At 42.8% G+C, this 144,179-nt stretch overlaps 1 protein-coding gene across 1 annotated transcript; it reads left to right on the forward strand.

The window, feature by feature from the left end:
* Positions 1-6,506: 6,506 nt before the first annotated feature.
* Positions 6,507-99,128, forward strand: LOC124545784 (the record flags this gene model as incomplete). Its single annotated transcript, XM_047124730.1, has 5 exons — positions 6,507-6,633; positions 9,153-9,412; positions 61,925-62,113; positions 81,923-82,175; positions 98,968-99,128. Coding segments are annotated over exons 1-5 (990 nt in total), but the record flags the coding sequence as incomplete, so codon positions are not given.
* Positions 99,129-144,179: the final 45,051 nt, after the last annotated feature.

Below are 144,179 nucleotides of genomic sequence, written 5' to 3' on the forward strand. Positions count from 1 at the left end.
AGGTGGCTCGGCAAGCGGTCCGTAAGGCAACATACATTCTTGCAGCTAAAGGAACAGCCACTGTGGCGGAAACCCGTAGTGGCTGTGGCTGGGGAAGTTACTAGCGAGCGATGAGGTGACGCGTCCAGGTGAATTTCTGTGGTGAATTAAAACTGAGCAGGGTCGCAGTGTCGGAATACTGATCTCTGGCAAAGTGCCACGGACGACGTAACGAGTTTTGGTCAGAAACGCGGTTTCAGAATTACACGAATTATCTTAAGCTATAGGCAGTTATAAAATTTAACGCAAGTACGCACCGTTGAAGCACTAAAAGGTGCCACATAGGTACCTGCTTTAATAACAAAGCACTTAAATTATACTGCTGAAATTTGATGACATATCTCGGTGCCAGACAGCGTTTCATTTCTCTACAATTTTGGTACACGCGAAACGCAGACATACGGTTATTGTAACTGAGTTTTGGTCAGAAACGCGGTTTCAGAATTACACGAATTATCTTAAGCTATAGGCAGTTATAAAATTTAACGCAAGTACGCACCGTTGAAGCACTAAAAGGTGCCACATAGGTACCTGCTTTAATAACAAAGCACTTAAATTATACTGCTGAAATTTGATGACATATCTCGGTGCCAGACAGCGTTTCATTTCTCTACAATTTTGGTACACGCGAGACGCAGACATACGGTTATTGTAACTAACCAGCAAGGTGATGCTGTATTGCCTGAGTAAAACATCAATATTTCCAGAACAACGTCGAACGAGTTTAAATAGTAAGGGCGTAATCATCCCAAGCTTCACTCCAATCAGCTAATTCCAATCCGATCGAATGTGGTGAAAAATATCCATAATATGTGCCCGCCGAAGTAATTCCGGAGCACATCGAAAGACATCCAGCGGTAGTCGGCGAAGAAAGACAGTTATAGGACAATGGTGAGAGGTCAGTAGCTGCTTGGAACCGACTCCATGTCAAGGGGCTAATCCAAATCTCTTTTGTCACTGCCCGGGTGTGCGGTGCCTCCTGCGTTGTGTTCAGTGTCCATACCTCCGGTTTGGCAACGTGTACCACTAAGAGCTCGTGATACGAGAGAGAGAATATAAAAGGCTCACTGACGCTAGTAAACGTTAGACACCATTAAAAACAAAACAGATAGTAAAGGATTTTGTAATGGTCCAGTCGAAACTAAATAAAAAATTGATAATACTTATTCTAACGATAGAGTAACTGTACAGTATGTGACAGTTTTCTATACTTTCCTAATTTTATGTGATAGTGGTCTCGTAATTTGTAAACCGAAATTAGATACAAAGTTAGAAATTAATGGACTCGTAAGGTAACAAAATTCTTGGTTATGGGGCTTATTACGGAATAAAGACGTAAACTAGAGTGATGAACGAACAAGTTCATCGTCCTAGAAAATGAAGGTTGTGTTGAAGTAGACGAAAGTGGAAATTATTTAACAAAGGTACTTACAGAAACAAGAAAAATATGTGGTAGTTTAAAAAAGAAGGTACTGCCCAGTGGGTCAGAAAACTACTACACATAATGAATACGTAGAATTAAATACAATTGTGTTAAAAATATAGTAGAAACTTAAGTTGGTAAGGTCCAAGGTCCAAATGAAACTAAGAACGAACTTGACTGTATTTTATTTTCGCCAGTTGTCGCAGAAGCATCCATGAGAGATAAAACTGCACACATCTTGGATGGTTACTTTAAAATTTTGTATTCAAGAGATAATAAACAACATAGATAGTTAATAATGACAACAGTGACACTCTGGAAGTAATACTTATTAAGCCACTAATAATTTTAAGTAAGAAAAACTACTAAGGATGGCGATGCTTCAATACGGACGTTTAAAGCTGGAGCAAGAGTCGGTTCCTCAAAACTGGATGAAAGCTGTAATTGTTATTTATCAAGAAAGGTGGGAACACGCTATGACCTGTCGATGAGTATCGTCAGCGTAATGTACAACGTATTCAGTAAAGTGTCATAGAATGAATTCAGAACATCGTTGTACTTCGGTTAAGAAACAAGTTGGCTTTAGAACTGAATGCGGCGCAGTGGACCACTTGCAACCCCAAACTAGATTCTCGAACAGAGTAATGAAACTTGCTTTTTAGAATATTTTTGACTCAGGTTGAAGCCAGTCTGTACTTAAACCTCTTGGAAAGCGAAGCACTGATTCATCCCTTTGGTACAATAGTGAAAAATACTCGTATCAGTCATGAAGCTTCCATTAGAGAGCATAAGAATATTATCTTATTCAGAGTCTGGAGTCAAGCAAAGAGAAGACGTATTACAAAAATTATTGTCAGCAGCTCTGATGAGATCCTTCTGATCCTGATTCAGGGATATATACACAGACAAAGAAAGTGAAGCACCCAGTGGACACGGTCGGGAATTAATGTAATTTTGTAGACATACACACGCTTGTTATCTCAGAGCTTCTGTACTGGTAGATAAGTTGATGCGGTTTTCCCTTATGGAATGACTGATTTACGAGAAAGGTTCATGCAGACTGGCTGAACTAAAATGAAGTCTCCTCATGCTGTGAAAATGACACCATTGCTATCTAGCGGTGAATGGTAGAAAGTCCTTTGGAATAACAGTAGCTGGAGCGGTGCTCCATACCAATGTAACGTGGCAGACATTGCATTGTGCCACCACTACGTGGCGAAGGATGTTCCTCACCGACGTTATGTGACAGAGGGTACTAGGTACCAACACTGTGTGGAGGAGGGTGCTTCTTACAAATTCAACGCGGAAGAGGGCGCTTCGTACTGATGCTGTGTAGGAGACGTTGTTTCGTAAAAATGTTGCATGGTTGAGGGAGCTTCCCCGTGCCAACTGGGAAGCCTACCGGGATAACATTGATACCCAGGTCAAACGCCACCCCCTCGGCTACCAGCACCCTGATGACATCACCCATGCCGCTTCCTTTCTCCACTGGAGTTCGTCAGAGACCGTTGAGCGCACATCACCACCAAAGCCATCCAGCTCCACTGTCCTACCTTACCACAACAGGCCGTACTCCTCCACGAATCCCGTCGCGTTTATCGCTCCTTCCTCCGTACCTGGAACCGGGACACACTACTCTGCCACCAGCAACTCCAACGCCATATTAGAATCTTGCTTGCGGCCAAAAAACGCCGGGCCTGGCGACAGACATGCACCCGTCTTAATGCTCACTGCCTATCAACTCCTCCAAGTACTGGTCAGCCTTCCACCACCTTTCTTGCACGAAACCTTATCCCCACTATCCTCTCCTATACGATGACTACCCTTTCCCGGATGATACCAGTGAGGCCAATCATTTTGCCTCCCACCTGCCTGACATCCCTTCTATCCCTGACGATTCCTGGTTCCATTACTCCCTCTTCCCTGAGATCCAGAACTGCACTGACACCTCTCTTGCTCCACTGTTTCCTCGTTTCCAGTACTTGGAGGCCACACCACCATCCGATCTCAACAACCCCATCGTCACACAAGACATTGTCTTCACACTACGCACCAAACGCAACATGGCTCCCGGTCACGATCGTATTACACACCGCCACCTTAAAGAAGCCCCCTCTTCTTCCTTACAGTCCTAGCTACCCTCTATAATGTTATTCTCTTCACTGGCTTCTACCTCGACCTTCAGCAAGGTCCTGGAGTCCATCGCTACCCACTGCATTCACCACCACCTCCACCAGCACCGCCTCCTTCCCTTGACCCAATGTGGCTTTCGACCTTCCTTCTCTGCCGATGATCTCCTGCTCCACCTGACATACCTCCTTTCCACTCACCTCAATTCCCGTCGCTCCGCCATCTTTGTGTTCCTTGACCTTGAAAGCACCTATGACCGTGTTTGGCATCCCAGCTTCCTCTTCAAACTCCAGATTTACACCCTCCCCAACAACTATGTTCGCCTGATAACCTCCTTCCTCTCTCACCGCCCCTCCTATGCTACCATCCACATCTCCAACTCTTACACATTCTACCTCTCTGCAGACATGCCCCAAGGCTCCATCCTTTCCCCTCTCTTCTACATTTTATACATGGCGGACATGCCACACCCTCCACCACCCGTCCATCGCCTGCAATATGCCGATCACACTGCCTTCCTTGCTCTTGCCCCCTCTCTCCAGCGTTGCCAGCGAATCCTCAGACCCACCTTGACCTGTTCACCGCATGGTGCAACCAGTGGCTCCTTAAGACCTATCCCTCCAAGACCCAGGCTGCATCACCCCCTCTTTCTGCCTCCTAGATCTCTACCTTACCATCTATGGCCGGCCTATTGCCCTCTCTCCCACACTCAAGTGCCTTGGCATCACCCTTGACCACCGCCTTTCCTGCCCCCTCCCCCCCCCCCCCCACATCTCTTCACAGTCCAGGCCAAGCCACATACCTGTATCCATCTCGTCAAACTCCTCTCTGGTGAAACATGGGGATTAGACCCACCCTAGCCCACTGCCACGCCTGTACCACAGTGTCCCACCTGGTGTCTATCTCCATAAAATCCATACCCTCGCCCAAGGTGGCTTCCGCCAACTCCCCCTCTCAGATGATGTCCTTGTGCCTTCCATCTACCCCTCCTACAAGATCTAATCCCTCCTCCTTCCCCCCACCCCCCTCAAGGCTCCCTCTCTCCCTCCCTCTCCCCCTTCCTTTCTTCCTCCGTTTCCCCTGCTGAACACCTTCTTTCCCCTTTTCGTCCCCCAGGCTTCTAGCTCATTTCCTTCTCCTCTCCACTGCCCTCTCCTACCCCCCTCCTGGATTTCACCCTACCGCCTCTTCCCGTCCCTTTTCTTACTCTCCCCCCACCTCCCTTCACCTGGTGGTAGGTCTCCTTCAGTGCAGTGATTTTTGTTTCCGTTGTGGTGTCAGTGTTACTCCACTGCTATGTCCAGTGCTACGTTCTACCAGCACCAACAGTGTCCCACTGGTGTTACTTTGTTTTTCGTGTCGACTCACAGTGTTCATTCTTCGCTTGTATGTGTGGCTCTCGTCTATGTTGTTTTTAAATCTACAGTTTATACTCATCTATTTATTGTTCTTGTTTTTTTCTCATCACTTTATGCCATTCTCTGTTATATGCTCTTTTGTCTCATGTGACTATGTTGTTTCTGTAACTCTCTTGGTTGAAGAGCGGTGTATTGTGCCGCTGCCAGCCCGCCCCATTTTGGGGAGTGAAATAACAATAAAGAAAAAAAAGAGGGAGCTTCGTACCTGAAATATGTGTCAGTACTAGTTTCGTACTGATGTTGTGTGGCAGAGGGCGCTCTGTACCAATATAGCACGGTAAAGCTTGCTTAGTACCAATGCTGTGTGGCAGAGGACACTTCATTTCACTGTAACCTGTCAGAGGGTGCACACCACTGATGTTGGGTGGCAGAGGGTGCTTCACAGCGGAGTAATGTGTCAGTTGGTGCTTCTTACCAGTTTTACTTGGCAGAGGAGGCTACATAACACACTGCATGACAGGGGATTTTTTTTTTTTACCAAATTTGCTTGGCACAGGCTGCTTCGTGCTGATATTGCATGGCAGAAGGTGCTTTGTATAATGCTGCAGGTGGAGGGCGGGTGCTCCATATCGAATGCACGTGGCGAAAGGTAGTTCATGCCTGTGTTGCATGGCAGTGGGAGCTTTGTAGCGATTTTAAGTTGCAGAGGATGCCAGGTACGAACACTGCTTGGCCGAGGGTACTACAGAGGCTACTTCTTACTAATTTTACGTAGCAGAGGGTGCTTCGTACCAATGTTGCGTGGCAGAGGGTGCTTTGTAACTATGTTGATAGTAGAGGAATGCTTCGTGCCTACGTTGGATGACGAGGGTGCTTCTTACCGTTCTTGCGTCGCCGAGCTTTCATCTCACCATTTGGAGAGACAGAGTGCTTAGTAGCGATTTTGTGTGGTAGTGAGTGCTTTGCAGCGATACTACAATGCAAAGAGTGCTTCAAATAAATACTAAACCGTGCAGGGTTCCTCTTACCAATTTTACGTAGCAAAGGGTGCTTCACACCAATGCTCCTTGGCGAAATGTGCTTCTTACAAATTTTACGTGACAGCAGCTGCTTCATACCAATGTTGTGTGACAGAGGGTTCTTCATAGGGATGTTACGTCCTAGAGAGTGCTTCGATCCGGTTTTGCGTTGTTTAGTATGCTTGTTACCACTTTCGCTCGGCAGAGGGTGTTGTGTGGTATTGTTTCATGGCAATTAGCTATCTTAGCTATTGAGGCATTTCGGTATTTTGGGTGTTCATGATAAGTGGAACACCCTGTCTGCTGATTTTTAATGTGGTCATATGACGTTTGGTTTTTTTTTTCTGAGTGATTAACAGGAATACCATGACAGTGTAATATTCTTGGTGTTAAATATTGTATTTCGAGTTCCCGAATAGGAGAAAGTGCATAATCTGTTGTACACTGTAGGGTGGTTGCAGTGTGTTCACCTTCGTCGTTGTACCTTGAGTTTATTACGTTGAGTGAAATGTGTGTTGACTGCTAGTTACACGCAAAATGAGCGGGCTGACGGCGAAAATGTATCCTGTGTTCAGCAGTCTAGCCATCCAGGCAACTCAGATAATCGAGCCTGCTGACCGGTCTCCGGGCGGGCGAGTGGCTCAGACGATGACTCTATCGCATCGTACTGCATCTGCAGCAGCAATTTGGGCAGCTGTCAGCACCACAGTGATACAACGAACTGTTACAAACCTGTTAGTTCGATAACAGGTCCGGGTCACAGGCCCTGTAGCGTACATTCCACTGACGCCAAACCATCGGCATTTCCATCTTCTGTGGTTTCGAGCGAGAGCTTATTGGCGGACTAGATGGAGGTCTGTTGTGTTTTCTGTTGAAAGCTGGTTCTGTCTCGGTGCCACTGATGGCTGTGTGTTGGTTAGAAAGAGACCAGCTTTGAGCCTGCCACCAATCTGTCTTGGTGCTAGACACACTGGACCTACACCTGGAGTTTCTTATGACAGAAGTAGCGCTCTCATGGCTATCGCTCGGGTCCGACTGCAGAATTGTACGTCACTCTGGCAGTACGGCGTGTTGCACTGCCGTTCATAAAGAGCAATTCCCCGCTGATACAACCCATCACTCACTACGGAGTGTCGACGTGTTGCCTTGGCCTCCTCGCTCACCAGATCTGATCTCCAATGGAGCACGTACGGGACATCATCGGACAACACCAGCGTCATCCAAAACCAGCATTAACTGACCATGCAGTGACTGATCAAGTGAAACAGCCATGAAACTCCATCCCACTAACTGACGTCTGGCACCAGTACAACACGAAGCATGTATGTTTGCTGCTTGCATTCAACAGTCTGGCGGTTACACCGGTTATTAAGGTTCCAGCATTTCGCATTTACACTGGCTTATCTAGCGCTTACATTAAATTGTGATCTTGCAATGGAAATCAATTACATATTTTATTTAGACAAATGTATTCCCAAAATGTCATTAATCCAAATTAATTCATTTTTTATAGTTGCTTTTCTCTTCTTTGTGCTTGAATTCCTTGGTGGTCAAGTTTCATGCTGACAAAACCCAATCTACAAATGTGATATCCGGGGTATGCCGAAGAAGTGTTATAATACTATTACTATTTATAATATATAAAAATGGTCTACTAGGAAACACTGAGCCTTGGTGAGGATGCCCACGTATGGTTCTACTATCTGTAGGAATCTGGCAGTTGACCATGAACGTACACTACTGGCCATTAAAATTGCTACACCACGAAGATGACGTGCTACGGACGCGAAATTTAGCCGACAGAAAGAAGATTCTGTGATACGCAAATGATTAGCTTCTCAGAGCATTCACACAAGGTTCGCGCCGGTGGCGACACCTGCAACGTGCTGACATGAGGAAAGTTTCCAACCGATTTCACATACACAAACAGCAGTTGACCGGCGTTGCCTGGTGTAACGTTGTTGTGATGCCTCGTGTAAGGAGGAGAAATGCGTAACATCACGTTTCTGAGTTTGATAAAGGTCAGATTGTAGCCTATCGCGATTGCGGTTTATCGTATCGCGACATTACTGCTCATGTTGGTCGAGATCCAATGACTGTTAGCAGAATATGGAATCGGTGGGTTCAGGAGGGTAATACGGATCGCCGTGCTCGATCCCAACGGCCTCGTATTACTAGCAATCGAGATGGCAGGCATTTTATCCGCCAGGTTGTAACGGATGGTGCAGCCACGTCTCGATCCCTGAGTCAACAGAAGGGGACGTTTGCAAGACAACAACCATCTACACGAACAGTTTGACTACGTCTGCAGCAGCATGGACTATCAGGTTGGAGACCATAGTTGCGGTTACCCTTGACGCTGCATCAGAGACTGGAGCGCCTGCGATGGTGTACTCAACGACGATCCTGGGTGCTCGAATGGCAAAACGTCATTTTTCGGATGAATCTAGATTCTGTTTACAGCATTACGATGGTCGCATCCGTGTTTGGCGTCAGCGCGGTGAACGCACATTGGAAGCGTGTATTCGTCGTCGCCATACTGGCGTATCACCCTGCGTGATGGTATGGGATGCCATTGGTTACACGTCTCGGTGACCTCTTGTTCGCACTGACTACTCTTTGATCAGTGGACGTTATATGTCTGATGTGTTGCGTCTCGTGGCTCTACCCTTCATTCGATCCCTGCGAAACCCTACATTTCAGCAGGATAATGCAACCACCTAATGTTGCAGGTCCGTCCTGTACGGGCCTGGCCGGCACATTCTCCAGATCTCTCACCAACTGAAAACGTCTGGTCAATGGTGGCCGAGCAACTGGATCGTCACAATACGCCAGTCACTACTCTTGATGAACTGTGGTATCGTGTTGAAGCTGCATGGGCAACTGTACCTGTACACGCCATCCAAGCTCTGTTTGACTCAATGCCCAGGCGTATCAAGGCCGTTATTACGGGCGGAGGTGGTTGTTCTGTGTACTGATTTCTCAGGATCTATGCACCCAAATTGCGTGAAAATGTAATCACATGTCAGGTCTAGTATAATATATTTGTCCAATGAGTACCCGTTTATCATCTGCATTTCTTCTTGGTGTAGCAATTTTAGTGGCCAGTAGTGTAGTATCGCAAGTAGCCACGTGATGTGAACAGGAGGCAGCGTTACTGAGCGCTGGCTCGGGCTGTTGCAGGCTACGGGTCGATCGCGCCGCGGACGGCGCTGGGCAAGGCGCTGACGATGGGCTACGCGGTGCTGGGCATCCCGCTGATGCTGGTCTACCTGTCGTCGGTGGGCGCGCTGCTGTCGCGATGCGTGCGCGGCGCCCTGGCGCGGACCCTCTGCTGCTGCCTCTGCTCCAACTGCGGCTACTGCTGCTACGACGAGGCGCGCATGCAGGAGAAGGAGCGCCGCATGCGCAAGAAGCGCATGCAGCAGATGGAGCTCATACAGGTGCGCGCCTACTCCGCTCGTTACTCTGCCCTGTTCTTTTCTTCCAATTTTCCTATCTCCCTTTCCTCCTTCCATCTGTCCTTCAATCCACGTTTCCGAAAGTCACTCAGAGAAAACTGAAGCTGCTCTCTATAAGGATATTACACCGATTTTACAAGTTGGCTAGGAAACGGGGTTCCTTTAGTCGGAAGCTGCTGAACGTTCATTCAAGATCTTGGATTATTGGCTCAAAGTGCATTGTAATTCTCTTCTGAACAGTTTAACATGCCTTGGTACTCAAAAGATATATACTGATCAAACTTCAAGCCAATTGATCTGTAAATGTATTAATTTTTCAAAACCAGAACACGCAGAACTGAGAACGAGCAGAAATAACATTAATGTAGAACATAATAATGCAGTCAAAGGGAACTATCAACCTACAGTTACATATTACAAGAGAAAAATGTCGTTGAATTCCTTGGACATCGAACAATATAAGACATTACAACATTAAAACAAATCTCGATGGATCCCCAACCCGTAATACATAGTTATTAAAGGAAATGCTAAACTGTTCAGAAATTTTTATCATTGGGGGGGGGGGGGGGGGGGAGGGGTAGGACGTCAAACGGTCCGATTTGGAGCGGGAGAGGCACCACAGGACATTTTAATTTCCACTGTCTTTACTTTTACAAGTAAATTCATAAAACTTTGTCAGCGTGACCAGGAAGGATTCAGGATTCAAACTCGTAGCAGCGGAAGTTCAAAAACATAACAAAATAATTTATTTTACGTGTGAAATTTCATCATTTTTTCACTTACTATTGGCTGCATTTGTTGCTATAGGTACACTTTTCTTCATAAGTAAGAGAGACTGCTCGATGAATTTTGCACAGTATACAAACCATACGTACAGGTGTCTGAAGCTCTAGAATCTATTTAATTTATGAAAAAATGAATGAGCTGTTACGTTTTAAACTTTATGTTTGGAAAAAAATCAATTTTTTTAGTTATTTATCTCAATTTTTACCACAGTTTGTAATAGATTTGGAAAATTCTAGAGTTTCACACACCTGGAAGTATGGTTTGTATGCTGTGCAAAATTCAACAAAGAATCTCTCTTAGTTGTGAAGAAAGATGTAACTATAACAACAAATGCAGCCAACATTAAGTGAAAAAATGATGAAATTTAATATAAAAAAAATTATTTTCTTATGTTTAAGCACTTCCACTGCTATGAGTGTGAATCCTGAATCCTTCCTGGTCATGTTGACAAAGTCTTATGAATTTATTTGTAAAAGTATAGACAATAGAAAATAAAATGTCCTGTGGTGCCTCTCCTGCTCCAAGTCGGCCCGTTTGACATCTTATCCCCCTTAACAAACGTCAATAGGTGACAGTGTAAGATTAGCTGTAACCAACTGTTTAGCAGTACATTACAAGAGATAATACGAGTAAAAAAGCCTAACTTGTAGTCTAAGAACGATACGCTGGCATCAAAAACCAATTACAGATCACTGGCAATTGGTCACAGTAAGCCTAAGTATCAAAGCAATAAAATACACTCGAAAATTTAATAGTGGAAAAATTTGTGTACTACCGTACCTGGACATCCAGCTCAAACTTTACAGGATCGGAGTCAGGATACGCAACATCCCGCCAGCTGATCAAGATCTAACATGCTCCAGGCCACTTTCACTTACAAAACACTTCTGTGCTGGCATGTAGAACTAGTGCACAGAGTATTATCACTCTTCTACAACAAAAGAGTATTAACAGTCTTCTACAACAAACAGAAAAGTGACATTGGTTAACTCAGATAACGTACACTTCAATAGGTGCGCCTAATTAGCAGTTTCAACGTGCACAATGGACAAAAACACAGAAGTTCAAAACTGTTCTCCTAAAAATGTCACACTGGGCGGAGAAATATGTCAGCTCTCCCAAAATAATTTCTTTCACCATTTCAACACCTAGCGAAGAAGCAACTACTTGAACAGAGTCTAACGTGAGATTATCACTATCAATTAAAGCTTTCAAATGCCCACAAGGACTTGAATTCAGAATCCAACGTGACTAATTAGCTGCGACGCTAGCACAGTCTCCCAAAATTCAAAGTTGCAGTTCACCGTGGAAACAGGCATCCCCAAACGCCTCGCACCTCACAGGACGTCCACACACTGTTTTTCATCGAAATGAGCCCTCTAATCCATTTCGCTGTCCTCGAGGACTCCAGTAGTCTTCACCGGCGTCCCGTGACTGCATACAGCCACTGCCCGCACCAGAGTCTTCAGCACCACCTCGCGGCCTACTCACCAACCTCCAGCTGTGTCTGCCACCGTCTTTCGTCCTGGGCGCTGCATAAGACCTTTCCCTCGCCACAGAACATGCTCCCTGCAGTAGTCCACCAGTCGTTGGAGTCGGTTGCATCCACGGCGAAATCGACGAGAACACATCAACAACTGTTTCAAAAAAATGACTCTGAGCACTATGGGACTTAACATCTATGGTCATCATTCCTCTAGAACTTAGAACTACTTAAACCTAAATAACCTAAGGACAGCACACAACACCCAGCCATCACGAGGCAGAGAAAATCCCTGACGCCGCCGGGAATCTAACCCGGGAACCCGGGCGTGGGAAGCGAGAACACTACCGCACGACCACGAGATGCGGGCACAACTGTTTCAGTTAAGAATCAGCGAAATATAGCAGGAGGGAGGTTGTTCCATCCTGTCACGGTCGCCAACTGTAACTCAAATCCAAATATATTTTGTTGATCTGTAGTTGAAAATGTTTTCTTTGCAGCAATTGGATGTGGGTAAGGGATGGTTATCAAAGACAACAGACTTCATACGAAATCTGTCTTAGCTGAAACTAAATCGTGTTTCTTTCTTGTATGATTATGAAACTTCTTCAGTTTTAGGTGAGAAAGTTGCTTTGAAAGGATAATAAGTCATACCATTTACTTCGTTTATTGAGTTCCTAAGTAACACACTAACTAGGTCAATCATTCTCATGTGAACAGTTAAATTAACTCCAATTTCGCGCTGAAGTTTGCATTGCAGTACTGCCTTTCCACATTTAATCTGTCACGCTATATCAGTTCACATATGCCTCAGTAGGTGCTCAAATAAAAATATAGTCCACCAACGAATGTTACTGCCTAATAATGACGGTAGGGATTTATCCATTTATTTCGTGTGTAATTTTCCGCACCAACCGGAAATACTCTCTGGATAAAAATTCGAGGTCAAGAACGCTAAAATTCCTTCACTGATTACTAGTTTCAGCTCACTGTAGAGTCATTTTCAGATATTTAGTAGTTTTGTAATGTCCATTAGCTTTACTTGGTATATTTAGCGATATTCACCTTGGATTATTAACCATACGTTTTAAGATAGCAGGTAGCCTGTGTTCCGATTTGACAATGTCAGTAACAACGTAAATACGTCAAGTCAGGCTAAAGGCCACTGCAGGAAACAGTGAGAGATCTGAGGATGGCTTGTCAGTGAGCTAAAACTAGTAATCAATGAAAGAAATTTAGCAATCTTGACCTAGGATCTTTATCCATACATAGTAACACGGTAGACCTCCTGCCTTCCGATTTGACAGTGTCAAATAACAGCGTAACCATTCTTATTTCCCTAACATTGGAAGGATAATTTCGAAAGTCATGTGTTGCAAAAATATGCCGATTTGTCGTACACTTTTACTGCGACTCGACTGCATACAATCGTTCCGCTCGAAAGCTGAGGAACGAGTGGCCTCGCCTTGCATGAAAAGACATCAATAGTAGTGCTTTGCAGATTCAATGAAACAGTAGAAGAGTGCGCTCTGCCGAACGAAGGCGCACTCATCTATGACTGTTCAAGAGAACCAGCGATGCGTAAGGCTACGATAGACTAATTCCTACCTTTGTCGATATTAGTACCATTTATGAACTATACAGTCCTCTCTTTAGCAAACACTGCGTCTTCTGACACAATTATAACCTGTTGGGATTGATTTGATTAGTCCCACGTTGGGAGCCAAATATGTGGTGTAGAGTTTATTAAGCATGGTTCCAGTTATTATTTTATTTACTATAATTTAATTATATATAAGTGTTTCATTTCCTACTTAATCGCAATCAAAGAGGTTGGGTTTACGAGATACAAGAATATAGACAGATTAACCCTTTAAATGCATACGGCGTATGTATCCGTCCACGCCATGCTTACTGCCAGTCTGTTTGACGGATGTATCCGTCCGAAGCTTTCTGTGGCTCGTAGCTAATGGTCATGACGAATTTCAGGATGGGAGGCGTTATAATATAATTTGATAATGTTGGATTGTACGTCTTGTCCGTCAAGATGACGTCTTCTCAGTCAGTTATAAGCTATGGCGCTTTACATTGTTTGTGGAAGTAAGGAGTTAAATTATTGCAGTCTGTCCTGAAGATTAGGTAACTTTGTAGGCTGCCGGTCTTAAGCCTCGACTTAACTTGGCGCTTTAATGCCTGATCCCGGAGCGGAGCAGCACTAAACAGACGAAGAGCCGCTGCCAGTATCCGAAGGCGGATGCTGCACATGGCTGAAACTGCTGCTAGGGTGTCCGCATCCGTCGCTATCTGAAACCAGAGGGACGAAAAACTTGGTTTCTCCACTCTACCTAGCGTCCCTATCTGAAACCAGAGGGACGAAAAACATGGTTTCTCCACCCTACCTAGCGTCCCTGTAGCGGAAACAGAGCCTGATTTACATCATCCAGTCAGAACGCTTAACCAGGGGTCACCCTATGAGTGGAGCGAAGATGGGACCTTAGAAATCACCTCTGAATAGAATTTTGATAATAAGCAACAGGACGTGCCCATGCTGGGAGAGACAACCTGTCACTTCCTTTTATTCAGAGAACCTGAAACGTCACCGACGATAAATCTCTCCTCCAAATCAGGAGGAAAGCACCTGGGCCTGGCAGATACCAGCCCGGCGCCAAAATGTCCCTTCCACCATTTGGAGAGCGGCGATCATTCCCCTTCTCAAGAGTTAGGTGAGTAACGAACGAGGTAAGTACTTCCGCAGGACAACAAAGGGCCGCCCGGTGGCATCGCCCACGCTGGACCACCTCCACGATGCCAGCGAGGGTGACGGTCCGACTGTTCTCATGACTTTCTCCTTCCAGAGAAGTCTATCTACAAGCAGAAACTTAGTGAGTTTAATAAAGATTTAAAATTGGTAATTGTCTCAGCAGGAAAATGCAATCAGGTTACTGGCGGAAGTTAGTACGTGAAAGAAGTTGTTATTGTCCTTCTGCTATTATTTTTGTTACTTTCAAGGTCCATGCTCATTCTTTTTTTTCGTCAGAGTGGCAGAAATTAATATCACACAAAACAAATCAGCCACGTACCTCGCATATATGCTACTACTTCTCTAAGTGCTTTGGACTTTTCTCATGAACTGCTCTGGGAAGATTGTGCTATCTACCTGGACAAATCGTACATTAGTCCTTACTTGATTGACAATCTAAGAAGTAAAAACACTAACACTATTGGCACAACGCGTTGAAGCAGATTGGAGGTCCTTGACGTCATTAAAATGACTAACTGGCTATTTAATTGAGCAAAAAACAGATAAATTTTGATAAAATGGAAGGAGTAGATTGTCAGCACTTTGCATGATGATAGATTTCAAGAAGTAGATTTAAAGAACACAATCGCTAAAAGCCAAGTATCGTGATGTGTTACAACAAGAATAGAATATGGGAGGTGTGGATGGGAGTGATTCCCAGTTTCAGAGCCATGTAATGGTCAGGAGTAGACTGAAATGTATTATCAGAGGATTTTTGGCCATTAAGTGGATGGTACATGCTTCTGTGTATACGTTTTGCGCAAAAAATATGGCGGCGAAAGAAGCAGATTGAAGCACCTGGCTGTGTCCTTGCCATGACAAGGTTCATCAGTTGAATGCCCTCTTTGAACACCAAAAGCTACTCGAGTTACAATCATGCATTTCCAATAAATTATGCCAAGCTCAACGAAGAAAAGGTCAATGTGAAGATGTGGAACATGTGCGAAAGGAGGTCTTCGAAAACAGACGTCTTATTTGTGTGCAGAATGCCAAATGCCACTCTGAGCAGCATCATGTTTTAAAATATTCCGCAATTCAAGCCTGTAAATATGTGCAAATAACATTTTATTCTCTCCATGAATACGTACTATTCGATTTGAATCTACTTTAGATCTGGTCCGTAAACGAAAATCAACTGCGAAGTGATTTAATGAGTGAGCGATGAACTTGGAGCCAAACTGCGCAATCTAGAGCTGGGAGAAATTTTCTAATGAGGCAGAGGATCGCCTACAAAAAATATCCACTTTAGGGCTTAAAAGTCAATAGTTAAGCCGGCCGCGGTGGTCTCGCGGTTCTAGGCGCTCAGTCTGGAACCGTACGACTGCTACGGTCGCAGGTTCGAATCCTGCCTCGGGCATGGATGTGTGTGATGTCCGTAGGTTAGTTAGGTTTAAGTAGTTCTAAGTTCTAGGGGACTGATGACCACAGATGTTAAGTCCCATAGTGCTCAGAGCCATTTGAACCATTTGAATTTGCAATAGTTAAAAAAAGTTTCGCCCACGGACTGTGCTTGTTCGTGATATACGTTAGATGTTGGTAATACATCGTTGTGTTAAGGTAAAGGTAGCCGTGGGAGTATGCGTCGGCTAATGAATCAGTATTAACTAGATGCGCCTTTATGTCGCTGACATATTAGTTAATAGCTTATTACCTTCTCAGTATGCTTTTGACGAATTTCAACGCTTCGCTAGTGATTCAAACTGCCTAGCCACGAAATTAAGTCCACCCGCTGAATAGCGTGTTTAGTAATCAATACATCAGCAATTCTGAGTGACAAGGCTTCCACAAGTCCTTGGTAGGTTTCTGGGATATGTGACACCAATGTCTACGCAGAGGTTCCATAATTTATGTGCTGGTGTTGTACGGACGCGTAACTGGCGGCCGATAGCGCCTGAGTTGTGTTTTATCCGTTCCACTTCAGGTGAAATTGGTGGGCAAGACACCAACTTCAGCACACTATCGTGCTACTCAAATCACTGTAGCTCGAAGTCGTCCTTGTGGCATGGACAGTTATCATGCTGTAAGATGTAATCGCTATGGATGAAGACATGAAGAACGCAGGTGGTCCGCAGTAATTTTAACGTAGTTAACGACTTTTTGGTGCCTTCGATTCCTACCACGGTGCCACGGAACCCGGGTGAACGCCCCATAGCATAATACTGCGCCCACCGGCCAGCGTCCGAAACAAAGTGCATGTTCCGAACAGGCTGAAAACGGCGAACGACCTAATGAAACAAGAAACCTAATTCATCTAACCAGGCGACAAGTTTCCATTGAACCATTGTATAGTCTCCATGATCACAGAAGTCGTCGATGAAGATGTCTTTGAGGCAACAAGGAAAATAGAAATGGTCGTCTGATGCCGAGGCCCATGTTCAACAATGTCCGCCGAACAGGGCGTCCTGAAAACTGGTGCCTGCATCAAAAATGTAGTCTGCCGTCACGTCTGCGACAGATCACCGCCTGTTCTGCATTACAGAGTGGACAAGCGTCTGACCTTGTCGCCCACCTGTGGTTTCACAGATCTTTCAGCCCTATTTGTAGATGCTCACGACAGTAGGTTGCGAATAACCGACCAGCTTCGCCATTTCCGACATCCTTGTTCGCAGGCGTTGGGCCAACATAACCCATCGACCTGGCGTAACACGAAACGTGATTCATCTGACCAGGTAACCCGTTTGCATTGGTCCGCTGTCAGAATTCCGTGATTCTATGCCCACTGCAGTCGCAATTATCAAAGTCGATTATGTTACTGAATATCCCAGATTGTAGCCCATATCGTTGCTAGAATGACTGCGAATTCATCTCTGCTGCACTTACATACTTTCTTTACCTGCCACGTGGTCGCAACGCCAACCGATGTCATTCAGTCTCGATGTGGACAAGTGAGCAACAATCGTAAGATCCGAGGTCATCAGTGTGTGTGTGCGTGTGTGTGTGTGTGTGTGTGTGTGTGTGTGTGTGTGTGCGAGTGCGATATCTTACTCGTAACAATGCAATACCAGCCGATACTGAACTTCTACATTTATAATTGTACAAGTACTCAGTAAAGCATTATGACGTACACTGAGATGGCAAAAATCAAGGTGTAATTAGTAATACCGCGTCGCCCCTCCTTTACCCGGCGTACTACATCAACGGGGCGCGGCAAGGACTCAACAAGTCAAAATGCTGCCTCTCTGTGAAGGGTTGATTGTGCAGGATTTTGTGCACGAACTGACCTCTCGATTAGGTCATTTATGTTCGGTGGGATTCTTGTCGGGCAATCTGGGAAGCCAAACGACTCGCTCGCATTATCCAGAATGTTCTTAAATCCAATCGCGAACAGTCATGGCCCGGTGAGATTGCTCATTGTCATTCATAAAAATTCCCTCGTTGTTTGGGAACATGAAGTCCTATAACGGCGGCAAATGGTCTCCAAGTAGCCGATCATAAGCATTTTCAGTCATTTGTTGATTCAGCCTGACCAGAGGACGCACACCATCGCATATAAACGAAGCCCACATCATTATGGAGCCACCACCAGCTAGCACAGTGCCTTGTTGAGAACTTGGGTCCATGGATTCGTGGGGTCTACACCACACTCGAACAATACCGTCGATTGAAATCAGAACTCATCTGACCAGGGCACGGTTTTCCATTCTCCTAGGGTTCCAAAACTATGATGACGAGCCCAGGAGAAGCACTGCTGTCGTCTTGCTGTTTGCAAAGGCCCTCGCGTCGGTCGTCTGCTGGCGTAGCCCATTAACACCAAATTTCACAGCATTGTCCTAACGGATGCGTTCGTTATACGTCTCACGTTGATTTCTGTGGTTATTTCACGCAGTGTTGCTTGTCTGTTGCCACTGACAACTCTACGCAAACGCTGCTGCTCTCGGTCGTTAAGTCAAGGTGCCGGTCACTGCGCTGTCCGTGTTGAGGGGTAATGGCAGAAGTTTGGTATTCTCGGCACACTACAGACATTGTGGTTCTCAGAATACAGCATTACCTATCTATTTCCGAAACCGAATGTCCCTTGCATTTAGCCGTAAGTGTCATTCCGTGTTCAAAGTCAGTTAGTTCCCGTCGTGCGGCCACAATCACGTCGCAAACCTTTTCAGATGAATCACCTGAGTAGAAATGAAAGCTCCGCCAGTGCACAGTCCTTTTACACCTTGTGTATGCGACACTACCATCATTTGCATATGTGCATTTATCTATACCATGACGTTTGTCACCTTAGGGTATATTTCACAGGGTTCTTAGCATGGAACCAAATGTTAGGGTTTCTTCCCATTCCAATTGCGTATGCAGCGCGGGATGAACTCCAGTCACGTACAGAATGATTACTTAAATGCATACATGTCTCTGTAGGTGCTATAAGTAGCCTTATCTTCTTCTCATTATCTTCATGGGAAACTTGCACAGCCGGCCGGAGTGGCCGTGCGGTTCTAGGCGCTACAGTCTGGAGCCGCGAGACCGTTACGGTCGCAGGTTCGGACCCTGCCTCGGGCATGGATGTGTGTGATGTCCTTAGGTTAGTTAGGGTTAAGTAGTTCTGAGTTCTAGGGGACTGATGACCTCAGAAGTTAAGTCGCATTGTGCTCAGAGCCATTTGAATTTGAAGCTTGCGCAGGGCGTTGCAGTATGTTTCAACTTCTACGTAGTGGCCCTAGAAGGCCTAAGGGGCCGCCTGATCGCCGTGTCATCCTCTGGCTATGGTGTCATTGGATGCGAAATAGTGGGTCACGTGGTCAGCACACTGCATTACCGGTCGTTGTCTAGTTTTTTGACATTGGAACCTTTACTGTTTGGTTAAGTATCTCCTCATTTGGCATCACAAGGCTGAGAGCTGCTCATTGCAGTCCCCATACTAAAATACAGAAATCCTGGGCTTTACCTAGAATCGAACCCGGATCCTCAGCTTGGCAGTCAGACTTGTCGACCGCTCAGGTATGGAGATGGGGAATGTCACTAGATTAGCGAGACGAAGACAAAAGCATGCCCTACCAACATGTTCCAAAACTCTGCGCAGCGGAACATACCTCGGGTTCTAATGGAGATGGAGAGGTAGGGTCAAGGGTTTTCGATAGTCCTTGGGCTAGGGACGAATTGTATACCCAGCAGAATGATAGTCTTCCTGTTTATATCCTACACTACAGGTCAAAATTTGATTATTGCACACTTCCTCCAGCCTAGGCACATAGAGAAAATCGGTAGGTTCTCTTTGCATTAGATGTGTGCTGCAGTCGGCCTTAAGGTATGGTAACTTGCCAGTGAACCGCTGGAATAACAGTAACAATTTTCATAATGTTTATGGGGGTCTAACTACATAATGTGAACTCTGAATACAAAGAAATTTTAGGACAATGAAAGTGTTTTGACGATGAAGATTTTGTTATAAGAATAATCAGAATAGCTTCTATATAAACTTAATTATATAAACATTTATGTCAGTCAATAATTTAAAATTTTTCGTACCGGTCTATGGACTGATTAAATACTTTTCCCAGATGCTTAAAACTTTGTGCACGCATTTATGACATTGTTATCTAAAAAATAGACTACAATCAAATGATTTTTATCCTATAAATTAGACAATCAAAATTAAGTTATATTTCTTATAATTAATAAGGCTATAATTTTCCTCCTGATGATAGTAAGCTGGTGTCTGTAGTCTGCTTGTCTCCAAATGGTACCCTGAAATGTCACAAAAATTTCAGACCTCTAGCTCAAATATTTTTTTCTTGCATAAAATAAACGTTTCAGAAAATACGATTCTTTGGAAATTCAGTTTAAAGGTTACTCACCTCTGTTGTTCTTAAAGCCCTCCACTTGCATATTATTCTTGGTTTATGTGTTCCTCATCTTCTCTCTTCCTTTTCGTGCCCCTCTTTGCCATTCTAGCCTCTTCAGTTGCCCTGTAGTCTGCTTGTCTCCAAATGGTACCCTGAAATGTCACAAAAATTTCAGACCTCTAGCTCAAATATTTTTTTCTTGCATAAAATAAACGTTTCAGAAAATACGATTCTTTGGAAATTCAGTTTAAAGGTTACTCACCTCTGTTGTTCTTAAAGCCCTCCACTTGCATATTATTCTTGGTTTATGTGTTCCTCATCTTCTCTCTTCCTTTTCGTGCCCCTCTTTGCCATTCTAGCCTCTTCAGTTGCCTCCAGAACCCGTTTACCGAGCGGAACTTTTCGGTTCACGGCTTCTACAGTTGCATAATATTCTTGGTTTGTGTATTTGTCGGAAAATTTTCATTTTACGGCTTCTCCATTCGCATAAGATTCTTGGTTTGTCTTCCTCATCTTCTCTCTTCCATTTGTTGCTGCTCGTAACCGTTTTGCTTTTTCCGATGCCTTAGAACGCGGGACCACTTGCTAGCTGTCCCCCTATAACGGGACAAGTCCAAACAAGTGACAGCGAGAGAATCGCATAAATTAAACACATCGCGAACGCTTAAATTACCCTAACTCCTCGCTGCTTTCACAAGCTTCAATATTTGACACCGCCAAGCGACCACCGACATTAGTACGTGATATCAATTTCAACTTGTACACGCTTACTTTCCCAGGGAAAAACGCTCTCAACAACGGAAATCCAAACCGATAAACGGATTAGAGGAGCTCAGAGAAAAGCCGTTTTTCGTCTCATGTAACTACAAATTAACACTTTCCGTTACTTTCCTTCACTGTGAAACCTCGTTTCTTTCCGCGTCTCACGCTTCTGAGTCAACGCAAATAATAATGATGCCATTTGACATCCGACCGCAGCGGAAACATGGTCGTTGCCGCATACCGACATATATTTAAATTTGTTTTTAAAGATGTTCCCGATGTCTGAATCGATTCATTTAACTACCACTGAGTTCGCAAAACTCTAAATGTGGATTTAAGATGGAAAAAAATTCAAATGTTTTAAGCAGATTCACTAGCAATTGACCTTAAGGGGCCTACGAAGGCACCTTTAGATCATGGACGTTACCGAATATGAACCAAAATAAGCATTTTTGCAAATTTTTTCGCGGTCTCCAGTGGATATTTAAGTAAGTAGCCGCAGAAAATGTCTAACATTTTAACGAGTATTCTCTAGCCATTTATCTAGAAGTATCCTCTTCCCGCTTTCGAAAATCATTATCCGTTATTGAGGAACACCCCAAAACATGGTTTATGTGTACCAAATCCGAGCAGCGGCATTTAAGATGCGTACAATACGCACATAATACATAAATGAACTGACGGGTATACTTCTGAATGAGTGAATGAATGATGCATTTCCGAAAACATAGCGGGTATAACTCCTCAAAATAACGCCTGAAGTTTAAAAAATGACAGGTACTCAAATGATACATGTTGTTGTTGTTGTGGTCTTCAGTCCTGAGACTGGTTTGCTGCAGCTCTCCATGCTACTCTATCCTGTACAAGCTTATTCATCTCCCAGTACGCACTGCAGCATACATCCTTCTGAATCTGCTTAGTGTATTCAACTCTTGGTCACCCTCTACGATTTTTACCCTCCTCTCTGCCCTCCAATACTAAATTGGTGATCCCTTGGTGCCTCAGAACATGTCCTACCAACCGATCCCTTCTTCTAGTCAAGTTGTGCCACAAACACCTCTTCTCCTCAATTCTATTCAATACCTCCTCATTAGTTATGTGATTCATCCATCAAATCTTCAGCATTCTTCTGTAGCACCACATTTCGAAAGCTTCTATTCTCTTCTTGTCCAAACTATTTATCGTCCATGTTTCACTTCCATACATGGCTACACTCCATACAAATACTTTCAGAAACGACTTCCTACCACTTAAATCTGTACATGATGTTAACAAATTTCTCTTCATCAGAAACGCTTTACTTGCCATTGCCAGTCTCCATTTTATATCCTCTCTACTTCGACCATCATTAGTTATTTTGCTCCCCAAATAGCAAAACTCCTTTACTACACTAACTGTCTCATTTCCTAATCTAATTCCCTCAGCATCACCCGACTTAATTCGACTACATTCCATGATGCTCGTTTTGCTTTTGTTGACGTTCATCTTATATCCTCCTTTCAAGACACTGTCCATTCTGTTCAACTGCTCTTCCAAGTCCTTTGCAGTCTCTGACAGAATTACAATGTCTTCGGCGAACCTCAAAGTTTTTATTTCTTCTCCATGGATTTTAATACCTACTCCGAATTTTTCTTTTGTTTCTTATACTGCTTGCTCAATATACAGATTGAACAACATCGGGGAGAGGCTACAATCTTGTCTCATCCCTTCCCAACCACTGCTTCCCTTTCATGTCCCTCGACTCTTATAACTGCCATCTGGTTTTTGTACAAATTGTAAATAGCATTTCGCTCCCTGTATTTTACACCTGCTACCTTCAGAATTTGAGAGTATTCCAGTCAACATTGTCAAAAACTTTCTCTAATTCTACAAATGCTAGAAACGTAGGTTTGCCTTTTCTTAATCTAGCTTCTAATTGCAGCCGTGACTTATTAAACTGATAGTTCGGTAATTTTCACATTTGCCAACGCCTGCTTCCTTTGGAATTGGAATTATTGTATTCTTCGTGAAGTCTGAGGGTATTTCGCCTGTCTCATACTTTTGCTCACCAGATGGTAGAGTTTTGTCAGGACTGGCTCTCCTAAGGCTGTGAGTAGTTCTAATAGAATGTTGTCTACTCCCAGGGCCTTGTTTCGACTTAGGTCTTTCAGTGCTCTATGAAACTCTTCGCGCAGTATGATATCTCCCATTTCATCTTCATCTACATCCTCTTCCATTTCTATAACATTGCCCTCAAGCACATCGCCCTTGTATAGACCCTCTATATACTCCTTCCACCTTTCTGCTTTCCCTTCATTGCTTAGAACTGAGCTTCCATCTGAGCTCTTGATATTCATACAAGTGGTTCTCCTTTCTCCAAAGATCTCTTTAATTTTCCTGTAGGCAGTATCTATCTTACCCCTAGTGAGATAAGCCTCTACATCGTTACATTTGTCCTCTAGCGATCCCTGTTTAGCCATTTTGCACTTCCTGTCGATCTCATTTTTGTGACGTTTGTATTCCTTTTTGCCTGCTTCATTTACTGCATTTTTCTATTTTCTCCTTTTGTCAACTAAATTCAATATTTCTTCTGTCACCCAAGGATTTCTACTAGCCTTCGTCTTTTTACCTACGTGATCCTCTGCTGCCTTCACTACTTCATCTTTCAAAGCTACCCATTCTTCTTCTACTGTATTTCTTTCCCCCATTCTTGTCAATTGTTCCCTTATGCTGTCTCTGAAACTCTGTACAACCTCTGGTTCTTTCAGTTTATCCAGGTCCCATCTCCTTAAATTCCAACCTTTTTGCAGTTTCTTCAGTTTTAATCTGCAGTTCATAACCAATAGATTGTGGTCGGAGTCCACATCTGCCCCTGGAAATGTCTTACAATTTAAAACCTGGTTCCTAAATCTCTGTCTTACCATTATATAAACTATCTGAAACCTTTTAGTATCTCTAGGGTTCTTCAATGTATACAACATTCTTTCATGATTTTTGAACCAAGTGTTAGCTATGATTAAGTTGTGCTCTGTGCAAAATTCTATCAGGCGGCTTCCTCTTTCATTTCTTAGCCCCAATCCATAGTCACCTACTACGTTTCCTTCTCTTCCTTTTCCTACTGTCGAATTACAATTACCCATGACTATTAAATTTTCGTCTCCCTTCACTATCTGAATAATTCCTTCTATGTCATCATACATTTCCTCAATTTCTTCGTCATCTGCAGAGCTAGTAAGCATATAATCTTGTACTACTGTCGTAGGCGTGGGCTTCGTGTCTAAAAAAAATGATACATTTACTTGAGTTTTGCAGGTATAATTCGTCAAAATTATACCCCTTGGCGTCAAAGAATGTGTAATGAAAGGTATAGCCGTGATGAATTTAGGTATTTTGTGGGTAAATCCATAAAAATCTTTCCTTAGCCATCAAAAAAATGAAACTGATGGCTATACCCATGGTGAAGTTGCGTAAATTCTGCGGGTAAAATTCGTCAAAATTGTATACGTAGGCTTTAAAAGTTTTTAATATTACCGGGTACACCCGCCATGAACTCTATGAATTTCTTACGATATGACCATTAATTATATCCGTAACGGGAAGTTTTAGTCTTTTACCCGTAATGGAAAGTTTTTAGGTGTAATAGCACTTTCATTAACAAGCGCTGTTGTGGTACCGAGGTAATCGATTTTTGGAAGTACGATAATGTTACGCTACTGTACTCCCTGAACCAACCACGTACTGGCCACTTGCTAGGCAAATCTGTTTCATTCAGCATCTCTCTGTCCTTAATCATATGCTTTGTCTTACGCATGTTATGCTGAAGACCAAAGGGTCTTCCTTAGGAGCTGCTTGCTGTATGGTAGTTGTATACCACGGAAGGTGCCTCCCCGCCTGAACTGTTCTGTTAGGTATGTATCTACCCAGTACATGGTCAACAAGTCGTTTCAACACGGGCCATCGTTATTCCACCTCCTCCTGCCCAGAGGTAAATGTTTGGAGTTTCACTTCGACGTGTTCCAAGATTGCCTCTTTTGTCTATCTTACTGAACACTTAAATTGTTTTTGTTGTTGTTTTTTTTATGCCCTTTGTACTGTAGTAATCATTGTTGCTACAACTGCCTCACGGTCAGTCACAACAACAAAAAAATGGTTCAAATGGCTCTGAGCACTATGGTACTTAACATGTGTGGTCAACAGTCCCCTACAACTTAGAACTACGTGAACCTAACTAACCTAAGGACATCACACACATCCATGCCCGAGGCAGGATTCGAACCTGCGACCGTAGCGGTCATGCAGTGCCAGACTGAAGCGCCTAGAACCGCACGGCTACCCCGGCCGGCTCAGTCACAACAGTTTCATTATGAACATCCTCAATTAAGTCGTGTATATTTGTTGACATTTAGTCTAGTATATTTCCACCAAGAGTCGACTTCCGAATTATAGGTTGTAGGTAGTTTTCAGAGGAAGCAATATTAATTTTTCGCAAGTTATCTTACTACGACAGCCACTTACAAATTTGTAAGTATCCAAAAATCGACTTTTTTGGTGATGCAAGTCTTCTCCAACGATTACTGTATGACTGAAGCCGTTTTCGGTAAAATTTTCAAGTACTTCTGGGGTTGAGTCTGGTGTTGAAGAGAAAGAGCCAATCCACTCTTGATACAGAATTTAGCCCAGAAAATGTCGCAAGCGGTTTCCTTTTCTGTACCGGTGGGTTTAAGTTTCTTGTTTACAGCGACCAAGGTCGTTCGCTCCCTATATAAGTGGGCAATTCACGCCATTCCGCTGTGAGCTCTATCAGCAACAACATTGGAGCACTATGCCTCGTCAACGTGTGTATCGTCAACGCCGCCACCGCATACCTGTCTACAAACACATAATAAGCCTCTAAAATAAACTTGGCTCAAATGGAACTGCACAAAGTGTCATATTAAATGGACCTACTTTTTGTAGGTTCCTCATGAAGATATTACATTTGAATGTTGGTTGTTTGTGTGATGATCATGATATGCGCCATGTAAGAAGGAAAAACGTCCACAGGCACGTGTCGTAATTCGACAGTGTCCGGCCTGTCGACAATGCCTTTCGACGTTCCGCAATACTGCTGCTCGCTTTGGACGGATCTGCGACTTGAATCTTAAATGTAATCGGTGTAAAGCCTAGGGCATGGAGCATGAAAAGGGCAAGTCGTTATATAGTCACACACTACCTACATAATTTTTAGAAATTATTATAAGAATAATATTTAGCTGTAATGTGTAGCATTTAGTACAACTTAGGATCATTGTGTTTCCCAAGAACGAACTAATGTGGAAGGACGGCTGACCTACGATTTCCGGAGTGTGATCTTTGGAACAGTTACGCGAAATTCAAGTTTTTTGCTGTAGAAAAGAGCTACATTGAAAGAATTACTTTGATGTGAAATATGACGCAAAACATATTTTATGTGACTAAATTATGATGTATCGGACATTGTTATTCCCAAGAGCATCTTTTAATTCTGGTGTTACGTGTGACTGGGAGACCACCATGGGTGACACTGCTTTATCTTTCTGCAAGCAGATACGAACTGCGACGAGAGATGTTCATGCAGCCAGCGATGCACTAGTGAATGTAAAGCTTGCATTAGGGCTGTCTGACATCACAGTCTGGGCGGATGGACTCCTTGCTTTAGACGAAATGTTTAGATTATTGGAAGGTGCAATGGGTCATCATTCGGTACGGCACAATTAGAGGTATCTGGATTATGACGCCGAGAAGCATTCGAACGTGATTTTCACGTTGCCTTGGGGAAGGATGGTGTGGACGAAACTGCCAACCAAGAGCCAGTGTTGCAACACATATGCACCATCTTGAAATACTTGAAAAAGAAGATCACATTCTGCTTTCAGCTTATATATACCATCTTTACAACGGTTTATTGTCTGTTGGTCAGATTCTAAGACGTAACCGCGCATTTCGGGAAAGGTTACTACCTGCAGGCTGTTGGTACGATGCCGAATCCTACTCTGTAACAGATTTCCTTCCTGAGAAGCCCTCAGCTCTAAAAACTATGTTAGCTACTGCAATGGAAGAATTTCTTAATGGGTTAACAGCAGACATGTGTGAGAAATTAATTGTGTAGAGACAAAATATATTTTGCATGAATAATCGACCACTAGAAGTGTAAAATGTACAACACAAGTATTTATGAAAGAAATGTGTATATGCAGCTACTTTTCGTAAGTTGTACTGTTATTTTTGTACCTGTTTCCAAGTCATGGTCTGCAGCTGAAGTAATCAGCAGGGTTTCAGAGAAAGCCAATTGTCATTTGAAATTCAGTACTTCTGTTCTCACAATTTCTTTCTCTTGAACATTTTTAATTTTTGAGAAAAATTCATGGTTCTTCGTTTATTTTCCTTCATCTTCTCATTGGCTTTACTAGCAAGGAATACTGAAACCAAAAGAAATTAGTGTCAAAAATTTAGTAATGAAACTCTAAGACAATGTGTAGTGTAACTGAATAAGACAAAAAATTGTTCCAACAAATAAAAAATACAGATGACAGGCTATTAAAGTGTATTTTGGATCATCATGGTAAAACAGAAGTTTACAGAACCTAAAAAAGTGGGGTGGCTCAGTGGTTAGCACACTGGAGGACAACGATTCAAACCAGTGTGTTACCATCCTGATTTTGGTTCTCCGTAATTTCCCTAAACCGCTTTAGGTAAATGCCGGAATGGTTCCTGTGAAACGGCATGGCCGACTTACTTCCCTATTCTCCCCCAATACAATCGGAGCGATGACCTCGCTGTTTAGTTCGCTCCCCCGAACCAACCATCCAATGACGGCTGATTGGAAACGTTCTGTATAAGAAGCGTTACAACTGCAAGAGTCTTCATAGTCAAAGATCAATTAATATTCGCTAATTTCGCACAGTAACGTAGGTACCAAATAACACAACAAATCTGTTCAAAAAATGTTAACATATAACATTCACTAAAATGATACCCTGATGCTTGAGTCTAGCTACGGAAATCCGGTTCCTATCAGATACGCCGCCAATGAGGCAAGGCATGTATAGATCATATGTTGCATACTGAAGAACATCGTTGCCGTGAAAACTAACTGCACACCATATTGCAGCAACCTAAGAAATGAGCTGTCGCATGACATTGCCTATTGGAATTACACGGAATACATGACGACCATACTAGGGTTATGACACAGGCGCCTAATTTTGGAAGTGCGTCATTAAAGAATCTATCGAGATTCGAGAAAGTAAATCACTGATAAGTTATGATTGTGGCTACATCCTTAATAAATCTTCAGAATCCCCCAATTAGTTTCATTAAGATAAGAAAGAAGATAATCCACAACGAACTGACTTCGAGAGGAAACGTAGATACAGCAAAGGTGCTGCCAATACGCATACCTGGGCGCGAACCTACGATGGCACCGGGACGCTCCCTTAGTGGTCACTTCATCAGTGCATCTCATGACGACTACATGATCACTTGCGGATTATATAGGCCCGGCGGACACAGGCATCCGGTCGTTAATCCATTAACTATTTGGTCATTAAGTACGACGAGAGGTGCTGAAGAATCAGATACCGTCGTCTTATAATGATTAACTGTATTGAAAACGGAGTACCAGCTCCAGAGAGTAGAATCATTGGTGCTTAAATTATATTTCCGGCATTTGGCTGTGCAAACTTCTTTACTTTTTGTTAGTATCATGATTTAGGCCTTGCACCATTATCTAGTACGACAACTTTGGGTATAATTAAACTCTGTTAAGTGGTGGACCATGCTGCTGGTAGAGTGTCTTGCGTACCTCAGCGATACAGATAGCCATACCGTAATACAACCACAGCGGAGGGTTATTTGTTGAGATGCCAGACAAACATGTGGTTCCTGAAGAGGGACAGCAGCTTTATCAGTAGTTTCAGGGGCAGCAGCCTGAATGATTGAGTGATCTTTCCTTGTAACATCAACCAAAATGGCTTTACTGTGCTGGTACCGCGAACGGCTGAAAGTAAAGGGAAACTACAGCCGTGATTTTCCCCAGAGCATGAATCTGTACTACGAGGGCTATTCGGAAAGTAAATAACGATAGTTCGCGAAATAGAAACCACAGTGAAAATCAAAATCGTTTATTTGCAACAGTTGGGTACAACTTCCAGCTACTTATCTCCATAACCGCCGATCCAACTTAGACGTTTGTTGTAGCGTTGTACCAACTTTCCAAAACCCTCGTAATAGAAGGTAACCGCCAGTGGTTTCCGCGTATCCTCAATGCTGGCCTACAGCTCGTTGTCTGTGCCAAAATGTTGTCTTCGTTGCCAGTGGTTCATGTGAGCAGAGATGAAACTCAGAGGGAGACCATTACGGGCTGTATTGTAGGTAATCAAACGTTTCAAATTGAAAACGATGCAGGAACATCTTCACTGCCCCTGCAGCATGCGGCTGAGAAATGTTTTGAAGAGGAAAACGCACGACAGTTATGTAATGTTGGCTGCATAGCTTCAGGTGAAATTTCTCACCAGGTCCTCGTACTTGGCGGGAAACACTATTGTTCTAGGTATGTGTTCAAATGTGTGTGAAGTATTATGGGACTTAACTGCTAAGGTCATCAGTCCCTAAGCTTACCCACTACTTAACCTAAATTATCCTAAGGACAAACACACACACCATGTCCGAGGGAGGATTCGAACCTCCGCCGGGACCAGCCGCACAGTCCATGACTGCAGCGCTTTAGACTGCTCGGCTAATCCCGCGCGGCGTTCTAGGTATCGCTATGTGCTCCCTGTGTGCTCAGAACTAAAACGAACGACGTAGCGCGATCGACGGGCATACTGGAGACACTGCCCAACGCACCTGTGCAAAATTTCATCGAATTTTCACTGTGGTGTCCAAATCGCGAGCGATCGTACTTTACTTTCCGAATAACCCTCGTAAAATGAGTTGAATCATTGGTGTTTAAATTATACGAGGCATCAGTTGGTAGGACACGTTGTGAGACATCAAGGTGTCACTTGTTCAGTCTGGAGGTGTGATGGGAGGGGGGGGGGGGGGGTTTAGAAGTTGTACAGGGATACCAAGAGATGAATATAATAAGCAGATCCAGAAGGAGGTTGCAGTAGTTACTCACAGGCGAAGAAGCTTGCACAAGACAGAGTAGCATGGAGAGCTGCATCCTATCAGTCTTCGGACTGACGACCGCAACAACAACGAAATCTAATTATTCGCAACTTTGTTGTACTTGATAATGGCTTAGAATTAGTTAATGCATGAACCGGTAGTAAACCACAAAAAAATATTTTTTCCATCAATACATATCAAAATGGACTTGAACAGTTTGTAAGTGCTCTTCCTCAAAATTGACCTTCTTTTGAGTATTCCTACATGAAAATCCCTTTCATCAGTCACGAAAAACTGAAAGCTTATCATTTTACTAGTTCTCAAATTGTACGAGTTTGAGACTACAACGAATGATAGCGAAATAGAGGCATAGACTTCTTTCACAAGTGTTGCTGAAAATTTCCTAGGTAATAAAGAAACATTGAAATTACAAGAACTTTTTCAGAACAATGTTGGACAATTTCGAGAATTTGGGTGGCACATCAGTATAAAAATGCACTTCCTACACTCACTCACAGATTATTTCCCTGAAAATCTGCGATCTTATAGTGAAGGGCATGGAGAACTCTTCCACCAGCACATCAGAAGATGGAGAAAAGGCATCAGTGAAGACGTAATGAGATTTTGATATCCGACTATTGTTCGATGTTGAAGAGGAACAGGAAAAATGAAGTTTCAGTGAGGGTGTCATATGTTAGTAACACGTAAAAAATTAAAGCAACGTTTACGAAAATTTAGACGTGAGTGGAAATTCTATAAAATAGATATGATTCAATTATTAAAATCTTTAAAATATGATATATTATTTTTGAAAAAACCAGACGTGCCAGATATTTTATGAATCAGCATTATAAAATGATTCTGCAACACCTTTTATGAGAAATGATCAGAAAAAGTTTTAAAAATGCCGGTTTATATAATCAGGTTTGTGTAATCATGGCTTATAGTGAAAATTTGAATATAAAGGTAAAAATAAACAGTATCTTTTATTGTGAAGACTGTGTGAAACTTGAAACAATTACACCATTTTATTGAGTTACATAGCTCACTGAAACAATAAAATGAGGTTGTTGTCCTATCTTTAATTAAATTTTTCTAATTTTAACGGCTCAGACGGTTCAGTAAGCGGCCTGGAATCCCCATCTGTTCATTGTTTTTGTATGGAAAATGGGATTCTGAATTAAAATTTTCTCGTTAGTATTCACACTAATTAATGGCCGTAGGTATTTGAATAAATGATCACTGGAATGTATGCCTCATTCGCCGATGTGTGCCCGGAGAGCTTCGGAAGCGTCAACAATCTTAAAGAAATTGCCGATCCCTGATGAAATACGAGTATAGTTTCGACATATTATCCACGAACAAATTAAAACTATATTGCCATGGGTATACGTTGGAATAATGAGTGGACTAATGAGTGGAAGGAATTATGGTTTTAGTTCTAAAAAACCCACACAGTGTATTCGTCAAAAACCTTAGACTCGTAACTTTGCTGGATGAGACTATATCATCATGGTACGTATGCTAACCCAAAGGCTCGGGAATGTAATGCACGTAGTAACTGGTCCTTAGGAAACTAGCATGGGCAAGGATAGAAATAATACAGATAGTGTGTGATCATAGGGACGTGATGGGAATAGCAGATGTTCTCAAATTACAATGCGCCATAATGTCACAATACTTTCAAAAGTCGTTTTGCAGAGTAAACTATCCTTACTTATTCGTAACGTATGGAGGCAATGAGTTTTTCACAACGCTTTAGCAAATTGATACCGAAATTATTAAGCCAAGTTTCATCCTGAAACGTAAGAAATGGTCAGCTAACGAGAACATTTAACTAAAATAGTTCGTAAGATGATGATGTTCAATGTTTTGTTTTCTTTTCTTTTAGGGTGCAGAAACAACTTGAGTCAGTAACGCGCCCTTGTCAGCACCGTAGAACCTGAAGACGAAAAAGGACTTAAAAATCGACTACACGTTAATCCCAATCGACAACTACAAACAGGGACTTGGAGAAAGGTCCATAAAATCCGACATAGATACAACGGACGTCGTGAACTAAAGATTAAATGTCCTTCGCCATGTTGCTACGACGGATAAATATTAAAACTCTGAAACAACAAGTAAGAGGAGTAAAAATAACTGCTCAAAATACTATATGTAGAGCGTATGCAGATGACGTGGTTATCGTGGTTACCAATGAAAATGGTGCAGAGAAGGCCCTACAAATCATTGGCCAATACGAACGGGCGTCAGGAACAAAGCTAAATAAATCGAAATTAAATCTCATGAATATTGGACTCGGAATTCATATGCAAAACTCAGAACAGTTAAAAGCCGTTTGCCATATGAAAATATTAGATACCGATTACAGATCCAACGTAAAACCCACCATTGCTGGTAATTGCAAAATTATTCGTAAGTGTACGAGCAAATGTACAAGAACATAATATGCATACACTCGACGAATTTCAGAGGAAATCCCTGAAAAATTCTAACATCGTTGCAAAAATCAAGTGCGTGATGCAAGTGATACCTATTTGTCTAGGCTATCAGAATTATGTCGGCCTTAGGCCACATTGTATCCCATGGTAACATATTCAAAGATAAATTCGACACTAACTTTCCCTGCAGAATGCGCTGGAATAAAACACTTGGATGTTAGCATAAATTAAAAAGCCTTATTTGTGTATATAATGGACGAATTATGGGGAAAAAAAATCATTCATCAGCTTGATATATCACTTACGTAACGAAATTACTTCGGTCAATGTGAACCCTTCTATAAACGTGTGACATACCCCAACCGTACTTCATCATCTGACAAAAAAAATTGATCGAATTCAGTTACGTATGGAGATACATTCAGGAGATGATTATGACGAATACAAGGGAAATATATCTTAAATATATGGAAAACAAAAGTAAAAATTCGATAGAAATAAAATTTCCATCCTGTGACTGGAAAAATGCCAGTTATCGGAATTTACCATCAAACGTGAAGGTAACCTGGTATAAAGAAGTTCTTACAAAAGTATCGACTAACTCAAGACTTCACGATATCCACCTAGCAAAATCCCATCGTGTTCGTCTCGTAATTTAATCGACACCGAAGATCACAAATTTGAGTTTAAAAAGAAAGATATTTTGTATGTTGTAGATAGAGGTTAGCGAGTATAAAAAGAATCGTCCTATATATATTACACCAGGAGATGTTCTAACCGAGATGATGTCCCATACCGGGTCACAAAAGGCAATGATGTGAACTGGATCAAAGAACATACTGAACACCACATTCTGACAGAAGAAATTAAAAGGAAGGACGATTTCTGGGTGTATCTCATTGCACAACCTCATAACCTAAGGGAAACCCAAAACTATAAGGAAAAGTTTGTAGGTTTCTTAAAACCTCCGATTATGAACATTAGAAAGTAACTCACTGACATCGAGCAAAAAGTTTGAATAACAGTTAATTTGGAAAGATTCAACAGTTATCCAAGAACATGACAGTTCATCGCCAATGGATGTACATTAAAAATTGATAACTTTATACACATAGATTCCGATGAAATGAACAGAAAGTGTATATCCAAAACTATCCATACATAACTAAATTGTGATACGTTACAGCGCGCACAATTCATAAACGGATTTTGTTCATGTGATGCTGTGAAATACTTGTGTAACTTAAATTTGTTAAAGAAAGTTTTGGTAGGAAAACCATCTTTCTCCAGTTCGAGAATGCCCTCAGTTTATATGACCTCGAGGTCAGCGGGAGGTTGAAACCACATGTCCAGCTTTAATCTTACGTCTCTGGAGGAGTGTAATGTCTGATATCCTTTAATTCGCAGCGATAGACTCATTCACATGGAGGTTAGATTAACTCTCAATGACGAAACGCCTGTCAGAGCAGGCGCACGGATCTGATGATAAAGCGCATGTTTCAGTGTTCCATTGTTCAAGAATGGAACATAACTTCACACACACAGCCAGTTTTTACAGAATATGATGATTTTCGATTAATATCTCTTAACTGTCCATTTTTTACCTTTATTGATAGAGCGGTGAATGAAGCTTTACCACAGTCAACGGGCTCATATTTCCAGTTGCATAAATAATAATCGTTTCGAGTGTACTTTTCCCAGGACTACTGCCAAACTCTAGCAGTGGAAACTCTTACCCCTTGTCTAACTAGCCATAATTTCTTCATACAACGTAGTTTTAAACAGGCTCCACAATTCATGATAAAGACGAGGCAGTAGCACCGGAAATAATTCAGACGCAAAAGTCACACGATCATTACATTCTGAGATATAAATGTTAAATATCAGTTAATTAAGAATGATTCTCTTAGCAAATTCGTACATTTTCTTGCCAAGCTGAGCAGTCAAAACTTCTCTCTTAGTTCAGCGCAATGGTATCACTGTCACCGTCTTGTCAGCAATGTATAAATTCCGGGACTAAAACGTCGCTAGGTGACACATAACATTAGGCGTACCCTAGGATCCGTATTAGGTCCTATACTCTTTTTATTGCACAATAACGTGTCATCCATACTGTTCACACCAAATGTATACTGGTGATCTCCAATTATAACTAAGTGCAAAACCAATCACTTTGAGAACTTGCATAAAAAGTTCTCGGTTTACTTGCCGCGTCAAATTTGGATAAAATCCCAAGCTTTCGATGACTACCTCCGTCATCTTCGTCAAGGGTAAAACTGATTGTCGTAGACCGGTGAGGCTTCCGCTTTTATAAGCAGTGGACGGCTTCTCATTGGCTGGATGACGTCACGGTGAAACCGATGCGTACTGAGGCGGCGGCCTCAATATCCTTAGATTTTGTTTGCGCGCTTTATCCAGCGTTGCTTGCAGCGCCATCCATCGCAACAGGCGGAGAACTGCGAGGAATGTAAGAAGTCTCCCTCTGTGCTCTTTCTATATCAATTGCGCGCTTCCATGCATTGCTGAGTGCATAACCGGAATCTCTATTGAAATTATTTTCACAGAGTCTAATTTCAACTGCTTCCCTGATGACAGAGTCCCAATAGTTTGAAGCGTGAGCAAGTAGTCTTGTTTCATCGAATAAAATCTTATGTTTATTTAACAAACTGTGCTCAGCCGCCGTTGATTTTTCTAGATACCCGTATTTCAGGTGACGCTGATGTTCCACACTGCGATTGGCGACAGTTCTAATAGACTGGCCCACATAACGTTTGCCACACTCGCAAGGAATGCTGTAAATTCCCGGTACTCTGAGGCCAAGATTATCTTTCACGGGTCGCAGCATTTCCTTAATCTTCCTGGGTGGCCGGAAGACTGGTCTGATTCCTTGCCGGCTCAGGACTCTGCCGATCTTGCTGGTAGTTGCACCGCAGAATGGTAGCCGCAGAATGGTCCTCTTGATCTGTTCGAACAGCGTCCTTTCTTGGTTTCTTCGCCAGAGTAGATCTGCCAAGATCTGCCAAGTAAAATTTAATTGGTTACCAGCGATATTATCAAAATTGGCCACAATATACAGTTAGTGTTTATTCCATGTGCTAGCAGCCTGTCCCATTTTACAATTCAAAACGAGGAAAAGATCTTGTCAGGCAGAGACAACACGCAAAATACTTCGCAATTCAATTCAACAAAAACTTGTTAAAGTGAATCATTACCTAAACAACGGGTTATAGCTACAATATGTGGAGTTAACAGCACCAATATATATTTCAGCCGTCAAGCAGAAGAACAAATTGGTTAAGAACTGTGGCGCTTTTGAGCTTGAACGTGCTTGTTCTTCCTCAGTGGTGGGACTCATTACACCAGCAGTAAGGACACATACATACACCAGACACTTAAGAAAAGACTGCAATGCAAGAATCTGAAGAGATTGTAATTACGCGATGTTAATCAATGGAGCGAATTATTGTAATAATACAGGGATACGAAAGATGCTTCACACACAATAGCCGCACTGGTTCTACATAAGCACAGACTGCCCATCGGTGAGTTCGAATTCAAAGTCGTTTAAGATCATATCATCGTCCTTGGACTCTCACGTAGTGCGACCCACATCGATTTTCAGACAAACTAAGCACCACAATATTAATTAATAAGCATTCTACATCAAAACGGCGAGCAAAACATAACTGTAGCGTTTTAACGAGACAATAAGACAATCGGAAGCCTCTTATATGGCCTGCAGAGCATGTAGCACAACTATGACGCACGTGGTTCGTCACAAAATGAAAGTATCATTAAACTGAACAATTAAGTGACCAGTCTGCATTAAAATAATATGGAAAACATATCAGTAGCATTCTGACGAGCATTAGAGACAAGACAAAAACATTTATTCGCCATGCAGCACATTTTGCTGACTTGAGTTCCACGTGGTTCGTCATACAAGGAAAGTATAACCAAATTCAACAATTACATCAGCAAACACATCTGTAATATTTTAAAGAGAGAAGGAGACATTATGAGTGTACATATTCTGCCTGCACCACATCTAACTGAACTACAACCAACGTGATTCATCTCGCAAAGAAAGTACCACCAGACTGAACAATCAGCTCAGCAGTATGTGTCATAATAATAAGCAAAACATATTCTGCATCGCATGAAAGAAACGAAAATCCCGTTGAAGGATTCATACAACAACCTGAGATACTGGCAGCAGACGTATCAACGTCTAATGGAACAGGCAGATTATCACTGTACACGATCAGCATGTTCGCGCCGTATGTCTGCTTCCGCTTGCAGTAAACTAATAGCCCATCCAGACTGCTCCCGGTCCCCTCTCTACCTGTGTCGTTATAGCACAGAGAAGTTCACGATTACCATCATTGTCATGTTTGTCTGAGTTAAGTCTTGCCAACTTCTCTGCCCAACGACAGTGTCTGCAGAAAACAGAACTAGAGATACAGCACTCATTTATTTTCAGAATGCTGGCGGGACTTTTAAAGCCAGCACAGAGAGGATTCTAACTCAACGGACGACGGACCCTATCGACCTACCACTACTATTGTGATTTAGTCTGCTTTTACCTAAATAACAGAAAACCCTGTTGCCACGTATAACCCTCTTACTAAATTTAATTTTGTTTCCAAGTAAAGTACACTATGTAAGGATAGTCCTGTTAATAGGAAAAGCTAATCCATACCGTTACCCCTTTCACAGGATTTGACAGTGTGTTGTGTCTAATGGATAAGTATATCAGATTATTCAGTTCTTTTCCTAACATCTTACCCAGTTGTTGGATAGAAATGCAGAATGGATAGTATAAGTATTATACTGAAGGAACAATAACTCAGTTCCAAGTTCATTTAATGGTTTAAAACATGTGCTAACGGTCGCCAGCCTATCCAAGCAATGAAACAGTGAAGTACTGGGAAAGCAGAAGTATGAATTTGGCCCACTTTCTTGCTACTTTTTAACTTGCATCTTCGAATAAATATTACTCCACGTAAACAATGTTGGTGCAGACACTGGAATTTCTTTTTGACTACTACACCTTCATAAATTACGTTTTTAAAAGAGAAAAAGCCCAATAGATAACTTCAAGGAAGCTAAAAAAAATTGGCTTGTGGGGACCTCCAGAAAAGTATTTTTCGTAACCAACAAACTTAAATACTAAAATACTTAGATACTAAAGCACGCACATTTTATGCTGAACATTTAACTTCAAAGAAACCTCTTTCTTATTAGTATTTACTTTTAAAAGCTATTGCTATTTGAAATAACTCTGTATAGTCATTCCACAAATACTAGTAACTTTGTTTCACTCTGACTGAATTTTACGTAAGCAAACTTTTACTACAACACTTTGCAATAGTTAAGAAAACTTTTACGACAAGAATAATTTGACTTTATTTCTCTGTAATGTACTAAGGCATGGACGTGTTATTACTCTAACTATATTTTTCATTATGCCTTTCAGTGACACAACTAAGACAACTTTTCACACAAAAATAATTTAAATTCTGCCTCTTTATATTAACTTAGCACTTCATAAGTGTGTAAAATAGGATATTCGGATTAATCAACCATCAGGAAGGAACCCTATAAAGGTGTATAATTAGAATGAAATAACAGGGTGAACTAGTTTCTTTAAAGTTCAGGAATGATTATTCACAAATAAAACGCAGCTTAAATTAATGGTTCACGCTGTACAATAGTAAAATACCAAACAAATCTGTAGGCTTGAGTGTGGCGAACAATTACGGTAGCTACACTACCCACTGTACGACCTGCAAGTATGTTGCTGTATAGGCTCGGTTTCTCTTCTTGGCTTCGTTCAGTTTTACGCAGCCGGCCGCGGTGGTCTCGCGGTTCTAGGCGCGCAGTCCGGAACCGTGCGAATGCTACGGTCGCAGGTTCGAATCCTGCCTCGGGCATGGATGTGTGTGATGTCCTTAGGTTAGTTAGGTTTAAGTAGTTCTGAGTTCTAGGGGACTGATGACCACAGCAGTTGAGTCCCATAGCGCTCAGAGCCATTTGAACCATCAGTTATACACACAGTAGCCCAACAACTCTCAGCCATGCCGTAGACCGTCTGCAGTCAACATCCGAGGAATTTTTGTGCAAATTTGGGGCATAGCTTCTCCTGTTCCACAAGGCTGTTGCCTCAATCACTGCTGCTCACAAACTGTGTAACTTAATTCCCGCACTAGCTCTAGGTATCGCACAAATTCGCCCTTGCCACCTTTTCCACTTCCCAGAGCCACTTTCGTTTTAAACGAAAGCGCACTGGCATCTACGTAACACTAATTTCTTACATTGTTTCTGAGCGTGACCATTTTAACAAGTGTCAAATTTACAACAACATGAACAGTTTATACTCACAAATATATTTAAATACAAAATTCATCGCAAAATTATTTAACGTAATAGACAATTTACATAGTATTTTACATAATTATTCACATACAATACAAATAACTTCAGCCTTTACTATAACACACTTTGCTTTACATACATAGAAAATATAGTACCAATATGCGTAAATTTTAAAGCAAAAATTTAGATGAACCATAACGAAACAGTGTTATAACCCCATGCGCATGAAACAAAGAAAAGTAAAAAAAAAAGAAACAAAGAAAAATTAAAATGGAAACATCACTGTAATCGATCAGTGAATTTAAGTCCTTATATTTTAATTTTAAGATTACAGAAATTATATATGTAGCAAACTGAAGTGATTTTAAGTTACTGATACGTTCATGAACATGCTGTGTACACAATTCTGAAAATTAGAGCATGTACTGACTGAAAGTAAGTGAATGTCAGTCCAATGTCATATTCACTCTTTCGACCTCTGACTAAACATCTACTTCCACCAGTTACTACTCAGCGTACTTTCAGATTGAACGATTAATACGTACCGATACACAAATAATACTCAGTGATAAAAATTACTGGTCACCGAAATGAAACACAGCATTAAACAATGGTGACTATAGTTTCAGGCCAAAGCTGTCTGCGAGAAGAATCTACAAATTAGCAGCTATAATTCCAGCAACCTGTACTGATTCAGTACTACGAGACGCGAAGCTCAGATATGGGCCCACTGATCTGAGATTTAAAATACGAACTACAAAGACGAAAGCTAGCCCACTTTATTTAACTATAAGTAACCAGAAAAAAGAATTTAGAATCGCATTTCATTCACTTTATAATACATCAATAATTTGGAATCCATGTCGGTTTCATGAAAAAATTACAGCATAATATTTGAAATTCTTCTACAATCGTTTGAAATACATGTTTTGTGATACTTGCATGGAAAACATGTGTCTTGCGCGCATGGAAGAAATTCGGATGGCTTAGCTTCCGGCTGCTGTTGTTTTTCCACGCTCTTGCTGTATTTGACGGATTTCTCCAGATTTTCCTGACTGGAGACGGACACGTTCATGTTGGTCGTCAGTCAACTTGACACAATCTGTTGCGCAGCAACGGCATGGTTCGCTGCAGGGGCGCCTGTATTGTTGAGAGCTGCGTCATTTTACTCGAAGAATATATGCGGCAACTCATGACAGCAGAGTTTAGTAAATTATCCGTCGATGATAGCAGGAGCGTAACTATGCTGGAACGAGGGGGCGATGCGCGCGAGGATAAGTTGGTTCTGGAAAGAAAGAAAAGAGAAAAAATTTGAATGGGAAGAATAAGTGGAAAAATTAGTAAAAGAGAAGTATTTCGCTATGTTTAAATAATGAAAGATCATTTCGGGTATCATTCTGATGTAAGGAATGTGAATCATTTACCTCCTTTGTCCAGGTCCCAGATTATTATGTATTGGGGTATGAGTGTCGATTAACTGAAAATATCGAACAAAAGAGACCAGGTATCAGATAATCTTTCGGACAAAGCTATGGAGGAGAATCTGTGATATGTGGCGTACACAAAGATAAGCAAAAAACAGACAAGTAACAATATAAATTTAGTCGTTATAGGCGCTGTAGAATCTAAGGGGCTAAGCATGTAACAACTTAGAACATCTACAACAACTTTGGTCATAGCATGCTACGATGTTTAGATTTATAAAACATTTCTGTAAGTTTTTTTCAAGGTAACGTTAAAGGAACCGAATATAACACGTTGGACTGGCAGATAAGACACAATCTGGCCAATTAATGAGAGATTAGTTCACGTTCTTAGGGCTGTGACAGGCATTGTCCTTCAGTGTAAGAAATACGAAGACGTGCTGAAAAGTAGTGCCTCCGAATTTTTTATCTGAGAACTCTTGAAGCTTTTTAAGTAAAATAAACATTATTAACATTCTAAATCTCTATTATTCATATTTATATATTTGAAGCCCTTTGCCGCTCGAGGTTTCCGAACTGTAGCGTGTAACACGGCGGTGTGTAATTATCTATGACAGTGTGAGATATATAGCGTGCTGTAATCGATTATCGAATTCGCATAGTTTGGCCGCACATGGAGCACCCTTTCCCTCAGTATAACAGTGCCAGGCCCCAAACGAGCACTGCGATATCTGCAAATTTCGACGCCCTTGGTTCAGTGTCATCGACTATCCTTCATACAGTCCCGACTTGCCCCATCTGATCATCTGTTTCAAAAACATAAAGAACGCCACCTACGATTTCATTTCGATAGTGATGGAACGATTCAAATAGAGTGAGGTTGTTACTCCGTCAACAAATTCAAATATTCCACTGTGTCGGCATTGAAAGGAACATGTTCTTCAACAGGATTACTATGCTCAGAAATAAATATGTAGACACGAAGAGTGAAGATGTAGAATGTCGATAACGTTTGTTTTGTTTAGAAAAGGTTTAAGAATTTTCACAAATAAGATTCGGAAACATTACTTTTCTGTACATCTCCGTACAAAAAACGAATCGTAGCAATAGATCATAAAAAGAAAGAATTAATACTATAGCTAAGGCCTTGCAGTCTTAGTGTGTGAATGTTGCAGCTGCAGATGATTTTGTACGAACAGTGCTGCCAGAAATTAATGTGGAAGATTAGGGTTTAACGTCACATCGGCGGCGAGGTCACTGAGACAGAGCGCAATGTCTGGTAGAGGAAATCACGGAAAACCTCAGTGGTGGTGGATCGACAGAAATGTGGTTCGCCGTCGTCCCCCTCCCCCTCCCCATGACTGCGCGGCCACTCCGCGCGGTTTTTACAGATTGACAGTGGGGTCAGACAACCTGATGAATTTTGCTTGACGAAACACTGAGAATTTGTAGAAGATGGACCGTTGGGCGTAAATTGTTCAAAAACGAATTAAATCAACAGAAAAGCACTTTGAAGAGTTTTTCGTGGACAAGAGGCCGATAGGGCTAGTAAGTGGACTTCAAGAAACATTTTTTTTTACTACATTTATTCGCAACTACATAACTGGTTGTCAGGAATGATTTATATTATATATGCAATCGTAGCAATGCAGTCTGTTTTCATATCTACCACTTGTGTCGAAGATCTTAAAAATGAAGCACTCAAGTTTGTAAACGACATTTTATCATCACATTTCTCCTCTGTTTCTAACATAGACGCTCGTGTGGGGGACCCCAGTACGATTCCCCGTACTGGCACGAAATTTTCGTTGGTGGGAGAACTGGACCAGAGTGCCCTCAGCCTGGTGATGCCAGTTGAGAAGCTGCCTAACTGAGAGGTAGCGGCACCAACGTCGAAACGTCAACAACTGCCGGAAGAGCGGTTTGTTGACATCATGCCCCTCCATACCGCATCCGATGATGAATGACTGATGTTGGCACGCCGGACGGTCGATTATCGAGTGGTGTTCAGGACCTGATCCGCGGGTTTCCTTTCCTTTGTGGCATAACTAATGTTCATAAGAACTTTATTTTAAACACAAATATAAAAAAAAAAGTCTGGTGTGGAGCTTTTAGCAGAGTCGATGTCAAGTTTCCCACACAAATGCCCAACCGTCCTGATTATTTAACAAAAAGTACGGCTGTTACAGATGCACAGTGGTAGTGTTCTTCATTGCACAATGGTGCAGAGACAACAAAAAGTGGTTTAAATGGCTCTGAGCCCAATGGGACTCAACATCTGAGGTCATCAGCCCCTAGAACTAAGAACTACTTAAACCTAACTAACCTAAGTACATCACACACATCCATGCCCGAGGCAGGATTCTAACCTGCGACCGTAGCGGTTGCGCGGTTCCAGACTGTAGCGCCTAGAGCCGCTCGGCCATTCCGGCCGGCGCAGAGATAACATTTGGATGACTGGACACGGGAAACAATCATGGTCCCTGAAGTTTGTTGTTGCTTGCAGCATTGTTTCACGTGTATGGGTTGCATTCAAAACTACAGACATCGCTGCCTAGAGGAGAAGAGTTAAACGACATGGTCAGCTGTAGCAGCAGATGATAGCTACCCTGAGAAGCAGGAAAGAAGAGACCCACGTTAAAAAGTGGGTGCAATTCTAATCCCATTTAACAGGACTGCAAGTCATACAGTCTCACTCTCGGCAGGGGCGCTGCAGCTACTAAGAGGTGGTGTCTTTGTGCGAAGATCAGTATGCTGTGTTCTGTTGCGCCCACATGACGGCAGCACCGTCTGCAATGATGCCAATATCGCATGAACTGGACTGACGCGGAGTGATGTCGCGTAGTTTGTAACCTCCCCCTCACTTATCGACCTTAATGACAGTGAAAAATTAAACCGCGTGCACCTAATGGAAATTTGGTTAATGCAATCGTCACCGAAGTTAATCTGTCGGTAAAGAGGGAGGAAAGGGTTATATCTAAATGAAAGGAAAAATGCAAATGAAATTGGTGGAAATTAATTTTGAAAAAGGGTGAAGTTAATGAAGAAAGTATATGTGCGGTCGTTACGTTAACAATCAACTGGCGTTAATTACGTATTTGAGGTCTGGGAAAAATTACGGTCGACAGTCCTATGGACAACTACTATAATAACTGAAAAAGAAAGGTTAATGCACATATAATCAGCACTAAAAGCGTGGCTACCCAAGGTTGACACGTGTTGTGTGAAAACTGAATGTTTCTCAGAAGTAATAAATTTCGCTACACTCTGAGTTAATTTAGCAAAAGAATTAATAAAACCGGAAAACTGAAATTTAATTTAGTGACTGAAATTAATAGTGAACTTTGCTTCTGAAGCACTACGAAATAAAATAAAATAAGGTTAGTGTAGGGCTACCTGAACAATCATCTCTAAAGCTACTTGAATCTACGCAATTTAGATATAAGTGATTGGACTTTGAACTTGAATTAAATTATTTTGAATAATTAACAATAGTAAAATTTAGTACATTCAAAGCTGAGCTGCAGTCACAGGTAAGCTTAAATATGGTACAAAACTCGCACTCTTAATTTGTGCTTGTGTAATCTAAATATTGTAGCCAGCTATGAATACTTTAACTGAACTTTGAAATTAAAGCAGTGAAATGGAATGATATTACTTTAATGCTGGCGTTTGAATTTCAACGACACTTGGGTTCATTTCGGAAAAGAAAGGAACCCTGCTTGGTAATGCAATTGGAACAATGAGCAACAAAGGTTCATGCTAAGTTGCTTAGTGATGCAAATGGAACAGTTTGAAAAGCTGAGGTTTCCCATACAATTCTAAAACTTTACGTGCTTTCAGTCTTCCTTGTTGGTTGATTGAAGGTTTGAAGTCGTCGATCGAGGAGGTGGCGACAGTCACTCATTGTCGGCCGTCGCTGTTGCAGAAGCTGGATGTTGGCGCGCCTTCTTCTCAGCACGGTCACCAGGTGAAACGGGCTCTTGATGTGTGCCAGCTAATGTTTCCCGTCCGCGAAACCGTGCCAGAAACTATCATAGCGAGTCAAGCGCAATTATATGCTGCCAAACCCCGAAAGCGCGGCAACTCGCGGGAGCGTCACTCAACACACCTGCTCCACCGCCCTACTCCAGCCAGACTCTTTGCCCGCGCTCCATGCGGCAGAGTTAACACTACCCAAGATCCTAAACACTTTGGTTCTTCACACGACCTATCGATGTAATCGTTCGATAGCATAGTTTTCCCTAGGCAAGACCCAGCTTAAAAATACAAATAATATTTACAAAATGAAACAATTATACGTAGACATAAATGCACACACACACACACACACACACACACACATATAAAGACACAGAAATGTCATATCTTCAGGTAAAAAAAAATAAGGAAAAAATTTATGGTACAATAGATGGAAATAGGAGGATATGCATTTCCGGCGTTACAACTTTTCTCAAATGAGAGCAGATTCTGTCTGAGTAGAGGTTCCACAGTGGTGGACACACTTATTGCACTCAGGAACATTGTGAAACATCATAGTTTTGGTAGTCTTGGTGTTATGGTGTGTGAAGGCATAAGCTTGCATTGACGTACTGACCACCAAATCTTTGAACACGGTGCACTCACCTGTCAACATTGTTATGACTCTATACTTCTATCTCATGTGCGCCCTTTTCAGGTTTGCATTCGACCCTGTCTTCTTTTTTATGGATGACAGTGTGCGACCACATCGAACAGAGCGGGCGGAGGAGCTCTGGGAGCGTGATGATATTCGGTGGAAGGACTGACTCTCCTGTTATCCCTACATAAATCCCACGGAGCACCTGTGGGAAGACTTGGGCAGACGAACTGCAGCACCACCGTATGCACCACCGTCCATTCATCAGTTCTCAACAGCGCTGCGGCAGGTTGGAACGCGCTACCCCAAAATCTCGTTAGCAACCTTTTGGGCAGCATGGCAGTACGTTGCAGAGCAGGCATTCTCATGCCCTCTATTAAGAACTATTGGCCACATTTTGTTATGTCCAGTGCACTATCATGTAACTGTTGTCTTTGGTTAAAAGCCAGTGATCTCGTAGAGGATAGTATAAGAAGCGTACAGTTTTGCGGACATTAAGAAAACCGTCTTTGGACTGTTTTAAAGAGTCGTCGTGTAGGACTCTTTCTAAATGTTTGCCGAGAAGCTCTCGAAGTTTGTGTCCCTGGCAGTAGCAGTATCAGCGCCGTCGCGTTCTCTGTGAAGTGTCATTCGGAATGACGTTCAAAAGCGGTGTCATTATGATGTATTTATTTACTGACAACCGAACTGATAATATCGTGACACTTAATAATGATTAAATGAAAACTAAAAATTTCCTGAGAGCATGTTCTTACGATGCAACTAGATCGGAAGGCACCCTGTCAGCGAGTAGCGACTATGGCGCGCAGCCTGTCTCGTACTTACACTCGTGACATTTCGTAGCCATTCGTACATTTTCGTTAGCATAACATTTTTCGTTTATTTATGAAGTTGATCGTTTCCTGGCGCTTTAATAATGTTTTACTAACAGATATTTATTAAGTTAAGATTACTCGTTTCACGCCAGAATAACTCTGCTTTCGCTACGCTCGAGAGGCGTTTGAATAGTCCGTGCAAAAATAAAAACTACTTACATGTTTGTGGTAAACCTTTTTTATTTTTCGACAGTCTCGGATTTTAGACTTATATACTTCGTCCAACGCTGTTGTAACTTTTTGATCTCTTCCGAAATAAGGAATTGTCCAAGTCTGCAAAGTAGTTTGAATAAAATCTTTGTCCCGGTAGCCATTTCTTCAAATTGGGTGACAAATAGCAGCCCGAGGGAGCCACGTTTGGAGAATAGGGGGGATGTGAAACGAGTTAGAATCCTATTTTCATTAATTTTGCGACCACAACTGCTGAGCTGCGTGCTGGTGCACTGTCGTGACGGAAAAGGACTTTTTGCGGTCCAATCGCCAATGTTTTTTTTAAACTTTTTTTTTTTTTTTTTTTTTTTTTTTTTTTTTTTTTTTTTTTTTTTTTTTTTTTTGCAGTTCGGTTTGCACAGGGTCCAATAAAGATGAATAATATGACCTGTAATAGTTTTACCCTTTTCGATGAGCATTATCCCTTGCGAATCCCAAAAGACAGTCGCCATAGCCTTTCCGGCCAAAGGAATGGTCTTCGCATTTTTAGGTGCAGATTCTGCCTTGGTATCCCATTGTTTAGATTGTTCTTTGGTATAATAATGTATACATGTTTCATCCACAGTGACGAAACGATGCTTAAAGTCCTGCGGATTCTTCATGAACCGCTGCGAACCATCTTTGCAACACTTCACACCATTCCGTTCTTGGTCAAGCGTGAGCAATCGTGGAACCCACGTTGCGGATAGCTTTCTCATGTCCAAATGTTTATGCAAAATATTATGTACCTGTTTATTCGATATGCCCACATCACTAGCAAATCTCTCGCACCTTATCTCTTCTGTCATCCATCACCATATCTTGGATTTCATCAATGATATCTGCAGTCGTAACCTCCACAGGGCGCCCATAACGTTCAGCATCACTTCTGCCCATATGACCACTCCGAAAATTTTGAAACCACTTATAAACTGTTCTAATCGAAGATGTAGAGTCACCGTAATGTTTATCCAGCTTGTCTTTATCTCCTGAGGCGTTTTGCCTTTCATAAAGTAATGTTTAATCACCACACGATTTTCTTTTTCGTCCATTTTTTGACAGTCACTCGACTTCCTTGATTCACACGAATGCCAAACACAAAGAAATAGACCAATATGGCTGAAACTTGGTGTGCATTCTTTCCAAAGATGCTACTAACTAAACATGACCTCGATACGGGCCGGTGGTGCCATCTCTCGGACTTTGCACGGACTTTTCAACCACCCCTCGTACCTCGCTGCTGACGTAACTGGCGCTTTCATGTATAAATACAGTGCCTCACACCACAGTTCAATGGCAAAGTCATATGGCACACCTGCTCATTCAGTCCGTGTGGGAACTGAGATATTACTGCCTACTGTGTGCGTTCTGCAGTATCACTTTACTCACTGAATGCTACATGATATTTGCACACACGATACAAAACGGTAAAACTGGGGAATATGGAACCAAAACATAGCTTGAACTGAAGAGGTGCCTCGCAGCTACTTTAGCAGGCCTTTCAATGTATTGTCCTGTTTTCATCGACCTATGTTGGTAGGCAATGACACATCATGCTAAAGTAATTTCCACACATCTATTTTAACGCAGAAACAAAAATGGTCAGATCCCTACGTAACTGTCCTGCAGAGAACGAGCTGCTGAAATTAGGCACGCGCAAAAGGAAGGAAGACTTCAGTTTAACTTCTCGTGGGCATCTTTGTCCTCACAGCCGGATCACTGATTAAGGAAGTATGGGGGGAAGAAATCTACCGTGGTCCTCTAAGGAACCATCCCAGCATTCGGCTGAATCGATTTAGGGCAGTTAGGGAAAATCTAAATCAGGATGGCCGGTCGAACATTATAACTGTTTCCCTCCAGAATGCGAGTAGAGTGCCCTAACCACTCCGACACGTCGCCCGGTGGAGGCTCGCTAGCACGTGCTGAAGCACTCAATCTTAACTCGCTCCATTCGCAGACGGGGCGGGAATAGAATTTAACGTACGATTCAGTAAAAAGTACCACCTGCCACGCAGTTTACAGTGGATAGCAGATCAAAGATCAGGCTGTATGAGCGTAAATTTATACATATAAAAAAGACAGAGAAATACTGATTTTTCTAAAGTAACTGACCACTTTTTACATACAAGAACGACGAAATATTCATTTCAGTAAATTAGTTAGGCTGGTGTACACGTTCATGGAGTTTTTTTTATAATTTTAACAAACATAGCAGCCACGCATAACAGGGACTTCAGTCATCAATAATATATTCTCCTTCACCATTTACCGCAGTAATTTCTAGATTCGGTAGCTGTAGAAATCAAGTAGTTTTGAGGAGGAGAACTCGTCGAGCCACGCTCGGACCGCATTTTCATCCGGAAAGAAAGTTCCTTGAAAGCTGTTCGATACAGAGCCAAAAAGGAGAAAATCTGAGGGCCCAGGATCAGGTGAAAAAGGTGCGTGTGGAATGACTTGCCAGCACAGCTGCTATATCGTGTTTCTTGTCAGTCTAGCGGAATGCAGGCGAGCGGTATCGTGGAGTAGAATCACTTCACGCAGTCTTCCTGGTCGTTGTTCTTGATTTGGGTCTGCAAGACGTCTCAGCCGTTGACAATAAACGTCAGCAGTTACTTACACCTCAGAGAAGCAACTAGCAGTACACCACACCTTCTCTGTCCCACCAGGTGAATAGCTTTATGTTTTGTGAATGCGCGCAGGTCTTTGTAAGGGGAGTTGCGGCTTTGTTTGGGCTCGACCATTCCTTTCCTTTCCTTATGTTAGCATATAAAACAATTTCTCGTCACCAGTGACGACACAGGATACGAATGGTCGGTGTTGTTCACGAGCCAATTAGTGACAAGAAAGCAGAGATGTATATATGTCTACCTGATGATTTTTGTGATTTTGGGTTAGAGCATGCACCCGATTTAAGAACCTTCCCCCATTGTAGGCAAATGCTACTCGATGGTCGAATGATCACAGTTTATCACATTTGCCAGTTTGCAAGCACAGTGACGTGGATCGTTGGAGATCAATGCACTTAAACAATCTTCAACTAACCCCGAAAATCTTCCTGAATGAAAGTCACTAATGTCAAAGCGATCCTCCTTAAAACGAGAAAATCGTTTTCTTGCCGTGCTGTGCCCAATGGCATTTTCGGCATACAAAGCACAAATGTTTCCTGCTGCCTCCGCTGCCGTGTCACCCTTCCATTGAACTCAGCGGGAGAATATGACGGAAATTTTCTGATTTCTCCACTTAGCAATCCATTTTCTAGCGTCCACACCTCCACTCACTATCTCAAAAAGACAGTATATCAGTATGTAAACTCAAACAGCAATACTACAAATGTATAGCAACCGGAATACGAAAATGAAAAACAAAAATGTTACGAACTTATGCACTATTAGTTTTATGGGCATTAAGCCATGATTCAGGGCAAGTCTCTTCCCTAAGAGTTTCGTTTCAGAATGGTAGAGACAACATCGAAGGCTATAAAGATTTCGACAGTAGTTTTAAACTTAAACAAGCTCAGCAAATCGATGTATTATTTTAAGCTCGCATTTCTCGCGCCGTTTTGTATTACTAAACTTACATAGTCGGGAATAGTTAGTGCTGTTAGGACTGAAGTGAGACAAGTTGCTAGCCTCTGTGTTACATACGCAGAGGTGACAAAAGACATGGGATAGCTACAGTCCCGTATACAGATGTCTTTAGTATCACGAACACAAGGTATAAAAGGTCAGTGTGTTGCCGGAGCTGTCATTTGTACACAGGTGATTCAAGTGGGAAGAATTCCGACGTGATTATGCTCGCACGACAGCAATTAACAGACTTTGAATGCGGGATGGTAGCTGGAACTAGACGCATGCGAATTCCATTTCGGAAAACATTAGGGAATTCAATATTCAGAGAACTACTGTGTCAGGAGTGTGACGAAAATACCGAATTTCGGGCATTGCCTCTCACTGTGGACAACGCAGTGGCCGACGGCCTTCAGTTAATAGCGGCGTTTTCGTAGTTGTAAGTGCTAACAGACAAGTAACAATGCGTGAAATAATCGCAGAGATCAATGAGGGACGTACGGCGAACGTTTCCGTTAGGACAGTGCGGCGAAATTTGGCGTCAGTGCCAGAAGACGACCGACGCGATTGTCTTGGCTAACAGCACGACATCGACTGCATCGCCTGACCTGGGGCCCTATTCTGTATAGTTCATACCGATCAGTGCAGTAGGTTAGCCTCGGTAGTGACGTCATATTCTGTACTTTATCCGAAGTTACTATTCTGAGACCTGTTACCAGCTGGTCCTCCTGCCGATTTTTCGACAACTATACCAAGAGGTTATGGATTTCGGTATGGCCCTCTTAGTCGGTTCGGTGTGATTTGTTTGCACGTAGCATCTGTTAGTTCAAACATATTGAACGGTTTTAGCGTCTGATTTAGTGATTGTGTTACTGAAGAATCACCAAGATGTGTCCAGGTGGAAAGTTAGTTCATAATAGACAATTTTCCTTTATAAAAAAAAACAGTCTGGGTCAATATTCTCAGAAAATACCTGTTATTTTTAGGTAATTTTTTAAAATATCATTAAATTTCAAAAGGTCGGCTCTGCTTACGTGTATCACGTTAGTGTCAGCTGAAATTACTACTGACTACGTGTACTTTTTTCCGCAGGTGGTTTACTTATTAGTTATCGAACGCGTTTAAGACTTGTAAGTAACAATGCAAACGAATTTTGTGAAGCCTGATAGAGGTAACCTCCCAAAATTTGATGGATTTACGGCTTACTCCCGCATCATTCGGTAACGAAGTTAATTAAAGTGTTGCAAGCTAGAGGGTTGTGGTAGTACAGTCAATAATGCAACGAGTTGCCATCTCAAAGGATGTGCGTCTGCATGCCGCTGAGTAGCAAAGTATTTCTTTTTCCTCTTTGTGTTTGTAACACATTCTGAGACTTCATTAATCGTCAAAGTTAAGCATTTGTCTGACATATTCGTTGTTATTTACACGCAAGAGCACGCTTTCTCAGTAATTAGCATCTTCGATTTCGTGACTTCCATTTGATTAAGAGATGAAAGTTGAAATTGCTGTGTGTGAAACAGCTGACAGTGACATATTTTTTCTTGTAAGAAATAATTTATCATTTTTTTCTGAATACTTAGCGATTTCCGACTGTGGTCAGAAAGGAATCTAAGAGCACATCTTAAATTACTGCGAATAAAACTAGCAGAAATTGTCTTTACCTTGTCACAGGAATTTACTCTCGATCGGGTCCTTAACAACAGTATACATAGATGAAAGATTCCTGCCACAACATTTATAGACTGTACCACAATATATATGAAACATTTTGATCCATCAGATGCATGTTATAAACTACGAGGGTAATCCCAAAAGTAAGTCTCCTAATTTTTATAAGTACATAGACATGCTTATTTCTACAATAGTTTACATCAGTTTACATCTGGAATATTTTTAGCTATTTCTCGACATAATCACCATTTCTGTCGGTGCATTTTTCTAGACGCTGTGGCAGTTTTTCTGTGATCATGTCACACCAGTTCGTCGCCATGCTGTTCATAAATTCATAAATTTATGAACCTCTTCTTTCACCTCGTCGTCGGAGCTGAATCGTTTTCCGGCCAAACGTTCTTTTAACCTAGGGAACAGGTGATAGTCACTGGGCTCCAAGTCAGGACTATATGGTAGGTGGGTGATTATGTTCCACTGAAACTGTTGCAGGAGAGCAACGGTTTGCCGAGCGAAGTGTGGACGAGCGTTGTCGTGGAGAAAGTGTACGCCCCTGCTGAACATTACCCTTCGCTTCTGAATTTCCCATTTGAGTTTTTTCAGAGTCTCACAGTACCGTTCAGCGTTAATTGTGGTCCCATGGGGCATAAAGTCGACCAACAATAACCCTTTCCGATCCCAAAAAACGGTTGTCATGACTTTACCGGTAGACTGTGTTTGTTAGAATTACCGCGGCTTTGGCGAAGAAGGATGCGGCCACTGGCGTGATTGTTGCTTGGTCTCAAGTGTAAAGTGGTATGCCCAGATTTCATCACCCGTGACAATCTAGTCCTGAAACTTGTCCTGTTCGGCTGCAAGGCGGTGAAGAAATGCGCGGGAAGCATCCACTCGCTGCCGCATGTGATCCTCAGTCAGCATGCGTGGCACCCATCTTGCGTACACCTTCCGATAGTTCAATGTTTCCGTTAAAACTCTGTGAGTGGTGCTACGGGAAACCTCAGGAACCAAAGTGGAGAGATCATCCAGGGAGATCCGCCGATCTTCACGCTTGCTTTGCTCATTCTTCAACACTGTCTCCTCAGAAATTGACGGTCTCCCGCTCCTTTGTTCGTCGTCAATTTCGGTCCGACCGGCTGCAAACTTTCTACACCACGTACGAACGTTTTTGACATCCATGCCCGACTTACCATACACTTCCGTGAATTGGCGATGGATTTCAATCGGCGCAGTGCCCTTTGCCTTCAAAAACCGAGTAACTGCGCGCAATTCACACTTGGCGGTAACATCGGACGTGAGCTCCATTCTCAACGGCTGCCAAGCCAAGACTGAGTGCCTCAGCGGGGCGTGCGCATGTTTACGCACAGCGCGTCAAGCACTCTTCATAACAGTGTGACCAAATGCCACACAAACAGCGTTCTGTACTTATAAAATAAATAGGACACCTTACTTTTGGGATTACCCTCGTACAACGAATTTACATAGCTGCACTCGCCACACGCTCTGGGAGAAGACTTTTTTTTTTTTTTTTTTTTTTAATTTTGTTTTTATGAACCAAATAGGGAAGTAGGATATTTAATCATTTGGATCTCTAGGAGCGAGGTACAACCACATTCTGTGCATGTTCTTATTCTTTTGCACTCTCTTATACAATTTTTAGGACTTGTGGAAGTGTGTCCCATCTATGCAACTAACTGAAGGCAGTTTGTTTATTGCCATACATGTTTCGCTTCTTTAATTTGTGAAGCATCTTCACGAATAAAAGAAGCGAAACTCGTATAACAAACTGCCTTCAATTAGTTACATAGACCGAACGTACCTCCATGAATTTTGAAGCAACTGAGGAACGACGGAAAACAGAAAAAATGACGAATTTTTCAGTGTTACTATAGATGTAGAAAGTGGTATTACATTCCAGTCCTAACTCATATTCTGAAACGTAAATTCCAAAACAAGACGTCGATGTAAATGAGAATAAAATTACATAATGTGACATTTATGAGTGTTTCCAGAACACAGTCAATATTTTATCGTTATCATGCATTCACAGAAGCATGTGATCGAGAAATTTGAACAGTATTACAAATGGTTCAAATGGCTCTGAGCACTATGTGACTTAACTTCTGAGGTCATCAGTCGCCTAGAACTTAGAACTAATTAAACCTAACTAACCTAAGGACATCACACACATCCATGCCCGAGGCAGAATTCGAACCTTCGACCGTAGCGATTGCTCGGTTCCAGACTGTAGCGCCTAGAACCGCACGGCCACTCCGGCCGGCGAATAGTATTACCCACTCTGACCACACTTTTAGGTACTGTGAAGAGTAGTGTGCCTGTGTCGTCTGCTAGCCGCTTCGGGTTCGTGCCACTGTGGCAATGCAGTGCGCATGCGCGAATCTGAGGCAGATTGCTTTTGATTGGTTGGAGCGGGAACTGGCAACAGCTTTTCGGTTCGCTAGTACCATTTGGCATCACCTCCGAAATGAATTCAGAATAATGTTGGGGCTATCCTTCGAAAACAAGACCATTCGGTGCGCTCACGTACCGAACCGATCGGCCAAATGACGGAAAGATACAGAATAGGGCTCTGGGTTGTGGCTATTTCATTTAGGCCGTAGATGGTTGGAAAACCGTGGCCTAGTGAGCTGGGTCCAGATTTCCACGGCTAAGAGGTGATGGTAAAGTTCGAGTGTGGTGCAAATCCCACGAAGCCATGGACCAAAGTTGGCAACAAGCCTCTGTGCAAGTTTGGGTGATTTCACAACAGTGTGAGCTGTGTTTACGTGGAATGGACTGCGCCCCTGGTCCAAGTGAATCGATCATTGACTGGAAACAGTTAAGTTCAGCTACTCGGAGATCATTTGCATCCATTCATGGACTTAAAGCTCCCAAACCACAATGGAATTTTTATAGATGACAACGAGCTGTCTCACTGGGCCACAGTTGTACGCAATGGCTTTGAAGAAAATTCTGGTCAGTTCGAGCGAATGATAGCCGCATTTTGTATCTCCTGTTATCACTGTTATTATTATTATTATTATTTCTGTATTCATTGTTAAGCGACTCTTGAGGCTGTGCACAGAGTGACACTGCTTAAAAGTGGATGACTGGTAACGAGTGATTTGCAGTGATGATGCAAGTTATATTCTGTGTAAATCTAGTGTTTGGCCTGCACATCATTACCTGTCATCACTTGTAGTGCCAGCTGTGAAGTATGGGGTAGGTAGTGCTGCGCTATCGGGGAGTTTTCGTGGTTACATCCTGGTGCTCTGTGATTAAGAAAATGTTAAGAGCGGAATGTTATAAACAATTTTAGAGCTTTTTGTACTGCGTACAGTAGAGGAACATTCGGCGGCGATGATTATACCAGCGTAAGAATGCATCCTCTCATAAAACAAGATTTCTGAGGCAGTGCTTTGTGGAAAATAAAATTCCTGAAATGAAGTGGCCTGTGCAAGGTCCCGAGTGGAACACCTTTCGGATGTGTTAGAATGTCAACTTTGCTCCAGATCCCATCGTGCAACATCACTACCTTGTTTTGTTTCGTCTCTTGAGGAAGAATGGGCTACCACATTGAGACACCTCATTGAAAATGTCTCCAGCGGGGATCAAGGGGTCAGTAAAGGTGGAGATTGGACACACCTCGTGTTAGTATCCACTAATACCTGTCCAGATACTTTTGGTGAGTTGGTGTGTGTGTAATACCCTGTCGGATACAAGGCTGGTTCAAATGGCTCTGAGCACTATGGGACTCAATTTCTGAGGTCATTAGTCCCCTAGAACTTAGAACTTGTTAAACCTAACTAACCTATGGACATCACATACATCCATGCCCGAGGCAGGATTCGAACCTGCGACCGTAGCGGTCTCGCGGTTCCAGACTGCAGCGCCTAGAACCGCACGGCCACTTAGGCCGGCCGGATATAAGGAAGGGCCTGTAGAATATATTAAGAACAGGTTCAATAAGTATTAAAAATAGTGCTCAGTCATTATACTAAGGTTACAGTATATCGGAACTTCGTAAACGCCAGCGAATGCAATATTTCCAGATCGGTTCACGTACGAAGATGGCTAGAAGCAGTTACCATCGGAAACTCAAGGCAAAAAATCTCCACCCTTTCAGAGAGAGGAAATGGAAAAGTTATACGCGTAAAAACGATTGTTACAGGCATAGGGAGAACAGAGTGACAGTTCCAGCATGAGTATCGTATGCACGGCTAGACACGTACATCAGCATAATTGTTTATTTACGACCAAGCGTTGCACAGACAGGACTGAGACGGCAACACAGGTTGGGAACTAAGAAATTCATGTGCGGTTGTCGATAGCCGTGGGCGGTGGCGGTTGGTGCTAGTTTTGGGGCTGAATTAAGCATGGGGTCGAGCCATAAACTGGGGGCCGTTACGTATGCATCAGCCTCTGCCTGACGTGACTCCTTAAGTACACAATACTGGCGCGTAAACTTCTGCAAGCATAGGAATGCGAAATGTTGCCCGGGGACGTGCGTGGTGACGGAACAGTGTTTTGTGCAGCTACGTTCTGCTTATCAGCATCCACCGTCGGCAATGACCAGAAAACCGTGAGCGGGTTGATCACTGAAATGTATTTTGAGGAGCAATAGCATTCTTGCAAAAAAGCAGTTATGTGAAGACACTCTTATGGTACATGCTTCAATGTCTTTCTAGTCCCTTTACCAGTTAGTGGCTGCTTTGAGAGACTGAATAGCGTTGGTACGGTTGTTACAGTTGAGAATGTTATCGAACCCCTAATCATGTGTTGTACAACGCTGAGACTGAAATCTTGCATCATGTGAAATGTTACGTTTAAAACCAGTAGCACAAGACTTAGAAGGTGATTTACCTTTCTTAAATTTAGCTCAAGCACTGAAGGAGAAATAACTGAGATTAGCGTCCATTTATGGAGCGTTTGTGTGATACGTTCCGCAGATGAGCGGCTTAGTCGTCGTATCACTCTGAGATAGGGAACTCTGGTTCGAAAAGATCTGATTCAGAAGCTATAAGCAAAATGAGAAAATACCTAATCTGCCTTTTGTCTGCAGTCAATTAAAAGGTCTAAGTGGAAACAATTATGAAATAATTCGTTTCCTGTACGACTTACGCAAGGTACTACAGTTGTTTGAAGTGGAATTCCGCAACTTCTACACGAGCGGGACAATGTTATCCAACGAATTCAACCCATCAAATACGATACCTAAGGTAGCGAGAGATTTAACATGAAGTTCCGCTTCGGCTTCGGAAGCTTTCTCGTACACAAGACTTTTGAAACATAGCTAAGCTTGTATATCCGTGACGTTTGAATCTTGTCCACAGAACGTACGAACAGCTAACCGAAGAAAGGGAACAAATCCACTTTTACAAGTTTTACAGGAGTGAAAATAGTTTGCTTTACACAAAACCTCTAAAGCAAAATTAATCATTTTTTTTCTAAAAATACGTGGTTGTACGGTGCTTTAGATTATGTAATTTCTATCCAATTTCGTATTAATGGTAGGTCAAAAACCTCTTTTTTCAACTAGACATTTTCCGCTTTTGCTGTACACAGTGGAGAATATAAATTAAAAGTCTTTTATACTAACCTAAGGACAACCATCACACGCATCCATGCTCGAGGCAGGATTCGAACCTGCGACAGTAGCAGCAGCGCAGTTCCGGACTGAAGCGCCTAGAACCGCTTGGCCACAGCGGCCGGCGCGGCGCCCCCGTTGCGTCCAGTGTGGGGTGTTCACGGCGAGCGATGGGTCACACCCGGCAGATAAAAATTTATTTTACATATTTTTATATTATTATTTCACATAATTTTCTGAAAGCAAATACATTTTAAGCACCATTACACCAGAATAAGGTTATGGACATAAACATTCTCTTCAGTTTCATCCCACTCCCTATTTCTCTCTCTGTCTCTCTCTGTCCCTGTTTGTCCGTCTGTCTGTCTCAGTCTCTCTCTATTCCTTTATTTCTCTCCTTGTGGTCGGATATGTCAATATTTCATTCCAAAATTTCATCTTTTGCTCAGGAAGGAAAGCTAAACGTTTTTTAATATCATCCACCTCTAACATGTTTATGGATGGTTTGGATTTGCAGGAAAGCTCCTTGGGTAGTTGCACTATAAGCTCACAGACCGTTGATGTTTATCTTACATTGAGCTCCCTGTGGTGTATTTTTGCTTAAACTAAATTCATGATACTTTAATAGAGCAACAAGCCACCTTTGCTGCTGTGGAACACCTTTTCCGTAAAATCATTAGTAAGGCGGCTTTTTTGTCGGATTTTAGCAAACATATATTGTAATCTATGTTCATGAGAACAACATTAAATCTGTCTCTCTGCTTCGAAGAATCGAATTTGAAGTCCACCACCACATAAACAATGTAATATCGTTCCTTTTTTCCGACTTTGCACCTGAGATACCAAAATCTCTACCATCGGGCACGAAGTAAGCAGTCAAACAAAGCTCTTGCCAGAGGCGCTTTGCTGATTGTGGAACAAGCTGCAGTAAATGAAGCGGCTACCGAACTGAGCTTCTTTGTTACAATATCACGAATTCTGAAAATTTTGGACTTGTTTCCTTCCTGCAGTTAGTTATTCATATACTTCGGTGGCTTCATACAGGTTAAAAGAGCCCGTGTTTTAGCCAAGCGAAAAATCATTGACACAGTCTACCATAAACTGCGAACAGGGCTTCAGCCTAAAATCATCTTGGCTGCCAATTCTTACTAGTGGGTGGCCCAACCTGCTGCCGGTTGTGACCCATCGCTCGCCGTGAATACCCCACACTGGAGGCAACTGGGGGCGCCAGGCCGGCCGCTGTGGTCAAGCGGTTCTAGGCTCTTCAATCCGGAACTGCGCTGCTGCTACTGTCGCAGGTTCGAATCCTGCTTCGGGCATGGATGTGTGTGATGGATGTCCTTAGGTCTAGGGGACTGATGACCTCAGATGTTTAGTCCCATAGTGCTTAGAGCCATTTTGGGGGAGCCGGCAGATCTCAGGTGGCATTAGTCATCACGTAAGCAGCAAGGATTCGCCGATGGGAACAAATGTCAAATATTCAAAACAAAACGTCTGCATCCTTTTGCACTGATCCTGTCAACCATCCAGGTCATACTTTGCGAGGACGACCAGGCGTTTTCAGAAAATATATATAAAACATCATACACAACCACAAAATCCATCCACATCGCAGCGTGCAATAGCAGCCGAAATGTCGGTAATTTGTCACATACACAGTCCAAAATAAACCTGAAGCACCCAGAAGGGAAGCAGAAAACGAAATTTCACGGGATGAGACAGGGTATGATTTTATAAAGTCGAGTCGAATTTGCAAAGAAATTGGCCATATGAGCCCACTTATAAGACTGGCGTCGTACTCTCTCTGAACTCGACGCAAGTACTGAGTCTGTTGGGTAGGAGTTTAAGAAGTCATTATGTCCCCTCTTGAGACATGCCGATGAACAAATTTTGTAACTGGTACTTCATAATCTGGATACTGACACTGGGATAGAGCTGGCGCCCGAGCTGGTCGCACAAACGTTCTGTCGGGGACAAATCTGGGCGTCTGGCTGCCCACAGACCTTCCTCAGCATCACGTAAACAGATCTTAGAGACAAGTGCCACATGTGAGAGCGCGCTCTAAAATAATGGTTCAAATGGCTCTGAGCACTATGGGACATAACTTCTGAAGTCATCAGTCCCCTAGAACTTAGAACTACTTAGACCTAACTAACCTAAGGACATCACACACATCTATTCCCGAGGCTGGATTCGAACCTGCGGCCGTAGCGGTCGCGCGGTTCCAGACGGTAGCGCCTACAGCCAGGCGCCCACTCCAGCCGGCAGCGCGCTGTAAAGTTGAAAAATGGCACCATGATACCGTCGCATGAGAGATAACATATGAAGACGCAGGATGTGCGCGACGTACCACAGTACCGTCAGGTTCCATCAGGCACGACCGACCGTGAACTACAGTCATCATATTACATGGCACCCACACAACATGATGCCAGGAGGAACCACACTCCGCTTTTCCCAAACACTGGGACAATGGCATCACTCAGGAGGCCGCCGTTGTACTCGCGAACGATGGTCAGGCACGGTAGCGCAGAATGGCGATACATTGCTAAACACAATGCGGCGCTATTCGGCAGCAGTCCATGCTTCTCGGTGACGGCACCTATCCAAACTCAGCAGTTTGTGTTGTGGCCGGTAATTCTGTGGTCTGGCTTGCTGCTATCCAAAAAATCGTGTGGGATAACACATAATGTTTCAGTAAGTCCTTTACCTGTTGTAGGATAACAGGCCCAGATGTTACGCGGTTACGATGCGCTCGTTGCACAATACGGCTGTTCTTCGTTGCGGTGGTCAGATGTGGTCGACCGGAACTTTGTATGCTTGCCCGGCGTTCCCATACCTTCGGTCACATACGGCCATTGTCACATCTGAATGCCCAACAGATGTGGATATTGCACCAATTGTTGAGCCGGTCAAATGAGACACAAAATGAAGCTATTTTCAGACACTGTCACGTGTTGATAGCGCTGTCTTAGACGAATATAAAGGCATCTCCACGTCCTTAACAATGATCACTCATCATCTGTTGCTGTTTACACCGCTTATACAGTCCACTAGGGCTGATAACAACATTAATACCCTCCGTTGGCTACTGCATCCTTCACAGAAAGTCTTGTCTGTAATCATTGGAAAGGCTATCAGCAACAAAGGTTTCACAGCCTTTAGTGAAACATGTTCCTATTGCTTCATTCAAAAAATACAGCCAACTGATAGTGCATACATTTGGTTGTTTTACGACATGGCTCCATATCGGTTTAGGCACTTGTTGCTTCTTGGGATGAATCTGAGTATATTCTCATGTCAAAAATCCTGTTCTTGCATGTTCACCCACCAAGTCGCGAAGTGTTTCATCTCCTCGTCTCTAATGAATCGTCGGCCTGGAGTTAATATCTCTTGGAGTGGGATCCAGGTAGTGGGGAAGGTTTCGATTATATTCAGGCAAAACTGCTCCAACAGTTTCGCTATCCTCTTGGCTGAGTCGCGCGTTGCAGTAAAGGAAGATGACGGCCTCCGTGAGGAGTCGTGGCCGTATCCATCTGATCGCTTCGCGCAAATCATGTCAAGATCTCCCAGTAACGGTCAGCGGTCATTGTTTTCCATCTTGCCAAACACTCCACGAGTATAACAACCGCTCTCTCCCAAACATGGTGATAATCTCCTTCCCAGCTGATGGCATCACATTAAACATCTTCGTCTTTGGAAAGTATGGGTCTGTCTGCTCCGTTGAAGGCCGCTTACAGCTGAGGGTGTGATGCTGAAACCACATTACATCACCCATAACAATGCGGCAGACAATGTTCTCTTCTATGGATAACGGTTGAAAAAGTTGCAGACTTGCCGCATGCTCTTCTTCTTGTGTTGTTTGGACGGATTTCGTGGAACCCACCGGAACAAACTTCACGATACTGCAGAATATTGTGAACAGTATTTCGCAAGCTTCCGAACATTTGCCGTCATTTGCCGTAACGTGATCCTCCTTTTGTCCTGGATCAGCTCCTCCACGCCAACTATGTTCAGATCTTTCGATGCCGAGATGGGTCGGCCACTGGGATACTCACCTGTGACGTCCGCTATACCAGCCGCAAACCTTCGACGTCATACTGCAGCATGCTGACGAGACCTTACCACCTCTCCGTATACTTCTACCTGCTGCCAGTGTATTTTAACCGGGCCACAAAAATCGTATTAGTGAACGGAATTCTTCCCGAGAACAATTTTCCAACCGTGTCGCCATCTATATTTACCTCCAACTGGCGCTATAGGTGGTGTGTTGCTGAAACACTGCACAGTTATCGACCTCATGTATCACAATTAGCACACCCTACGAATATCTCCATAAGAGACGAAACTTCATATATATTGGCCTTGTAACCTTAGTTTTCGATCACCCCTCGTTCACGGCTGTGTTGTGTACATGCTGCACTGACACCCGACCATGTCTTCTGGGTGTGTCACTTTCGGTGTCATGTAGTGAATGACGCGACATAACACTCAGAAAATTTTTATTGAAAAAGTGATAGACTGAAACTTCCTGGCAGTTTAAAACTGTGTGCCGGACCGAGACTCGAACTCGGGATCTTTGCCTTTCGCGAGCAAGTGCTCTAGCAACTGAGCTACCCAAACACGGCTCACGCCCCGTCCTCACAGCTTTACTTCTGCCAGCACTTCGTCTCCTACCTTCCAAACCTTCTGCAAGGTTCGCAGGGGAGCTTCTGTGAAGTTTGGAAGGTAGGAGACGAGGTACTGGCGGAATTAAAGCTGTGAGGACGGGGCGTGATTCGTGCTTGGGTAGCTCAGTCGGTAGAGCACATTCCCGCGAAAGGCAAAGGTCCCGAGTTCGAGTCTCGGTCCGGCACACAGTTTTAATCTGCCTGGAAGTTTCATATCAGCGCACACTCCGCTGTAGAGTGAAAATTTCATTCTACAAAGTGATAGACTGTCTAGAGCAGTAGGACCTCAGCTTTAGAATGGTACCTGTTCGACGCCTGTTCATGCTCAGTTGCAAGAGAGGGCCGTGTGGCTGTTGCAGCAGCAGCAGCAGCAGCAGCAACTGGAGCCGTTCTACGTGCGCTCGTCGTCGTCGGTGACGGCGTTCACCACGTCGGCCAGCAGCACGCACAACAACCTGCACTCGCCCGCTCGCGACGGCGACTTAGTCAAGGGCCCGCACCACGACTACGCCGCGGGACTCGACGCGGCGCTAGACGGGCCAACCGACGTGAGTACTCGGCTGACTCCGACATGCCGAAGCTCCCTCTTGTAACACCTCCGTTTATTATCCCGACCTGATCTGATCGAATAGCAGTCCAATATTTATTTTTAACATGACCGTGAACTTAATGGGGCTGGTATTGGGAATTTACTGCTACGGAAGTTGTTACTTTCCAGTTCGTTCTGATCAATACTATAATACTGAATGTCTGGTAATGAGGAACACCAACACAGTTTTACTAGTTACGAACTTATATTCTTCTCAAAACACAAAAAAGGAGATAGCCACTGCCTTCGTCATACATATCTAATTACGGCTAATCTCAGCACAGGCTTTCTTCATTTTCCATTATCGTCACACGCTAATCCATCACTGCATCCAACACTGCAATCCAAGGTTAGGCCGGTGCGGTAGACGCGACCAAATATCGGCACTAGTAACGTCACTCATCACTTTCATAATGACACTTCTTCACTTTCCCGGCATTATTCTATTACATAGGGGTCTAGCCACGGCGATGGCCACACCCTTCTCCGTTAAAGACCCTATTTCAATAATGGCCTTCACACACACACCATTCCCGCCAACCACACTGGTGCATCTCCACTCGATCTCGCAACACGTCACAATCGATTGTTCGCCCTATCGACCTATGCCGAGTGCAAAGTTATAGTAAGGGCCTACGGACCCCTTACACTCTCTGCGCTGCTCTCCAGACCCTGCCGGGCCAGCCACAGTGCCGCCATGGTATCTCGAATGTAAACGATTTGCCTTCGACGACGTTACTCGTTCAGGCGTAAGACTATAGCGCTACACTATGTGATCAAAAGGATCCGGACACCCTCAGAAACACACATTTTCATATTAGGTGCATTCTGCTGCCACCTACTGCCAGGTACTCCTTATCAGCGAGATCATCAGTCATTATCGTCAGGGAGCAGAATGGAGCGCTCAGCGGAACTCACGGACTTCGAACGTTCAAATGGTTCAAATGGCTCTGAGCACTATGGGACTTAACATCTGAGGTCATCAGTCCCCTAGAACTTAGAACTACTTAAACCTAACTAACCTAAGCACATCACATACACCCATGCCCGAGGCAGGATTCGAACCTGCGACCGTAGCAGTCACGCGGTTCCGGCTTCGAACGTGGTCAGGCGATTGGGTGTCACTTGTGCCATACGACTGCGCGCGAGATTTCCACACTACTGAACATCCCTAGGTCCACTGTTTCCGATGTTATAGTGAAGTGGAAACGTGAAGAGACACGCACAGCACAAAAACTTGGATTTCATGGTCGAGCGGCTGCTAATAAGCCATGCATCACGCCGGTAAATGCCAAACGACGCCTTCCTTGGTGTAAGGAGCGTAAACATTGGACGACTGAACAGTGGAAAAACGTTGTGTGGAGTGGCGAAAGACGCTACCCAATATGGCGGTCCAATGGCAGCGTGTGGGTATGGCGAATGCCCGGTGAACGTTATCTGTTTGCGTGTGTAGTGCCAACAGTAAAATTAGAAGGCGGTGGTGTTACGGCGTGCTCGTGTTTTCATGGAGGGGCTTGCACCCCTTGTTCTCTTGCCTGGGAAAATCACAGCACATGCCTACATTGAACTTTTAAGCATCCTCTAGCATCCCACTGTTGAAGAGCAATTCTGGGATGGCAGTTGCATCTTTCAAAACGTTCGAGCACCTGTAAATAATGCATGGTCTGTAGCCGAGTGGTTACACGACAATAACATCCCACTAATGGACTGGCCTGCACAGAGTCCTGACCTGAATCCTACAGAACACCTTTCAGATGTTTTGGAACGTCGACTTCGTGCCAGGCCTCACCGACCGACATCGATACCTCTATTCAGTACAGCACTCGCTAAAGATTGGGCTGCCATTACCCAAGAAATCTTCCACCACTTGTTTGATCGTATGCCTGCGAGAATGGAAGCTGTCATCAAGGCTAAGGCTCGGCCAACACCATACTGAATTTCAGAATCACCGATGGAGGGTGCTAGGAACTTATGTCATTTTCAGCCAGGTGTCCTGATACTTTTGATCACATAGTGTATATGCGATAGTGGCATTATGTAATGAACTAGCTGTCAAACTTGATATCTACAATTGTCAGATAGTGAAAAACCTTGTAACCTCCCCACAAAAAATATTAACTAAATATTATGGATAGTGATTCTATTTTTAGTGTAACCTCAGAACAAAATTGGTTCCCATTTATAACCTCCCTACGGAAATTCATTCACATTTAACCTCCACACAAAATTCGTTTCCCATTTAATGTGCCCACAAAATTCTCTTCTCATCTAATGTAAGCTCGAAACAGAAAAATTCCTAAACCTCGTAATAAAAAATTAATTCAGTAACTTGGTACATTTTGGACGAGAGCAGCGCTGCGTCATGGCCCTGTAAGATAATTCTGAATAATAAAAAAGGCAAAAATTCTCACCTCTGCTCGGACCTCTTGCAACCTATTATAATATACATAGAAAAGCACTCCGTCTTGAGGCCACTCGTGGCCTACCGGGACCATCCGACCGCCTTGTCATCCTCGGTGGAGGATGTGGACAGGAGGGGCATGGGGTCAGCACACCGCTCTCCCGCTCGTAAGAAGGTATTCTTAACCGAAGCCGCTACTCTTCGGTCGAGTAGCTCCGCAATTGCCATCACGAGGCTGAGTGCACCCCGAAAAATGGCAACAGCGCATGGCAGCATGGATGGTCACCCATCCAAGTGCCGACCACGCCCGACATCACTTTACTGCGGTGATCTCACGGGAATCGGTGTATCCACTGCGGCAGGGCCGTTACCACATTATAATATACATGTAACAGAAAATTATAGAACAACTTTAAAACGTTGCGGAAAAGATATTACGATAATGATGTACTCAGAGTTGACATACGTCCGTCTATAACCTCAGAACATGTAGTGATGAAGGCAGTAAAGCCGAAATAAGCTTATATACTAAAATAAAATATCAAGCACCACACTGTTTTCAATTCCCTGCATGATACCCTACTGTAATGAATGCAGCTTCACCAATACTCGGTCAGAATAATCTTTCGCGCTGCCAATCTTCTTCGATACACTGATAATCTCTAATCCGTCTGCCGCTACGACCTAGTATGCTTATGAATACGATAGCATAGTTCATTGCATTTCATCCAAATGAAGGTACTTTATTACGATCATTTACGATTTTGACATTGTAATATCTCTTATGTCTCCGGTACTAATAAACGATATTTCATTGAAAGCTCTCATTCTCAGTTTACCCTTTACATTATAAACGGCAATCAATTGATCACCGAACACCCTTCACAATGGGAGAATGGAACGATTTCAGTGAAAGCTTACTACCACCCGATTTAAGACATTTACCGCACTGTGAAACCTGATCATCAATTCCTGTTTCATAGAAATCAGATGGCCGTTGACATATCCACAACCGCTTTCACTCTTGCACTTCTTCGTCCAACTGAAACCGACGCCCACACGTGTCACTTTCATGTCACCGAAGACGTGAAAATAACGCAGTGAAAGATACGGTCTGTAAGAAGGATTTTCTAGTATTTCGCAACACATTCGCTGAAGTGAAGCTTTCGTCCGAGTGACAGTACGTGGGCAGACGTTATCGTGCAACAGAATGATTCTTTTCGGCGGAATGCCTGGGCGATTTGATTATAAGGGACGTCTCAGTTTCTGTAGTGTCTTCATAGCGCTGCGCATTGATTGCCGTTCCGCACTCGAGGAAATCGACGAGCAGAGGGCCTCTGCTGTCGCACAAGTAGGTCATCGTGACCTTAGCGCAACTTGTGTGAACAGCTCTGGATGCCGTTGGTCGGGGACCAGTGGGATGTCTCCACTGTTAGCTTTGTCATTTGCCCTCTTACTGTGGGAATGCTGTTGGGCGGAATCTTCCTGTTGCACGATAGCCGCCACCGTCAAGCTGCCAATCGGACGGAGGCCAGGCTTCAGTTATTTGGTTGGGGAACAGCGCAGCATACTTCGCAGGATCTTCCACTGTGTACTTATAACATCTTTGGTAACCTGAAGAAAGACATGCGTTGTTTCAGTCGGATGAAGTGCAAGAGTGGGTACGGTTATGGTCCCGTTAGTGGCAGACCGCATTCTACGAAACGGGAATGACCGTCTCGTTTCCCCGTGGTGTAAGCATCTTAAACCGGGTAGTGATTACTTTTGACTGTAACCATTCCATGGTGCCGTTGTGGCGGGTGTTGTGTTTTCATTTGACTTCCCATCATACAGCAACCGTGCCTTACCTTTCTTCTTGATTATATCATCAAAGTCAGCCGCCGTCGTTCCCTGATACACTGATAATGGCTAAGCCATCTAGGTTTACCAGTGCGAACAGTATAATCCCCAATCGAGTGTGATGAAGATACACCATGTCTTTTTGGCCAAACATTTCAACAAAGTCATCTCTTAACAACAAATAATATTGAGCTAATAAAGACCATCAAAACGAATACAGGGATTAGAAAAGAGAGGGTTGTCGTAACGAGACTGAATACCTTAGCCCCCAAATCCAAAAATAAATGAAAAATAAATCTGATCGAAAAAGCACATAAAAATTTGCTTGACGCCTTCCTGAGAGGCAATCTCTACTCTTTCCTAATTAACAATGTAAGTCTACTCAGATGTGACTTAAATTCAAATTCAAAAAAATAGTATCGACAGGAGTTGAGAGATCTACGCCAAATTAATTAACAAACGACGGAGATGATCCCCCTTGGTACACTAAACGAGTTAGAACTCTGTTGCACAAACAACGAAAAAAGCAGGCATAATATAAAAGAATGCAAAATCCACAAGACTGGCGATATATTGCGGAACCTCGAAATTTAGCTCGAACTTGAATGCGAGATGGTTACAATACTTTTCATAACGAGACTTTGTCTCGAAATCTCGCAGTTAATCCAAAGAGATTCAGGTCGTATGTAAAGTATCCTAGCGGCAAGACACAGCACTACCTCCACTGCATAAGTGGCAATACTACCGATGAAATCGTCACTATGACACCGATATTAAACTTAATCTTCCCAATTCTTTCATCAAAGAAGACGAACTAAACATTCCAGAATTCGAATCAAGAACAACTGCCAACATCATTAACTTAGAATTAGATATCCTCGGAGTAGTGAAGCAACTTACATCACTTAATGAAAGCAAGTGTTCCGGTACAGGCTGTATATTAATTAGATTCCTTTCAGAGCATGCTGACGCAATAGTTCCGTACTTAAAAATTGTATACAACCGCTCGCTCTACAAAAGATTCGTACCAAAAGACTGGAAAGTTGCTCAGGTCGTACCAGTATTTAACAAAGGCAAAAGGAATAATACACTAAATTACAGACCCATATAATTGACGTCGATATGCAGCAGGATTTTGGAACATATATTATGAATTACCCCGAAGAGAACTATCTGTTGACACACAGGCAACATGGATTTAGAAAACTTTGTTCTTGTGAAACACAATTAGCTGTTTACTGACACTTAGTGTTGAATGATATTCTCAAGGAATTTTAAATTGATTGTGTATTTTTAGATTTCCGGAAGGATTTTGACACTGTTCCTCACAAACGGCTTGTAATCAAATTGCATGCTTATAGAATATCGTCTCAGTTATGCGACTGGATTCGTGATTTTTGTCAGAGAGGTCACAGTTTGGGTAAATGACGGAAAGTCATCGAGTAAAACCAAATAGATTTGTGGAGTTCTAGGCCCTTTGTTATTCCTTATCTGTACAAACGGTTTAGAAGTCAGTGTGGGCAGCAGTCTAAGTTTGTTCCATGCTGTCGTTAATCGCCTAGTAACCTGATCCCGAAGATCAAATCAAATTGCAAAACTATCTAGGAAAGGTATCTGCATGATGCGGAAATCGGCAATTGACCCTAAATAATGAAAAGTGTGAGGTCTTCCACGTGAGTGCCAGAAGGAATCCGCGAAACTTCACTTACACGATAAATCAAACACAAAGGGTCTAAATTAAACTAAAAACTTAGCAATCACAATTACGAATAACTTAAATTGGAAAGAACACATAGAAGACATTGTATGGGAGGCGTACCAAAGACTCATATTTATTGGCAGAACACTTATTAAGATGCAACAGATGTACTAAATAGACCGCCTACTCTATGCTTGTCCATAATCTCTTGGGGTGCTGCAGCACGGTGTGGGATTAAAAGGGGTGCATCGAGAAAATTCAAAGAAGATTACCACGTTTTTTATTATCGAGAAGCGGGCCAGAGAAGTTCACGGACATGATACAGTATTTGGGGTGGACATTCTTAAATCAAAAGCCTTTCTCGTTGCGACGGGATCTTCTCACGAAATTTCAGCCAACAAGTTTCTCCTCCGAATACGAAAATACTTTGTTGACCCCAAACTACATAGAGAGAAATGATGTTCACAATAAAATACCGGAAATCAGAGCTCGTATGGAAAGCTGCAGGTGTTCGTTTTTTTTTTTCGAGCACTGCTCGAGAGCGGAATAATAGAGCATTCTTGTGAAGGTGGTTAGATGAACCCTCTGGCAGGCACTTAAGCGACATTGTTCGTGAAATTCATTGAATTTTGACATCTTCTGTGTTCTACTCGATAGTGTACTTGGGCTTTTCCTGACCATTTTGGTATATAATATGTTAACATCAGACAGTTGTTAGACCTTCAAATAATATTTTGAATGTTGACGTGTGACTGTTGAATATCGCGGCGACGCATATACTGTCACAGTTGGGCAGACATATCTTGGGAACTACTCAGTCTAGAAGGGTGTGAATTGCTTTGTTTTGTGCGTACTGCTTCGTCCCAGAAGTGGCACTACGAATAAACAAATCAGTCCTTTATTTCTGATAGTAGTTTTCGTTGAAAGTAGTTTGATTACCGGCTATTTTTGTAGTAAGCTAACTTCTATTGCTTTTACAGGAATATTATGATAAGCCCACTAGCGGTAACTGTGACAATTCAGAGAAGAAGAAAAGAGCTGTGTGGAGCACTTTCTTTTAATCGAATATCAACCGATGACAAGCCATGTCATGCTTTTTGTCCACCTCCACCAAACACTTGGTGTAAATATAGGCAAGCTGAATTTTCTGCCACTCTGCATGAGTTTACACATAAACATTCTCTTACTTTGGCAGTAATGGAAGCAATCAAACCTATTTACAGATTTGAGAAATCCTGAGCTACTGAAGAAGAGCTTACATAGGAAGACCCAGAATGTGAATGAGTCCTCCAAAAATCTTGTGTGGTGCTGTGTACCTAAAAATGTATTTGTTGGCCATACGACTCTAAAGTTAGCAGCGTCTGATGCTGTAATAACTTTTAATGGTGGGAACTATGAAAGAATTAAGATTCGGGAGAAGTTAGGTGTATGATTTGGACAGAACACAGCTAAAGGACTGCGGGAACTGGATGTGCTTCGTGTGCGTGAAGCAGAGTTAGCTGCTCAGCAAACGACAAAATAAGCAAGAAACAAAAGCACTGGGCTGTTGTGACACTGAAGAACACACAGACTATGGGCCAGCGCAAATCTAGTGCATAAAAGACGCAGAAATGTAAGTCTGTATAAGAATTTGTAACAAAAAATTTTAAACCTCAATATCTCTGAACTACATTTTCTGCAATAAATAACCCGCTATCTAAAAAAGTAATGATGGTAGAGACATGAAATTGTCACAGCATGCCAAGTGCTAGGTTCAACACTTATGGAACTGGAATAATTAAAATATGCTGAGTTGTTTTGTTTTTATGTTCATTTATTTACAAAATTCTGTCAAAAAAATTGCGTGCCTTTTTCGAAAAAAAAAAAAAGATAACATGCCCCTCAATACAATTTTAGTAATAATTCTAGGTCAGTGTATCTAGAAAGGTGCAGTCAATAATTTTGGAAAATTGTTACTTCCCAAATTATGGGTCGCACAATCCGATAATTTAACATCGTTGGCGGCATGGGACATATAATGTCACCTTAAATGTGATTTGAAGAGTATCCATGTGGACGTAGCTACAGATGTCATCATCGTCATCAGCAAATACCTGACGTAGAGTTTCGTCTACCGAGCTACTCTTTTTAATTAAATATGCTGGTCACCATCTACCTGTGCCTTCGTGCAGTCCTGCAGTCGATCTACGTACCGCAGCCGTTGTCTACTATTTATAAGCAAATGACTCCCATGGCTAATGTTGTCAGGGCAATTATCTAGAAAATATGGATTTACGAACTAGTGGTTTAAAAATTAGGGGTGCTAAGATCTAAAAGTTCCAGAAAAACAGGACATAATATATTCCGAACAATTTTTTTTTACACTGATACAACTATAGTGAACAGCACTGTTTCATTTATAAAAAAATACCAACATTAGACTGATTGCAAGACCCCGTCTCGAGATAACAAACCCTTTTGCCATTTCGCTTAATCGTGTCAACGCGGCCGACAAGAAAACAAATCGTTTTCCATTAAATACCTAACGGAATTTTTCACGCAATGGATCATCTGATAAAAAATAAATCCCTCGTAACTTAGTTATGTGTGACTGTTATTACTAAACCAAAGCGTTAATGTTTGGGATACGTTATTGTCTACTGAATTGATAGTTTTGGTCCAGATTATACTCAATTTTACTTGCTGTTTGCGAGTACACAGACGCAGGAATCATGTATTAATGTTATTAATCCAATACAAGCAAATCAAAAGAAAATATATGTAGTTAACATGAAGGTAATCTAACTGAATCTTAGGTCTGCCTGACAAGCCCACAAGAAATGTCTAAGGCAAGAGTGACGATCAAATCAAATGTTGCTCCTCCCCCCCCCCCCCCAAGCTGCATAATCACTGTAGGTGCATAATGATTACTCTTACCGTACTGGGAAGTAAAGCATGTGTTCCACACGCAAATATCGAAACGCACTCAGTCATGGATAAGCTCAAGGCCACAAGACCAGAAATCGAGTCGCATTAACTAACCAAGTTTAAAATGAATGGATAGAAATTTAAAAGGCCACAAGACCGGAAATCAAGTCTCAGTGACTAATTAAGTTTAAAGATAATAGATCGATATTTGCTAACCATGTGATAGCCTAAGTGACATGCTATTCTCACGAGAATCTACGGCTGCAATCGATTAGACCTACGTCCACTGCAGCCTGATGGCAGAAAAAGCCCATCAGAAATAGAGTGGCAAGCTGATTCTCGAATACAAGCCCGCAGCTCTCGTCTCCATCACGCTCCACTGAGTCTCCATCCTCTTCCCCTGAACAAGCGTGATCATTCAAAATTTTCATCCCTCTCTTCGCCACAGAGTCTCTCGCTGTTTTCTGCGCAAGCTCTACTCCACCTTTGAGAAGCCATGGCTGAACAATGTCCAATAAAACTCTTAGAAACAGAGCTCATACATCCCTCCTAGCAGATATTTTTTAAACCACCAAACGAGGTGCTCCCCTGCGTCGTGCTGGAAAATTTGCTGCTTGCATGGCTTAGCGACCCGATGGCGCCAGTGCAGCTTTCCCTCACCGTCTTTTACTAGGATGGCTGTCTCGGAAGCCCTGCCAGCGAAACGCACTATCAAGAAGTTTTTTTAACTTGGATACAGCAGTTTGTAAAAGAATTTATTTTGAATTGACCGGATGCATAGCACTGTTCCCAAAATGAACTTTTTAGAAAGTCAGTCCTGCCATACTGGCTGCAACACGCCATTCCAAAGACATGGAGCTGCACGAGATTGCCCGGCACCACAGTGCCAAAGCGGCGTCCCTTACAGAGACCACCTGTGGAAGTGGTTAAGCAATGCCCTCCACTGGGATGGGACCCACGCAAGGCTGCTATCACACACTGACCACTCGTCTGATACCTGCCGAGCAGGATTGTCCGAACCCGTTCTCCTGCGTATGGGCGATGGGTAAACCCATCCAGTAACGGCCTGACCATTGCGCTGACTCGCTCAACGAACCACACACCGACCCATCTGACTGTGGGTAGCCGCTTTGCAGACTCCAACTGCCTGCTCTGAGTAGGGGCTGGCAGGTAACGGTCGGGCTAGCAGGTAGAGGTCTGCCGTGAAATAGACACACCAGGAATAACAATCCGATCGCTACAAAATCGCCCATACACAGATGAACGGGTAAGGCACACCTGCGTGGTAGAGAGGGTAGAGGGGATTGGCCGACTAATCGGCCTGCGCATGGGCGGAAATTCTGGCAATGGGCGGCGCTGTAAGCGTCTTGACGGGAATGAGGTCGGCTACCAATGACAAATACAGCGCTCTATCAAAGCTGTGATTTGAGTTTCGCATTACGCCATGTGTATTGTTCAATGTGCTTGACTGTTCGGCTGTCAACAGTCATGGCACTGTTAGTTAACTAAGCCTATCCACCATGGCGTGGTCGAAGTACATCGGATGGGAAAAACCGGATTTTAATTGGCCTGGTGACTAATACGGGGTAAAAAGCAATAAAGCATCTGGCTGTCACTGTCGTGAGGCTGTCGCTAGACATGTTCAGTATGCAGTCCATCGTTTTCTGTCACAAGTTGGAATCGGGAAGCAGTATGTTCCAGAACAGATTGGAGTGTCTCGGGAGTCACGTTCAGAATGCGATGAGCAGTGCATATCTTCCATTCAGCTCAGTTCGTAATCTGAGAACTCAACACAGCTAGAAGCCACACAGCCGGAAGGCCACGCTGTAGGGAAAGGACGGCTGATAAGTCTACCATTTCTGAACTGCCTGTGCAGCAGCCACTTCACTGGCTGCGCATTGTGCGGAGGAGCGCCATCTTGTATAAAAATGATCCTAGCCACACATACACGCTGTTGGAAGGATGGAATGACGTTGATGCGCAAAAGGTTCGCAGAACGCTCACCAGTGAGGGTACAGGTAACCGGACCTGCTGGACCCATCTCCTCGAAAAAATACGGCTCTATGATAAACAATGGCGCAAACCCGTACCACACAGTCAACTTTGGAGAGTGAAATGGCGTTGGCTGATGTGTGTGCGGATTTTCCGTTGCCCATATTCTGCAGTTCTGCATACTGACAAGTGCTTCGATATGGAAATAGGCTTCGTCTGGATACAGAGCGTTCCATGGCCACTCATTGTCATCTTCCACTGCGAGCAAGAAATTCCAGAGATAACGTTTGTCTTGCCTGTGCCTCAGCAGAAAGCAACTCCTGAAAATGGATGATTTTGTGTGGATACCAATGAAGGCTTAGTTGTTTTGGGGGAGGAGACCAAACGGCGAGGTCATCGGTCTCGTCGGATTACGGAAGGACGGGTAAGGAAGTCGGCCGTGTCCTTTTCAAAGGAACCATCCCGGCATTTGCCTGAGGAGATTTTTATGGAAATCACGGAAAACCTAAATGAGGATGGCCGGACGCGGGATTGACCAATGAAGGATGTTTCGTAGGATATTATGCACCGTTCTCGCAGGCATGTCCGACCTTTAGACTAGCCTCGTAGTCTGAGGAGTCTTGTCACGGTCCACCCGGTTACCCCCGTCGGAGGTTCGAGTCCTCCCTCGGGCATGGGTGCGTGTGTTGTCCTCAGGGTAAGTTAGTTTAGGCTACATTACGTAGTGTGTAAGCATAGGGACCGATGACATTAGCAGTTTGGTCACATAAGACGTTACCACAAGTTTTTCCGACCCTCAGGGAATTCCGCGTGCTCGGTATGTTTGCACGTCACTGCTCCACAGTCCTGCAATGCTGTGACCACCTCGTCGACAGAAGTTAGATCAACTGCTTTCTTCCCTCTGCTACAATGCACTTCAAACCTATCTTTTGGAATTTTTGAATCGGTTTACAAAGGAAACTCGCCATCGCTCTCTCCCCTCCCCCCATTGAGATTTAGATTGTCCAGTGGACAACCCATCAATATCTGAACACAGATCAAGCATGAAAACAGAAATAATGTATACTGAAGTGTGAAAAAAGAAGCAAAATCGAAACAGTGAACGTTCAAGGCCCAAGATGTGCAACTTCGAGCGAAGGTGAATAGCGTCGGCGTCGTGTGGTCAAGGTGTTGGACTATAGATCGGGAAATCCGTGATTAAATTTCATTCGTGCTCTATTATTATTTTTTTTCGCAAATTTCCGTCACGTCACTGACGTCTCTGTTCTACTTCTGTAGTCTTGACAATTGTCGTACAATACACTGAATAGCATATGAGTCATGTGGTAAGAATATATTACCGTCGCAAGTAAATGGGACGAATAGTGAAAGCAGGCGAGCTACCGTATAGACCTCTCACAGAGATGACAACAACAAATAAACAGGTATGAACTATGTTACAACTAAGTTATTCAAGTTCCAATGCGGAACGCAAGAGTCATAAGATGTAGTACTTGTGTAGAATAAACAGGATGTACGTACATCTGGCCGTCCCTTCCTTACACCATGCAAGCGGACGTTAAACCACGACATTGACACGTCAGTGACGGAACGGACAGTTTATAATTTACTGAAAATAAAAAATTAGGAACGAGAGTGATTTGAAGACGGATATCGCCCTGCCCTTCGAAGTCGAACACCATGACCACATGACCACGACGCCGTGACTATTTATGTTTACTCGATTTAGCACATCTTGAGCATGGAGTGTTCACTGTTTGATTTTACTTCTTTTTTCACAGTTCAGTACACCTTATTCCAGTTTTCATGCTTCACGTGTGTTCAGTTTCTGGCGGGCCGTCCACTGGGCCGTTTTATCACTCAATCCGAGGGGAGTGTTCAGAAATGTTCAAATGTGTGTGAAACCTTATGGGACTTTACTGCTAAGGTTATCAGTTCCTAAGCTGACACACTACTTAACCTAAATTATCCTAAGGACAAACACACACACCCATGCCCGAGGGAGGACTCGAACCTCCGCCGGGACCAGCCGCACAGTCCATGACTGCAGCGCCTGAGACCGCTCGACTAATCCCGTGCGGCTGAGGGGAGTGCGATCTGGAGCTTTCCTCGTTATCAGACATCAGACCAATGCCTTTTTCCATACTCTCAAGTTTCCGGAACGTCTGCAGGGCTACTGGCGCACAGTCACCGTTCTTGCAAAAAGAGCTTGACCAGCAGCGTGCGATCTTTCGAGGAGACAATCATGCTGGGCACCTCGAACGCCAACTGAGTAACAGCCACGGGTTGTGCGTTTGTGTATATTCTGACGCTCACAGCGCTATCTATAGGTCAAATAGTCGCTATTTTTTTTATTCCATGGCCTTTCACTCTGCGACAATAATGTGTTGTTAAAATTTGACGCCATTCTGAGCACTGGTTCTCTTTTTGCAGCGTTTTGTAACTGGAAATTTAATTGCGGACACCCTTTATCTAACTAGAATGTAGCTTCATTCAAATTGATTGATTTACTGTGTTTCGAAATAGATATATATTCTATAAATTTATTTCTGGTTGTATTTCCACTGACAGAATGAATTGAGAACTTTGACGGGAGTTGTGAACACAACTAAAGGTCACCTGCATCCCGATATTGTTCCTCACTACAACCGAAAACAGGTGTTTCAGCTCGACGGGCGGTTATCGCCATGGAATGGAAGTAATGGAAGTGCTAAGAGCGGTCACGGCCACTCAGAGTGCAAGAGGGGGGCAGAAGTTGAAAAATTGTTAAAAAAAACAGCTGCATACCGGTAATAATAGAACAGTGTGACGCGCATGAGTCTTTTTCGAGGCATGCAGTCCTGGCCTGACGACACGCGTTTGGTTCCTGTCGCACCGGATGTTAATTTGCTTGATTACCACCATCAGCGCGTTCGGGAACGCAGTTAAGAACATCAGTCTACTCGTCCATTTTTGAAGTGAATGCGTATTACACTTCGAATTTTTAACAGTGCCCAGAAATCTCGACACGTGGGGTTCCGCATGTATTTTGCAAGGGACGGATCAAAAATCGGAACATCGCCCGTAAAAAAGGACACCTGGCAACACTATTCGTTGTTTCTTACAGTTTGAGGACGGGCGACGGCAGGGTATTAGCAACCAGTTTAGACCACCAGAGAAACGTTTTATGCTCCACGATCCGAAAGGATACTCAGCAGACTGTCCATAGGTAATATAATACCTTACGTTATGACGAATGCAGTAACTTAAAGTAGTACTAACTTTCTGGTACCTTCTATTTAAAATTTAAAATCATAGTACCACGGATAAATGAACACTGACATAAATGTTTAAACCGACTGCATAATTAAGGGAAACATGAGAACCACTTTCTACGACATGAGTATCCAATACGTAGTTACTGGCGCTTTGTTTTCAACTGAAATGCTGCAGCGTGTTAGAGTGAGGCGTTGTACCCGTAGATAGCACTCATGGTAAGTGTGCGTATGTTTACAAACAACGTCCGATCGGCACACGAACATTCTGAATAGCACAATAACATCTCATACCTGCAAGAAACACTGGGGTGATGCAACACTTTTGTTGTGTGTGCAATAATTAGTGCTCAACTCGCACATTTACGAATAAAATTTAAATATTTTCTTGTCTAATCTTCGTGTGCAGATAACGATACAGCAGAATTCCACATCGGCGATATTATTGAAACAAAATTTTGTTAGACTTCACCTCCACATATCAGATGGAACTAAAATAATACTTTAAAAAAATATGACTCAAGCAGTCCTCTGAAGGGTCTCGAAAACGCGCGTGAGCGAGGAGCTGCTGACCTCAAAGCGTGGCATTCCACGTTCCAAAAAAATGGTTCAAATGGCTCTGAGCACTATGGGACTCAACTGCTGTGATCATAAGCCCCCTAGAACTGAGAACTACTTAAACCTGACTAACCTAAGGACATGACACACATCCATGCCCGAGGCAGGATTCGAACCTGCGACCGTAGCTGTCGTGCGGTTCCAGACTGTAGCGCCTTTAACCGCTCGGCCACCCCGGCCGGCTCCACGTTCCATTACACTGTGGAGCACGAAATGAAGAATCTGACATTTCTCATTTTTTCCTCCTGGGTCGAATCGTGGCCACCGAGACGCGACATCGTTTTTACCTCACAAGAAGGACTGAGGAACTGCCATATCGTATTGAATTAAACTATGTATTTGGTGGGTTTTCTTTATTACAGAGTACGTCGTATGAATCTAAGCTGTTTGAAAACATCGGTAAATTGCGCCTCTCTCGAAAATGCATCATTTTAGCTACGATTTCGTATAATAAAGTTACGTGTAACTACTTACTGGTAGATAAGGGCTTTTTCTACCTGATGTTTTTAATTTTAAAACTTGTGTGCTATGAAAGTTTACCCTTGGCTACAGTACAAAGATGGTACAAACTCGTGCAATTTGTAGTAGTTAAATATTAAATAATGATAGTTCTAGATACAGTCTTCAGACAGTATATGCTATACAGGGTAAAGCGAAATTCGCGCACTCGGGCCTCGCAGAAGACCCCTCGCATGCCAGCAATACAAAAATGTCTCTCACAAAAGCCGGTCGTGGTGGCCGAGCGGTTCTCGGCGCTTCAGTCCGGAACCGCGTGACTGCTACGGTCGCAGATTGGAATCCTACCTTGGGCACGGATGGGTGTGATGTCCTTAGGTTACTTAGGTTTAAGTAGTTCTAAGTTCTAGAGGACTGATAACCTCAGATGTTTAGTCCCATTGTGCTCATAGCCATCTGAACCACTTGAATCTCTCACAAAATTCCGTCTGGCGAGTACATCCGGCGTAAAAAGGACGTTAAACAGCGTCAGTCTGGCAACACTGTAGATACATGTGTGCTAACTACTACTGTCAGTACACCGTAGGTGTTCTACACAGTTGGTGTAGTGCATAGAGTTTTTGGTTAGCATGCAGGAGGTCGTTAATTCGATCCTGGGATGAGACATACGTTTCTTATTTGATAGATGTGGTCCAGGTGGTACGGTGCCTGGCTCTTAATCGTCAGTAGTGATTGCACCGCGTCCTCTAGAAAATACTTGCACTTACATGCTACAATCGTAGAAATGGAAGATTGGTCAGCTTGGAAGAAGTTCTTTCCACGTCGTGCTCGTGAATTTATTCTCACTAGTTCATCTACTAGATGCGAAATCTGTTTTCTTTTTACCTTCATCCAATCCACCCAGAGATTAGTACCAACAATTATTCTTGCCGCGTTCAGATGCATTACACTTCGTTAGGGACTTACGTTACCAGTGAGACTAGCAGGGTACTTTGTGAATAATGTCCAAACTCGGTTACTATTTTATGTGTTATCACCATAGTCTCACTCATTATGCCTTCCAATATTGAGTCTAGTAACCGCATGCTGTTTAGTATGTATCTCAATGCATTATTATTATTATTATTATTCTATCGATGGGTTCAAAATGGCTCTGAGCACTATGGGACTTAACTTCTGAGGCCATCAGTCCCCTAGAACATAGAACTACTTAAACCTAACTAACCTAAGGACATCACACACATCCGTGCCCGAGGCAGGATTCGAACGTGCGACCTTAGTGGTCGCGCGGCTCCAGACTGTAGCGCCTAGAACCGCTAGGCCACTCCGGTCTGCTCCATCGATGGGATTGTGGAGACATCACGGCCATTACCGTTAGGGAAACAATGTAATTCGAAACCGAACATTTTACAATTAGCGGTGTCGGTACGAATCATATAGAACGATATCTGTCAGAGGGCTAATGCGCGTTAGGTGGAACAGCGCGCAGGACTGACGCCGTGTTTATACTGTATGCGCCGTCCGCCAGACAGGGACTAGTTGCGAGCGGAGTAGCGCGCCCGTGACAGGCTCCAACGTACATGCATACACGTATCGAATTGTTTCATTGTAAACCTCCCAGTCAGTGTTACAGACGTACAGCATACACAAACGGTGAACTTGTGGATATGCTTCTGGTCCTTTGCGCATCTGGTAACCGGGCTGGTGGTGCCGCTCGTGATTGTGATGCTAGATATCCTCGTCGACGCCATCCAGATAAAAATGTGTTTCATCCTCTGAACCTGTGCCTTTTGGAGTCAGGTTCTCTCCTTCCACCATCGCGTAACAGTGATCGCCAACGGACTCGCCGTACTCCGGCTACTAAGGAAGCTATTCTGGAGCTCATACCCCAAGAACCTCCACACGTACACAGTACACGTAGCCTAGCAAGGCAGCTGGTGTCTTGCAACGCACAGTCGTTAACGTGCTACACGAGCATGGTCTGCACCCCTATCATTATGCTTTGACGCAACACCTGCATCCTGCAGATCGCCACCAGCGTGAATGGTTCCAATAACAACAGGGGGCCAACGATGACTTTGTGAACACCGTAATATGGTCGGATGAAGCAGCATTCACTCGTGAGGGTATCTTCAATATGAACGATGCCCACCATTGGTGTGAGGTTAACCCGCACGTCACCTGCGACCGTGGATTTCAAGTTCGCTTTGGTATCAACGTCTGGGTTGGAATATTGGGCGAGAGGTGTTTGGGCCCCTACATGTTGCCTGACCGGCTGACTGCACGGAGATATCATGCATTACTCTCAAACTAACTTCCTGGTGTGCTGGAAGATGTTCCACTACATGTTCGGCAGAGGATATGGTTCCAACATGATAGTACGCTTCCACACTCCGGAATTAACGTGCGACAGTATTTGCACAGAATATTTCCATGGAATTGGCTCCGATGTGGAGGTCCATTTGTATGGCCACCGCATTCACCTGACCTAAAACCCCTGGATTTCTTCCTGTGGGACACCTGAAGGGGCACATGTACTCTACTTCGTCGACGAATGTAGAAGAATTGGTAGCGCGTGGTCATGCTGCTCTTGTTACTGTGGACGCAGCTTTGCTGCGAAGAGTCCAGAGCTGTATGATCCGACGGGGATGCGCAATGTTTAGACGTGCAGGGAGGTCGCTTTGAGCATCTGTTATTGTGAGAGCAACGTGTCCTGTTGTAAAGGTCATGCAGTGATTAATACGGACATTATTATCGTCACTGGTTGCTAATGAGCGACATTTGAGCGCTCGTATTACATGTAGTACAAATGACAAGTAGGTGTTGTGTTATTATACTGTGCTCTCATTTTTAGCATCTAGAAATTGATATTGTGTTTGTAGTTATTCTGTCCTACAAGACGTCATTTGTTTCAACTGTCTATTTCGTGTGTGTGTAACCATGTATTTATTACGTTCAGCGTTACAAAATTCTGTAAATTTAGGACCATGTGACCTAATAAACGGTGTATATTAGAGTATGAAATGTCAGAATGAAATTAGCAAAAAAAAGCACCCCAACCAAGGATAGAACCTTCGACCTCCTGCATGCTAACCCAAAACTACCCTCTGCACCAACTGTACAGCACGAAGAACTTTAGCTGACAGAGGTAGTTACCACACATGTGGTTACAATGTTGTCATATTGCCACTGTTTAATGTCCTTTTTCTGCCGGATGTACTCACTGGACGAAACTTAGTGACAGACATTTTTTATATCGCTGGCATGTGAGAAGTCGCGCTGCGAAGCCCGAGTACCCGATACACCCCGTCTATTCTGGTGTACCTGCCGGTCTGAAGCCGTACATTAGTTGACAGCTTCGCGAGATATAGAAAGTTCGCCTCCACTTCGTCCCAAATTTTTTCTTGGTCAATTTTTTTATTAATGTAATAGTATTATTGCCTACAATAGTCTATGTTATTTGTTATGAATACTGTATTTGGTGCAATTCTTTCTGCAAAGGCCAACGACTGGTAAGTTTCCCCACTGTCCAAAAATGTCAACGTAAATGACACTTTATGTCGGAAACGAAACACAAGTTACATGCTGGAAGTTCTTGATATAATGAATCTTCGTGTAAAATACATAAACCTATCACAATGTCACAAATTTCCAGTCAACCGGTTGCAAATAGGATTTAAAATGCATGACCAGTTAAAGAATTTTCTATTTGCAACCGGTTGGCTGGAAATTTGTGTCATTGTAATTAATTATAGTTGCCGATCACAGCCTTGTTCAAAAAATTTATATACCTAACACTTGGTTTTATGGGCTACCACATGTTTATATTTAGTAGGTAAATATCATTTTCAATGATGCTGAGCAGCTTACAAAATTTGCCTCTTCCACTCAAACGAAATTACTGAAAGAAATCTCGATCTTGAAATCTATCTGATGAATACGTTACTTCTGAGTGACGGCAGTCGATACAACATCTAGAATATCGATATTATGAATGCGCAAACTGACATTAGACTCAATGCTTTAACTATATCCAATTCAAAACCGTAAATGAGGTGAGGATTCGAGCAAATAATTACTTCTATTAGTGTGTAGGCCAAATGGTTGTACAGTATTTTTCATCGACGAGTCCAGAACCTTCTTCGCTATTTCCTTAGTTTTTCTTCGACAACCGCTAACGGAGTTAACGTGCGTCAGTTTTCGTAAAGAAATTGTGTGATTTTCACGCCAGAGGCCACGGACTGCCGCTGAGAGCGCTGAGGTAAAAAATCACGACGTGGAGCACGTTCCGTGGCATGTAACAGGTCACTCCAGAGGTTGCAGGAACCACGACGGACACCACATCCAGCCTGCTGCGCGATGAACGTATGAATGTACGAGGATGGCTTTAGCGCCGCTGAGCAGGGACCCCCAAGCTACGGGTCTCGCGCAGTCATAAGGTGGCCCTCCTTGTGAGACAGTGTGGTTGTTGCAAACTGCAGTAAAATTGTATATGCTACAAGGAAAATAGTGCTTAGTTTAGATGCAGATGTGCCCCAGATGGTGGCCCCGCGTTGCTGTAGTTGTGCTTCTTCTGGACGTGCGTGCGGTGCGTGTGCGCAGGCGCGCAGCGGGTCGTCGTCGCCGGTGCAGCCGTCGCAGCGGGCGCACTGCGGCAGCATCCTGGCGCCCGTGGCGCTCTGCCTGCTGCTGATGGTGTGCTACATCTGCGCCGGCGCCGCCGTGCTCAACCGCCTCGAGCACTGGTCCTTCCTGGACGGCTCCTACTTCTGCTTCATGAGCCTCAGCACCATCGGCTTCGGAGACCTCCTGCCCGGCGTCTCGCCGCCGCGGGCCGCCAACATCACAGCCTACGGTGGGTGCTCGTTTTCATTCCTTCATCTAGCGAGGCAGTGACTAGCATGGGAAGAAAACATTGTGTGACAGACGTATACAACAGTCACCGTCGTCAACTGGTACTCATAGTACACACATTTTGGCCTAATTTGTCTCATCTGCACTATTTACACGACTGGAAAATGTGAGTTTTGGATTAAAACTGCAGTGACATGCAGCGCCCTCATTGTTACGGCATAGGAGCTGGCGAGTCTGCCAGATTTTGCGTGTCTGTGGTATGCAGTTTTCATGTGTGCTTTACATTAATGAGCCGAAACATTATGAGCACCTGCTTAATAGCATGTTTGTCCATCTTTCGAACGAAATGCACCAATAATTGTGCGTACAGGCGTCCGACAGTTTGTGGCAGTATTGTGGAGATGTGTGGCATTAGATGTCTACGCACAGGTCATGTATTTCGCGTAGATAATGGGTCACTGATCCGCGTACGCGGTGATGGCACCCGGCAGCAACCTTGATGGGTTCCATAGAATTTACATCATGCGAATTTGGTCATCGAGACGTCAGGGTGAGTTCACTGTAATGCTTCTCAAACCGCCGTAGCACGGTTCTCGCTCCGAGATACGGGCTGTTATACTGCTTAAAAACGACATCGCCGTCGGGGAAAATATAAAGCATGAAGGGATAAAAGTGGCTCTCAGCTGTCAGCATGTCTTCGTTTGCTCGCACAGGACTCATGCAAGCGCAGGAGAATGTCTCCCATAGCTTGCGTCCGTGACGCGCTGCACTTTTCGAGCCGCCGTTCATCTCAATGACGCAGTTAGTAAAACCACTATTGACCTAGTGCAGCAAAACTGTGATCCACCCGAAGAGCCAATACGTTCCCATTGGTCGACGGGTGAATCCCAATAGTCCCGTGCCTACTGCAAAGTTAACTGACTAAGTTGTTGGGTCAACACGTGAACACGTGGGCGTGATCTGCTCCGTTGCTCCATGTCCATCAATGTACGTTGAACGGTTTGCTCCAAAACACTTGTATGTCCACCAGGATTATGCTCTTTCAGAAAAGATGCCAGAGATCACCATTATCCTACTTTACAGAGCAAACAAGCCTCCGAACCCCACCTTGTGAAGAGTCGTTCAAAATATTACCTAGGGAGCATTGTACACGCGATGTTGGATTTTACAAACCCTGTTCAACATAATGAAGCATTTATGTCCTCCACCGGCGCATGTGTGGAATACCATACCCCTGAGTTCGTGACAAATGCTACCCACACAAAACAAATTGTCAAGACAGGGTGTCATCTTACGTAACGTAAGATTATACGAGCGATGACTATTCAGGTACCTTTGATCTGAACTTGAGAGGTTTCAGAACGTAAATATTCTTTCAGCTTAAGACCTGAGGGAAAACCACAACTTTAGTCGGCAACTACATACGCTACTGTACGATAAATTTCAAACAGTGAACCATAGTTGGAAGGACCCCAATTGCAAAAGCTAATAAATTAAACTTGATAATCATCTACAGCACGAGCTAAGCGGCAGTGCGCGATCTCACCAAACCACGTTGATCCGCATTCACAGCGTCCCATCTCGACTAATGATTCCTAAGCCTTACGACCTTAACGAGCAAAACTATAGGGCGCAAATTTTAATCCCGTGTTTGCACTAATAGGGTGTCTCAACCGTCGCAGTTTTGTCAAATGCACATACTAAGTTGATTAACTGGCTGTGAGCTACTTGATCACTCATGTGTGTCGCCCTTGGTGGAAGTACGTATCCATTTAATATCTCAATGGCGTTGAAATGCCAGCCACTTTAGCACCGTGATTTTGGTGTGCGTTAATGTCTTCATTCTTGAAGTCTCGATGCATCAGAGCTTGATGTTGAATGAGCTTCACAAAACTATCTTCCCTTCTCGTTTTTCACATATGCTGTTATTTAAACTAATTGAATTAACTACCTTTTCCGAGTGTAATCCACTGAAAGTCATGCCACACTTACCACTGAACGCAAATGACAAAACAGAAATCCAGCGTTGGTGATATGGTCAAGGATCTAAATCTAATTTGTTTTCCAATTTGAGCATCGCATGCTGCTGAGATATCGTCAAAGTCGCATCTACACTGTGTGGACGAACGCTTTGATTTCTTGTGCAATGGGATGAATTCGAGATGGTGGGCTAACTACACACTTGTGACGCTCGCCGAAGATGTAGTTGATTTTAGTGAAAAATGTAATTTTGTTAAGGTGGTAGATGTCGCAAAATGACGCAAGTAAAGTGCCATTTTTGCCTGCGGTAGATATATTTTTATGTGGCTGTATAAAGCAGTGGTGGTCTCGAGCACGTTCAAATGAGAAAGCTGGAAGAAACGCCGTCAATAAATTGGCTTCGCACGGTTTATCACCAGCGGGAATTCATTCAGTGTTGATAAAGCCTTCTTGTTAATTTTGAATAGTTAATAAATGGGTGGGTAGCCTCAGTCATACCATACCTCACTTAAACGACGTGAAGAAAGACCCAAACCTCCAGATACCGTTGATAATAGCGAGGAAACGCTCAACATAACATAAGACGATCGAGAGTTAATGATGTGTGAAGTAGCAGGCCCCAGCGGCATATCGAGGAAATGCGATTTTACATGAAGAATTTGTGCTACTTGTTGATTGTATTTGTCGACTGCTAACAAAAATAAATACGAGGAGGAATTTGGACAATTTTTGAAAGAATACTATTGATCATTCGCGCCGGATTCCTTGTGGGAGAGTACGTGGGTTTACCATTCCATACCAGAGATTAAACAGCAGTCATGAGCAGTGACGGAAGCCTGTTGCTTTGAACTAAATAAGCTGACGTGTCTTTCATCTGTCAAATGGATGACCAGTCTTTTCTGGGGTTATCGATTCTCTTACGTGAAATGAAAAATAATTGTCGAACCCAATGACTTCCGGAGCAGCTGGGTGAAAACATACATAAAAAGAGGACTTGATTACAATGCACTTACCCCCCAAGGGCCTTTGGCAGTAGGAAACGTGAAGGATTTGACTCCGAACTGCTGAAACATCCGTACTTATAACGGAACTTTCAAAGCCAGCCCGAGGCATTTTCACATTGTCGCTGTGAAGTATGGGTTGAACGTAGAGGAGCAGCCAGTGTCTGCCATGTGCATGGATGTTGTAAAGTCCGACGCTACGATCTGATAAACAACTCACCTTCCCTCCACCAAACATTGTGTAGAAGGTTAGATATAACATAGGAAATGAATGCTGTATGATGATCTGAAGTTACACGTCATCTCTATTCTTCCAATAGATGTTCAAAGATAGGAAATTCGGTTTCTTCCTCGATCTTGAACCGAACTACGTATTTTCAGGTCTAGCGCCACAATGGCGTCATTACGTTACCTTGAGATTCGAGGCAGAGTGAAACCCTATGAAATAAACACAACACAGTCCAGGATATACTTTACTATTTTTCCTCAGTTCATTTGCGGTAGAGGATAAGTTAGCTGCTCTTGAACAGTTAGTTAAATTTTGGTGCTATTTCTTTTTACAGATACAATACTTCAAAAATCACCCTTACGTATAGAATTTTCCATGAATCCAAGCATCCCCGTTAGTCCTATGATGCAACCTTCCAACATTTCCCTTCACACGTATGGGGGAAGGAAGCCAATTGTCTCTACAATGTTTACTTTTATTTGTTTCAAATGGTATCACACGTGAAAACCAGTCGTTGCTTATTTCATGACTTGGTACGGCACTGGAAGCTCTCGTCGCATACTGTCTTAAACGAGGATCCATCTTAGAATACCACACTACACAATACTGCTCGAAGTTATCTCACCGGTTGATTGTTGGCCCTACTGTCATTGCTGGACGTTCATACCTCTCCTTTTCTTATTCCGTTTCCAGTGACCACTTTTATTTGTAGTCAGTGGCCACGCCATCAGATTTGATGTCGTCGTAACTGATAGAATCATTCATAATTTCCATGCATCGGTCGCTCGTCAGTTCTCGTTAGCTGCTTGTCTACCGAGAAGTGGGACAATCACCGCCTCTCTCAAGAACGCTACTTGCCATTTTAGCGTATGTTTTCTTCAGGTCCACTTATAACGAATATCAATGAGAAGAAACAATCTACTTCTTGAATGTTATAATCATCCACTTGATGATTTGGAGAGAGTTAAGATCCAAGCAGTGAGTTAGTTCGTCTCAAGGAGATTTTAACGCACTTACTTGTCGTAGACAAAGGTGTAACTCGCACTCTTGAATGTCAGAGGCCACATTAAAACAGAACGTATCTGCTCGCAAGCTTACTGAATGGAAGAAAACTAGCTAAATTGTCTCAGTTTAGGGAAAATGTAGAGGAATTCGAGTCTCTGGTCTTGTTTGCGTTGCCAAGAATACCTCTTCTAGGAGGATAAGGCGCTTCCGTTTCCTTCTCAAAATCGTTGATCAGTTTCTCACAGACTGTCAGTCTTTCTTTTCTCAGGAATGGGATCGTCTTCCAGGGCAGCCCTTAAACTCTTTTATTAAGAGTATGCTGTAACGTTGGGATGAGTAGCAGCCAGGAATAACCATATCCCACGTAAAATGTTCTATTGTTGAAACTTCCTGGCAGATTAAAACTATGTCCCGGACCGAGACTCGAACTCGGGACCTTTCGCGGGCAAGTGCTCTAACATCTGAGCTACCCCAGCACGACTCACGCCCCGCTCCGCTGCAGAGTGAAAATCTCATTCTGGAAACATCCCCCCAGGCTGTGGCTAAGCCATGTCTCCGCAATATCCTTTCTTTCAGGAGTGCTAGTTCTGTAAGATTCGCAGGAGAGCTTCTGTAAAGTTTGGAAGGTAGGAGACGAGGTACTAGCAGAAGATAAAATTGTGAGAACGGGGTGTGAGTCGTGCTTGGGTAGCTCAGATGGTAGAGCACTTGCCCGCGAAAGGCAAAGGTCCCGAGATCGAGTCTCGGTCCGGCACACAGTTTTTATCTGCCAGGAAGTTTCATATCAGCGCACACTCCACTGCAGAGTGAAAATCTCATTCTGTTCTATTGTTGCTTGAAAGGTTGTTCTCCGTTATTACTTGATTTTGGATGTGTACCTTCGGTTCCACATCCAATTTTATTACAGGTTTTACGTACTGTATATGCCATATATCTTAAGATTAACTTCTCAGCGTCCTACACCCCTTACAACATCTTGTTCACGAAGTATGATCCGGTTCCTCGATTGCCGTTAACTTCTGGACCATACCATTAAAATCAGGCTCACATCCGAGGAAGGAGACAGGAGTTGTGGGAGACAAAATAGCCTCTCGCCAAAGAACGTATCAGGAGTGAAAATGCCATTTCTTCACATAAAGCGGTTTCACTACTATTGTGTCCTCTGTATTCTGCTGTATGCCCTAGACTTGCTCGAAGTGCCACGTCACGAAAATAACGTTTCAAACATTCATTACGAGGTGGCCAGGGTCGTCATGATCGAGGTCCAAGTGTCACGCGTCATGTTTCATTAATTTGACGCAGAGTTTATGATGTAAGCATAGTGCATGTGAGGTTTTGTTGTATCGATGAAACAATTTTAGGTATGGAAGGAACACTTCGCAACTATACTGAAACAAAGAAAAGTTAGTAAGCCCTTTGTTCCGCGAGATTTACGTTAGATTGCTTTGAACCTATTACATGTTATTATAATACACACAACGACTTCTGTGATTTCAAAAATGCTTCTAAAACAATGTTGTCTAGCTGATGTGTAATGTCTCCTCATGCAGTGTGATCGAAGTGATTCATACTCATTCATCTCAAACAGCTGTTAAAAATTCTTAATTTCAAACAGAAGAATGGAAAAATGTCACTGTATTCGAGAAAGACGATAACTGATGTAGTCCATGCCGTACTCCATCTGAAAGAGGTACCATGTCTATCAGGTGTGAAACAGAATGACCTGTTGATGATGCCATTTCTGCCTCGACAGCATAGTAAACATTGCATCAGATACAAGAATGGAGTTATGTATGAAACAGAAGTATATATTGAGATAATTTTTTACTGAATTTAATTTTTTTACTCTTTTGTAAAAATTAAAGAGCTGTAAAAGCAGCCTTTGTTTACTACAGTTCTGTCAGTTAAAACTTCACTGTTGCATTTCTGTACTTTATTATCAGTATTATTGGCATTTTAAACATACACTCTCTTGTTGGAACTTAGAATCAGTCAGTTTCTTGTACTGTTCCTAGAACATCCTTAATAACGTATTTATTTTTCAAATTTCATTATTTTTGCAATGACAATGTGAGCAACGTAATCTTGAGGTATCTGAATACGTTCTCAGTTTTTTGGTTTCAGAAAAGTTACATGCATTAAGAGATAGGTTGCGTTTTGATTCTCTTGACAAATGAGAAACCTGACACATCATTAGACATTTCAACTCTTCATTTAACTAAAGAGGTTTACATTTTTCAGTTAACTAATATCCTACTTTCTAGCTAAGCTTTTGAAATAACTAAAAATTCCAAAAACATGCAAGAATTCTAGAAAGAAACATTCTGTTTTTATCTTTGGATAATTTCCAGTTTCTTCCCTGAAGGTTACCCCACATGTAAGGGCTTCACCACTCACTATCACAACATGGCTGCTTCTATATCTTAGTTACTATAATTTATGGTCTGAAAGTGACATCACAATAAAATATGGTTGCCTTAACGTGTTCCATATCTTAAGTCATAACTAAAAATGTCATATATAGCTTATGACATCGCTATTGCACTGCCTTAAAGGTGTGTGAAACCATAGGATTACAGTAGACTTTTAAATACTAGCAGATTGTTAAATAAAAATCTAAATATGAGCATTTCCACAGCAAACTGTGCGTGTAGAAACAGACATCCCCCCCCCCCCCCCTCGCCCCACACATGACATCGCTATGCTAAACCAATATCTCACCTTCAGACATTTTCCCGAACTAATACCTCTATCACCACCACTGGTATATGACAGCAACAAAAACGACATTGTTATCTTTATTGGAGGAAATGGCATTGCCGGAGTGGATACACCGGTTCCCCTCAGATCACCGAAGATAAGCGCTATCGGGGAATGGCCAGCACTTGGATGGGTGACCATCCAGGCCGCCATGCATTGTTGCCTCTTTTCGGGGTGCACTCAGCCTCGTGATGCCAATTGAGGAGCTACTCGACCGAATAGTAGCGGCTCCGGCCAAAGAAAACCATCAAAACGACCCAGAGAGCGGTGTGCTGACCACACGCCCCTCCTCTCCACATCCCCAGTGAGGATGACACGGCGGTCGGATGGTCCCGATGGGCCACTTGTGGCCTAAGACGGATTGCTTTATCGTTATTGTAAACAAGCAAATATGTGGGATGATATCTTCCATGGACTTCTCTGGCTATGCTGTGCTGATGTCACCCACACAGACATCACTTTGTTTACAGTCAGGGAGCCATTACTACCACTGCCACTGCTATGCGCGCTATGACAGCCATCAGCTGCCACATCCATCACGTCCGCCCTTGTTGGTTTTAATAGGCAGAATTCTGGGAGAGGGGGGAACAGTCAAGGGCTACTGCAGAAGCAGGTCATCACCCCACACAATGACAGTGGGAACAATACATATTTGTTCCAGTCCGCCATGCAGGCCGCTACACGGACCAGCCCCACTTTGGGAGTAATATAAAATGTGTAACAGAACTAATGCAAGAAATTGCTTCCATCTTAGCGGTATCTTATATACACTCATTATTCAGTATCTTATCAAAAGTATCTTGACAACTACCAGTGGACATTAATAAAGGGTGTACCTACTAGTCAAATTGCAAACTTTATTCAAAATAAAAAAAATATTGTGGGTGGTACAAAGAAAAAATGGTGGAAAAACGTGATTTTATAAACAAATTCGTTACTTACTAATGGGTTTTATGACCACTTGTCTGTTACACAAGTCAGTCTGAGAGTTGTTGAGACATATGAATATACAATCCACAGACATATATCTGACATTTGCAGTAAATGAGAGTTCATGGAAGAATGACAACATAGTTCTTGTGAGACTCTGTTGGGTAATTTTAGCGAACTGGTATTCGAGACACACTACATGATAATTCTGCCTTCACCATCGTATATCTTGGATAGAGGCCGTAGGAATAAGATAAGCATGATCGGAGTGCATGCATACAATCACTACTCCGTGTGTAGATCAGAAAAACCACTAAAACCTTTACCAAGCAGCCTCCATCATGTAAAGTGATCTGAAGTACATATGTCGACGTACATGGGGTAAAAAGTGGTTCTGATGCTTTTACGTCTGCATTTCTTAACAGTATTGCACACAGAACAATGGGTGATGTAAATACATATGTTTAATACACACATTTCTTATTTTCCCCACATTATTCAAAAGTGGAATGACCTTGATATTTGATTATTCGTAGCATAGTGCATATAATTTGTCTATAGCAGGAACTTAGAGGTAATTTCCTTAATAGGGGCCATCTCAAGTCTATTCAAGACATCAGCTGAGTTTTTAAAGACCTGTAGAGTAACAAGTTGCAGAATGTCATATCCATCAAATGCAATTACAGAATAACCACCCTCTTCAAAACCAAATGCAAGTAAGTATTATGTAATATTTTTGGCAGCAAATACACACGGAAACACATCATTTACACTAAGCCTATTAACCTCTTAATGTACTGTACTATTTTCCCTATATTCTTGCCATTAACAAATATTCCATTAAAACTACAGTCATTGTGACAAACAGCATCAGCAACGTTCTTCTTCCTGATGATTAATGCAACTGCTTATTGTTGTTAGCACTTGTTTTCCTGTAACTTTTACATCCCAATCTAACGAATGACATACAGTGCACTAACAAATCATTGTTTTTCTATAGTAGTAAACTCCTTCCAAACTACAAACCTACCAGGTACCTATGACTCCTGCATAACAAAGACAGCAAATAACCGATATATATTAAAAAAGCTCATTGACACTTGATAGTAGCTATTGAGCTGGGCAGATGCAACGCTTCCAGTAATTTCTGGCTGTTATAGCCAGTGCAGCAGGGGCAAGAGTGGTGGCAGTAGCAGTACTGGCCTTATCTCTTTATGTGTTGTCTATATGGGCGGTGTCAGCATGGCACAGATGGAGCAGACCACATTAGATACCTTCCCACACTTTTGCCTATTTGTGATAATGATGCATTATTGTTCTTTTCCTAACCCAGTGGTGATGGTAGTATCACAAGTCTGAGAAACGTTAAATGTGGGATATTAGTGTACTTTAGTGATGTCTTTTGTACATTAGTCGTGTGTGTGTGTGTGTGCGTGTGTGTGTGTGTGTGTGTGTGTGTGTGTATGTGCATGTCTTTTATGTGTTAGTCGTGTTTTGTGCGTGTGTGCGCGCGCATGTTCTTTAACAGGCATACTTGTTTAAGCAAACGCTCCTACATATATTTCTTTATAACTTCCTGCCATTATTCACAAGTCTAGTATAACAGCGTCAGAATCCTCTATGGCAGCCTGACAGTGATGTCACAGTGTGTACGTAAGTTTTGTGGTTATAAAGTATGGTAATTAATGTAAGGATACATATCAATGCATCTATACTTGTGTATGACATCAATTTTTGACTAAATAACATTAATTAAAATATAGAGAGAACAGTTTTATTATAACGTTCATAAATTACATTAATTCCAATAAGGTGTGCCATAAATTATAACTGTTAGGATAATTAGACATCTGGCAAACATGCAGGCTGTTCTCTTATTCCTTAGGCAATGGGATGATGCACAGTTGAATTCCCCGCCATTTTAGTGACCTATTTCGCCTAGAGAGGTAGAAAATGGTGGTTGGAGGGGAGATGGGTGAGGGTAGGGGTTATTTGTTAACATAAGGAGATCTTGCAATAATGGTGACAGGTCTCACACATACCCTACCCCACTACTGACCTCTGTTGGCAAAAGTAGTGCCAAGTGAACTATTAAAAACGGTTAGTGCACGTCACTGACTGATGTAATGTTAACTATGAGGCTGTAAATTTTGTGATAGTTTGTTTACTATGACAGATCTCGAATAAATTGCATGGCAACTCCAAATTTCAGTTTTCCAACTGGCAGAATTTCAAATTCTTTATTTCTCGAAACTGTAAGTTCTTGCGGGTTATGTACAAACTCATTTGTTGTGATGCGATATTACAAATGTCTCACGATATCTGTACAGTGAATATGACACCATAATCAAGTTCGGTCAGTCAATAAACAGAGCTCTGTCAGATTCTTAAGTGCCAACAGTAATTATGAATATTATACCATGATATGAATAACACAGAGATTTATATGTTTTTCGATGCTTTAATGTTGTTTACTAATTTTTGAATCTGCCTAATGGTGTAATTTATTTAAAAGTAGTGTAGTGGCATGACGTCTACGCAAAACATGCTGTGTTTTTAAACGATATAAACCACACATGTGGAAAACTGGCATATCATTTTCGCTGTAGTATTATGTTTAAAGTACTAAGGATTATCTGAAGTAATAATTATCATTGGTATTATAAAATTATACAGGGAGGATCTGAAACGAATGTAGAAAATGAAAGGGCTGGTAGAGTGGGCCATAACAAGCATATTTCACAAAGCAGTCCACGTCCTCATCTCGTAGGGAACGGCACTAGGCGTCATTGAACAGTGCTGCACGCCGCCAGGAGAATAGGCACACAAAATACCATCCGAACCGTCATGGTAGCATGTCTGCAGGGCAATGATGTCAATGTGTTTCTGACATAAGACTAAAGGGACGTCGGGTTAAAGCTTTATAATCTTTATTTGCTAACGCTGTAGTCGATATAGTTGTGGACATTCCAGGAGGGGCAACACTACGGGTTTTCCGCCTCTTAGAGGAACGTGAACGCATTGCTTTTGGTTGTGCCAATACCTGTTTGATAGGTGCTGCATAGAGGGCAGCACCTATGCACACTGCGGAGTTCGGTTCACTCTGCGTCATTTTCTCATCAAACGCGGACCCTCTTGTGTTTGTTACTGTGTGGAGCAGACAGAAAATGGAGCGCTATTCTTGGGAGGAAGGGGCAGATTTGTACTGTGCTTCTGCGGCGGCAAATGGAACTGCTCAGGCAGCGCAAAGTTTGTATGTTTAGCGGTTTCCGAATCGTCGAGTGCGAGATCCTAGCAAATTTACTGCCATCCACAGCACCCTACGGGAGACACGTTCACTTGAGGTATTTTATCCACCAGCACGTTCTGGTAATGGCTCATGTGGATTTAAGGCCTACTTCGAAGCCCGGTGTATTCATTTAGTGTTACAAGTGCGAAGGTCTGACGGACACGGTAGTCAGCGCACAGAACGTAACCTGAGCTGAAGAGGAGACGTTGGCACTGCTGGAAACCCACTCTCAACAAGCTTCCGGTATTTTGCACTGGAAATTGATGTAAGCCACTCCAAAACTTTGCATGTGTGACGTGAAGATGATTTACATCCCTCCCACCCTCAGAGGGTTCACGCCCCTGACCCATACGATTTTCCACATCGAACTGAATTCTACCAGTGTTTTTTGCAACCAGACCTTCTGAACCATATACTTTTTACAGATGAGTCGTAGTTTACACGAGAGCGTATGTTCAACAGCCACAGTCAACACCTTTTGACACAGGAAAGGTCTGCACACAGCCTTAGTTCGTGGTCACCAAGATGGCTTGGGTGTCAACATTTGAGCTGCCTTGGTATGTAATAATCTGATCGGTCTATACACGTTCCCCTGGTGAGTGAATGCAGGCAGATACTTACTCTTTTACGAGAAACTCTGGCAGAGATGGAATATTTTTCACTGAATGTGCGACAACAAATGTGATACCAACACGATGGTGCACCTACGCATGTGCAGTGTAAATGCGTTTGGATGAAACCGTTGGTGAGAACTGGATAGGGCGCGGTGGGCCGGTGGCATGGTCTGCACTTCCCTTTGTCTGGACAACCATTGGTTTCTTCATCTGGGATGACCTGAAATCTGTGGTCTATGAAACTCCCATTGAGACTGATGAAGAGCATATGGTGTGCATTTTGGCAACCTCCGATGCAATTTCCACTTTGCCATGAGTGTTTGCAAGAGTGAGACAGTCACTACAGCATCGTGGCACGGCGTTCATTCAAGTAGGAAGGAGTAATTTCGAGCACATTTTGTAACTGTTTTCAAATTAATGTTGTAAAACTTTACCCCGATTTCTCGTTTATCTTGATGCCACAAATATATTGTAACCGATGCCATGCAGACCTGCTATCGTGGCTGCTCGGGATGGCATGTTGTGTGCCTACCTTCTCGGCGGCCTGTGACGCTGTTCGACGGCGCCTAGCGCCGTACGCTAAGGGATCAATCGAGGGCGCGATTCCACGCAGGACGGAACGAAGTGAGCGCCGCCTTGGCCGTGAAGGAGTTGGCCAATCGCTATCCAGTGGTCCTTGCCCGCTGCCGGCCCCATCGGCCGCGCTCCACTTACAACGGCGGACGGACCACAGCTTATAACAAGCCGGCCATCGGACCGGTACCCGAAGAAGCAGCTGTCACGGTGGATAACGGAGCGCCAGGGCCCCGCTTTAAGGAGGTCATCCCTCGCCTCTAAGACATTGGTCGTGGTCAGGAAACCGGCAGGCGGAATCAAGCAGAATCGTTACACTACAACCCAGAAGACTCCGTGATGAACGTGCTAAAGGGCTCGCCGCCAGACGTGAAACAATGCCACATACTGCTGAGGAGAGGACATCACACCCAACTCAGCGGAATCGCCAGATTGGCACAGTTCGTCAGATTATGAGCCACCGAACACGTCCTGACAACGACGATGCTCAACCACTAAATCAGGATGTGGCTCAAGAGTTTCAACTTGTTTTCCATCAACGATCAGGAACAAATCGTAAAAATTTGCAATAAGCGGAGGACATAGCGAAACGACAGCACCCTCTGTGCACTTCCAACAAATGCGCATAGATACAGCCGGACGATAATCAGATGGAGGTGTCAACAGAGCAGAGCGTAGCTGGAACAAACAACGAATCAAGCCTTCTAGCATCACCAGCGAGGATACCACGTACTAATATCCATTACTAATGTCAGTACCTACACCTGAACGATGAACTAAAGAAACATGTCGGAGGACCAATAAGGGTGATTTATAAGGGCGATACAATCAAGTATCACTTCTCATCATAGGCTGACCAGAAGAACGGAATGCGGTATTTCAGGGATTTGAAAATTCCGCTTTTTACACTCCAATCGCCAGCCGACAAGTCTCTCAGACCTATCATCAAGTACTTTCCCGCGGAAATCACAGAAGAGGAGATGGCACAAGCTCTTTGCAACATTGGTTTCCAAAAATCCTCAGACCAGCAATTTAAATGGAGAGACGAGAAAACCAGCAAACTAATACCAAAGCCAGTCTACTGTGTGACCCTGCCGGCAGGTTCAGCCAGCGAGTCAGTATATGACGTCAAACATCTTCTGGATGCCAAAGTGGCAATTGAAACAGACGAATTAGGCTGGGTAACCTTTCACTCTGTATATTCATCTTTAAGGGCGTTTGCAGTAAGAAGGCGGAACTCGAGGATTTTTAAGAACGACATTCTATTCCTGGCGGAAGCGCAACTCCGCCCTAACCAATCTTTCAACTTCAACATGGTGGGCTACTGAACGGACAGAGCAAATGTCGAGCGGCTGGCACGGCCATATATCAGCCAATCAGGCATACTCGTTTCTCTCGGACTGCCACAATTTATAGCCCTGAAAGCAGTTGCAGTTAATATCTCCACTCGTTTTGGCATCGTTATATTTGTTCAGGCGTTTCTTATCCTTCAGAAGCCGGGGTGGCCGAGCGGTTCTAGGCGCTACAGTCTGGAACCGCGCGACCGCTACGGTCGCAGGTTCGAGTCCTGTCTCGGGCATGGATGTGTGTGATGTCCTTAGGGTAGTTAAGTTTAAGTAGTTGTAAGTTCTAGGGGACCGATGACCTCAGAAGTTAAGTCGCATAGTGCTCAGAGCCATTTTAACCATTTGAACCTTCAGAAGCCGTTTATCGAGGATGACCTTCTGCTGCTATTTGCTCCACATGACTGAATTCTGCTCTCTGGGCACCTCAGCGCCAAGCACTTCGCATTGAACTCAGGCTGTACCAACCCACGTGGGAGCGAGCTGTACAGCTTGGAGGAACGACTCGAAGCCATCACAATTGGGCCGAACAACCCAACTCAAGTCCTAAACAATTCAGACCACAGATCTGACGTGTTGGACCACAATCCAGTGGTCGGTATCATCACAGAGGCGCTGGAATATCTACGCCCTCCAGTACAACAGGCCATGAATTGGAAACAGTACCAGACATTCCATAGCAGCAACGTTCGTCCCACAACTGATGTATTAACAACAGTCTAGATAGAGGAGGCTGTTTCTGCATTGACTGCAGAGATCCGAAGAGTATACTGTCAGGCTATGCTCACAACTGAGCGGTCCACATTCTACAGCAAAGGGTTTACACTTCTGCTCCAGGACGTGAAGAACCTTAAAAACAGTGAGTGAAAACAGTGGCAGCGGTACAGTAACCCTGAGGACATCCGAAAACTTCAACGTCTGTTTCGGGAGTTACATTAAAGGCCCGTTGAATTCCGCCAAGAAAAGTGAGAATATAAGATGGCTGCTGTCAAATTATGCCCAGGGATGAATAGGGCCATTGAGCAGGGCAGAACTTTTTGCACGACGTACGCATCTGATGATGTCTTAACACATGAGGACGCCACTGAAGAGGAGGAGATGAGAATACGACACTAGGCAGAAGAAATCCGACAGATGGCATGAAGAACTGAACCCCTCCAAACGATACCGCCCGAGGTCCGCTCGATTATACGACGACTCAGCAACCACTCCAGTGACTTCACCCAGCGATCACCGAAGGGGCTGTGCAAAACCCAGACCAGTTCACCTTCCAGCCATGCCTGTCGGCCGTACTCCAGCTTCTCCAGGTTACAGAGTACATCGCATATGATATGGACCATGAGAACTATACAGTGGCAGTATTTCTCGATGTTAAAATGGCATATGATCAAGTATGGAAAAAGAAGCTGCACCAACCTGCATGAGGTCCCCTTCATCCAAGACTACTGCACAAAGATTATCGACGGCTATCTTGAAGATAGGCGCTGCTTCATCCGAACTGATGAGGAGCGGTCCAATATTTAACAACTGTCCCCGATTCTATTCATCTTGCCCATGAACGACCTGCTGTTACTTCCACCAGTCGTCCTAGCAGAATCTGCGGACGATACAGTGCTCCTTATCAGCACCCACCGAGTCGCTGCAGCGAAACGGGGCCTCCAACGTCAGCTTACACTTATTCAGTTCGGACGGCAGCGAACCGCGTTACTCTGAATGTAGAGACTAGAGACCATCTCACACTACACAATATCTCACTCCCTTGGGCAAATCAGGGAAAATACCTGGGAGTGATATTGGACCGGAAGCTCCTCTTCAAGGACAACGTTCAGGGAGAACGCAACAGTACCATGCACCTGTTTCACCAATTATATACACTTCTGTCAGCATCTGAACGTGAGGACCAAACTACAACTCTACAGGGCAATGATCCTGCAGTCAAATTACACCTTCGCCCTTGTCATATAGGAAGTCCAACCATGAGGTGGTAGACTTCTGTGACACTACAAAAAAAAAAAAGCATGTTGCTTGTTATGTGAAATATGCTTATGACCCACTCTAACAGCCCTCTCATTTTCTACATTAATATCAGCAGCGCCCTGTATGTGTTTTATTGCCTTTTTTATTAATACATAAGTATTTGTGTCACATTAAAACTGAGAGAGATGGGGAGGGAGCCATGGAGAAACTGTCACATAAACAAACCAACGATCTGTGTCCCATCACAATCGAGAACTCTAATCTTATATTCTAAGACTGACATTGGAAGGGATGCAGAACGGGGTATAGAACAATGTAAATGTAATGTTAACAGTTAAGAATATTAAAGGACAACGTCCATTGTGGTACATCTTGACTATAAGAAACACTCTGAATAGCATTTATTTAAAGTTAATGTTGCTATCACTTTCAGTCTGTTGACCATCACAGCTAACTTTTCAGGCAGCGGCAACGGATTTCGACGTAATATCGAATTTGACTATTTACGTGATTGATTTCACTCGATATTAATTCCAAGTTCACATAGTAGCTGTCTGAAACGTTGCCTGATGATGGTCTAGCGTTCTCGCGTCTCGCACAAGCGGTCCCGGGTTCGATCTCTGACGGGGTCAGGGATTTTCTCTGCCTCGAGATGACTAGGTGTTGTGTGTCCTTCATCGTCATTGACTCGCAAGTAACGGAAATGGCGTCAACTAAAAAGGACTTGCAATGCGACGGCCGAACTGCCCCGCATGGGGCCTCCCTGCCAACAACGCCACAGGGTCATCTTAATTTTGTCATGGTTAACATAAAAGTTTTCTGGGTATGGTACCAAGTCATAGTACAAATAGCTGTCACCGATGAACCCGACGTTTCGGCCATGATTGCGATGGCTCTCTTCTGGGGCTAAGCAAATAACGCTTACACTGAGACTGTTTTCACAGTCGGCATATGACAATCACTGTAATTCCGTAGAAGTTTTGTCTAAAATATGAACTACTTCTGTTTATAGATCCATGTAGTTTTTCATTACACTGCATGTCTGGCGGGAGTAGAAAAACAGTGCTGTACCGGTAACTGTGCACACGACAGGCGGACGCGACGCCAACGGCACCATCTGGTTCTGCTCCATCTACATCCTGACGGGCATGGCGCTGACGGCCATGTGCTTCAACATCCTGCACGACGAGATCGTGCACCGGCTGCGGCACCACATGGGGCAGATAGCGCGGGAGGCGGCGGCGGCGGTGGTGGGTGGCGGCGGCGGGGCCGGCCGCAGCCCGGGCGCGGGGGCGGAGGACGGCGGGGGCGGAGGCCCGGGGGCGGCGGCTGCCGTCAACGGCGCCACGCCCTCCTGACACGCGCAGCTCCACCGGCCCGCCTACCGCCGCAACCTCACACAGGTATCGTAAAAAAAGTTATTACAAGCACAAAGATATGAAAAGGAAGGTATCGACACTAAGACGTATCAGTACGTGCCTTTGATAAAATGGTTCTATCAGCTCCAACGTGTCCATCTCTGTATCTAAAGTGTATCTATGATGGAGAAAGATATAGGATTAACACAAATTATGAACAGAGTAATATAGTCTTTAAAGAAGCAACATTTTTGCCAACGGGGAAATGCTCCAACTGGAGCATAGTAAATTCGAATTTATTTATTTATATTTTGTTTATTTATTTATTGTTCCGTGGGACCAAATTAAGAAGAAGTCTCCATGGTCATGGAACGAGTCAATACATGAAATTATAACACGATAGTAGAAACAGATAAAATGAAATGTAAGAAACATATTCAGGCGACAAGTCGTAAGTTTAAATAAAGAAAATCAGCAATATAACACTGGAATTTGCTTAATTTTTCAGCTCTTCCAGGAGCTCCTCGACAGAATAGAAGGAGTGAGCCATGAGGAAACTCTTCAGTTTGGACTTAAAAGTGTTTGGGTTACTGCTAATATTTTTGAGTTCTTGTGGTAGCTTAAGGATAATGGATGCAGCAGAATACTGCACTCCTTTCTGCACAAGAGTCAAGGAAGTGCTTTCCACATGCAGATTTGATTTCTGCCTGGTATTAACTGAGTGAAAGCTGCTAACTCTCGGGAATAAGCTAATATTGCTAACAACAAACGACATTAAAGAAAATATATATGCTGTGAGGGCAATGTCAGAATTCCCAGACTATTGAATAGCGGTCGACAAGAGGTTCTCGAACTTACACCATATATAGCTCGAACAGCCCGTTTTTGAGCCAAAATACTCTTTTTGAATCACAAGAATTACCCCAAAAAATAATACCATAAGACATAAGCGTATGAAAATATGCGCATTAGATTACTTTTCGTGTTGAACTGTCACTTATTTCAAATACTGTTCTAATGGTAAATAAAGCAGCATTTAGTTTCTGAACAAGATCCTGAACATGGGCTTTCCACAACAGCCTTACTATCTATCCGAACGCCTAGGAACTTGAACTGTTCGTCTCGCGTATAATATGTTTCTGTTTATTTAGTTTGAAAGTCTCTGACTGAATGCTGGGATGCCAGCTGCCTCATTCTATCTTAGTGGCCACCTTTAAAAAATTTCTCAAAAGATTTTGCATGTGAACATTTTTGCTATTTTTGTAACATGCAAGTCACCTCAAACTACCTGAAGCTTTCCTAATAACTCACTCACACCCACTAGTCCATAGCTGTAAGTCGCTCATATCCATCCGCTTCCAGTTACCCCTTCTCACTGACTCATTCAGCTCAACTCATTGTCATAATCTCTTTGCGTGTCTCTGTCACTGCGTCGTGTCTCATAGCCGTGGTATTCTTCGTCTGGCCCTAACACTACTGCCTCCTTCCGCTGTCACTGTCTTCCTCTTGCCCTCTCTCACCGGGAGTATATCACCCATTCCTTCCTACTGCTGCTATCTCCTCTCCCTTTCACTATCTCTCGCTTCCTCGTTGTCATTGCCATGGACTCTGTTTGTCATTATCACTGTCTCTCTCCCACTTCCACTTTCTCCTTCGCTTTATCGGTCTCCAATATTCTTTTCCTACCACTATTCTGTCAGTGTCAGCTATGTATCACTGCCACTATGTCCCTCTGTTTCTCTCTCACTAATGTCTCCTTTGCTCTTTCTACACTGAAGAGACAAAGAAACTGGTACACCTACCTAATATCGTGTATGGCCCCAGCGAGCACGCAGAAGTGCCGCAACACGATCTGATATGGACTCGAATAATGTCTGATGTAGTGATGGAGGTACCTGACACCATGAATCCTACAGGCCAGTCTATAAATCCGTAAAAGCCCGAGGTGGTAGAGATCTCTTCTAAACAGCAAGTTGCAGAGCATCCGAAATATGGTCAATACCGTTCCTGTCTGGGGAGTTTAGTGGCCAGCGGAAGTGTTTAAATTCAGAAGAGTCTTCCTGGAACCACTCTGTAGTAATTCTGGACGTGTGGGGTGTCGCATTGCACTGCTGGAATTTCACAATTCCGTCGGAATTCGCAATAGACATGAATGGATGCCGGTGATCAAACAGGATGCATGCGTAAGTGTCACCTGTCAGAGTCATGCCATGACGTACCAGCGGTCCCATATCACCCCAACTGCACACGCCCTACATAATTACAGAGCCTCCAGCAGCTTGAACAGTTCTCTGCAGACATACAGGGTCCATGGATTCATGAGGTTGTCTTCATATCCGTACACGTCCATCCGCTCGATACAATTTGAAACGAGACTCTTCCGACCAGGCAACATGTTTCCAGTCATCAACAGTCAAAAGTCTGTGTTGGCGAGCCCAGGCTAGGCGTATATCTTTGTTTCGTTCAAGTCATCAATGGTACATGAGTGGGATTTCGGCTCTAACGCCCATGTAGAAGATGTTTCGTTGAATGGTTCGCACGCTGACACTTGTTGATGACTCAACAATAAAGTCTGCTTCAATTTGCAGAAGGGTTGCACTTCTTTCACGTTGAACGATTCTCTTCAGTCGTCGTAGTTCCCATTCTTGCAGGATCTTTTTTCGGCTGTAGCGAAGGCGGTGATTTGATGTTTTACCGGATTCCTGATGTTCACGGTACACTCGTGAAATTGTCGTACGGGAAAATCCCCACTTCATCGCTACCTCGGAGATACTGTGTTTCATCGCTCGTGCGCCGACTATAACACCACGTTCAAACTCACTTACATCTTGTTAATCAGCCATTATAACAGCAGTAACGTATCTAACAACTGCACCTGACACTTGTTGTCTTATATAGCCGTTGCCACCCGCAGCGCCAGATTCTACCTGTTTATATACATTTATATTTGAATACGTATGCCTATACCAGTTTCTTTGTCGCTTCAGTGTATAACACAACAACTGTCTACTATCTTCCAGTGTTGATTACTTTTCATTCTCTTTGCCACTGCCGCGTTCTTTTTCTCTCTCAGTATAAAAAAGCGCGAATATGATTGCATGGCAAAGCTTTTGGGGAAATTTTTATAGGTGCAGAGGCACGTAGAACGAGGTTGCTGGTAACCTATTGTTCGAAGTTTTTAAAACAAGAACCTATTACAGTTTCTTGCCCTCCGATAGGAGTATTTTTCGGGTGGTTGACTTATTTTCCCTGTTGCAGTGGAGCATGTTATTCATATGAAAAGAAATTTATTGATCTGTCAAATTTAGATAGTTTATTTGTGTGAAACTGAAATAACACAAAACCAATCTTAGCCTCAGACCAAATTTTACGGGCAGGAAAATTTTGCATGTGCTTCAATAGTACAACATGGGATTCGCAGATGATAGAGGAGATACTTTATAACATATTTCTCTGTGCTACGTCACTTTACAAACATCAAGTATTCGCGTCACACAGGATTTTATGGGCGTATTTTACGTATATAAGTAGGGTATATTTAAACCTTGTATCGCACAAACAGATAAACATATGAAGACAATTTTTAACGCTATTCCCGATCGGTATCTGAATAATACATCGTAACAAGTACAGTTACTTGTTGTTCATAGCTCTCTTGGAATCCTCGACTAGTTTGTACTCCGCTGCTGACGACGAAAATATAGTAAATATTTCTTCGGGTTTACCGAGGAACTGCCCACGGAGTAACGCAGCCTCTCTAAGTCCTGTAAGTCCCATCACGCCTAAAGTAGACGACGTCAAATTCAAAAAGAACCATTTGCCTAAAAAGGAAGTGAGGATATGTGTAACATGCACACTTTGACCCTGTACTGTAGCACTGTGACAGTACGCTGAGGTGACAAGTCGTGGAATAGCGATAGATAGTTTCGCGTAGACAAGGTACAAAAGGGCAGTGCATTGGAGGTGCCGTCATTTGTACTCAGATAATCCATGTTAAAAAAGTTTCAACGTGATTATGGCCGCACGATGGAAGTTGACAGACTTTGAACACGGAACGGTAGTTACAACTACATTCCAGGGACATTCCATTCCAGAAATCGTTAGGGAATTTAATATTCCGAGATACGCAGAGTCAAGAGTGTGCTGAGAGTACCAGATTTCAGCCATTACCTGTCACCACGGACAACGAAGTGGCCAACGACCTTCCCCTAACGACCGAGAGCAACGGTGCCTGCGTAGAACGGTTAGTGCTAATAAACGAGCAACACTGCGTGACATAATGGGAGAAATCAATGTGGGACAAACGACGGCGAAATTTATCTTTAATGGGATATGGGAGCAGACGACCGACTTGAGTGCCTTCACTGACAGTACATCGCCTGCAGCCGTCTCCTAGGCTCGTGGCCATATCGGTTGGACCCTAGACGACTGGAAAACCGTGGCGTAGTAAATTTAGTCCAGATTTCAGATGGTAAGAGTTGCTGGTAGTGTTCGTGTGTTGCGCAGACCCCACGAGGCCATGGACCCAAGTTGTCAACAAGGCACGATGCAAGCTGATGGGGCTCCATAATAGTGTGGGCCATATTTATATGGAACGTCCAACTGAAGCGATAATTGACTGGAAATGGCCGTGTTCGGTTACTTGGAGACCATTTGCAGCCATTTATGGACTTCGTGTTTCCAAACAACTATGGAGTTTTAGTGGTTGACAATGCGCCACCTCGCTGGGGCACAGTAGTTCGCGATTAGTTTGAAGGACATTCAGGACAGTGAATCCTATCGAACATTTACAAACATAACCAATAGGACAGTTCGTGGACAACATTCTTCACTGGCAACACTTTTCCAATTATGGGCCTCTATAGTGGGAGCATCGCTCAGTTTCTCTGTAGGGACTATCAACGATTTGTTGAGTTTATGCCCCGTCGATTGACTGCCCTTCTACAGGCAATGGATATTAGGAGGTATCCCATGACTTTCGTTACTTTAGTGTAAGTCGATCCTTCTGTTGGGTATGCTAACAGTCCCTAGCCAAGGGGCTATCCAGAATCCTTGAACCTGTCTTTTTATCGCCAACAGAACATGAGGTATGAGCACCAGAAAATTCCGCTTTTATGCTGGGCTCAAAAATGGTTCAAAAGACTCTGAGCACTATGGGACTTAATAGATGTGGTCATCAGTCGCCTAGAATTTAGAACTACTTAAACCTAACTAACCTAAGGACAACACACACATCCATGCCCCATGCAGGATTCGAACCTGCGACCGTGGAGGACGCGAGGTTCCAGAAGCGCCTAGAACCGCTCGGCCACCACGGCTGGCTGCTTCTCGGCGTTTTGGAACACATTGATAAGCATGCTGTGGCATGCATACCGATTTTCACCACATATCAGAAATTTTATACAATTTTTTTTCCTTTCCATACTGGCTGGCTGGTGCAACAAGCGTTCTGAATTATTTCGACGTGGAGAACAGCCTGGATTGGAAAGTTATTTAATTTCCCCCCCTTTTTGGTATTATCTAGCTGTCTATTAAACAAGGAAACGTTCCTTGTGCTGTTGCAGTTGTTCCTGTTACGTCCATAATTGGTACGGGAATAGGACGACGGATTCCGACATATGCAGGACACCTTATTTTTCAGCACTTTTTGTGCTATCTTCAGTGGGTTATTTTTTATTTTCTAAATAAAATTGTTGTTGCATATTAACATTTAGCGAAACTTTTGGTACATAATATTTTTAATTGTGAATGAGTAATTGTTGTTAAATATTATACATCATTTGTTCATAGTTCACAATTAAGATATGCTTAACGACCTGCTGCGCCGTGTGTTGTTTATATTATGTCAAAGTTCTATTTATGGCTTAATTGGCAAAAAGAGTTGGTGTATGCATTAGTTTGCATAACTTACATGATACGATTGGACATTTTTTTGGTACCTATTCTGCTACTCAATCTACAACTTCTCATCTGCAAATAGCAAAACTAAATTTTTATTTTTCTGTTTATTATGCATTTACAAACAGAAATGAGATTATATCTCGTTTTTGTGTGTAAGTTACGGTTTTTGATAGTGTGGTGAAAAGGTTGGTTTCGTGACCTATGGTCGCTTGACGCTGCACTTTCTCCGATTTTTCAAAACATTCCATTTCCTATAAGGAAACGTGCCATTCAGAACAAAGAGAGGGAGGGGCTTGGTTCTATCTTATACGACTACACGAATAAATAAACTAAAACATATGAGGGTTGGAACTGAAATAGTGGCAACTATTTATTCACAACCGATTGAAAAGAGTTACTTGTTTGCGCCTGTTACTGTCCTTCAAAGTAGTCACCAGCGTTGTGTAGAACCCGTTACCAGAGATGTGGAAGGCTTAGTATACCATTAGGAAATGGTGCGAATGGAGCGGTCTACTGCCTGTAAAATCTCTGTAACAATTCCGAAGCGAATTCCATGACGTGGTTTCTTCATCTTTGGAATCAAATCAAAGTCACAAGGACTTACGTCCGGAGAGTATGGTGGATGGTACAGTACTTCCCAGTCTCATCGATCGAACGGAGCAGCCACAGCTTGAGCTGTAAGCGCCCACGGATTGTCGTGCGAAGTGATGGGTCGGTTTCACAGAAAGTGTCGCCGCTTCTTTCACAAAGCTGGTCACAAGTGATGCTCCAAAAACGAACAGTAATACTGTGCACTGACGGTGTGCCGTGAAAGAATATAATGCCTTAGGATAACACCATCGCAGTCGTACACGAGAATCACCATAGCTTTCACCATACTGCTGCTCTGACGCACTTTCGACTTTCGCGGAGACCCATAATGACGCCATTCATTGGATTGGCGTTTCAGTTTTGGCTCATACAATGTGGCCCATGTCTCATCCAGTGTTACGATACGGCATAAGAAAGCCTCTCCTTCGCACTCATAGCGCTCAAAGTGCGTCTGAGCAGCGTCGTAACGCATCCATTTCTGTATTTCCGTCAATTCATGCGGAACCCATCGTGGTGCAGTTTTTCGCATGCTCAGGCATTCCTTCAGGATGCGAAACACAGTCATATGTGGTTTCGTGGGTGAACTCACGAATCGTATGGCGTCGATCACTGTCCACTAACGCAGCAACAGCATGCACTTCTTCTTCAGAGACGCTAGGACGATCTGCCCGTTTCATGTCTGCCACAGTTTGCCGACCTTCGTTCAAGGCTTTTACCCAACGTGCCACTGTTCTGTACGGCAATGCGGATTCCCCGCACGCCTCTTGAAGACCTTGGTGACAGTGTCGTGCTGTAGGACCTCTGGCACATTCAATCTTGATACAACTCCGTTGTCCCTGTTTCGAAACAGTGACACCGTTACATTAGACCGCTCGCTTACAAGTGACTGCCTTTCCCTCGATTGTGTGCACGCCGGTGACGTGGGACGGCGAGTCAATTTGCTCCGAGATAAGGTACGTGCGTCAACCACGTCTGCTATCAGCGACAATAGTAGCTTTCATTGCATAGTGCCTACGTATACTAAAACGTACACAAAAGTAACTGGAAATAAAACCGCTTCCGTCATAGTGTCATACGGAATGAGAGGCGGACCTAATTAAATGAAAGATATTGCGACAATAAGTTCCTAAAAATCGTACGTTACTACACTCCTGGAAATTGAAATAAGAACACCGTGAATTCATTGTCCCAGGAAGGGGAAACTTTATTGACACATTCCTGGGGTCAGATACATCACATGATCACACTGACAGAACCACAGGCACATAGACACAGGAAACAGAGCATGCACAATTTTGGCACTAGTACAGTGTATATCCACCTTTCGCAGCAACGCAGGCTGCTATTCTCCCATGGAGACGATCGTAGAGATGCTGGATGTAGTCCTGTGCAACGGCTTGCCATGCCATTTCCACCTGGCGCCTCAGTTGGACCAGCGTTCGTGCTGGACGTGCAGACCGCGTGAGACGACGCTTCATCCAGTCCCAAACATGCTCAATGGGGGACAGATCCGGAGATCTTGCTGGCCAGGGTAGTTGACGTACACCTTCTAGAGCACGTTGGGTGGCACGGGATACATGCGGACGTGCATAGTCCTGTTGGAACAGCAAGTTCCCTTGCCGGTCTAGGAATGGTAGAACGATGGGTTCGATGACGGTTTGGATGTACCGTGCACTATTCAGTGTCCCCTCGACGATCACCAGTGGTGTACGGCCAGTGTAGGAGATCGCTCCCCACACCATGATGCCGGGTGTTGGCCCTGTGTGCCTCGGTCGTATGCAGTCCTGATTGTGGCGCTCACCTGCACGGCGCCAAACACGCATACGACCATCATTGGCACCAAGGCAGAAGCGACTCTCATCGCTGAAGACGACACGTCTCCATTCGTCCCTCCATTCACGCCTGTCGCGACACCACTGGAGGCGGGCTGCACGATGTTGGGGCGTGAGCAAAAGACGGCTTAACGGTGTGCGGGACCGTAGCCCAGCTTCATGGAGACGGTTGCGAATGGTCCTCGCCGATACCCCAGGAGCAACAGTGTCCCTAATTTGCTGGGGAGTGGCGGTGCGGTCCCCTACGGCACTGCATAGGATCCTACGGTCTTGGCGTGCATCCGTGCGTCGCTGCGGTCCGGTCCCAGGTCGACGGGCACGTGCACCTTCCGCCGACCACTGGCTACAACATCGATGTACTGTGGAGACCTCACGCCCCACGTGTTGAGCAATTCGGCGGTACGTCCACCCGGCCTCCCCCATGCCCACTATACGCTCTCGCTCAAAGTCCGTCAACTGCACATACGGTTCACGTCCACGCTGTCGCGCCATGCTACCAGTGTTAAAGACTGCGATGGAGCTCCGTATGCCACGGCAAACTGGCTGACACTGACGGCGGCGGTGCACAAATGCTGCGCAGCTAGCGCCATTCGACGGCCAACACCGCGGTTCCTGGTGTGTCCGCTGTGCCGTGCGTGTGATCATTGCTTGTACAGCCCTCTCGCAGTGTCCGGAGCAAGTATGGTGGGTCTGACACACCGGTGTCAATGTGTTCTTTTTTCCATTTCCAGGAGTGTATAACCACACCATCAGACTGCGCCGTAGCAGCACAGCGTAGGACCACGCTTACAAACGTACAAAGGCGCTATCAGCTGTGCACGGGATAATAGGTCCGTTTAGCGCTCACACGAATGACTATGAGAGACTAGAAAGCGCAAACAGCGCTGTTATGGCAAAAGAGAATCAGGTGTCTCGCAAACCAGCCATAAGGCGCGTACACGAACATAAAGCTAAGTAAAACAAATAGAATATAATGTATATATGCAATACATAAGAAGAATATAACATATCGTAAGCAAACACCTTACACCAAGCCAAATATAGGGTAAAGTTGCTCAAATGGTTCAAATGGCTCTGAGCACAATGGGACTTAATATCTGAGGCCATCAGTCCCTTAGAACTTAGAACTACTTAAACTTGACTAACCTAAGGACATCACATACAGCCATGCCCGAAGCAGGATTCGAACCTGTGACCGTAGCAGTCGCACGGTTCCAGACTGAAGCGCCTAGAACCGCTCGGCCACCCGGCTTAAAGTTGCTCAAGTTGTAAGCCTTAATGGGAAAGTAGGGTATATTGTATGGTAATTCAAATAGCATAATTTTTTTGCGTACACTGGACCTTTATTTTTTAAGCTATTAACTAGCTTTCACATATGTACAAAAATCCATTCACAAAATGAGCTTTGAAGCTTTTCCAAATCTCAAGTTTCGGTAAGATTAAGGCATCCTGTTTCCTAATCCGTGCCCCCTGTAACCTAAATCGTACTTAGGATAAGAATTCTGGTTACACGTGATAAAATCATGTGTAGGAAACAAAATATCATCGTTAACAAAATCGAGTGCTCAAATCTGATAACGAAAATCATTTGGTCTGAATATAGATATCACAGAAATATTTCTTACTGCTAATTTCCACGCCTGGGCATGGATCATGTATCCAACCTTTTACGTTCATACACTGAATCGCTTCTTCTTGGTCTTCCTTACACAGCTCACATAACCGATTCATTCTATCCTTCATTTTTTATACTTTTTAAAGTTCTCATCCATCCGTCTCTTTTATAGGTTTGAGTACGAGTTTTCTTTCATTTTATGAATCTTTTCTTTTGCTTTTATTCTTTTTGTAATGATTTGACGTTAATTCCGTTGTTGGGTTATGTCGTTTCGTATTTTTCTTGATAACTGTTGTTGTATACGGGATAGGACATAAAGTGTACAAGTAAGACTTCGTATGTTGACTGTTAATTTCGGCAACTATTGTAGTAATGTTTTCGGGTCCACATTCTTGAGACGTTGTAGAACGTTCATAGTGATCATTAAGCGGTGTTGCTACGTTACGTGGGCTTCCAGAATTTCGAGTTGTTACTTCAGTTCCGATGATTCTTGGTCCGATTCATCAACAATATGTACATTATTACCTACAAAGTCCTCTTCTTGAAGAGATTTCTATGAAATGACCACAAGACTGTTGCCTTAAAACTTGTTAGTACTAAGTCCACGCAAACTGATCTGGGATGTGCCCTACCCAGGACTGTGCAATATTAGCTTTTTCTGCAATACTGCCAACATGTGAAAGTAGTCACGAAAGTACTGCTTCATTTGTATATGTTTAATGACCAATCTGTCCAGTGAGTGTAGACGATGAGTCGTGTGAGCAGGAAAAATTGAATGATTACACCGTGATCACAAGCCACCTGAATTGCCTCTAAACTTTTGGTGTCTGTACGGCGTCCATCTACCAAAAGCAAAATTTGTTTCTAGTCCATTTTTACTACTTCTGTACACTGTATAAAATTGTTTAGCCATCGGACGAACAATCCTGACGTTATCTATTCGTTTCTTTAGGATCCAAATGCTTTGTTTGTTGGAGTTCCTCTTTTTAAGACATCATTAATACTGCTGCATCGGAGGTATGAATTCGCCTTCTGAACTGATTGCACATACACGTTGGGTTGTAGTCCTCCTCCTCCGCTTGTGACTGCCCCCACGTGGAGTTTGCCTTTTCGGGCAATTACTTGACACGGATTGTGAACTGTGGATAATACTGTTTCATCCAGTACTGTTTCATCCAGTATTTCGTCAGCAGCAAGCTTACGTTCATCTAGTACTTCCCCGTATTTATCGAATAATTCATTAATACACTCTTTATGAAATCCCTTCCTTCGTGCCATCGATATTACTTCTGGGACTCGCAAGCACAAAGTGAGATAATTTTTCATAAACCAGTGCTATCATTTTACCGGCTACCTTTTTTTCTATATTGAAGCTATGCGGTGGATAATATTTATTAGAAAACTGTAGGTGAGTTTCCTTACTTCAGTAATAATTATTCCAAAGAAATGGGCTCTAAATCAATTACATGTTGTTCTTATTCATCTTTAGTCTCTGTTGTCAGAGCCTTAGATCTTCCAAATCGTGACGTTTTCTTTATATCATTCAAATGACGGCGCAGTATAGGCATGGGTATATGTTTTACGGCTTCATTAAATTCAAATTCACCATTCTGATGTTTCTATAATGCTTCTTTCATATACTTCTGCTTCCTCTTATTGCAAGCTCTCTTCGTCCTCTTATTGCAAGCTCTCTTCGTAATACTGATCACCTGAAACAAACAATTTTTTTGTTGCGATGTAATTTGCTGACTGTGTCGTACAAGAAGGTTAGCGAATTCTCCACGGTTACGATTTAGGCACTAAGACCTCTACCACTTCAAACCAAGAACTACATGCAGAACCTCGGAGATTCGTAACGTTTGATTATGCTTATATCAGTGGCAGAGTACCACGAAAGTAGGCATGACACAAAACAATGACTTTATCATTATATTCGTCTCTGAATTTTCTCTTCAAATGAGCGAGTAAAATTGCTAAAAACTGTCAAATTAACTTTTTTTGTTAATTATTTTTCTGCCACGACAGCCAGCGCTCCAATTACGGGTTCTTGCTTACTTACGTACGACTATTTACTTCAATTTTACACTATTTGATTTCGCATTTTCTAAACTTGGAATCAGCTATTATTAAAGTACGACCTAGGCTGTGGTATGACTAAAGGAACTTCACCCTATTTTAAAACGCTGATATATGAGCAATAGATGAAGGTAAAGTGATGGTAGCATGACACATAGCAAATCAAGAACGTATATACGTGGTGTCTGTTCTTTCGGACATGTCTGAAAGAACAGATACAGCACACACAAGGCAAGATGCACACCAGGCCCGAACTCTTACGAGAGTCGGCGGAGTGACGCGAGTAATAGAGATATGGGCAACGGACAGTACATTAGCAGTGTGTAGATAAATTGAGAATTTGGGCCTGATGGGAGGTGTGCTATGATAGTCCGTGTAGTTGGGATGACTTCTTTGTCCGGATGGCTCAGTGTTAATAGCATCTACATAGCAATCAGCAGAAACGGGTTCGAATGCTGGCCCGGCACGATATTTCAACTGTCGCCGTTGATTCCAATCAATGACCACTCGCAGCAGGTCGGTAATTCCTTGTGTCTGAATCTGATATATTTTCTTTAATCTGCTCCATCTCTCATTCTGTATCACTCTATGAAGGATGTGTTTTGTATACAGGTACTTTTGCGAAAGTCCTAATATATGTTTTAGTTTATTTATTTGCGAATTGCACATGATAGGACTCTATACCTCCCTATATTTGTTCTTAACGGGTTTTTGACTGACGACGTCATCCCGCTAGGCTCCTGTGATTTATTTGAACATTTTGTGCGCCAGCAGAAGCTCAGGAATTACAGAACAAATTATTACATAAACGACTGAAAGGCTCTCAAATCTACATTTTTGTAACTGACAACATTTTTGCATCCATGTCATTATCTGTTTCTATAACAAATATGTGATGTTCTGTCCCCTATCTTATTATCTCGTTAAGTAAATAATTTCACCCTGCAGTTATGTTGGTGAGTTCTCATAATTGCTTTTTCATGTGTTTCCAGAACAGTTCACACTTTTGAAATAGATCAGGCACCCATTCCTTTATTATAAATTTTATCGATACACTGCCAAGTTTCACCATCTGTAGTCCCCATATGGTCTGCGGTTTCAGTAATTCTCTCTCTCCAGTTGTTCTGAACAACAATAAACGAACAAGTAAGTCTAATTGTAAAGACAAGAGGATTCCAATTCCGGTTTTCCCACATTCCATGTCTTATTGGCAGAAAATTCTGTGCTCCAAGAGAAGTTTCTTCCTCGCGTTAAGACCATGTTTGATACCAGCAGACTTCTCTTGGCCATAGTTCCCTTTTTGCCAGTGTTGGTCTGCTTTTTATGTCCCCTGGCTCCATCCGTCGTGGGTTATTTGTCTGGCTAGGTATCAGAATTCGTTAATTTCATCTATTTCGTGGTGACCACTTTTGACGTTATGTTTCTGGCTGTTCTCATTTCCCTGTTTCTCATAAATTTCATATCTCTACGATTTACTCTCATTCCATATTCTATATTCATTAGACTTCCCATTCCATTAATCAGACCTTGTAATTCTTCTTCACTTTCATTGAGGATACCAATGTTAACAGCCAATCAGCGAATCGTGACATCGATATCCCTTCATCCTGAATTTTCATATCACTCTTTAACCTTTCTTTTCTGTCCCTCATTGGTTCTTCGACGTAGACGTAGAACAGCAGGGGCGAAAAACTGCATCCCTCTCTTATGCATTTTTTAATCCGTGAACTTCATTCTTGGTCTTCCATTCTTACGCTTTCTCCAGGTCGAGAAATGCTATGAACGTGTCTTGATTTTTCTCTGTATATATCCACCGCATAGTTCATGTCTTTGATTACAGTTGTGTGAAGACTCGATCATAACTTACGTGACACAGCTGAGATTGCTTGAAGCTTTGACAGTAACTGGCTGCTAGTTCCAGTCGGTAGCGTGAGTGGCGTATGGTGTAATTTTCTCCTACGCCTACAGGTGACAGCTCAGAAACCAGGTGCAAGTTTCATAGAATGCAGATAACCAGTGGATGCATCTAAACCGAACACCCATGTCATTGCATCTCAGCTGTCTCGTTTGCGTCACGATCGTTTACACGACAGAGGCTACAACTGCTCCCAATTGCAGACACAGGAGAGCTGTGTGACTTATTAATGTTGGCCTCTATTTGCAGGAGACGCTGTGCAGTGGCGGGACGCCCACGTCGCTGTTCGCTCCGGGGGCGGACCTGGTGGAGACAGGGTCGGTGGCGCCGCCGCCGCTGCTGCTGGAGATGACGCCGACGCTGGCGGCGCGCGCTCACCAGCCGCCGCCTCCGCTGGCGCCCGTGCCGCCCCCGCTGGCGCCAGTGCCGCCCCCCGTGCTGCCGCCCCCGCACCAGCAGCCGCCGCCTCCCCCGCCTCTCCCGCCCCCGATGCTGCCGTCGGTGCCAGCGGACCCTGCCCCGACACCTGTCACCAGCACGCAGCAGCAACAGACCAGTCAGCAGCAGCAACATCAGTTGTCTCAACAGCAGCAGCTGCAGCAGCCGGCGCCCGTGCTGGGGGGAGTGTACACAGTGCGCGAGGAGGACGAGTCGCAGGCGGACACTGCGGAAATGTGAGGGCGACCTGACGGCTGGGCGGTCACGCAAATGTAAGTCGCAACTGGGCAGGGGGCCGGAGACAGTGTGACCGCGCTTATGGCCACTGACTGCACCGTGTTACTCAAGCCGCGAGTGTGACTTCTTATCCAGGGCACCTCGGCAATTACGACGCTCTCTTGACCAGAACCAGTCCCAAGTGTATTATCGTGCTCAAGCGACCGTGCAGCCGTCGATGAAAGACTGAAACAATCACATTTCCCCATGACTCATTTATATAACGAGTGGATGAAAGACTGAACTGTGTAGCAATTGTAACAGGTGTACGACATAACTAACTCTCGCTCACAAACTAGTGAAAGTATACGTCGAATTGTAAACTTTAGATACGATACCTGAGGTTCATTCGGCGTAAATGAGTGTCTACATACTTTGAGGCGCCCAGCCTGGTTCATAAGGTCATTTTTATGTACGATGTTTCCACGAATGATGTAGTTTGGCTTGACTTCAAGCCCCGAGCCCACTTGGAACCATTAGTCACAGCACATTAATGAAGACAACTAGGTTTGGCATCGAATTATCGTGGAGTGAATCGTCAAACCGTACGCACTCTAAAAAACATACCACTGTACTAGACATAGTTTGATAAATACTCATTATGGATTTCAAAAGGAAAAGAAATATTCTGTGAAACTGAAATAAGTCCTCATTCTTTTATGAGGAAGAGGGTAACTACTCTCGAATCCCCAAGTAATCTTAACTAATCAATGCAAGACAGAGGAAAATTTTTCACACTGTATGGTGTTACAAGCAACAGTGGTAGTCATCGGAATGTTGTGACACGGTGGCTAGGGCTAAGATTCTAGGAATAAATCTATGACCTAATTCATGAAACAAATGATTAGACGTAAATAACATTCTCGATTCAGTACTATAGGCTCGACCTTTAACACCGTTCTGGTACACAGAATTGCATAAAAGAAACAACTACAGAAACGACACAACTACAGAACGGTAATTTCTCGCAGCAGTCACTAGATTTAAGAAGTTTCATTAAGCTGCAGTATCTAACTGTCGAACTGTCGGTTCTGTTCAGAACACCAGAACCGAACGACGACAAGCAGTGCGTTTGTAAAGAAAGAGTCAGTATTATTTGTTCACTCACTTGATTGCAAAAGAGAACTTCTGACTGCAAACAACAGTAGTTACTACAGGATGTTGCCAACCCAGTTTGTAAAACATTTCTCGTTTTTCAGATGAGTTAAACAATAATGCATTATTCTAGAACTGCCATCTGGAGCTATCCCAATGTCACTCTCGTAGCCTTCTTGGAAACGAGAACAGACTGTCGAAACGGACAGTAGGAATATTTTGTCACTCGCCCTCAGCTGTATGCTCCTTACCTAAGAACGTGCTCAAAGGAACATTCAGCGCTCAACAAGCAATGACATGCAATCGACGCTACTTCTTCCTCTCCCCGTAAGACACCAACCATATGCACAACTGAATGGTGAATATCTGTAGGTCAGGTTTAATTCCACAAATGGGCAACTAATGGTACACAGAGTTGTCGCTGTTGCCAAAGGGACAGGAGTGGGCTATGTTTAATCGATCTAGAGTAAATTGTGAAGATGGGGAACAATGTTTCCTCCCGATCCTGCAGAGTCGCGGAATACGTCGGAATGGTCATTGGCGCAACTCGAGGAGGAAACGAGGTTGAAATGCAATGAAACGAAATTTAACTTACGGCTAGCGTCGATGTGAAGTGCTACACAGTTGTAATGGGAGAGACTGCACCTACACAAATTTGGGAATCTAAATGATGGAAATCTTAAATCTCAGATGATGTTTGGTTCAGTATTCTGGTACGCTGGTACTCGTAGTTCAAAAAATAAGCAATCTAGCATTTAATCGTATTATGTAAGTTTCCGTCTACAGCTAATACGTATTAAGTTCTACAGCACATTACATAAAGCTATTAGCTGAGGATTTATCCATGTATCGAAATGACGTATTCATGGGAAGTTTCGAAAATTAAGCAAAAGAAAATATTTCCTGAGTTGAGCATGTGAGACGTACAGACGACACCAACAATTTAACCCTCCTACCACCAAAAAATTTTCGTATGACCGTGAACCACTGCGGTCATAGTGATCTCAAGTAATTTACAAGGGGTATATTGGCATCATTTTAATGAACTAACATAAGAACGTGTTACAGCTGTCACCGCAACAGTTTTCATTCCGTTTCGGAATCGGAAAGTTTAGGTTCATATTTACCTCAGTGGTAGTCAGTCAAAAAAACCGTAATTAAATTATAATGTGTTGTAAATGTAAAACTGAACGAAATATCATTGGAAGCAACTGACTCAGAGGGCGAAATTCATATATTCTGAAAACAGTGGGTTTTAAAAGAAAGGAGACGTGAACTTTCAAAGGGATTGTGGGGGCATATTGATCCCAGTGGTGTTAGGAAGGGTACGACAACAGTTGAGGCATAGAACCCCCCCCCCCCCCTGGATAAAAAATAGATAGAAATAATATCTTCATAGTCCCACACAACAATCATATTCTAGTTTCGTAAATGATGCAAGCAAGGAACAAAGAAAAACTTGAATTGTGGTCAAATTGACCTCAGTGATCCTCTGTGCAAATACGATGAATAAATTTTAATGTGTTGTAAATATGAAAATGAACAGAACGTCCTTGGGTACATTTGATTCAGAGGGAAAAACTCATAAATTTTTAAGATAATAATATTGAAAACAATGGAGGTATACATTTCCAATGTGCTGTGGGGTCATATTGATCCCAGTGGTACTCAGAAGGTTACACAACAAGGCGTCACACTAAAATCAGTATATCTCAGCATTATGCAACGTAATGCAAACGAAGTACTTGTGTTACCATTATAGATGAGCGAAGAGCATCTACTATGTACCTAAATTCGTTTAAAATTGTTGGAAGGGGGTTAAAATCAAATTATTTTTTTAAGCTAATGAATGAGCTACTCACCATAAAAATTTTCTGTGAGCGGCAGACAAAGTGTCGCAGTAATCCACTTTGTTACCACCGGTACACGTTTCCTGCAGGTGTAGTGACTAACATCGCTCTCAGTTCACATAACCTATTGCCGTTTATGTTGCAAACTGTAATTTTGCTATCGACGTCAGACGATACCATGCGTTTTATTTCGAACGAGGTGCTGAACGTACATCTGGAAAAAAGTTAAATTTTCTCTTATAGTATGGCTATGGCTACTACGTAAAGAGAACGTTGCCATAGACACTACCTCACCGTTACTAGGGCACGGCAACGGCAAGGAGCTGAGAACTAAGAACAAATTCAGATCGCCATTCTTGTTTCAATGAAACCAGAAGCTGTAGACAAGTGTAAGAAGGAGAAGTAAGTCCTAAATACTAAAAAAGGTAACATCGTAAGCAACGTTCTCTGAATGTAAAATAATTACAGGTAATATACTTTTTTGTGATTTATTAGTCTCCATTTCAGAAGTGTTGACGAAGCTATAACTGACACGTGATTTAGACAACGTAACAGCTGTTCATTGAGCATGTTCAGTTTCTCCATCTGAAACGTATAAGACGTGTACACAAAAAAACGCAATCAAATGGGAAATACGTTTACTTTAATTCGAGGGAATTGCACATAATTATTCGTAATGGACATTATCAGTTTCGACCTCAAATTGATAAGGTGACGCTTCAGTCATGTTATTGGGACAAGAAAGGTGTGATACAATGCGTATCAATAGTGTTTATACAGTTCAAGCAGAACGGTCAGGTAGTACACGCCCTCTAGAAGCTCTGTGGAGATTATTATCAACAAGGGCAGTGAAACTGACACGCGATGTCCAAGCATTTTAATTTCTAATTCTAGGTTTACATGTATGAAACCAATAATCATTGTAATATAAATGTGACAAAAGTCAATGCCTGAATGCAGAACTGTTGATTATAGTAATCATTATATATTTCATGTGTACTACTTTTCCTATCGAACGAGTTGTGGTCGCGTATTTTCTGCGGTGTTTTATTTCAATCAACGAATATGTCGCTCAGCTCTTTACATCTCAAAATCTTCTGAAATTTTCCATGTTACAATTAAACAATTGTCCTCACTCACATCGCAATCCCAAAAAATGTCTGTCACAATACTTTTTGAAACTGTTCAAACAGACTGTTCTACCACCTAACATAGTAATTAGTCTCTCGCATATGTTCGCAGCAAGAAGTGAAAAAGAATAATAACAAAGGAAAGGAATTCATATCAAGTTCTGATAGCATCTGAATAATTACTGGTATTAAACAAATTTTAATATTTTGCCCATCCCGTAAGGTACAAACCTTGTAACAGTTTTTTCGACTTTTTTGGTGTTTGCCACTATGATTTTATAACAGTACCGATCCCTCAATTTCTCCGTATCAACGACACATAGTATCCAATGTAATACAAGACTGCATATTTCTATCTTTACCATCGGATATGGTCTTCCCTCCTCTGATACCTCAAACATTGTCTAAACAGGCTGTTTCAGTAAATTACCCTGAATTTCGTCTCGAATTACATAAGAGTCTTACACAAGCATATTTACCAAACAAGATAAAAACTCTAGACTTCATTATTAATCTGCAAATTTAATTTTTTAACTGCACTCAGTGGCTACACAATGCAAAATGTTCATGAGCCTTAAAGAATCTAAAATATAGAGATTAAGTTTTTTACCGACATTTATTGACTTTGTTCGAAATTCTGAGGTAAAAGCATCTAAGTGGTACTACGTTACTTAGTAGTAAGATTCTGTTTAGCGAGGATACAATTCGCAACATGATGTGAATTCAGATAACTGATTAAACAACGTGTGGATCACGTCTGCCATCAGATAGTACGCTTCCCCTCTCATATCAGCACAGCACGAGTAATTGAGTTCCAAGACGATGGATAACAATTTACACTTGCTAATGACAGTAAAAACTGTTGGAAAACTCATCTCTGGTTCTCACGCTTAGCATAAAGCCGTTTTAGATAGTATGATAGTTAATGGAGATTAATGTTCCTGCCAGTGGGATTCTCAACCACACTAACAGTCCGAAGCTACATGGTATCATGCCACCCATCCAAACCCTGTGGAATTATAGTTTCTCTTCTTGCACCATCGTTCACAGAGTCGGGAAAGCTCGGTTAGGAGGCTCCCTCGACCACCACGATTCGTATTAGCCATATTGTCCTGTGTTTAGCCATTAGGTACACTGTGGTGACATAATCTAACCATATTTGCCACGTACAGGCTGAAAATTATTTAAATAGACAAACTCTGGGAGAGTCCATGGGACCATCCAAACATTTTTTTCTAATGCGTTTTTTCTGCGAGGACCAAAAATTTCACGAGTTTTAATTCTGTCTTAGCAAAAGACAACAACATTAACACAGCACAGTTACTTCATTAAGTTACAATAGCGGTTCACAAATGCCTTGCAAAAGGACGTTACACCGGTGGGTCATGTTCTGTCTAACACAGTCAAAGACTGGAGGGGTGTCTTTAATCCCTACTGCTGCTGCTCCTATCTGGGCAATCAGATTCCCTTCTGAATCAGGGTAGCGAGCAGGCCATGGTACAGGACCACTGCTGGCAATACACTTTTATGGAAACTTTCGGTTGAAGAATCCCTCGATTCTGCAATGTGTTGGCGCTCCGTCACGATGGAACCACATGCGCTGTCTTGTACCGAGTACCACGTTATCCAGCAACTCTGGCAATGCTCTGGCGAGGAAATTATTATAATGTCTGTAATTTAATGGCCGAGGTAGGAGGTATGGCCTAGTTAATAATTCGGCAACTACATTGGCTCTCACACCCACGTAGAACCGCAACTGATGTGCGCGAGTAAATGTGGCATGTGGATTAACCTCACTCAAGACATGTAAACTGTGGACGTTAAAGACTCCATTACTCTTGAACGTTGTTTCATCTGCAAACAGCACAGAGGGTGAAAGTGTAGGATGCATCTGATACTGTTCCAAATACCACAGCGAAAACTGTGCTCCGAGTGAATAATCATCTGGTTCCAGAATGGGCACCGCTGTGAGTGGAATGGGTTAACAATTGTTCATGAAGGACGTTTCCTATATTTGTTTGATTCGTCCTCATGTTATGCGCAATTGTACGAGTGCTGAGAGAGATTACGCCCTCTACCGCATTATTTAATGCTCACAGATAATTATGACAACAGAGAAAATTGCTTGTTTTGGTGGCCCGAGCAACCTCCCAAACTTTGTTGGTTTAAAATATTTTCACCCTCTATATGGTTTGAAACAGTCTCTGCAACAACAGCCTATGGGTGATGGATCACGTCATAGGGAACAACTTGTGTTACAGACGAGATGTTCACTGACGATTTCCAGTGGCGTCAAACGACGTTTAGCATTCGCCGGTCCTAGGACGACGAGATTTCATCGAACTAGCTGAATGTACTGAACAGGTGTGCTGCATAATACCTAACTCACTAAACTGATAAAGTGATTTTCAACAAGACAACCATGAGAGCGAGTGCCTACACTAAAAAAAAGATATTTCCGAAGTAAATCAGGCACTTAAATTTTATCTTTCACCCCGAGCAGATTACTGTTTGATAGGCAACATACATCGCATATAAACTTTGCTAAGGACAAAACCAGACTAAATAGCTTTTAGAGTGGCAGGTAAGCGTTAGCGAACATTTTGCCTCTAACAAAAGCTGTTCTGCATCCTTAGACTGTTCTTTCACCCTTAGACGTAAGTCACAAAGTCTTTCAAACACATATATATGCTGGCAGAATGTGTTGTGCGTGGACATCCTGTTAGGTTGCCACAGCTCACTGCAGGTGAATATGTATTGCATATGCGGTTCACGCCCACACATAGTGTTCAGAGACAATAATGTTCTCTCACAGATGTAGTGGATGACCTGCATATATACAGCACACACTGTTTTCTATAAACGAATTTGTCATCATGGAGCAGCAACATCCTGCTAACATTGATCACTTTCTATCCTTCCGATGACCCTACACGCCAAAGATTCCCGAAAATTATGCTGATGAGACATTGCAGGTCTTCCGTTAGTTCCAAAATATTCCATTCCATTGAAAAAATAGTAAGTCTTTTGAGCACCAATACTTGAACATGCCTCCTTTTTCATACTCACGGTACCTAGGTATCAGTCATGATACGTGCTAATGTATTTATTTTTTCACTTCAGGGAATGCTAAGAGATCGTACGCCGATGCTGAGCTCCCCTAACTTACTGGCGCGTAAGGGGCGAGGGGGGAGATTATCGCTAACATCTCGCAGGGAGTACTTAAGCTTAGCCCAAGTGTTTCCGCGAGCAGGCATTCTCGTGGTCGGTGCGGCGCAGCTGGTGTTTGGGGAGCTTCGCTAATATCGTCGTTGCGGAGCAGGTGAGTCCGCTGGTACACGCCATTATGCGCAAAGTTGGGCCGCAATCTCTGGCCGCGCCCGTGTCGGCTCCCCACGGGAACACTGGAGGACGCCCGCGCCGTTTCTGGGCTCGGGTCTGCTGTGTGGTGTGGTGGCCACTTGTATTCAGCATTTGTGTTAGACGTAGCCGGCAAAGAATACCACCAAGTGTTAATTTTGCTGAAATCACGTATACAGTACGTCCACAATGTCAGGGGCCTCTCGCCGTTTAATATGCAGAGACAGTCACAGAAAGCTACAATTTTTCATAAAGCCAGAAAACTATTTTAAAAATTATGCGTACGTAGTATCTCATTACGTCTCTTTTTGTTTCATTTAACAGTTTAAAATTTTATTTGTTAAATTTCTGTCATAGGTACGTTCAAAAATCTTTAGCTTATGTGAGTGGTATCGGACTAAGCTGCTAATGTAATCTTTTTAAAAAAAACTTGTTGTTTTTTTGGTCTGCAGTCCGAATACTGCTTTGATGCAACTCTCCATTTTACTCTATTCTGTGAAAGCCTCTTCATCTCTGGATAACTACTACAACTTACGTCTTTCTGAATCTGCTTACTGTACTCGTCTGTTGGTCTCCCTCTAGGATTTTTACCCCTCACACTTCTCTACAATATTAAATTGGTACCCTTGATGTTTCAGAATGTGTACTATCAAACGATCCCTTCTTCTATCCCGGTTGTGCCACAAATATTATTTCTCTCCAATTCTACTCTGTACCAGTTATATCTATTCATCCAATCTTCAGCGCTCTTCCGTAGCACTGCATTTCAAAAGCTTCTATTCTCTTCTCATCTAAGCTGCTTATCGTCCATATTTCACTTCCATACATGGCTACACACAACGTAAATTATTTTACGTAAGATTTCCTGACACTTAAATCTAGCCGGCCGAATTGGCCGTGCGGTTCTAGGTGCTGCAGTCTGGAACCGCGAGACCACTACGGTCGCAGGTTCGAATCCTGCCTCGGGCATGGATGTGTGTGATTCCCTTAGGTTAGTTACGTTTAACTAGTTCTAAGTTCTATGGGACTAATGACCTGAGAAGTTGAGTTCCATAGTGCTCAGAGCCATTTGAACCATTTTTGAACTTAAATCTATACTCGATATCCACAAATTGGTTCTCATCAGAAACGCTTGTCTTGCCCTTGCAGCTATACATTTTATATCCTCTCTGCTTCGGCCATCGTCTTTTATTTTACTGCCCAAATAGTTATACTCATCTACAGCTTTAAGTGTCTCGTTTCCTAATCAAATTCCCTCAGCACCACCTTATTCAATTCAGCTACCTTTCAATATCGTTGTCTTGCTTTTGTTGATGTTAATCTTACATCCATCTTCAACACATTGTCCATTCCTTTCAACAGCCCTTCCAAGTCCTATACTAACTCTGGCAGAATTACAATTTCATCGGCAAACTTCCGAGTTTTTATTTCTTCTCCCCGAACTTTAATTCCTTTTCCAAATTTTTCTTAAATTGGTACATTCCATAAAATTAGACAACTCTCATTAGTATAATTAACGTTACATACCTCCGTCGTGAATGTTAACGTACATTTCTGCAGTGCTCACACGTACAAGAGCCCCAACTGTTGTTGTTGCGTAGACAGAACAGTAATACTTATTCAGGATCCAGTAAAATCTCAAAGATAGGAAGATCCACGTCGTCATCGTGTCGTAGTAAATTCGTTAGAGGTCACTAGTGATTATACGTGATATTCTTGCACGCTGCACAGCTCTGCATTCTTCATGCTCTGCTATTCATTAAATAGTATTAATCCAGGTATAAATTTGACGAGACCAAATGCAATCTGCTAAACAGTTACAATGTAACAATGAAAACTGTCAAATATCAGGAATTATTGAAAGTCCAGTTTCATAATGTGATGAAACATTTTAGGTGGCTGTATGTTGTGATCAAAACCTATTTCTAAAATATAAAAATATAAATATGGCACATAGTCAGTAATGAACACACAAACGTGTTACAATACACCGTGCTAACGGCACGTTATTTTTGTGTACGGGATAATAGACTTACATTCATTATTAAAAAATAAATAAAATTTAAAAAACTGCTGTATAAAAAATTACAATGTAAAAACGCATAGTTCATTTCATGTATAGAAGGGTAATAGTTCACCATACCCGTATCAGATCCATTCACAAAAGTGTAGATTAGTTAATTTCCTTTTTGAAAAGGGTAAAGTCGTCTATGTATTTATATTCAGACTGCGAATGGTTACTTTGCCCTTTTCAAAAACGAAATTTAGTTCAAGCTACACTTTCGTGGCTGCATATGTTTAATTTATGGTGAATATAAGAAATAGATAGTACAGCTTTATATTACAGTTTTCTGTGTCGCAATTATTTAAAATTAAAAAATATTTAATAGTAAACGTACATCTGTTATCCCATGCACAAAAGCGTAATGTGCCACTAGCATGGCGCATTGTAACAAATCAGTCTATTCCTTAATGACTAAGTGACATATTCATTTTTTTGTGTTTTATACTTACGTTTTGATCACGATATGGCGTCTGACTTTTAGTGCTTCCTGACTTTTGACACTTTTAATTATTACGTTATAATTGTTTAGCGTATTGTATTAGGTACCATCAAATTTATACTATTTAATGAATATTGGATGATTACCACTGTAAAAGCATGAAACATGTAAGGCTTCGATGCGCGTAAGTGCATCATATATAGCCACTAGCGGCCTCTAGTGTACTTCCACATATTCACAACATGGACCTTCAGTACACTTTTGGAGCTCCCTTACATTTGTTTTCTTTGTGAAGTTACTGAATCCTGAAGAAGCATGCTATTCTGTCCAGGCAGAAACACCAGTTGTGGCTATTGTCTATGTGTCCATTGGTGGAAGGGAATGTAATGTTCATTACACTAAAGAGTGTTGTCCAATTTTCTGGAATGTAAAATATTTTAAATAGCAGAGTGTTTGTAGTCTATGGCTTGAGAGTGGAAAATGCAGTCGGATAATAGTGACCACAAGAGATTTTTAAATGGAACAGTGACAGAAACTGAAAAATATAATTTATTTCATATTTTATTTCCTATGGTTGAATGCCTTTGGCTTTAGTACCATATAACTTTTTTTGTTTATGATTAACAACGGTGTCGCCATATTATTATCACAAATATTTACTGTTTACGTCGGTCTTCAGTAGGTGGGATTCTGGGTATTTACAATATGTTCTGAATTAATAAAGAACCAAGACATGAGATATATGTTTCAATGACCTTATTTACTGGTGATTTATTTCAAACTGACAGTTTGTAAACGTTCCGAGTATACACTGTTTCACAGCATCTTCGTATGTATTATTGTAAAGTACGTCACATTATTTTCGTGTAAGTTATGCTTCATGTAATGGCGGGTATTAGTTATTGGCAATGCTAGTTACAAAAGAGCGTCTGCCCGGTCGTAACTATAAACTGGAACTAAACTTGTCTGGTATGGACATAAAAACACACAGAGAGTAAAATAAATCTTTGCTGTACTTCATCGTAGTTGGTAACATGTATTTAATATTACGTATCGATGTGAATCTTGGTACGTTGGAGGCAAAAAATATAATTTAGAGACAACTAGGCTGAAAATCGGCCTGTGCACCACTGTGCGTTTTTGTCCTCATGTAGTCACAATCCACTCCTCTTTACGCCGGACTGTACCATAGAAGCGGACGTTTGCTTCAGTTAGCCGAGCGTTCTAGGATTATTTTCGTACACTTTTCCCTTGTAACGTCGCCATAGATAAAAATCCTAGCCAGACAAACCCGGCGGAGAAGGTGGCCACAAACCTTTGATAATTGTGTATTCTACTGTGAACGTTTCATAATTCAAAAGACCAATTAACGAGACGTGTGACATTAGCAAGCCTTTAACGTTTCTTCAGGTGAAGGAGGGAAGTTGTCGAAAGTCTGAAGATAAGCGTCTTTTTATACAGCGTTTGCAAGGAACACCGTGCTGACAATTCGGCTACCACAAACGGAACACCAGGCTCCGATTCTATTTTTAGTGCGCAGAAGAATTTGCTGCACAATGACAATGTTTTCGATGGTCCAGAAGAGACTATTTCACCTCTTTACAAGGAGCGGAGTGTGAAACTAGGCTCCATCAATCATAAAACACATCTTCGGTTCAGATTCACCATCTATAATGTCTTTTCAAGCAAATATTCCCTATACTTAACTCTCTTTCCCTTGTTATTACTGGATACCAGTTCCGTTGTTGGCAGTAACGCCACGACGCGTGAAACGACATAAACATTCAAATGTTTGGACGTAGGTACAGAAGGACAACATGAAAGTTTAATACTCAGTTGTTGCGTAAAGCGCTAGATAAAATTTATTCCGATTATCAGTAATTTTCCACAAAATGTATACAACTGCCTCCAGTGTTTAAATTAAAGGCACTTGTGATTAGCATCAGAATTAGAGACGTCTCACGTGGATCGCCGCTTTGTTATCAACTCCAAAACACTACACTTTTTTGCTGGAATACTAATGTTTGAGAGCATCTAGTAAAACATTTAACGAGGCTTCTCAAATTAAAAAGTACGAATATAGACTTCAGCTATACAATTCCGTGCATTTACGCAGTACGTAACACCTAACCTATGGAGCAAAAAAAAGAACAGCACTGTGAGCGGTTGTGGCTTACAGCTCCCAGGAGTATGTCGGTAGAGCATTAGTTTGTCGTATCAACGGCCCCTCATTCGAGTCCTGGTCGTGCTAGATTTTGTACTATAGTATGTGTAAATCTTTTAAGTGGAACAACTGTTCGTGACGTGTACAAGAACTGTTCGGAGTTCATAGCAATGTTCTATTGGCAGTACACTTTTACTACGTTTATTTGAAAGCAGCACTCGAATACACTACAGTTTTAGTTTCACAGAATGAACACACCCATTCGGAACAGAACAATAAACAAACAATTAATGAGTCTCTTACTTGTAGTATTGTTGTTGCTGTTATTGTTGTTATTACTGCTCTTAATGCTTCTGCTCATGGGATGTAATTTTTCTTCAGTCTTCCATTCCAATTGTTTATGTTTATTCTATGAAAATACAAATATACTCTACAGGTATGCTGCTTTCAAGTAAACGAACGGACTGCCAATAGAAGATCGCTATAAGCTCCGAGGAACACATTGCACAATGGAAAAGTTTCACACGTACCACAGTACACAGTCTAGTGCGGTCAAGGCTCGAACCCAAGACGCTTGATGGAACTAATTTACGTGCTACCGACTTACCTGAGGACGTTGTATGTGACAGGCTCTTACAGTTATCCTTTTTACATGCTACATAGGTGTTGCTCATTACTTACTATTTTACTCATCTGGACGACAGCACATAGCAAAAAAACTATATCGGAGTTTTGATTGATACTGTGTCGACATACAACGTTTGGTATCGATTTGACTGTCTGACATTCGGAGGTTTCAGTCTCAGAGAATGAGGAAAAGACACCTGTGTACTTTGGGGCAACAACAAACAACTGAAGGGTGTTAGAACTTACCAGGTCCATCACGTGATGGACAGTGCGGCGAGCGAGAAACAGTAAGACCACAACGTGTTGCTTTCGGAGTGGAGCCCATTTTGTCTTGGACGTCGTACTGACAACACAATAATGTGGCGGTGTTTTTACTTTCGACCTGTCTTCAGCTTCCGACAGGCGAGCTTTTCATCAGTTAAAGACTTCATCAGTCAAAGACTTCGTCAGCCTAAACGTGCTGAAAATTAACTCACAAATGCGGACTTCCGCAGCTTAAAAACTATAACACTATCTTCCACGGATGAAGGAGTTGATCACGAAATTGGAGAATGTGAGGACTATCGGATTTAGCCCTATATACAAACTAGCGTATTACGAGCGAGCCTGTAATTCATTTAAAATAATTTTATGATCTCAGAATGTCTGTAGTAACGACTTCTCTTGTGTTGACCGAATTACATAATTACTGTCAAAAAATAGGGCAGAGCTCGTCCCTTTATCTGTCGAAAACGGATATCAGAGGCAACAAGTAATCTTTAAGCCCATCATGAGATCTGTCGATTCTATCACTAGCTCCTACGATGCTGTGAGAGGTATTTTTCCACCGGCTAACTCTTTGTGATAACTAATTCAATTTATTGTTTTCTCCCCTTCTTTTCACTTAGCAGTTAGTTACTTCCCGCAAGGTACCCCCAAATGAAATTATTTGTTCTGGAATAAAACACTGCCGTTGTGTAAAAAAATACTCATTATTTCCTCCTTGTCAGCTGCAATGTATTTACGTTCATTCTGTGAATGTCAGTTCTTATTAGATTACTACGAAGATACGATTACAACAAGACTGAGTCATTATAGAAAGATTGCCGACAGATACGGTATTTTCTCATCAAGGGAAGATGCAGCTGATTCGGAACAACAAGGTCTTGATTATTTATACTAGCATCCAGGAAGGGCTCATTTCCGTATGCGTACTTATATAAGGTATACGTGAAGTTTTTTAGGGCCTTCATGCCCTAAGACGGTTTGCAGCCAAATTGCGGGAAACAGCGAGCGACTCTGCCGTAACAGCCCCCAGCGTCGATAGCAGCACAACTGAGACAATACTGGACGTCAGCCGAATCACGGAGGTGTCAGGCCAGTAGCGGGAAAACATCTCTGTTTCCCTTAGGGCTACACGCCATTCCAATTTCTTTGCCTTGACCCTTTCTCCTCTTCATTTCCGTTTCCCTCTGCCGCTATAGCTGCAAGCTTAGTCTCTTCGCGTGGAAGAAGTGTCCTCCAGTAAAGCGAGCGTTGAGGCAATATTGACGATAGGAGAAACCGACAGTCGCGATACAGGGGGAGAGAGGGGGTGGGAGCAGGAGACAGAAGAGGGGAAAAGAGAGGGAGTGGATGACGTAGAACATGCGTATATTCCAGTCGGGAACTTTTGGTGGTTCTGTCTCTTACAACTGCTATCACCATAATGCGGAGAAAGATGATGGAAGGAATAAGGCTGCTCTGCGACTGTTTACAAAATAATCCGAATTTTCCTGGAAGTAGAAAAAATAGGAAATATTACAACGAATACCAACAGATGGGCAACCTAAATACATTAATTGTGGCTTACGGCAATGTGGTACAGAGTTTATGTTTGCAAACAATATAGGCTGCATTATCTGGAAACCTTAAACTTGGGACATTTGTGTATGATGTAGTACTTTGTGTGAACATGATTACACAAGAACATTTCTAGCCATTCCAGTAAGTAAACTAGATGTAAAATGGACCTATAATTGATATTCTTTAATAGGTCGTTAACGCTCCAGTATATAAAAAAGAAAGGGATTTTGGCAAGTGATTTTGTACAAAGGCGGCATGGCTACTCTTAGTAAGGACGACATTGACTCAGCTCTTGAAAAGAGAAATACCACAGTGTACGTTTCCCTTTCGTCATGCGATTTTTAACTAACGAAAACGTCTTTGACTTAATTACGAGCCGATTGCCTATTAGGTACCGCTCGAAATACTAACTTCTTTTGTACAACTTCAGCCCTTATTTCAAAGTCAATGAGGCGGGGCAACAGTTAAAACACCAATTTTGCATTGCGGTTGATCCAACTGCAGGTTTTCCGCAGTTTTCCTAAATAATTTACGACGAGTGTGGAAACATCACGGATAATATACGGAACTTCTTGTCAAATCTGTACTTATGTTTGTTCCTAACGACATCATGGGCAGGGAGAGACTAAGCCCTCATTTTCCATTTTTCTTCATTTCTCATTTCGTTAGCTACTGAATGCGACTCAATCATTTATGAAACATAGTAAGGTATTCTATTTACGTACACGTACTGCCAGATAAAACCGTTGCAGTACCGATTAAATTTCACTTGGTGTTCACGCTGTGATCTTCTGCTCTTCTCCCTTAAATGTAGAATTAGAAAACATTTCTGAAAATAATAATAATTAAAATGGAGAAATATGTCTAAAATTTAGAAAAGACTAACGATAAAAATTTAAAAATCGTTCAGTTCGTATAATATTGTTCTTCTGTCTCCTCTTAGACTCGTAACGGCTCTAAAATTTTCTTTTATGTGGTCTTCAGTCCAAAGACTGGTTTCAAGCGACTCTTCACGATAGTCATTCCTATCTTCTTTTCTTTCGTTAGGCGACATTTTATCGCGAAAGTGAAAGACGGAACACTGAATATCTACAGCAACCAACATTCATTCGAACTTCCTGGCTGCATTTACTACCACCCGTTCGTTACCAGAGTGACGATTCCTTGACGCCTGAACCTGTGTCGTATCAATTCATTTCTTCTTTAAGCCAAGTTGTTCCATAAATTTGTTTTTTTACCAGCTCGATTCATTTCACTTTACAAGTTACTCTACCCACTCATCTACGTTTCAGCATTCTTCTGTAGCACAGCGTCAGCAAAGATATTTTCAGTCTGCTCATAGGTGTCCAATATTAACCGTATCCTGGTGAAGAAATGTCGGAGTATGAGGAATTTACTGAGTTTCTCCATACGATTCCCATATTGAATAAATGTTTGGTGTAAACAAGTGGTGGTACAATTTTCACAGCCAAAGATAAGGATCCTCCACTCATTATCCCTGGCGATCGTAATTTTTTTCTCTTTGCTGACGATCTGCTGATGCCTCAAGAATACGGTGTAGCAAGTAATACATTGAAGAAGTAATATCTTCACTTTTACACATTTTCCTACCTCGCACTGCTGCCTTACCTATTGCAGAAGGTAAAATTAAGATGTTAAACTGACAAAGTGTAAGTTAGATAAATATTCTTATTATGCTTAACAAGCGAAAAGTTTACCTGAAAGCACGGAAGAAAAACTTATTAGCAGTAAAGCCATCTTGTAGGTACATACAATAACAATTTGAATGTTAAAATAAGCGTGATTTCCTCAACAGGTGTGTACAGTGTGGGAGCTTAATTACTTGCTATTTCTGTCACTTCAGCCGGCAGCTCTGTCTTTCCAACAGCTGTCTTTAGAAATTTTTTTCACATACGAAGGGCTATCCCATTTTTCCAAAACGTTGGTCGTCGCCCTCATTTTCTTATTATTGGATTAATGTTAGAGCTCATTTTTATCAGCAGTCTTTCTCCTTGCTAATCAAATACTCATATCACAGTGATGGCCTTCGTTGTAATTTTTAGATCGTAGTTTATTTCATGTAAGTATAATTTTATAATTTCTTATTTCTTTATCCCTAAGTCCTCGTAATACTGGGAGCTGACATGTAGATCTAACACAGTTCATTGTAGCGCTTCTAGTTTACTCTCTTATTCGCAATGTAATTCAGTGACAACCTATTGCTGACCTTTCGCTATTCCTCGATTTCTCATTGCTAAGTATTTGACGAACAGCTTGTTTTGTTTAGAAAGTTGGATTACCTGCTGTTTCATCAACTAAATATGTTCTTGATGAGTTATGTATAATACTAGTTGAGTCAGAGTACGAGCCATTCCCATCTTCTCCAGCAGTATCTACCCCATAACAGAAACGAAACACAGTACTAAGATAATCAAGCTCTAAATGAAGGAAGAATGCACTGAGGAAATGTGTTACAAGGTAGTTTGCTAAAGAGACACCCAGTACTTACTAAAGTTTCCTCTCAGTACTTGATACAATAGGCAATTACATCGCCCTGTGGGTAATTAGTGGAATAAGAAAGTTCAGGCTGTGTTGAGTGATGGTTTAAGTATTTCGAATACACGGGGCGCATACAATAGCAATAGGCCTATATGAACAGTAAGTGACAGACACGGATAAGAAGCGAACAAGTTGATAAAGTTATAGGGAAGGTTTCACAGAGCTTATTAATGGCAAAGGACTGAATTCTTTTAAAAGCACTTTTCCGGGATCTGGAGCATATCAATATATTTAGTTACATCGTAGATCATTGCACATTTTCAGAGCTGCAGCATTTTCAAGTTATAATTATAGTCTCTTAGTTTCAAACAATTAGAATGATTTGATACATTGTCAATGAAACCTGCAGCAGTAGAAATGCCCTATTAAAAATTTTAATTAAAAATATTCTAGAGCGTGGGAAATAATTTGATTTTATTTAAAAGGGAAGCAGGTTTGATCTGTGTGAGATCATCTTCGAACCAGTTATTCTGTGATGGTACGGAGCAGGAACCGCTCTGGGAAGGCGTGAAGATCAACTTCTCCAAACGGTCAACACATTTTTAATTGTAATATATGTTAATTATTTCATTTACGAGTCCTCGTGCAGAGGGATCGTGTTCCGTTATCTGGTATAAATGAAGCCATTTAATATAATATACAAGTCTCAAAACACATAAAACTCAGTTTCTTGGAGAAATACAATATTACACGCTTTGTTTTGTATGCTGTGATCTACGAATGACATTTAAAAAATATCTAGTGGTGACGCTGACAAATATGCATTATGGAGCATAATTTGCTTTGTTTATTGTTCACTGAGACTATACTAAACTCTATCAACACACATTACAATTTCATACCTTAGCATCAATACAACAAATGTTTCCTTAATGTAGTTTCAAGATCCCCTTGAGGTGGCAATGATTGGCAGAAGGAAACTGAGGGCATTATACGCCGTTTAGACCAGATTAATCACATTAAAAATAATTTTTGTTGAGACATTCTACTACACTGTTTAAACAGTCAATTTTTGATCATTTAAATTTGGTGTTTTCTTTTCGCAACTGACTGGATTAGTAATTCTCCTGAAGGTGACATCGCAAAATAATACATACAGAGGATCGTACTCAAACGTCACTAAACACTACACGTCATCTGAATAATTCTGAACTGAACTGGTCTCCCGCTAATGATTGTAAAATGATGCTGACATTTCTAACGAAAAAGCTAACCTCGAAATATATATATGAAAACCTCTAATTGGGACCTAATGTTCCTCCTTGTTACTATCACCTAAAAGGAAATTTCGGCAGAGTAGTTTAATGGTAGTTGCTGGTTTGATATCACTTACGATTTAAAAAATCCAAACTATGTGGTTTGTACTGAACTGAAAGACGCTGTAGCCTTCAATAGGCGTTGTAAAGACTGGGATTATGTTGTTAGTGAAAACAAGTATTTATATCACAGACATTTTTGTACACAATTGGATTAGTGTATGTCTTGTATATTATACTGATACTTTTAATTTTAGACTATTGTTGTTAGTGTACATTTCTTTCTTTTTGTGTGCATTAATGGTGTATGAAGGATTTAACACTGATGACAGAGACAGAATTCTTCGTGAGACGAACTGCCTTTCATGATATTGCAAGCAGTGTTGTGGTTACGTGTGTGATGACTCTCACTGATCGTGATGTATTACTGGTGAATTACATGGAATTTCTGTAAATACATAGTCTGAATGATCTTAGTGTGGAAGACAATCATGGAAGACACTGCATGGAATGTGAATGTTGTAATACTATTTTTCATCCATTCGAGGTATGTGATTCCTATGTACTACAATAATCATGGAAACATTTTGAATTTGTTTTTCTTTTATTTCCTTCATGATAAAATACGTATTTTGCGATACCTGCGTATTCATCTGTACCTAAACTCTGTTATTTTTGTGTTTGAAGGACAAAGTCTTTTTTATCATAAGTTTCATTTAAAAAGTTAATATTCTCCAGTTTCAAGTAATATTACATGCACCAGTGCTTAAACATTAACACATTTTTTGCTGCTGTCGATATTGGTAATTGACAGTCTCAAGCTGCCATCTACATATTTCAGTCCCCTGAAAAATGTTATGTTTTTTATACTGACTTCTAAGAGCTTGATTTCTACCCGATACCACAGAATTCGATTCGTAATTCCTTCTCACATTTTGGCAGCAGAGGTCAACACAAGGTAAGAGTTAACTTTAATTTTTCTATTAGTAGGTTTTAGAAAGCTGACGAATCCCGATTCAGTGTCATGTATCGACACAATTTGTATCGTTAAGCCGAGATATTGTGTATGCTTCAACAATAGTTCTTAGTCACGAACATTGACGGTAGTTACTTTTACGTCTGTAATACCGACTTTTACGTCTGCAATACCGATTGCCGACGGCGGTTATGACAGGTATCATATAGGTGGGCAATGTATGACTGCTCAAACAAGACAATGGGATTAAATGACAAATTCGTCTATTACAGGCAATCCAACATAAATTTTTCCCGAAATTATTTTAGACCACACGAAATCGCCAACTGAAAGGTTCACAGATCCTCTTCCTACACGAATTATGTTCCGTAAGACTACCCATGGAATCCTCCCTGGCGTGGCAGAGTATGAACAACGCCCCTCTCACTACTTTTCGGGTTCACGACATACTGCTTTTTCCCTGGCCCAAGTACCTCTATAGTCCATCTTTGATTGGGAGCAGTACTGCAGATAACAGCTTTTTGTACCTTACTACCGAGGACTTGTTACCATTGCCTTCATCAGAAAAATGAGACCCATGGCTTATCACTCTTTGCTGTCTACCAATCAAGTTTAACACAATCAACCTCGTGCAGAGTACACCTGGTACAATAAATTGTGTTTCGTAACGGGCATCCCATGATAATGATCAGCGTTATTGCAAACTCATCTTAAAGCAGGTTCTCCATACATAATGTTCCACTATATACCTGCTGTACCAGACGAATATGATTGGGAAGTAGAGCGCTCTGCTTTTATGACAGTAGGTTGTGCTAATACAATCTATTATTTGTTCTCTCAGTTTAATTTGTCACAAGGACGCCATTTTCAGTTTTCGACCTTCAAGCGTCGTCAAAGTTTACCCGACACCTGACGCTAAAATCTGATCCAGTTCGACCAGAGCGGCTTTGGTATCGGTGACGGTGGAAATAGCGGAGTTGCTGATGGTGGAAGACAAAGGGAAGGTACAAAAGACTTGATTTTATAGCAGAGAGAGTGACTAATATGATAAACTGAACGCTTTTAACTTCCTTCTAACTCCAACTATCGTCACCACTGGTTGAAAACATTTAAAACACTCAACAAATAACAAGATTTGAGGAATGATTTAAAGACTTGAGCACAAATGCATCCAGTGATCCCTATTAAGTAATGTTTACAGGAAAACTAAATTCTGACCCGATAAAAAGTAAATTACAATACAAACAGCAGGTTCAATGGGCACAACAATTTCAGCTATAACCACGGGTTACTTATGACAAACCAGGTCGATAACAGAGTTAGGAATTACTATGCACCCTCCTATCTGTAAGGGCTACTACGAATTAATAAACGCAATAGCGACCGCTCAATGAACTATGCAGAATCTGACGCCTAATTTTGAGCACTCGAGCGATTTAATTAATTTTAATGATAACAGAGCCACTTACAACAAAGGCAGTAGCGTTTATCTTATATAACTTACAAATATCGCTTGATAATTCACTTATGCTAAATGACACTAGCCGTAGCGTAATCTAGGTTTTTCACTTTTAACCGGGGTGTTAGGCCTTTTAGAACTAGACAGGCATTAGCCTCATCAACACTGACCGTCGAAGACAAGCATACGGCTATGGCCTTGCTAGCAGTCAGCGCATTAGAGCTGATTTACCACCGATATAATCGGAAACACTCTACGTCTAGCATCTTGCGGTTAACAGCTCAAGCAACACACTGAGCAAAGCGGATGAATCGCGATAACGAAATCCGATCTTCCTTACAACCACTCTTGAACACTTGACAGAAATCAACGTTTAATGTCAAAACACTACGAAAATACTGAAACGACACACTGCTCAAGAAGACGACAGCTTCAGAGACGGACAGTATGTGCACTAAGCACGTCCAACGAGATTGTGAAAAGTTCATGAAACACGGCCACCTAGTTTAAAACTTTCTCCGTCATGGGTTTCGTAAATTACATGTCCTCGAACAGTCCACACATGTACACATATGCTAAAACGAGACCGATAGGTTCTTACCTCCCGAATGACGAGCAGAATTCATTCCCTGACAATAAACTCACTAAGAGAAACACATAACGACTGATATGGGTAACCAGTACAGGATTTCAATGAGATTTCACAACGTGAAATACCTGCTTAAACAATCTGATATAAGACATTATACGGATTACGGATGCATGTGCTATGGTTCAATAAAGCAAAACAGACTTGAGAAACACAAGTGCCAGTATAAGGCTGTCACAGTCTGCACTGTAGCATTCAGATCGACACAAAGTAACGCTTTGCTAGTGAATGTAAATGAAATTCCGTTAGAAATACACAGGAAGCACATCACAGTCAGATCCCTCTTCAAAAGTTTTCAATTTATAGATGATAATTTATTGCTAAAGATTAGAGATCAGAAGTTTTCAGCTCATAAATGACTATTTATTGGTAGAGATTAGAGATCTCACTACAAAGTGTCACACAGGCAGGTATTGGATTAAGAGGGAACTACCACCCTTAGCAGAATTTTACTTCGATACTTTGTCTTTCTGTGAATACGATGGCGCTTTCAAAATTTCAAGTCGCTTCTGCTAGCCCTACGCTAACACCTTACAGAAACTGAATATAAAGGCGTGCCTTTCATTCAGCCAATCTTCACCGAATGATCAAATTTTAACTGACAATCTAGCAACATGGCCATCATCATAAGAGATCTAATCAGATGGGTCTGAACAAAAGAAAGGAACGGGAAAGGCGTTCATGGATGGCAAGACGAATCGAGGAGCTAAATTTAGGCTCCCGATAGTTGCGTGCATACTCACTGCAGAACTCATATGATTTTATACTGACTTAAATGGACAAAGGAAGTGCAAGGATCAGCAACGATAATTATTCCAGACTTACGGTCTGCACTCATGGTGTTAAGATGCTACACGTCACAAGTTTTTTAGTATATCGGATTATAAAAGCAGTGAGGGAGATTCCCCACGTAAATAACACGACCATCATGTAATAAGTGAAAGCGCAGAACAGAATAAAATGAAATGAAAAAGTAGATAAATTAGATACTCTGGCCAAGGAAGCTGTATGCACTGGTTCAGTGGCGAATCAGCCGACGATATTCTTCATACACTAAGGACTATAATTAGGGGCCCATGGAATGAAAGTATCCAATAGTTTCATGAAATTAAAGGGAGACACTACAGCGCAGTGGTGCCTTATCTTCCGTAACGTCCTTGGTACCAAAGTTCCAGATACAAGAGAGACTTCATAGTGACAATGGCACGATTTCACTTCAGTCACTGGAGATTCCGGCAACATATTCACCGTCCGAACATGGTCACTTCATCATGTGAACGCGGCAAAGAGGAATACGTTAATCACAACTGCTGCAGATGTTACAGAACTTCTCAAGAAACTACGGAACTATTACTACCTCTCGATATAAGTTGCCTACAGAAATTAAAACGTTTCAGCAACATAAAATACAAAGTGTACAAGCTCCTATACTATTTTGCCACAGAGAGTCAAATAATAATATAGAAGAAGAGGAGATTTTGATACTGTGATATAGTAAATATATTGATTTACTTAGATTATTTACGTAAGTTCAATTTAAATTAATTTAATAGATAATAGATGGTTTTTTTTATGATGTAAGACTGGCTGTGTGGGTGATGCCCAAAAATAATTAATATATTTAAAAAGGTGATAGCACTCAACACAAGACCGTTGAAGTGATAATAACTGATGCCCCAGTCACTTTGCACTCGAGAAAAGCACTAAATGTCCCGAACCATCAACCACAAGTCATTGCAGAAATCTCGCAAAGCGAGCCAGGATCAATTTCCCAAGATATGATGCCTCAACCGACCAAGAACGCATAAGAAGACCGAACTCACCGCTATACCACTTCATTGGCACCCTGGTCCTGCAGCAGGAAGCAAACAGTAAATTTCAACTGGTGGAATACGACCAACACCACAATTCCGAAGGGGATTGCTAAGCTGTCCGACAATTGAAACACCTCCAAAACACTTCCACTTTTCGAGAATACTGAATAGTGAATACACATGACGCACCAATGGCAACCTGTCACATAAACATCTACGTAACATGACTTCTCGCCTCAGTGATTAAAGGAGGAAGATAAACTACCACCACAACCGCTGGAGGAGGTCCACAATGCTAGCGAGTTCCGCTGCACTGCACGTCACGTGAGTAGAGACTGCGTGTCCGGCCGCTCGAAACAGAGCACTGAGTGCAATAGGAGGGGAATTTTAAAATCCTCGAAAGCAAGGACCACTTCGCTCACTGTTATAAACAAGCTTCTGTCATTTATTTAACGTGTGTTTGTATTTCTCCGCTATACAACAGAAGCTACGCGGTGAGTCATATTTACTGCTGATAGTCAACAATAAGAACCGTAAAGATAAAACTGAGTCCTTCTTATAATTTATGCGAGCGATACAGTGCCGCAAAAGTGCAATATCCCAATAGCTTTGGACTCTGATTTTCCATCGTAACTCCACAGAACTAAAAATGTGTTTTATATTCTTCTTGTACTATACTACAGAAAAGAGAAAAATCTTCTTGTACTACACTACAGATAAGAGAAAAATCTGTAACTGTGGCAAACCTGCTTCAGTCTATGTAGGACGACGAGCAGTAGAATTAATGTGGCGTGTGTACATGAGAGTAGAGCTGGAAATATGATGTGGATGGAGAAACCAGTGTGAAGAGGGTTTAAAAAAGAAACGAAAGTATAGATAAGCGTACTTCCTTTTGTGTCCTCGTTGCCCCTGTAGAGTCTTCTACCATAGGAATCAAGGGAGAGGATGTTGTTTGGTGGCCGGATGCTCTCTCTACAACACAGTTGCACACATGTATTAAAAGGGTTCTTTATTTACTTAAACAGGAAGCTGCTTATCGTAAGAGAGTCCTTGTGTTGTGGTAAAAGCTCTTCCTTAATAGTCCACAGTAGCCCCACTGCTTTTCAAGGACAAGTCCCGCTATGTACTCTAATCTGATCGCAATGTACTGACAGACGGCAACTAGAATAGCGACTCAGCTAGTGACTGAGCGATTGCGGTAGTGTCTGATACGGAGAGCTAGCCCTCCGGTCCACAGCAGCGATAAAAATACTGGGCGTTGGGGGCTTGTTGCTTCTCCTCTCTCCTGATAGGTGCACTTGATCCAGCGCCTGCTTTCCATCTTCTTGCTACCCCTTTGCTGGCTGGACCTGACAGAACTTCCCATCTGTCGCAAGTTAAACACACGGTGTGGATGAGATGGTCATTACACCTTGATGAATTCGAACTGATGCTCGGTTTATAGCCTCTGATTCATACAAAACACCAGAAACAGAAATAAAAAATTTCATACCTTTTTTGTTTTCTGCATCTACCTCTACATTCCAACTACCTGATTCTGTTGAAGCAAATTAGAAGAATCTACCCTCAGCAGTGGAATGTTCAGAACTGTGAACGAGAAGAGGACTCAAAATAAAGTTTTGATCTGCTGAAGCAGGCAACAATTCCTGATGAACAATTTAAATGTGAGGTGTAACGAAGTGTCACTCAACCAATTTCAGGAGAGAAAACCTTCATGAAAATATTTGCTGTTATCAGCACTTTTATTTTCTAACAAAGCGCACACAATAAATTTATTATTTTAAAAGATTTATTTCTACATATAACACAAAAAATATTTTCACATTCTGACTAATGGTGCTTACATGTTTCACTAGATAATATATCCTTAAATCTGAAGGCTGTACAGTTAGGATCGATCGATATGCTTGGTGCATTCTAACGAACAATTGTCAAGGTGAATTTACGATTTTAGGATTTGCCTGTGTATGCAAACCTTAAATCGCTGTGGGTTATTTAGCTGTGTGACAATCTGACATCCAAAATACTGCACCGTCCGGACAGTGTCACCAACTTGAATACCCGAGCGAAATTTAACGTCAGTCTGAGTGATTGTGAGAAGAAATAATCTAGTTTATTTCCAGATATTTAAGTTGACCTTCACTAACAACTTCATCAAGATACATTTTGTCAAAAGAAACCATTTGTATTGTGACAGGAAAATCGATTTTCTAACATCTTGTAAATAGTTTATGAAACGCCAGGTGCTTTCACTTCGCTCTCAGACTTGAATGACAGAACGAATCTGGAAATAATTCCCTACATTGAGTAAACTCTCCATATGGCTTCACAGGAATTCTCAATTGTGCCTGTTATGTTACGTATGCTATGCTATGTTAACCTGGGACCTACAAACGACGGAGAGGCTCCGTCCCCGCCGCAGCCGCAGTGGTCCGCAACTCCACGACGACTACCGCAGTCCAATTCACCCCTCCGTCGCCCCACACCGAACCCAGGGTTACTGTGCGGTTCGGCCCCCGATGGACCCCCCCCCCCCCCCCCCCCCAGGGAACGTCTCACACCAAACGAGTGTAGCCCCCCAATGTTTGCGTGGTAGAGCAATGGTGGTGTACCCGTGCGTGGAGAACTTGTTTGCGCAGCAATCGCCGACATAGTGTAGCTAAGGCGGAATAAAGGGAACCAGCCTGCATTCGCTGAGGCAAATGGAAAACCGCCTAAAAACCATCCACAGACTGGCCGGCTCACCGGACCTCGACACTAATACGGCGTTCCTTCCTGCCCGGAAAGCCGTGCGTTAGACCGCACGGCCAACCGGGCGGGCAAGTATACATGTTACTATCGTTAATTGAAATTGTTACCTCTACGTTCTAGTAAATGATAAATATTATTACAGAACATTCATCTGTATACTCCAAAGCAAACAAAAATCCAACCATAACAGTAGTACACATTTTTGTCATTTATAACGAGTGGAAGAAAATGTTGCTGACATCCTAGGTAGACAGAGGTACCGATGGAAATAAGACCAAAGATACTTCTTTTCCTTATGTAAAACTAACTTTTTGGAAGCGGGATGAAGATGGGTTTGTCGGACCTAATTTCTTTGTTCCAGTCACACTTGATGTCTTCGGCTCGTCTTGATATCATTTGGCCTAACAATATTTCTGCCTTTCCGAAAACTGGGCAATACAGAAGGGACCTTTAGTATGTGACGAAAAAAAAAACGGATAAATTCATGGATTTATAACAATAGGTAAGTTTTAGGCGGGTAATTCTAGAATATTGGATGTATTTGTCTGTAGCGTGTTAGCAATGTTAATGAACAGTGCTCTTTGTACGACTACCGCAGCATCTACTACGTCATGAGAATCGTTTCTTCCGGATGGTGTATCAACAACTATGAATAAAACGCCCAAATGGACAGAAATAAAACCACGAGGAACAGTGTGCCTTATGATTCAGTGCTTCTGCAGCCTGAGAATGATGAGTGGCAATTATGTGATATAACACAGCCATAATTGCGCTAATAGTTGTTGACAGGAGATCAGAATTCGACAAGTGCCACGGAGAACTAAGGGTTCCTTCACAACAAAAATTGCAGAAAATGATAGTTTGCTTAGGTTAAACTTACACAAAATGTCAATCGCGAAATATTCACTAGATGATGAAGTAAGGTTTCATCGTAAAATAGTACAAAGAATTTTTATTATTACCTGCGAAACAGTTTTCGGCAATACTCATTATTACAGCTCGGACATCCGTCTTTCTAAGCTATTATTCATTTCGTTTTCTATTTTCGGGCGTTATATTGTGTGCAGCCAGATAAAATTCTGCATTAAATATCGATCCACACTGGCATACCTTCACCTTGACCATTACCACTTCGTCATTCGTGAATCATTAATAATCAGTTTATCAATCTTTTAAGATTTAGGAAACTAATGCTAACTATGCTAAAATAAAAAAAAATATGGAATAGATTCTTGTCAACCACGAAATCAAACATACTTACTGTTACGATTAACGTTACTGCAGAAACTTGAGAGGAATAGAGGATGACCGTGAGTCCTCCTCGCCACTGGTGTAATATTAGCAGGGTACGAACAACCAGTCACTCGCTAATCTACTAACAACACTGGTCCCTTCACTTTAACCTGCTTCCCACCGGTGGATTCGGTGCTACCTGGGTAGGTTCCATCTACGCAACTTCGTTTCCACAGTGTGGCCAATCGAAATTAAATACAAACGCACAGTGAGTGCTTGACAGTCCTAAGTTTGGTGTCATATATTATATAGTTTCCTAAAAAATTTGATGGCATAAATAAAATTATAAATGTGGCGTGGAAGACTTTCGTTGCTACAATATTTATCGAGGAAGAACTATAAACGAAAATTTTTTATTCAATACTTATAAATCTATTAAGCATTGGTGTGTTTGGACTATACAGGCAATCCCACAGTTTTGTGAACGTCATGGGAAAACATAAACGTCACTCACACATGAGACTACTATAACTAATACAACATATGCCTCCTTTATCAAATTCATCTCCTGCAAGTCGGCTTCGCTTGAGTTGTAAGCTAGATGAGTTACACATAACACTACATACTGACAGCTATAGAAAGTAATAGATAAATAATATTAGACTGGCTTGGTAAGTTAGGTATTAAGTTAGGTATTAACGAATGCAGAGGTGCCCATGACACGACCACCATCACCTTGATGGTGTTGGCGGTGATGGCGTCAATTGCTGCTAAAGCAGCTGTCCCACCATTAATCACTAAAAGAGGGCGATACTTCGCTACCTTTTATAGTAAAAGACACACATACGCTACCTAAAACTATCACACACATTTCTTTTCAATGATTAACAAAAAAATGGTTCAAATGGCTCTGAGCACTATGGGACTTAACATCTATGGTCATCAGTCCCCTAGGACTTAGAACTACTTAAACCTAACTAACCTAAGGACATCACACAACATCCAGTCATCACGAGGCAGAGAAAATCCCTGACCCCGCCGGGAATCGAACCCGGGAACGCGGGCGTGGGAGACGAGAACAAATGATTAACACTTCCATTCCCAGATGAAGAAAGAAACAACTGAGTCACTCAAATGCGCACACTGTGAGGTGCCAAAAGTCATGATACAGAGATATAGACTTACACAGATGGCGGTAGCATCGCGTACAGGAGGTGTAAAAGGGCATTGAAATGGAGGAGCTGGAATTTGTACTCGGGTGATTCATGTGAAAAGGTGTCCGGTGTGATTATGGCCACAGGACCGGAAACAACAGACTTTGAATGCGGAATGATAGTTGGAGATAGACGCATGGAACATTCCATTCCGGAAATCGTCCGGGACTTCAATATTCTGAGATCCTCAGTGTGAAGAGTGTGTCGAGAATACCAAATTTCAGGCATTACTCTCTGCACAGACAACGCAGTGGCCGACGGCCTTCACCTAACGACCGAGAGCAATGACGTCTGCGTAGAGGTGTCAGTGTTAACAGAAAAACAAACTGAGAGAAATAAACGCAGAGATCGATACGGGACATACGATGAACGTATCCGTTAAGAACGTGCTGTGATTTTTGGCGTTAATGGGCTATGGCAGTAGAAGAGCGACGCGATTGCCTTTGCTAACAACACGCCTCTACTGGACTAGTGACTATGTCAGTTGGACGCTAGACGACTGAAAAATCGTACCCTGGTCAGATGAGCCCTGAATTCAGTTGGTAAGAGCTGATGGTAGCGTTCGAGTGTGTTGCAGACTCCACGAAACCGTGGACCAAAGTTGTCAACAAGGCACTGTACAAGCTGACGGTGACTCCAAAATGGTGTAGAGAGTATTTACATGGATTGGACTGGGGCCCTGGTCAAGCTGAACCGATCATTGACTGGAAATACACTCCTGGAAATGGAAAACAGAACACATTGACACCGGTGTGTCAGACCCACCATACTTGCTCCGGACACTGCGAGAGGGCTGTACAAGCAATGATCACACGCACGGCACAGCAGACACACCAGGAACCGCGGTGTTGGCCGTCGAATGGCGCTAGCTGCGCAGCATTTGTGCACCGCCGCCGTCAGTGTCAGCCAGTTTGCCGTGGCATACGGAGCTCCATCGCAGCCTTTAACACTGGTAGCATGCCGCGACAGCGTGGACATGAACCGTATGTGCAGTTGACGGACTTTGAGCGAGAGCGTATTGTGGGCATGCGGGAGGCCGGGTGGACGTACCGCCGAATTGCTCAACACGTGGGGCGTGAGGTCTCCACAGTACATCGATGTTGTCGCCAGTGGTCGGCGGAAGGTGCACGTGCCCGTCGACCTGGGACTGGACCGCAGCGACGCACGGATGCACGCCAAGACCGTAGGATCCTACGCAGTGCCGTAGGGGACCGCACCGCCACTTCCCAGCAAATTAGGGACACTGTTGCTCCTGGGGTATCGGCGAGGACCATTCGCAACCGTCTCCATGAAGCTGGGCTACGGTCCCGCACACCGTTAGGCCGTCTTCCGCTCACGCCCCAACATCGTGCAGCCCGCCTCCAGTGGTGTCGCGACAGGCGTGAATGGAGGGACGAATGGAGACGTGTCGTCTTCAGCGATGAGAGTCGCTTCTGCCTTGGTGCCAATGACGGTCGTATGCGTGTTTGGCGCCGTGCAGGTGAGCGCCACAATCAGGACTGCATACGACCGAGGCACACAGGGCCAACACCCGGCATCATGGTGTGGGGAGCGATCTCCTACACTGGCCGTACACCACTGGTGATCGTCGAGGGGACACTGAATAGTGCACGGTACATCCAAACCGTCATCGAACCCATCGTTCTACCATTCCTAGACCGGCAAGGGAACTTGCTGTTCCAACAGGACAATGCACGTCCGCATGTATCCCGTGCCACCCAACGTGCTCTAGAAGGTGTAAGTCAACTACCCTGGCCAGCACGATCTCCGGATCTGTCCCCCATTGAGCATGTTTGGGACTGGATGAAGCGTCGTCTCACGCGGTCTGCACGTCCAG

Source organism: Schistocerca americana, chromosome 8 (genome assembly GCF_021461395.2).
Source record: "Schistocerca americana isolate TAMUIC-IGC-003095 chromosome 8, iqSchAmer2.1, whole genome shotgun sequence".
NCBI classification, from domain to species: Eukaryota; Metazoa; Arthropoda; class Insecta; order Orthoptera; family Acrididae; genus Schistocerca; species Schistocerca americana.